This window comes from Carya illinoinensis, chromosome 15 (genome assembly GCF_018687715.1).
Source record: "Carya illinoinensis cultivar Pawnee chromosome 15, C.illinoinensisPawnee_v1, whole genome shotgun sequence".
In the NCBI taxonomy this organism is placed as follows: Eukaryota; Viridiplantae; Streptophyta; class Magnoliopsida; order Fagales; family Juglandaceae; genus Carya; species Carya illinoinensis.
The window spans coordinates 31,617,727-31,737,374 of NC_056766.1; the positions used below are offsets into that span (position 1 = coordinate 31,617,727).

General features: G+C 34.8%; 1 protein-coding gene and 3 long non-coding RNA genes across 28 annotated transcripts; 3 read left to right on the top strand and 1 right to left on the bottom strand.

Annotated features, from left to right (window-relative positions):
* The first annotated feature begins 4,456 nt into the window (after positions 1 to 4,456).
* LOC122296392 lies at positions 4,457 to 108,022 on the top strand. 4 transcript variants are annotated; one of them, XR_006238480.1, is made up of 5 exons: positions 4,457 to 4,992; positions 5,860 to 5,990; positions 6,149 to 8,690; positions 106,810 to 106,915; positions 107,891 to 108,022. It is a non-coding gene; the product is annotated as an uncharacterized LOC122296392 (long non-coding RNA). The 4 variants fall into 4 exon arrangements; XR_006238478.1 differs by lacking the exons at positions 106,810 to 106,915; positions 107,891 to 108,022 and adding exons at positions 8,805 to 8,910; positions 11,531 to 16,932 and having other exon boundaries at positions 4,458 to 4,992; XR_006238477.1 differs by lacking the exons at positions 106,810 to 106,915; positions 107,891 to 108,022 and adding an exon at positions 8,805 to 10,683 and having other exon boundaries at positions 4,458 to 4,992.
* On the top strand, positions 43,609 to 52,439 carry LOC122296391. Of its 2 annotated transcripts, XR_006238475.1 has the most exons (5): positions 43,609 to 43,769; positions 43,899 to 44,010; positions 50,253 to 50,395; positions 51,177 to 51,367; positions 52,156 to 52,439. It is a non-coding gene; the product is annotated as an uncharacterized LOC122296391 (long non-coding RNA). The 2 variants fall into 2 exon arrangements; XR_006238476.1 differs by lacking the exon at positions 50,253 to 50,395.
* LOC122296394 lies at positions 52,543 to 54,297 on the bottom strand. Its single transcript, XR_006238481.1, has 2 exons — positions 54,088 to 54,297; positions 52,543 to 52,811 (listed from the first exon to the last, which is right to left on the bottom strand). It is a non-coding gene; the product is annotated as an uncharacterized LOC122296394 (long non-coding RNA).
* Positions 65,474 to 83,811, top strand: LOC122296390 (glycine-rich RNA-binding protein RZ1C-like). Of its 21 annotated transcripts, XM_043106043.1 has the most exons (7): positions 65,474 to 65,835; positions 70,121 to 70,216; positions 72,650 to 72,718; positions 72,810 to 73,073; positions 73,453 to 73,564; positions 77,040 to 78,109; positions 83,601 to 83,811. In XM_043106043.1, the coding sequence occupies exons 6-7, from the start codon at positions 77,389 to 77,391 to the stop codon at positions 83,648 to 83,650; spliced, it is 771 nt and encodes a 256-aa protein (XP_042961977.1). In that variant the 5' UTR covers positions 65,474 to 65,835; positions 70,121 to 70,216; positions 72,650 to 72,718; positions 72,810 to 73,073; positions 73,453 to 73,564; positions 77,040 to 77,388; the 3' UTR covers positions 83,651 to 83,811. The 21 variants fall into 21 exon arrangements, 18 of the variants coding, with proteins under 18 accessions (XP_042961977.1, XP_042961970.1, XP_042961968.1 ...); XM_043106036.1 differs by lacking the exon at positions 72,810 to 73,073 and having other exon boundaries at positions 70,070 to 70,216; XM_043106034.1 differs by lacking the exon at positions 72,810 to 73,073.
* Positions 108,023 to 119,648: the final 11,626 nt, after the last annotated feature.

Consider the following 119,648-nt stretch of genomic DNA (forward strand, 5'->3'; position numbering starts at 1 on the left):
AATCCATTATGTATTACGAATTTTTATTGTAATAACCTTATTGTAATAACATAGCATACACGTGCACCTAGACGTGCATTGCCTAGTTGGGTTAAATAGGTTTTTTACAAAAATAATATGGTTTTTTTAAAAAAAAAAAAATCGATTAATGAATAATTTAATACATAGAAAAAAAAAAAAAGAAGAAGCAAACTTTAGCAAATATCTTTAGATAATGATAGGTCGGGAAGTATAATAAATACATATTTGAATATATTAGAAAACAAAAAAATTAATTTAGAATTAAAGTCAAGATACATTAAAATAATATAGATAAATAAAAATAGCATCATTGCCACCACAATAAATACTACCACCACACTCAAAGAACGTATAACCAAGATTTTAACATCCAAACATAAAGTAATTAAATAAATATACAAAGTAATTACAATCTATTCATAAAGCAACAGTATAAAATTAAAACAGACCATAAATTAATTCAAGTTTAGCAAATAAGCAACCATTAAAACAAGAGCTCTGCTTTGGCCACATAATTTGTATACCTACAGAATTATGAATTAATGAAGGACGATGCATGGATTGGCTAAAGAAAAAGAATATAGTAAATAAAAATTCAGCATTATTTTAATTTTTGAAAAGCGTTTCTTTTAAAGAGAATAATAAACCTAATAAAAAGTAAGTGAGGATAACAATAAACTTTAAGCATATTGTTTATCTAAAGGGAGCTACAATTCGTACAAACGTGAAGAGGCTGACTCGGATGATTTACATACAATTTTTCTAAACTTTTATATAAAACACACAAAAAAAAAAAAAATCTAATAAAAATCTTAATTCAAACCATTTCACTATTATTCAGAAACTATTTCACTATTAATACTATTTACAAATTTTTTATCTCTGCATCTCATTTGACTATTCAAACAAGGGTCTTATATTCAATTTCTTACCACGTGAACTTAGAAATCTTAACTTAAACTATTTCACTATTATTTACAAATTATATCATTACTATTCATAAATTTTTCATATCATTTCGTTTGAATGTCAAATGAAGCTTTCTTTTCAAACGATTTTCACTGCTATCCAAACGACACCTTATTTTTAATTTCCTGCAATAGTGTGAATTTAGCTCGAAGCAATCACTTTAATGAGGATAGAAATTCACAAAAGTTATAATCATTGGGAACAAAACAATTTTTTTTTTTTTTTTTTTTTTTATGGTAAACCCATCAGGTGTGATTTTGTATTAAAAACCTCCGTAAAGGGGAGGGGTCCCTCGTACAAAAAGACTAGCCAATTTACATGTCCTGCAAAGAGAAAAACCAAAAAAAAAAAAAAAAAAAAAAAACGAAGGGCGCTAGCTTCTCATTACTGGAAGGCCTGGGGCACGAATTGCACCCACTTTCTGGGGCACAAATCAGTCTGCAAACAAGCTAAGTGGGCAACACAACACATATTAAATGACATGTCTAGAATCATTTTCATTACGTGGATAAAAAGGTAAAATGACATGTTTTCATTTTATTTTGTGTACAGTCCGGGTAAAAGTAGTCTGTGTCAGTGGTTTATTTGTATTTATTTGTGTACTGTGTGTGTTTATTTGTGATTTTTAATTTTTGGGATTTTAGATTAGTAGTCTTGTAGAATATGTGACTGATTTGTTTTATTGTGATTGTTTTAGTCTTGTAGAATTACTATATAATCATGCTGTTTCCCGAGTAGTGAAAGGATTTTAGTTACTACCTGCTTTCACTTTCTGTGGCCACTTCAAGCTCCTATTATATTTAGTTCACTAAATTTGTCTGTGGCCACTTCAAGCTCCTTGTATGTAAACACTTGGACTCCTCTGAAACTTTCTCACACCAACCACCCCCCCCCCCCCCCCCCCCCCCCCCCCCCCAACACACACATTGAGATCTTGATCAAACAGAATCTATCTCCTGCTTTGTACTAAAATGCTAGAGAAGATGAGACCAAAGCAAGACTTGAAGGCACGTGGAAGTGTCTAGCGGAACTTGCTGCTAAAAAAGTAAGGAAGATGGACCCACCACGTCTCTCCACGCCTTCATTGGCTAAGAATTCTCATCTTTTATTGGGAAAAAAACAAAAAACAAAATTCAATAAGTCGTATTTTCCCCTAGGAGTCACTTCTGAGTTCTGTGTCCCTTTGTTTTCGTAGATGCTCGACTAACCGAGGGTCTTTCAAATTGATACAGAGACAAAAGAAGTCAATTCTGGTTTTATACTGACATGGGGCTCTTATTTTCTTCACCTTTTCATTTTCTTCCTTTTTCACTACCAATGCAGAGGTGACATGAAAGTTATCCACTTCCTGATTATCGAACTTTTTCAATAATGATTTAATTTCCAATCACTTCAATGCAAATGTTCATACTTCTTTGCACAGGACTTTAGTACCAGCTCAAGCTTGTGGTGAATGTATATTTACACGAGAGTTTCAGTTTAATTGATGCCATCCTGCTCAATTCAGCATGTATAAATCTGTGAAAGCATCTTATCATGAACTGCAGAGTAAAACCCAAATGTATTGAAAATTAGTGATGACTTGTGTTTTTTTTTTTTTTTTTTTTTTTTTTTTGTGAAAATGTAACAGACAGATGTGTTTTTTTCAATGGTGTTGTATTAAATATTTAGAATGTATTTGCTGCACTCCAGAAATATTGCTCTGCACTCCAGGTTAAGCTTCTAAAGCTTCTTGTAGCCTCTACCAAGAGTCTTTATAGATAAGGTTACTGTTATTTTTTTATTTTTTAAAAATATTAAAAAATAAACAAAAAATCATAAAATTATTAAAAAATATTTTCTTAATAATTAAGTAAAAAAGAAAAGAGAAAAAAAGCCAATACTTTTGTGTATGATAATATCATTTTCCTAATAGTTTTGATGTATGCCTACAACATAGGATCATCCTCTGTTTTAATAAGCACTCTGTGACTAAAAATTAATTCAATATAACTTACTAACTCCCAATTAATTCAATTATTGGACATTAAAAATAAAAAATTAAGCTGATTGGAGATTGAGAAATTGGAGATTGAGTATTCATCAGTCTAGAGCCCATAATTGAGTCATCAGTCAAAGTCTTCCCAACTTTATCATTTTTTCATGAAATAATTTAATATATATTTTCAGGATGCCCCTAAGTATATTACGTAGATCACCGAATTGCATCCACTTTCTGGGGCACGAACCAGTCTGCAAACGAGCTAAGTGGGCGACACAACACATTAAATGAAAAAAGAAAAATCTAGTTACAAGCATAATTGTGCACTAATATGTGTATTAATCTATTGTGATTGGTCAAAAAGTAGATTTTATTAAAAACAATACTAATTTAAATTTTAAGTATGAAGGAATCAGTATTAGTACGCAAATTAGTACGCGACTTTACTTGTATGTAGTAAAACTCAATGAAAAATAATACATCTTATTAAATGACTTTAAGAAGTTGCCAAGAAGTTTCATTCTATCTTTCCTTTTAACACATTTCATCCACTTACCTACAACAATCATATATAGATATCTATTGTATGCATTTAAGTATGAATTATTAAATAAAAAATAATACATCTTATTAAAACACTTTACAAAAGTTGTCAAGAAGTTTCATTCTATCTTTTCTTTTAATACGTTTAACAAGTATCTTATTAAATGACTTTACGGAAGTTGCAAAAAGTTTTATTCTGTCTTTCCTTTTAACATGTTTGACCCACTTGTCTACAACAATTATATATAGATATTGTGTGCATTGAAGTGTGGATTATTAAATGAAAAATAATATATCTTATTAAATGACTTTACAGAAGTTGCTAAGAAGTTACATTCTGTTTTTCCTTTTAACACGTTTGACCCACTTACCTACAGCAATTATGTATAGATGTTGTGTGCATTTAAGTGTGGATTATTAAATGAAAAATAATACATCTTTTAAATGACTTTACGGAAATTGTCAAGAAATTTCATTCTATCTTTTCTTTTAACACGTTTGACAAGCCTCTTATTAAATGACTTTATAGATGTTGCCAAGAAGTTTTATTATGTCTTTCCTATTAACACTTTTGACCCACTTGTCTACAACAATCATATATAGATATTGTATGCATTTAAGTGTGGATTCTTATATAAAAAAATAATACATCTTATTAAATTAGTGACTTTTATTTAAAACAAAAACTATTAGATGAAAAATAATATATTTAATTAAGTTACTAATTTTAAAAAAAATGAATTAACAATCTTTTAACTTTCAAAACAAATTCGAATTTCTCTTATGTAGACACTTGACTAACTTCTCTTACTTATCAATTTCTAGACTTTAGGTTCTTCTTTATTGATTTTCTTGAGTGGGAAACAACCTTTCTTTCTTTTTTGTTTTGTTTTTTTTTTTCCTTCTACTTTTTAGTGCTTTTAGACGCATGGCAAGTCACAAAAGTATATCATTGGGAGCACGTTTGAATGCATTCTTCTTTTGCGAAAAGTACTTTAAAATTCGACCTTTCGCTATTTAAATAGTAATCGCGCATACTCAGAGCATAACAACTTCGATTCTTCCATGGCCTTTCAATCAATTAGGAGCTTCTTGCTCTTCTTCATCATCATGTTCTTCCTTCTTTTTTGTTTTTCTTTTCATCCATCCAAGTTTTCAGCCCCATCCTTTGGACCAAATTTTGTCAGTATTTTTTATATCAGCAAAACAGGGCTTTCAGTTCGCTATAAACAGAATACAATGAATGAGAGGAAATACACTTTAATCTAATTGTAGCATTTGCCCGTATGTTATGCTATATTGGTCCGAGAAAGCAATGGAATCAGCTTGTCTGAGTATATATTGGATTCGAAATCAAGCCTTGCTGATGGCTCGATCTTCTGCAAGCTGGAAGACTCGGATGGAATACAAAGAATACTTTAGCACTTCAGAATTATGATTGGGATCCATGATATTAATGGTAGTTTGGGAACTGGGATGTATGTTTCTTGGCTTCATCTCATCTGATATTAGGGGTAACGCTGTATGTTCTCATGGATTAATGATATGCATAACGCATATTTCTTGTGATATCTCTCTATTTTGTACTGTTTTCTACATAAATTCAACATCCAACACCAGTCTCATATAGTAACCTTTTTGGATGTTACGTCTAGACTAATTGTAACCTTTGTAAGACTGCATATATAGTGTATAAGATACAAAGTCAGGACCAAGCCAGCTTCATATTTCTTTTTGAGAAAGCTCTTTTTCAATATCTAAACTTGTTTTTATCTTCTTCAAGCACAAACAAGCATTGCAATTAAGTATGTTTGATAAGTGAACTTGCACCCATTTATCCAGGCGGGATATCCACTAATTAATTCCCCAAATGACTTTTACAACTTTTGAGATTTCTTGACGTGGAAGGATTGTATTAGAGGTGTAGAATCGAGCCCCATTTTTTTTAGTCCAGTCTGAAACCTGAAATCTGGGTGCAATCTGGCAGTTATCTATCTGGATTACACCCGGGCGGGTGAGATAAACCCATATCCGGTTACCGATCCAGTTTTATGACGCGGTAATCCATAACTGGATCCTGTCGTTTTTTAAAAATAAAAAATAAAAAAAAATTCCAAAACGATTATCCAAAACGTCGTGACCGTTTTGTTTTGCTTATTACCCAACACCTATTCCATCTCTGACTCTCTCAAAATTTTGAAATTCACTGTGTTGAACTCAAAAGGACGCATCAGGACAATGGTAGCTAGCGAGTTAGTTTGCACAAATTCTCTGTTTCTCTGTTTTTGTTTTGTTTTCTCTAAAGTTGTTTCTAACTCGTACTCTTTATTTTCTCTCTTTTGCAGGCTATATTTTGGTTAGTAGTTAATGGCCCTTACAATTATGGGATCTACTAGTGGGCTCTTCTAGTCATTTCTAGCAATTCTGTGGCTGTTAAGATCCTTTATCCAATATTTTGGGGCTTGATGACCCTTAGGTAAATTTATGACAAATTCATCATTGTATTTTCTTCTCAAGAAGTGTTCTTAATTTATTTCATAACTTCAACTACTCTTCATGTCTTTTTGTTCTGAATCGATGTATTCTTAATGGCTCCACTTCTTTCAATTTTTCTAATGAAATGTTCTATTGTAGTTGCAGGAATTGGAAGCTTAGTGCATGCACATCAGTCATCAAGTTCATAAGGTTTTAGAGAATAAGCCCATGGTATTAACAAAGCTTTTGACCCAAAGCTAGTTCAGTATGTTATGTTAAAGCCCCATTGCCTGTCTAAGTGGTTTCTGAAGTACTCGGTAGGCATAGGTCTGGCTTTGGGAACCAAAAAAGGTAATGCGAGAATGACCTTGTTTTACGGCGTTGCTCCATCAGAGATACGACATCGAAAAGGGAGTTTTGGAGAAACATTTACTAAACTTGGATGTAAGATCAAGGATGATGTAAAGGTTACAGAGTGGAAGGCATCTTTACATAAAAGCAGCCAATTTTTTCGGATTCACGTAAGGAGACAGGTACTTTTAATGATCAGCTATGCTTTTATATTTGTTTACACGTGATGTTAAAGAGAAGTTTATGGGGAAAATTTAGACAAATCCAGGATCTAAGAGTTTGCAAATTGATAAAGACATGATGCCTTGCCAAACTATTTGATATTTATAAGTCTTTTCGGCATTGAGTTTTGAGCATACCATATTTAAATTAGAAATATTTTCTGATTGAGGGATTTAATATCGTACTGCCACATTCATTTCACGTGAAGTTTATAGAAGAAACAGAACAGAAGAACATGAAAATATACAAATCAAAATCTTCTCACTGTTTTTTTTATCTTTCATTCTTGGGTTCTATAAAGAATAAACAAAGGTTTTAAGCATCAATTTTTTTAGAGATATATAGACTGAAAAATACTCATAGTTATATGTTTCAGAATTAAGGGAGGGACAAATTCAGGAATGGAAAAAAAATAGTTAAAATGTTTAATGATTCATATAAAGAATGAAAAATGTAAGTATGAGAAGAGCATGAGGAAGAAGAAAGGCTACCTTTGACATGGTAATCTACTACTGTCATTTTGTAATGGATAAACAAAAAAACAAAAAAAAACAAAAAACGATATTTAACATGAAATCATCTTTATGTGTGTATTACAGTTAAAAGTCTTAACTATTTAAATTTCTCGTCTTTTATATTGATAGGAGTGAATCGGAGTTTATTCAGGACATCATTAAATAGGTGGACTCAATAATGGTGAATCGTACATTTCTTAATGTTGCAAAGTATCCAGTAGGAGTAGGGTCTCGTGTACGAGACAGTTATCAACATTTAAGTATGAGAAGGAACGATATTATATGCATGGTAGGGATATTTGGAACCGTTGGAATTGGCAAGACAACTGTTGCAAAAGAGATCTATAACAGGATTTCTTATCAATTTGAAGAAAGTTGTTTCTTGAAAAACAATATTAGAGAAACTTCAAAAGTAGGAGGTCTGATCCAGCTGCAAAAAACACTTCTTTATGAGTTTTGGGAATAAGTTTGGATTTTCATGATATTGACAGACGCATCAATGTGATTAGGCATAGACTTTGCTCTAAAAGGGTTCTCCTAATTCTTGATTATGTGGAGAATTGGTCGAACTAGAAACATTACCTGGAGCTCTTGATTGGTTTGGTTCAGGAACTAGAATCATCATAACAACAAGAGATCAACATTTATTAAATATCTTTAAAGTTGATTCAAAATACAAGTTGAAGATTTTGGCTAACAATGAAGCTCTTAAGCACTTTAGCTTGCATGCTTTTGAGAAAGATGAACCACTTGACGAATATCACGTGATTAGACATAGACTTAGCTCTAAAAGGGTTCTCCAAATTCTTGATGATGTTGATGAATTGGTCGAACTAGAAACATTACCTGGAGCTCTTGATTGGTTTGGTTCAGGAACTAGAATTATCATAACAACAAGAGATCAACATTTATTAAATATCTCTAAAGTTGATTCAAAATACAAGTTGAAGATTTTGGCTAACGATGAAGCTCTTAAGCACTTTAGCTTGCATGCTTTTGAGAAAGATGAACCACTTGACCAATATCTTGTTGAACTCTCTAAACAAGTAATGCAATATGCTCAAGGTCTTCCACTTGCTTTAACAGTGCTAGGTTCAACTCTAAAAGATCAAAGCATTCATCAATGGAAAAGTGTATTGAATAAATATAAACAAATACCCAACATAAATATTCAGAGTGTACTTTGAGCAAGTTATGATGGATTGGAAGATAATGAGAAGGACATGTTTCTTGATATTGCATGTTTCTTCAAATGAGAAACTTTGGATGATGACATTAAAATATTAGACAATTGTGGTTTCTCTCCTGATTATGGTATTCAAAGGCCTATAGACAAGTGTCTTATCCTTGCTGATGAGTGTAATAAATATTTTTGGATGCATGACTTGCTACAAAATATGAGTCGAGAAATTGCTACAATGTATTCTCTCCCGTACTAGGGTACCAACAAAATCTAAGGCATTATAGTAGAAATGCCCTTCATCCTTTTCCCAATGTTTGGGATCCTTTGCGGGTACCGTTTTATAGAAGTTGCGGAGCCAATGTTGTATACAAGCACTAAAGCAGAGAACATAAAAGAAGAAAAATGGATTGAATTATTTTGGGATTTTCAGGTGAGACTTCCCTTTCATTTTTGTTTGTTTTCTCTGCCTTTTAGACTTGATTTGGTATTTGCCACTAGAAATCAGAACCCAATTTATTAGCTCAATGATGTCACTATCTCACAGTACTCTTAGAATCCAATCCGTAGCCTTATACGAAAGGAAAGAGGGATTCTTAAACTTGGGGCATCAACTTCCAGATCTGGTGCAGAAGGACTATGATGATCCAAAGGTAAACTTGGAGTTAGAACTTTGACTTGGTATCAAGCATGAATTTCAAACATTAATTAGCTTGTAAGCTTTTTACTTTGTTCATTTACTGATAGCCATTAGTTTGTTTTCTTGGATGATGAATTCAAGTTATTTTTCTGCCCTGAAAGTTTTCTTCTATATCCTTATTACGGCAAGTTTATGCTAAAGACACTCAGCTGAAAAATCAGAAAACATCTCTTCTCATTCAATTAAAAAATTCCCATTAAGTTCGAGTGCAACATATTTGAGAATGTATAAGAAAACACCTCTAAACCAGGAAAATGTATAGATTCAATTAATATTTGAGAATGGCAATGTACCACAAACTCAGATGTACTGCAGAATGTTCAAGAAAAATAGAGGGGAGAGGGAAGATAAAGTATCCTTCACAAGTTTAACTCAAATCTGATATGACCAATATGAATTTATTGTCTACTTTGGATACAAAGTTACTCAGCTCAATTCCATCCTAGGGACTAGTAACATATTTAATTACAATCTTATATATATATATATATATATCTATTCATATATATTGATTGTACCATTTTTTGGGGGTTATGTGCTATTAATTTCAGCTAAGATAATTTGGGTTGCGGTAATAAATTTTGTAGTTTCACATGCAGTACACCTAATTTTTACATTTGCATCACATGTATAATTTTTTATTTATTTTATTTATTTTTTTTCTAAACAAAGATAACATTCATACTTGGCTAATCAATTGTCATTACAAGTGACCAAGCTAAAACCAGTTTACCAAATCCATAGTTTATTCCCTCTTATGCCAGCTCCCTCTTAAAATTTAAGTTGTTTCTTCTAACATTCTTTATCTCTGGTGCTACATAACTAGTCCCATAACTCTGTACCCATTTGCAACATTACCTTCCACTTCTGCAGCTTACTACTTGCAATTGCCCAAATATCATTTCCAGCTATACATGTCCATTGTACACGTATAACTGTTAACTTCTTCTCAACCAGAGATTGGACAGTACGGGTTTTTGTTGTTATTTCTCTTCAAATGTATACTTTAGTGTATAAGGAATCATTATTTTCCCTTGCAAGGAAATGTTTTATGACATTTGGAACATTTAAATTACATATCTTCCCCCACCTCTCTTCATTTTTTCCTATTTTAGAGAATTCCCCTCTTTGCTTCCTCTCCCTCTGTTTAGCCAAGTAATAAGCACTTCCAACAGATAAACACTTATTTAGGCTCAAAGGTCAGTACAAATTCATGAACCGTTCATTGAAAGGTTAATGAAAATGACAAATTCTTAGCCAGCCACTTCCTAGAGTTTAAGCAGATATTTGTGCATCTAATCAACAATATATTCCAAAACAAGCCTCAGCAAGGCTTGAATATTGAACATAACAGTTTTCTTACCCCATCGCCAATGGTGAAGCAACTAACAATTCTACATTTTCTCCTACTTGTTCTCACCAGAATGGCATGTATATCAACAATTGTTAGTGACAAGCTCCACAAACTTTGCAAGCTGATAGCAACAACAAGGTAGCTGATGGAGAAAACAAATTAAAAACTCATGTTATTCTAACTTATCTACTCTTCAAAGAGAGCTAAAAGAATGAAATATTTGTTCAAGGTATAAACTACGATGAATAACCAAACATGTAGCAAATTCATCTGGATTGCTTCATAATCTTAAGGAACAGCCTTTAAACTTGGAATATAAGTCTCCATTAGTCATCATCATGGACTCAGAAGAAAGTTTTAGCAGAAGTTTGTCTTAGGATTTTGCTATAATAGCAAATTGATAGGAACAAAGGTAATCTGTGTACTTGTGCCTGAAGTGGTTTCTAGGAAAGGAAAAGTTGCTATCTTGCCTTTTTTATTTTTCTTTTTTGTATTAGGGTTTGAAAAGCCCGAACTTTGGTGGTTGCAACATTCTGGTTGCTGGATTTCAAGTTACTTCAGAGGGAATAATTAGAAAACTATGCAACCTTTACTGTTTTGAACCAGGGATGAATAATTTCTGTTGAGGTGATCTTAGTTTAATTTGTGAATAGTAGTAAAAAAAAATGAATAGTAGTAAAAAAATAGTGAATCGTTTGTGAATAGTAGTGAGGTAGTTTGAGGTGTTCTAACCTGAGACACTAACCAAAAATAGGTGGATGTACTTCCTCTTAGGAATGATTTCATGCTTCAAAGTCTAGCTTATTAGAAATAGCCTCATTGTTCCTCGAAATATGGTATCTTTTTCATATGTAGCTCTCTAATTATTCAATTAATTATCTTAGCATAGCTTTGAAATCATGAAAATATGAAACAATTTCACGTTCATTGCTTTTGTTTGAACCTTGAAACCATTCCCACGGGAAACATTCTTGGTAGTATTTCCAAAAGTTAAAACTAAATAAAGTACTACTATTTTTATAACTTGGTGGATTATCCTTCGGTTAGGAGCATCTCTCAAAAATATAGATTTATATATTTATGATTAATGTTATATATAGGCTGGGCATAGGTGTTATAACCATTGCAGTACTATAATTTGGCATTTATTTTTTTTTTTCTGTGGTACATTCTGGTATTGAGTTTGAACTGAAAATTAGCATTATGCTGCTGACTGTAGGACAAACGTTGAGTGCATTTGATTGAAAGAGACTTGACCGAGCTCGACGGAATTGTTGGTGAGCTACTACAGCCAGGGGGCTATCTGAAACTGTTTGAGTTGCGTCTTGCTCTTGTCTTGCAATAACTCTTCGGTCTAATTGGTAACTAATTACATTTTCCAAATCACTTTATTCTTTTTTGTCTTTGCCTTTATTCCTCCCCCCCCCGGCCGCTTAAAAGCAGCTCTCTCCATTTTTAGACCTTAATTTGTTTTTTTCTGTGTTGTCTCTTTAGATCTAATTGGTCAACCTCACCTTATCATCATTCGGCTACCAACTCTTTAGATAATACCAAAATCAACTCATCCTCACCTTATTGTCATTCAACTACCAACTCTCCGACTCATGAGCCCGCTTCTTCAAATGTCCCTTCTCCTCATAATTTGGTCTCATCCTCAGGTTCAACTGCCTCCATCACTCCTCTATGTCACTCTCTAGAAAATTCAAAATTCAATTCACCTACATCTCATCCTATCTCTCCACGTATTGCTCCCACTTCAAGTACTCAATGCCCCTTATCATCTCCAGATCTCTCTATCTCTTCCTCATCCACTACCAAGTCCTCTACTCCTATTCGGTCACTACCCCCTCCTAGTCTTGACGTGGTGCTCTCACCCACTCCTCGAGCTCATCCAATGACCACACGCTCACAAGTTGGCACCGTTAAACTGAAACAATTTTTTGATGGGACTATCAAGTACCCTCTTCCTAAGGCCCTGTTTACGGAGAAATAGGAGGTTCCGAATAAACCTACATGCTATACTAAGGTTGTAAAATACAAAGAGTGGTGCCATGCCATGGATCAAGAGTTCTTAGCACTCATGAAAAATGGCACTTGTACTCTTACTCCTCGACGTCCAGGTATGAATGTTGTGGGAAACAAGTGGGTGTTCCAGTCCAAACTCAACTCCGATGGGAATCTCAATCAATGTAAAGCTTGTCTTGTTGTTAAGGGCTATAATCAACAACCAGGTATTGACTATGCTGATACCTTCAGTTATGTAGTCAAACCTGCCACCATTAGGGTAGTTCTCTCCCATGCTGTCTCTCATGGTTGGCCTCTTCGTCCATGGCCTCTTACTACATGGCCTCTTACTAATTGATGTGAACAATGCCTTCCTACATGGCCTCTTATTATTATTGAAGAGGTGATTTCATACAAACAAATGTCCCTTTAATTCTTCAGAAGGGGCCTTGTCTAGGGCAAGATTTAGCTAACTACAATTAACAGCTCTGAAACTTTGATTACTATAAGCTTTGTGACTGTGTCATGGGGTACCAAATGGATGAAGAACTATCAGAATTATGGAACAAGTTCTCTCTTACAAAGGAGGAAAGGTATGAGACAGTAATAAAAGGCCAGGACATAAAAGATACTATGGATAGAGGAAACTTTGTGTAGTGGGGAAGATTATTGCTGATAAAAAGATTAATAAAGATGCCTTTAAGAACACAATGCTCAAGGTGTGAAAATCCTGTGCTAGAACAAAAATAATTGAAGTGGGAGAGAATCTTTATGTATTTGAATTTCAATTTGAGGCAGACTTTGGTTGTTTGACATGGATCCGGTATGCCTAAAAACATTTGATGGTTTTACTCCACCAACTGAATTATCATTTACACATAACTTTGTGTGTTCAGTTGCACAATTTACCTCTAGGATGTATGAATAAAGAAGTTGGAACCAAAATTGGATCTACTATAGGTAAAGTTCTTGCGGTGGGGGTTGACTATAAGTTCTTATTGAGGTAGATTTGATGAAACCATTGGCAAGAGGGAAAGTCATGGATTTATTAGGCCATAGATGTTTTGTACATTTCAAGTATGAAAGACTTCCTAGATTTTGTTTTACATGTGCGGTCTTCAAGCATGGTGTGCAAGGATGTGCTGGAAAGACTAAGAAACAAGAAACAAGCAAAGAGTCTAGTATTCAATAGTATGGATCATGGCTGAGGATTGCGAGTTCAGCTACAAGTTCCAGTTATGGTAGCAATTCAGGTCAACTAATTGCAAGCCTACCTAAGGATGGAAAGTCTGAAAAGTAGAAAAAACTTTATAACAATCTCAATCAAATTGTCGACTAGTAAAAGGAAGGGAGCAGCTGATGCAAAATTTGACAAAAGAAGACACAAAGGAAAGCATTGTAAGAAATCTGGATATCAATGGCTTACCTATGCTTATTCTACAAGCAGATCCCAAGGAGAAGGTAATGGACAATTCAAAGGACTTATTGGTCAGGTCAGATATGCACTCTACTTCATCCATGGTGATTAAAAGTAAGATTGACAAGCCTGATATCATGCAGGATTAGAATAACAATTGTGCACAACAAGAAATTCCTGAGTCATGTGTCAATAAATGGAAGAGAAGGGAAAGGGGACAACATAGCAATGAACTGATGCAGCCTACACAGCAATGAATTGATGCAGCCTTCTCATTGTGCTACAAGGAAGAGGAAGCTAACTGAAGAAGATAACATTCTCTTTGCTTTGCAAAATAATCAACATGCTAGGGGCAAGAAATAGGTCATGAAATTTGAATTAGATATATTGGTGGAGGTTGTTAATCAACCTCACTGGGAGAAATGAGGCTTTTAAGCAAGAACTACCGAAGGCTTGGCAACCCTTGGACAGCTAGAGACCTTATTCTTCTGGTTAAGGTCCATAAGCCTAGCATTTTGTTTCTCCTGGAAACTAAAATGCATGAGAAGTAGTTAGAAGTTCTAAAACTAAGGTTGGATTTTAATAATTTATTTTCATTTGAAGGTGTTGGAAAAAGTGAAGGGATGGCTTTGTTATGGGTAGAGAATGTCCAGCTCATGTCCAGCACCTACTCACATAGACATATCAATACCTGGGTTGATTAAACCGATTCATTGTGGATGCTAACATACACTTTAGGCCTTTTCTCTCCTTTAGTTGCAGGTCACAAAGTGAGCAGGTGTATGAAACACGTCCTTAACAATTGGCAGGAGAATTGTGAGTTCACGAAGATCGATCCCTTACGAAGCAATTGGGTGAGAAGATTTTTGGGATGCCATAATGAGAGCAATGGACAGCGAGATGAAGGTAATAGGAGGTAGAGAATGCAACGAGAAAAAGGCAACCTAGAGAAGAAGAAAAATAATCAACAGAGTTAGAGTGGAAGGGAGCACTCATTAAAGAAGGACTATACAACATGATAGGGCACAACTCAAAGGGAGAAACGTGTTGAAAATGAAAAGGAGGGAGTTGAAGAGGTGTGAAAGTGGAACAACATCTTTGACACAAGGAATCTGAAGGGGCAAAAGCCCAAATCATGAAGCAGCACCGTAAGTACAAGTCCCATCACGCTACGTGTGATGAGACTTCACAAGATAACTGGAAGGCCTTAAATTTTCCTACCAAGCCCGATAGGCCTGTCAAGCAACCGAAATGCCAAGCCCAAACTACTGAGCATTGGACAAACTCCTTGTGAAGGTTACAAACCATGATAATAACCTCTGTCGTACATGGGACAAAGGACCCAACAAACTCTTAATGGCTAAGGGATCCGAACCACTTCTCAAAGATAAGATGAATTGCAGATGACGAGGGAAACTCAAATATTAAACCCCAACTTGATTTCAAAGGAAAGATCAGATGGTTATAAGATTCAAAAGGGGATCCTTCTATTTTATTAATATCCAACAATGGTCATTTCGAAAAACTTTGCTCCTCTATTCTATAAGAGATATCACCCAACTCGTCTTACTCATCAAAGGCATTTCTTTACACTCTAGGCCTTTTCTCTCAGTTGATTGCAGTTCATAGAGTGAGCAAGTGTGTGAAACATGCCCTTAACATTGGTCTTGTAGATGGTAACATAGTTCTTAACGTCCATAAAGACGAAGTGCATGCGGATTCATATAGACTTTGTTTACATATATGCCATGTGAGGTTGGGAGAAAATCAAGATTTACGCAGCTACATTAGCCCTTCAATTATGACAAACAGCCCAAGAAATTTTAATCCAGAGAAACTTTAGTGCGCTTACCTCGGTTGGGGTCCTATATTTGTACAAGAAGCTTAGGAAACCACGTCAGTCCTGTGGCCAAAGTGACTTTCTGGTAAGAAATTACAAAGTATTTGTTTTGATTCAAATATATCCACATCTTTCTCTATATCTTTCTCCAACTAATGCATTCGATATTTCAAACTATTTTCTCAAGAATTTGATGGATGCTCTGTACATAATTTATGCTGCCCTCCAAGAGTGATTGGGTTAGCCCATTACAATAATTGGGTGGGACTTAATGTTCTATGTGCTTGTTTTCTTGTGATTGAGCATTCGGCTATTATTGGTGACAATCTGGATTCCCAACTTCCGAACTACCACTAGAGGACCAATAGATCTCCATAAAGACTGGGCTTGGCCCACAATCATGAAGGTCCACCAACTGGAAGGCAGAGGCCCACGAAACAATAACTAAAGGCCAACATCCACTATTATTTTGTCATGGAGTAATACTATACACCACACTACTATTCCACTTTTATCCCACTATGTAAGATGTGACATATTTATCACCATTGATCATCCATTGGATGATTATCTAATGGTAATAAATGTGCACATCTTGTATATTGGGATGAAAGTGAGATGGCAGTACGGTGTATAGAATTTTCATTTCCCATGCCTTTACTTATATTCCGTGTGTTTATATTTTGATTGGTTGTTGTGGGATGAACTTGTGGATGTTCTAATATACCTTCTTCATGATTCCCCATGTTGGAAAATAATGTTGGAATTATAATTCATACTAATACCAATCAATCCAGAAAAAAGGCTTCGGATCAATAATACTCGTAACCTCTTAATTTTTTGAATACTTTTGTACAAGTATGTTTGTGGTTCAAATTTGTCCAGTATCAATGGGGATGCTTCATCTCTAAAGACTTTTAGTACGAATGAGTTCATCCCCAGGAAACTTACTTGTGGGGGTTGGGATATATGATTTGTGGAATAACCATATACCACCAATACCAATGGCAAAGATTTTGTTAAATCAATAAGGATGTCATGGAGGTAGTATTGGATTTCTTTTCTTGGGTTGCTCTTCCCATGAATTTTTCGGCCTCATACTTGGTGTTAATCCCGAAGGTGGAGGCACCTAAAAGTTATGATAAGTTTCGACCGATCAATCTGTGCTCTGTTTTCTATAAAGTTTGCTCTAAAATTCTGGTTAGTCACTTTTCTCCTCTTCTCCTAGGCATTATTTCCCCAGAACAATGTGATTTTATCCCAAGAAGAAGCATTTTTTATAATATCACTCTCACTCAAGAACTTGTGCCTATTCTTCACAAGTCGGTTCGGGGTGGGAATATAATTCTCAAGCTCGATATGGAGAAAGCCTATAATAGCGTGGATTGGAGCTTTTTGCTCCATGTTCTTGCCTCATTTGGGTTCTCTAAGCAATTTTGTGGTTTGATTAATATGTGTATTTCCCAACCTTTGTTTTCGGTTGTTATGAATGGAGTGCCTAAAGGTTTTTCTCAGGGTGGGTGGGTTGAGACAAGGGGATCCACTGTTGCCTTATCTTTTTATCATTATTGAAGAAGTTTTGTCTTGGTTTATCAAGTAGCAATTCTTGCGGAAAAAGATTGGTGCTTTTCCTCATCCTGAACAAGCCCCAGTGATTTCACACTTGCTCTATGCGGATGATATTGTAATCTTTGCAAATGGGAGTAAATCTTCAGTTCGGGCAATTTCTAAGACTAACAATTTATGAAAGGTGGTCTGGCCAAAAGGTTAGCTCTTCTAAATCCTCCATTACCTTTTTGAAGCACATTACTAATGCTAGATGCTGGAACCTATTGAGGAGCTTGGGTTTTGTGGAAGGAAATTTGCCTTTTAAGTACTTAGGTGTTCCCATTTTAGATGGTCGATTGAAAGAGGTACATCTTGAGGAAATTGTTGGAAAAATAAAGGCTAGGATGGAGGTTTGGAAAAATAAAATCTTGCAGAATGGAGCTTGGGTGTTGCTATTACAGCATGTCCTAATGAGTCTCCCTATTCATTTGGTCTCTACGGTTCATGCACCATTATCGGTATTGAAGAATATTACTAGAAGCTTGAGTAGTTTTTTCTAGGGTGTGAAAGATGGAAAACCAAAAAAACATTGGAAATCATGGGATAAATTGTGCCTTCCAACATCTAAAGGGGGTATGGGCTTCCGTAATTTGCAGGATGTTCAAAAGTCGCTTTTCATGAAATTTACGTGGAAAATTTTAACGAAGGATTCACTATAGTCTATGTTTTTCTGAGCTAAATATATTAAAGATAAACATATTTCTCTAATGCCTTTGGGAAAGGGATCTCAGTTCTAGAGGAAAGTGTATTTGTGCATTCTAGAGGTTCTAAACCGATCCAAGTGGAAAATTCACGATGGGAATGTTTCTTTTTGGTGGGATAAGTGGTTGGAGGAGGGGCCTATTGGTGCAATGCATGAAATCATGGACTATCCAAATTTGAAATTCAAAGACTGCAGGGTTGATAATGAGTGGGATATGGCCTTGATTACTCGGTTACTAGGTGAAGAGAAAGCGGCTGAGGTATTGGGAGTTAAGAAAGAGCAGGGGAAGGGAGGATGTGTTAGTTTGGACAAAAGACACGACTGAGAAATTTACTTCCAAGAGTGCATGGAATTGCCTTAGAATTCAGGCTCCTCTAGTTCGGTGGGCTACCTAGATGTGGCACCCTTGTCTGCCAAAGAATATGTCTATTATGATGTGGAAGGTACTGAATAATTCATTGAGTGTTGATGCGAAATTGAGGTCAATCAGGGACCCCATTGTGTCTAAATGTTTGTTTGTCGAGTGGGTATGAGGATCTGAACCATGTCCTTGCGACAGGGAGTTTTGCAAGAGAAGTGTGGCAAGCTAAGTGGGGCTGGGACGTGTAGCGACATCTACATGGGTGCAAATAATTAGCATGTGGTTCAAAAAGGCATCAAATAATTCATGGATGGGGCAAATTTTGGGAATATTACTGGCAGTAATCACTTGGCTTCTGTGGCTGAGTATATGCTGCGCTCGAGTTGAAGGGAAAGGTGATTCTGTAAATCAAGTTTGGATGCAGGTGAAGCATTGGATGGTACAGATTGGAGAAAAGTTAAAGAACTCTAAGTTGCAGTCGGTGTGGGATGTTGAAATTTTACAAGGACTTCAGATTCCTGTGAAGGGCCCAAAGCAGAGGTTCCCACAGCTGGTTCGTTGTTCTCGTCCATGTGCAGGTAGGATGAAGTTGAATGTTGATGGGGCGTCAAGAGGGAACCCGGTTCCTGTTGGTGCAGGAGGTGTTTTGCGTGACTCAAATGGAAACATTAGAGTGGCATTTTCTGTTGCTCTTGGAATTGGGACTAATAATTTTGTGGAATTGATGGGGGTTTTGAATGGTCTTCGGTTAGTTAAATAGTTGTCCATCATTGATACTAATGTGGAGCTGGACTCATTGCTAGTTGTTAAGTGGCTGATGGAAAAATTTTGTAAAACATGGTATCTTGAGGATTATTGGGAGGAGGTAATAGGGATTTTAGGCCTTAATGCTCACATCAATCATGTTTTTTGGGAGGAAAATAAATCTGCTGACTACCTTGCAAGGAGGGGAGCGGATGGGACCAATTGTGAGTGGAGATTAGCTCAAGAGCTACCTTCTCTTCTCAAAGGTATTTTACGGCTCGAAAAATTTGGGCTTCCAGATATTTGGCTGGTTTAGTATTTTTTTTGTTGTTGTTAGTGTAAGGTCGAATCCTTTGTTGTCGTTTATTTTGTTGGTTTGGCTTCTTGGAATGGTTTGAATCTCCTAGAGTTTTGGATGTAAACACGGTTTTCCTCGGCCATAAATGAGAGTTCTTAATAAAGTGGGAAGGAGTCACTCATGGACATATGACTTCATCTCTTAAAAAAAAAAAAAAAAAGTCAATAAAGAGTTTAATGATGGAGATTGTCATAAATATTTCCTCTTGATTATTATAATTACAATTGGGTAGGATCTTGCCTGGACCTAGTCATGAACAAATAAAAAATTGTTTGAGATGGAACTGAGTTTTTTCTCTTTATTATTTAACTTTTGCTAGGCAGAATTATGACACTGATCTCCAAATCTCTTGAGTCTTGGTCTTTTTAATTGGTTAATCTAAAGGTAGAAGGCCATCCACGATATCATAAAGAAATTTAGAGGATCTTAACGTTATATAAATGAGCTTTGAGACTTTCATGTGTATGGATAAGTTTAACAATAGATTAGTCTTAAATTGAGTCAAATAAGCAACTTATAAGAACCAATTCAAAACGTTGGTTAATGTTGAACAATTCTTTTTTTCATCATTTTGTTTTTCTTGAAACTAATATTGTTGTCATTTGATAGCACTCAATATTTCTTTTCCATTTAACATCGAGTTGTAAAATGGCAAACACAAAAATATCACCTTAATTGATATTAAACTATGTTTTTTAATTGTATCTAGTAGTATCTATAACTTAATTGATGATTATAAGGAAAAAAAAATGGCTTATTTCGGGGATTCGAAATGTGAGCTACTAGGCCGAGTGCAATAAAAAGAGATTTTCGAATTAGGGTCAAATGCATAATTTTAATACTTGTAGCTACAGTTTTGGCCAAAATAATAGTCTCAATTCGAAAAAATTTTATCGTTTCTTGTTATATTTGTACTAATCTATTGTCTTGAAATATATAGTCCAATACTATCAACATAAAAACATGTCTAATCAGCATCATCAAAGACCAAATTAAACAAATAGGATGTAAATTCAACGTACTAATTTGCGCGCCTAATATGTATCCAACATTGAGAGAGAGAGAGAGAGCTCCATTCACAATGGCTAAAAGTGTGTATCTATCAAAGAAACGTCACTGAGAATGTCTTCTTCCCGGGCAGCCAAGCTAAGGCAGTTAATAACAGTGAATTCTCCTCCACCTGAAGTCGACACTACAACTTGATTGGAATAATTTTGGAGTGAGGTACATTCTCAAGCCATTTCAAATTGTGTAGTTGAAGGAAGATTTGGCAATAACTGACGCCTGCTACAATTATCCAAATAAAGAAACTTAAGCTTTGGAAGTTGAGAAATGCTCTGTAGCAAGCATATGAAATTATTTGTGAGTGATTTTCCAATCATTACAATGGATAAATGCGCACTTTGTCTTTTGTACCAACATGATCAAGTACAATTCAAGCAAGAACTAAATCACTGCAATGATTTGTTTTTAAAGTATCGAGATCCCATTGATCCTTTTATGGCTGATCTAGAAGAAACAAATGAAACAACAGAACCTGTCCACTTTAATAAGGACCTCGAAATTGAAATATCAATAAGGGGCATTTAGGAGAAGACTAATAAAAATAGGAATGGAAGTAACCTTATGGTAAGAAATGTTTTTGAGTCTTTGTTTTGCTTCAATACCATACTTCAATTCTCCCTTTGCATATGCATGTAACATTAATTCTCTCCTTTTGAGTAAAGTTCACCATATTTTCAATCTTTTACGCAGGATTGTATATATGATAGGTGCTTTCCTCCAAGTAAGATTTTGGAGTGGTTCACCCATCGGTGTGACGACTCCCTCATGAATTTCCCTCTTACCTTCAAAGGATTGTACTTTTTGGATTGGACTTGCTTTTTGTGCTTCTCTTTCAATGCCAAAGCATTCGAGTAATGCTGCTGACAATTTGGGTTCTCAACTTCCTTCCGACCTCATTTTTCATCTCGACACTCCTATTGCCATTGTGGAACGTTTCCATACCTATTGCCTCAAGGAAGGTGGTTTCAAGTTGTTGTCAAAGCTAGGTGGATTCATCTAGTTGTCTTATATACTGAAATAACTTCAACCAAGAAGATAAAGATCGAAGAAGAGATGAAAATTACTTCTAAATTATTCAATGTGTACAGTACATCAAGTCACCTCCTATTTATACAAGATGCAGAAAACTAACTCTCAGTTAAAAGTCTAAAAACAAAGAGGTAAAGTAACTAAATGTCTATTTACAATAAATGACTGAAATGTAACTTTACAACTTAACAGTATTTACAATAGTCCCCCTCAAGATGAATGATATATATTTTGAACATTCATCTTGAACAACAAGGAATGAAAAACAGTGGAACCAAGGGGCTTAGTTAACAAATCTGCAACTTGATGAGAAGAGGAAACATGCAATGTCCTGAGTAAGCCAGCTTGTATTTTCTCTCTAATGAGGTGACAATCTAACTCAATATGTTTAGTTCTCTCATGAAAAATGGGGTTGGCTGCAATATGTAGGCCAGCTTGGTTGTCATAAAATAGCAAAGAGGGTTGAGAGTGAATTTGATGGAAATCCGTGAGTAAAGACTTTAACCATGTTAACTCACAAACTACAAAGGCCATAGACCTGTATTCAGCTTCTGTAGATGACCTTGAGATAGTGGTTTGTTTCTTTGATTTCCAAGAGATTAATGAATCACCAAGAAATACACAGTAGCTAGATATATATCTTTTTGTACCAGGGCAGCTTGCCCAATCCAAATCAGCAAAAGCCTTTAAATGAACTTGAGATAAAGCTAGAAGGAAAATACCTTGACCTGGTGCCATCTTTACATATCTGAGTATTCTGAGAGCAGCTTGCATATGAGGAACCCGAGGAGATTCCAAAAATTGACTCAAAAGGTGAACTGAGTAAGTGATGTCTGGCCTTGTGTGAGTAAAATATAATAACCTGCCTATAAGTCTTATGTAGGTAGTTGTGTCTTCAATCAACTCTCCATCAAATTTTGAAAGTTTATAATGGGAGTCCATAGGAAAGTTAACTGGCTTAGAAGCTAACAACCCAACATCAGAAATTAATTCTAGTGCATACTTCCTTTGGCAAATAGAAATTCCCTTTTTTGATATAGCAATTTCCATTCCTAGGAAATATTTGACAGGACCTAAATCCTTCAATTTGAAATATACACTCAAAGATTCTTTAATAGTCTGGACAACATAACTGTCACTACTGGCCAAGAGTATGTCATCTACATACACCAAAAGAGCCACAAAACATTCATTTGTATTTCTTGTGAATAATGAGGAATCTGATTTGAATTGTACAAATCCCAAATCAACCAAGGCTGCAGTGAACTTGGAGTTCCACTGCCTAGAAGTAGTTTTAACCCATATAAGGATTTCTGCAGCTTGCAAACTCGAGTGTCCCCCTTTCTAAGATACTCGGGTTGTGGTTTCATATAAACTGTTTCTTCCAAATCACCATATAGAAATGCATTATTCACATCCAAATGTACTAAATGCCAATTGTAAATTGTTGTTAAAGATAGTAAACATCTCACTGTCACCATTTTTGCAACTGGGAAAAAAGTTTCTAAGTAGTCAAGCCTTTCCCTTTGAGTATAACCTTTAGCAACTAATCTTGCCTTCTGCCTCTCAATTGAGTCATCAACATTAAACTTAGTCTTGTAAATCCACTTACAACCAACTAAATTTTTGTCTGGTGGAAGATCAATGAGGGTCTAGGTATTGTTTGATTCTAAGGCAACTAACTCAATGGACATAGCAATGATGAAGGCTTTATGAGAAGGAGACAAATGTTTATATGATAAAAATTCAGAAATGCTATATTTGTCACCTGAAGGTGTATCAATTGAGCCAAGAGATGATATGGTAGAAGTAGAAGCTGCTGGAGAGACTAGATTGCAATGATAATTTTGCAAATAAGCAGGATTTTTATGTTGTCTAGTGGACTTTCGAAGTGGAGGAAAGTGATTAATATCTTGCAAGGAAGGAATATTTGGAATCTAGTTTGAATTAGAATGAGAACTATTGGTAATATCTGGTATGGGATTGATAGATTCTGATATGGAATTAGAATCACTGAACAGAGAACTGTTTGATGGTTATGATATAACTGATATATCTGATATGGGATTAGGTAATACAAACTCAGATGGCAAAAAAGGCTGCTATGATGAAACTTTATTTTGAAAAGGAAATATATTCACATGAAATATAACATCTCGAGAGACAAAAAAATTATGAGAATCTAGATCATATAACTTGTATCCTTTTGTTTCAAAAAGATAACCAACAAATATACATTTTCTAGCTCTAGGTGAAATGATTATAAGAAGGAATGTCACCATAAAGAATCTATTGTGGTGATTGGTTGTTGAGAATATGAGATGGAATGTGATTAATGATGTGAGTTGCTGTCAAAACACATTCACCCAAAATATTTAATGGAACATTTGATTGGAATTTTAAAGCTCTTGCCACATTTAAAAGATGTTGATGCTTCCTCTCAACAATTGAATTTTGTTGAGGGGTTTCAACACAAGAGGTTTGATGGATAATTCCTTTTGAATGAAAAAATTCCCTCATTTGGAATTCTAAGCCATTATCTGTTCTTATACACTTTATTTTCTGTTGAAACTGTGTATGGACCAGATTGTAAAAGGCTATAAGAATATGTTTAACCTCATACTTGGATTTCATCAAGTATTCCCAAGTTGATCTAGAATGATCATCAACAATTGTTAAAAAATACTTGAAGCTATCATGAGTAGGTATTGAAAAAGGACCCCATATATCACAATGGATTAGATTGAAAGAAGAACTAGGTTTGTAAGAATGAATTGGAAATGATAAGCATTTCTGTTTTGCTAAAGGACACACACTATAATGGGGTTCATGTACAAACTTATTTGAAAGGAAATTTGGAACTGGCTTTGAAAGAGCTAACAATCTTGATGAGGATGGATGGCCTAATCTATTATGCCATAATTGGGAAGTAGAATCAGATATGGAATTTACAGAGGAAAGAACAGAATTTGCACTCGCTGAAGATTGTTGTAGGAAATATAGACTAGTCGCTTTTCTACCCTTCCCAATCATCTTCCATGGGGTAAGACCATGTATATAACAAATCTCAAGCAAGAAAATAAAGCAAAAATTCTGATCAAATGTAAGTTTAGTCACAAAAAGAAGATTATATGCGAAACTAGGTACACATAATACATCCTTCAAAACTAAGCCATCTAATAAATGGATAGTCCAAAGATGTGTTACTGTAACATTTTCTCCATTTGGTAGTTTAACAAATATATTAAGAACTTGTGTAATTGTGGTAAAAAAAATTATAGAATAAATGATATGGTCTGTAGCACTTGTATATATAATCCAAGTGCTAGAAACAAATTTTGAATTATCATTTTTCATAGAAGAAAAACTTGAATGGCAAACTGTTTTACCTGAAACAGGAGGCAAATTATTTGGCTTGGATATGACATTAGCTGCCTAATGGTTGATTTTTGGTGGTTCAGTTGACTCATGTGGTCGAATTAATGCAAGTAGTTTTTGATACTCTTCTTGAGAGAAAGACATACAATTCTGATCAAAGGGTATACTCGAGGGTTGAGCCATGACTTGGTTTGCTGATGAAAATTTTCCTCTTTGTTTGAAAAATGGAGGATATCCATGTAGCTTGTAGCATTTGTCTACTGTGTGATTGGTCATTCCACATTGAGTGCACAAAACCTTCTCTCTTCTGTACTGTTGTTTTCCAAGATTGATCTTTGAGCCTTCAATTATTTTATTCATGAATGCAACATTAGGTTCGAACCCTACTCTCCCCATGGAACCAACTTCTCTTTGTTTCTCTTCTTGAATGACTAAAGAGAAAACTTTGGTAATTGATGGTAAAGGTTCCAATAATAGAATCTGACCCCTAAAATGTGCAAATTCCTCATTGAATCCCATAAGAAACATGATTACATGTTGACGCTGTTGATATTCTAAAAACAGACATGCAGCATTACAGGTGCAAATTTTATATGCTCCACATGTATAATTAGACATCTGGCTATAGTTCATAAGCTCATCCCATAAACATTTGAACTTTCGATAATAAACACTCATCGAGGTCTGATCTTGAGATAAAGAAGAGAGTTCCTTTTGCAATTGGAAAATTCGTGGTCCATTGCTTTGAGAGAACTGATTCTTCAACTCATCCCACATTTCTTTAGTCGTTCTTGCATAGACAATGGTTTCACCAATATCTCTGGACACAGAGTTGAGAATCCATGACAACACCATGTTGTTACATCGATCCCAATTAGCATACGAGGAATCTGTTTCAACAAGCTGAGTAATTGCACCATTGACAAAACCTATTTTATTCTTGGCCTTCAATGCCATTATCATTGATCTATACCAGCTATTGTAGTTATCCCCTGTAAGAAGATTAGACACCAAAATCGAACTAGGCGAATCTCCATTTTGGAGATGATACGAACTTGAATCTTCTGTAGCTAATGAAACATAAGGTGTTTCCATTGTTGTAGTGGAAAGAGGAACCCTAAGGTTTCTTCTCTGATACCATGAAACAACTTCAACCAAGAAGATAAAGATCAAATAAGAGATAAAAATTACTTCTGAATTATTCAATGTGTACAGTACATCAAGTCACCTCCTATTTATACAAGATGCAGAAAACTAACTCTTAGTTAAAAGACTAAAAACAGAAAGGTAAAGTAACTAAATGTCTATTTATAGTAAATGACTGAAATGTAACTTTACAACTTAACAGTATTTACCATATATACCACACTGGTTTTTTCCATATTTTCTAGATGAATGCAGTTGGATGGACGCTTCTATCTCAAATGATTTCCCATGCTTGATGGTGCAGAAATGTGGATTCCGTCTTTTGTATGATGAAGACGAGCTAAATATCAATTTGAGGAAGCAACAAGCCATTTCTGTACTCCGTATGGTAACAGGAATATCTGGTGGAAATTATTTATTGACCATAGGACACATTGATCCCTTGAGTTGCAGCCTTAAAGACGGTTGTGGGAAATTAATTTGTAATTCCTTTATGGAAATTTTTAGATAAAAGAACTTCAATTATTCTAGAATAGGACATTTGATATTCTCAAGATTTGTTAAGAACTTGACAAATCGAAGATTAAAATCTAAACAACTAGAAAAACAAAGAGAAGAAAATGAAGACTATCGTATATTGCATTAAGACTATTGAATTGAATTATGTGATACAAGTGCTTTACATGTATTTATACAGATATGAGAAGAGAATAACAAAGATGACTATTAACAGAAATAACTGTCAATGTTCATTCTCTAATTTGCCCTTTTCATATTTAGCTTTTAATTCCATATATTTTATCTTTGATGCTATACTCCAACACCCCCCCTCAAGGTGAACATGAATATTAAGGATGTTCATCTTGCGGAGGGTATGGTGAAACGGTAAAGAACCAAGTGGTTTTGTAAAGATGTCTGCCAACTGTAGTCGAGATGGAATGTAGAATAACTTGATGAGGTTTTGTTGTAGTTTTTCACGAACTATATGACAGTCAATTTGGATGTGTTTGGTTCTTTCATGCTGAACTGGATTGGAGGCTATAGACATTGCAGACTTGCTATCAATATACATCAATGTTGGTTGAGAATGATGAATTTGTAAATCCTGCAGTGCATAATTCAACCATTGGACTTCGCATGTTGTGGCAGCAAGGGCTCGATATTTTGCTTCAGCAGATGATCGACTGATAGTTACTTGCTTTTTGGACTTCCATGAGATCAATGAGTTTCCCAAACAAACGCTGTGGCACTTCTCCTTGTATCAACGCACCCTGCCCAATCACTATCTGAGAATGCCTTGAGTTGCAATTCAGAGGATGCCGAGAAGAACAATCCCTGGCCTGGAGTGGCTTTCAAGTACCTTAACACTCTAACTGCTGCTTGATAATGACTCACAACAGGCTTAGCAAGGAATTGGCTTAGGACTTAGACTGAATATGCAAGGTCTGGTCTTGTAAGTGTTAAGTATAATAGTCTCCCAATGAGTCTTCTGTAGGCTGAAGGATCTTCATACAAATCAGAATCAGTGGCTGTCAACTTTAAGTTGGTCTCCATTGGAAAGGCAGCAGGCTTTGCACCAATTATTCCTGTGTCTTGAAGAATATCCAATGCATATTTCCTTTGGCATAGGGAAATACCTGCTTTGGATCTTGCTATTTCCAATCCAAGGAAATATTTTATGGACCCCAAATTTTTTATAGTACATTGATCATGCAAGTATTCTTTTAAGAGTTAAATTTCTTGTAAGCTATCACTGGCCAGCAACACATCATCAACATATACCAGCAATGCCATAAAGGATGTTGTGGATTTCTTTATAAAAAGAAAGCAATCGGAATTCCCTTGAGTAAAACCATAACTAATGAGGGCAGTAGACAATTTTTCAATCCATTTTCAAGATGCATGTTTGAGACCATAAAGGCCTTTTAAAAGTCTGCAAACCTTATTTTCTGCATTAGGCATTCCAGGGGGCAGCTCCATGTAAACTTCTTCTTGTAAATCACCATGCAAGAATGCATTGTTTACATCCAATTGATGAATATGTCAATTCTTAATTGCAGCCACAGCAAGTAATAGTCTAATAGAAGTCACTTTTGCCACAGGAGAAAAAGTGTCAAAGAAATCCAAACCCTCTTGTTGATTATAGCCCTTTGCCACTAATCTGGCATTGTGCCTCTCTATACTTCCATCAGCTTTATATTTGACTCTAAATACCTATTTACAACCAATAGTCTATTTATTTTTAGGCAGAGTAACAAGGTTCCAAGTTTTGTTTAACTTCAAAGCCTCAAGTTCATTTTTCTTAGCTTTTTGCCATTTAAGAAATTGTACAGCCTGTTTATAAGAAGAAGTGAGAGGGGTTGCATTTGAAGAAACATTGCTACAATAGTAGTCCTGCAAGAAACTAGGTTTCTGTCTAACTCGAGAGGATTTTCTTCTGTTTGGGCTATTATTGGATTGATCACGAATCATTGAGATATTTGGATCAATGTTTTGCATAGAGTCATTAATGGACAGATTTGATAATTCACTCTGGTTAGAATTAACAACTTGGATTTTAGAAGTATAATCTGCACTGTATAGATCCTCTGAGGCAGGAAACAAAAAAGAATGAGTATGAGAAGTTGTGGGGATAGCTTTGAATGGGAAAACATTTTCATGGAATATGACATTCCTTGAAATGAAAATTTTATTGCTATTGAGATCCATGACTTTGTAACCTTTGATATCAGATGGATATCCAAGGAAGACACATTTTGTAACTCTTGGATTGAATTTGTGTCTGTGATACTGCAATGTAGATGCAAAACAAAGGCAGCCAAAAACCTTTACATGAGAAAATTTTGTTATTTTGTTAAACATCATTTAATAAGGTGTTTTATTATTGAGAAGTGGGGTGGGAATTCTATTTATTATATGGGCAGCAACAACTAACACACAGTCAGTCCAAAAAGACAAAGGGATATTAGCTTGAAACATTAAAGCTCTAGCTGTGCTAATTAAGTGTTGATGTTTTCTTTCAACTACTTCATTTTGCTGTGGAGTTTCTACACAACTTCTTTGGTGTAAAATGCCATTTTCATGATAAAAATCATTAATGAGAAATTTTGGTCCATTATCAGACCTTACTGTTTTAACAGTTGTGTTAAACTGAGTTTTTATCATGTTTTAAAAATTCTTGAGTAGAAAAGAGACTTCAGACTTGGTTTTAAGCATATAAACCCAAGTACATCTTGTAAACTCATCAACAATTGTTAAAAAGTATTTATAACCTGAATAAGAAACTATTGCAAATGGACCCCATATGTCACAATGTATCAAATTAAAAATTTTATTAGAACTAGTTTCAGATACAGCAAATGGTAGCTTTCTTTGTTTTGCTAATGGACATACATCACAAACACTTTGACAATTGATAGAAATAAAGGGATCTAACTTTTTGAGAAGAAGCAATCTAGAATGGGATGCATGACCTAATCTGTAATGCCAGACATCTGGAGAATTTTGTGAGACAACTAAAGCAAAGGAGGCTGAATTAGACTTAGATGTGTTGCAAGAAGAAGCCTTAGAATCAGTTTGTTGTAAAATGTAGAGCCCTTGTTTCTCAAATGCAATCACAATCATCTTCTTCAGGGATTGGTCCTGTAAAAGACAGTGAGAATGAGAAAAGGATAAGCAAAGATTAGAATATTTAGTGAGCTTTGAAACAGATAAGAGATTAACAGAAAATGAAGGTACATATAGTACATTTGATAAGAAAATTTGATTGGAAAGGCAAATTGTGCCAATATGAGTGGCTGGAACTGTTTGGCCATTTGGTAGGTTTATTGAAGTATTAATATCTTTGGGAGGAAAGCAGTATAAAAGTGGTGAACATATCATATGATCTATTGCACCAGTGTCAAGAATCCAATGATGATTGGATTTTTGAGTGAATGAAGTAGGACATTTAGAGACATTACCAGAGAAATTTGAAGATGTAATAAGATTGCAAGTTGAAGGCTAAACAGTTGTGGAAGACTGAGAATTGTTGGCAAGAGATATGAGTTTATTGATTTCTTCAGCAGTTAAAGAAAACCTTGGTTCCTCATTGTTGGTTTGATTGCAGACTTTAGCTGAAATGGCATTATGAGCAAAGTAATTTTGTTTCCCTTTTGGTCCAGTCCACCCAGGCGGATAACCATGAAGTTGAAAACATTTTTCAATGGTATGACCATTGTATCCACAATGTGTGCAATGAAGTGAAGCTTTCTTGGATTTTTCTTTTGAGAATCAATATGAAGAAGTTGTTGGGTTCAACTGCTTTACCATCAGTGCATGAGTTTCACTAGAAACTGAATTGCTAAGCTGTCTTTGAGACTCTTCTTGAATCAATAGACAAAACACTTTGGCCATAGTTGGTAATGGGACAGCAAGAAGTAATTGGCTTCTAACAAAGGCATACGAATCATTCAATCCAACAAGAAACTTCAAAACATAGTCAGATTGTTGTCTTTGCAACAAGAAAGTAAAAAGATCACATGTACAAGATGCCATTTTTGCACATGTGCAAGTAGGAAATGAACGATAACTCGCATACTCATCCCAAAGTGTTTTGAAGGCACTAAAATATTCTATGATTGATGAAGAACCTTGATTAATGCAACTTAAAGATTTCTCAAGATGAAACACTCTCCGTCCATCACTTCTCAAATACCGAGTCTTCAATTCATTCCAAATATCCAAGGCTGAGGCAACATACAATAGACTATTTCTGATCTCCTTGGAGATAGAATTGATCAACCAAGAAAGCACTAAATTGTTTGCAGGCAACCAAGCTGTGTATGCAATGGTTTGAGTAGTGGAAGGTGGATTGACAAAACCATCAACAAATGCAACTTTATTCTTGACTGTCAATGCTATAACAATCGATCTACTCCAAGCAACATAATTGTCTCCATTGAAGATCTCTGAGACTAGAAGAATACCTAGATTATCACTGGGATGAATGTAGTAGGGACTGGAAGAGTCATATGACGGATTATTGTTCACAGAATTCGCAGAACTTTCAAAAGCCATTTCAAGAATGATAAAGAATACACAGATTTGCAAATCTTGAAAGAAAAATTGTAACTAATTGAGAGAAGTTGCAGATATTGTCAAGAATCACTACAAGATATTGAGAAAAGATATTGTAATGCAAAAAACAGAAAGATCAAGTTCTATTTTGCGGAATGTTTAATCTGATACCAACTAGACAAATAGAAGATTAAAATCTAAACAACTAGAAAAACAGAGAGAAGAAAATGAAGACTATCGTATATTGCATTAAGACTACTGAATTGAATTATGTGATACAAGCGCTTTACATGTATTTATACAGATATGAAAAGAGAATAACAGAGATGACTATTAACAGAAATAATTGTCAATGTTCATTCTCTAATTTGCCCTTTTCATATTTAGCTTTTAATTACATATCTTCTATCTTTGATACTATACTCCAACAAGATTGACTTGATGTATCTAAAATTCTCTTTCTCATAAATATATATAGCTATCAATTTATGTAACTATGTAAGCGTGATAAAGAAAGAAAAAGAAAACGTAAATGGTGTATAAGATAGTCAGTTTGTGATACCGATAAGGATAAGGGTAAATTGTGTATAAGATCTCATATTATTTGAGAAGAAATTTTCTTTCTTTATACGATTTCAATGAGGTTCCAATTCTATCATTGACTAGTCTTTTTAGAATATAGATCATATAATTTGGATTTTCCATTAGGACGTTACACAGTTAGTGTAGTACTCCATTGTTTTCTCATCAATAGAAGCTACTTTTTTTTTTTTCAAGTCATGCTATTTGAATGTTTTTACACTTAAAATTTAAATTTTAAAATGTATCTTCTAATTAAATTATGGTATGTTGATAGTATATATGGAGTAAAGATTTTCTATATATGGAGTAAAGATTTTCAAATAAAAACATTCATATTTTCTCACCTTGCTTCTTGAATCTGCCAACAAAGACAAGGGTACGTACACGTAGGAGTTAAAGGTGAATTCATATATAGATCCAAGAGTTCTTCCAGTTTCCATAATTACAATTGACAGCATTGTCAACAAATTTCTAAGAAGTATATATGGTCTTGCCATAATTCCCGAAACAGAGTTAGAAACCATAATTCACAACTACCATAATGAACCAAGATCTGGGTCACTTGTTCCGAAATGGCGTTTACTTATAATCAAATAGTTTATTTCCAGTGATCCAAAAGTTCTTCTTTTTATTCCATTATTTAGCCCTTTCAAAGGCAATATAGATAGTAGGATAAAACATTAAAAATATTTTAAGCTAATTAAGACTACTTTGAGGATGATATGTATCATTACTCTTTCGATCATGATTTCTGATGGAGGATGATACTTATAATAAAATTATGGTAAACAATTACTGTCCTGCCTGTAATTTCTTGTAGTTAACAGCATTTCCATGGCTAGCTTGATGCATTAACAACAGGTGCTTCTGGCTACATCAATATGCATTTGAGGTCTAAAGGTCTTAGTTAATCAAAATGCTATTATCAGATCAATTCTATAAGGTTGGCTATGGTGTTTATGATCCCTTTAATTCTACAAGTACGGTCTACTTTTATTGGATTGCATGTTTGCTTTAACGTCTTCATTTGCAGTACTATATTTTTCCTTATTGATCATGTCCTGCTACCATACAATTGAACCAACTAATTTAATTGGATAATTAGATAGAATCTCTATTTTATTAGAAACGATGACACAAAACACACAAAGTAATTATTAAAACATGTAAAATTCTCTTTAAAAAACCTTTAGATTCTATGTCTCAAAATAAGACACCCTGTTTTATCAATCACCAAAATCCCTTTTAGGACCTTCAAGATAAATTAATGTCTTCTCAAAATAAAAATAAATAAATAAAAAATACCCTCTGGCGTCCACTTGATCCTTATCATTTATACTAAAAATAATTCTTAAATCTCAACCATTATTTTTTCTATGAGTAATGCTACATACTGTCGTAGAGTGTGCAAGCGCCACGTCGTTTTAAAAAAGAATGAGGTTCATTATTAAAATAAATAAATTATGTGAATCCTGTATTTACTCATTTTTTTAAAGGGATTGTACAACTCTCGTATATTTTACGATTGCAAATATCATTTTCAAACTCCTTTTTGTAATCTCGATAAACATTTGTCATTGTCCTTTATTGATACAAAAGAAACATTATATAGATGAGAATGAATCACAATGTAAATGAAGCCCATTTAATAGAATTATAAAAAATGTCCAAGTGGTACAAATCTAGGGTTTTTTTATGAGTAGTGCTACACTCACAAATGGATTCCACCAATGGGTACTACCGACAAGGCCAAATGATATTTTTCTTTCTTTTTGTTTTATACCCTTCAACATTTAAGAAACTATCACAATATCATTAAAAAAAATATTTTCTTAATTATTAAATAAAAATAATAATAAAAAATCCTTCCACCGATGGACTAAGAATTATTGTTTTATCAGTCGAAGTATCAAATAAAGGGGTTTTGGATGACCAAGAATATTAATGTTGAGTACAGGAAGTATGCATGTTGATGTAGAGATTAGGGATCACGTGCGTTTATTTTTTTGTTTTTTTGAAATAACATATCACATTACATTTATTAAAGAAGACATACAACTTTGATTTAACAACAAGCCAATTACAAACGTTAATAACTTCTCAACACATTACTGTGATTGATATAGTCTAGTCAGACGGCTAATCTCTAAAAACCTAAATCTAAGAGATAGCACAACTCTATCCATGATAGAGTTATCAAATCCTCATACTCGACTAAGCGGGATATGGAACACCAACCCCATCATAAGCACTGTCAAGCGGAGGGGGGGACTACTCCATTTAGACAAAAAGTCCGAATGTACTATTTTTTAGATTTTTATTTTTTGAAAAGTAAAGACAATACACTAAAAAAAACTCTAATGGAAACACTATACATAGAAAATCAGTGCAACCAGTAAGTACTGTAATGCGTGCAAAATACGCGCTATACTGGGAGGGAACCGACGGCCGATCTTGAAAGTCCCTAACACACAGGCTCTAAAAATGCCGCTCGGATCACGTGCATTTATAAGCGATACCAAACAAACCAATTTAATTGAGTATTTCAAAAAAGGAAACATTAGTTATAGATAATTTCTACCAAAATTGTTTATAGAAACTGTTTTTTATTTTTTATTTTTACTTATCGATTAAGTAAGTATTTTTAAATGAATATGTGATTTTTTTTAATTTTTAAAAAATATCTAAATAGTTTAAAAAATGGTAAAAGAAAAAGTAAAAAAAAGAAAAAAATTAACTCATCGGTAGAAAATATTGGTGGATATCTTCCGTAGCAACGTCCTTTCAAAAATAGTTACTGTTTACGGACATTAAAAGAGGGAAACAGAATGAGGAGACGTTGGTTGGATGGCGTCCCGTTGAAATCGCCACAATTGGTTCTGAACAAATATACAAGAATTAATGGAAGAGTGGGCGTGAGAACAGGACCTTTAAGAAACAAAGAGGAAAAGCCCGGTTCCCATGTCTTGGAGTAAGCCGTATAGAACATTCAAGATTAAGTTGGGCCCATTTCCTCTAGTTGGGCTAGTTACATAGACAGTTGTTGTGATTGGAATAATTGATTTAATGAAAATTATTTTTAAAACAGTAATTAAATAAAATAATTTAAATATAATAATTAAATAAAATAAAATAATAAAATCTAAATACACATTAATTTTAAAGTTTAAAAATAATTAATTTAAATTAAAAAATAATTTAAATACAAAATAATAATAAATAGTAAGAAAATATGTTAAAATAATTTCACAATTCAAAAAGTATAAAATAATACGATAAAAATGAACTTTTATTTGAAATAAAAAAAATTATTAATTTAAATAATTTAAATAAAATCACTCACGGACTATCACAACGGACGTACACCTTATCATGAAAGCAAGGAGAATAATTGCACATGCGTACACGGTGTAATTTCTCCTCAATGGATAACGTCTCAAAAGGAGTGGCTTATTACCTTTTTGTTCAATTTCTGTTCTGTGATCTGCAATTTCTGCTGAATTAAGCCTCTAATTTTTGTTCAATTTCGTCCGCCAAGGAATGTGCCAGTCACTGTCATGATAACCTTAACTTCAAGATGGAGATGGAGATCTTGCAAGATTGTCACCAAGATTTCCTCTCTCTCTGTCTCTCTCTCTCTTTTTAATAAAAACCAAGAATTTTGTTATCTTTACTATTTAACTTTTGCTGGACAAAGAAACGGCATCGTCCCCATTTTATTAAGCCAAAATGGCACTAGCCTAACCGGATGTGCATAGACTTACACTTGTTAATAAGCCAAAACATGAGTATAAAATAAATAAAATTATTATATTAAGTAAAAATATGTAATCAAAGTAAATTAATCTAAGCCTCGGAATTTTTGCACGGAAAGGAAACATAGGCAACACTAGTGCCTGCATGTACTCACATTAGCATTTGTCGTTGAAGACCGACAAATCAAGGCCTACTTTTTTTTACCTTTAGCTTTTGCAGGGTGGTGGGATGTGAAATAATGGTCAACAGGATCAAGGATAGCAAAAGGATCAACTCCTAAATAAACTGAAGAAGCCATGGCAGGCTCAAGCTGGGAAGCAAATAGATCAATCTTAGTCTGCACAAATCATACAATTAACAGTTAGTTCAGAAGAATAGGATCTTTGCACCAAAGGAGAAATAATACAACTATTATCCTACTTAAAGATAATTAGTGCTTATGTATTTGTAAATAACACTTAACATAGTTTTTCTGCAAGCAGCCAACCAAACCCAGGTAAGGTTAGATTAGGCTTGAGAGTTTACTAAGTCAACTTAAAATAAAAACTTATTTATATTTACAACTAGTAGTAAATAAATCGGTATTTCAATAACTTAAAACATAAAAACTACACAATTATGTTGGCAAGATGCCACCAGATGATACTGTTGTCTGACACAACTTATTGCTCCTAGAGACTAATTAACAAGGTAATCCTACTTACCTAAAAGCTTGTTGAAACAGAAGGTTTGAATAAGATATGCCTGTGTGACCCTCTGTTTCCATGCCATTCATTCACTAGGCATCATATCATGTAAATCACAGATGAGATAACATCGATTTATGTATGAGTTTGTTTATTTTGAACATATGTTGTACAAGGCCTTGGGTTTAGGCATTCATCAAGAATAGATACGTGGAAATCGAGGCATTGTGATGATGACAACATGAGTCATGTATCCCATTGTCAAGTGCTAAGTGTTTGAATATACAACACGTATATAATAAAAAATGCAGCGGAATAATTAAAGTCGGTCAACTAAGTACTAAAATTTTTTTAAATACAAGTTCGCTTAAAAATAAGCGTACCAAAAATATTACAATTAACCAGTATAAATATAATATAAATAAAAAATAATAAACAAAAGCAAGAAATAAATCACAATCCACGAGTGATCCTCGATCACTCCTCCGAAGAAGCAGTCTCTTCGGGCTCAGCCTCCTCATCCTCTGCATCAAAATCTACGGTACCAAAGACGGTACTGCATGTAAGTATTAATCCAAACAACTCACAAGATAAAAATATATTAAAACTTCAACAATATGCATGAACAAGATGTCATATGCACGAGATCCAAAAATAAAATTTTCTAAAAAATAATTCACTTTCTAACTTACACCAAAAATCACATTTGGCCTAAAATATTTCCTTTAAAACCTTTTCCTCACCATTTTTCTAGAAAATGGCCTAAAATCCAAGTCTCAACTCAATATCCCTTTTCATTAACCGTAGGCACCATGACCTCCCCTAAGGGTCATCCGCATACCCTGACTCCCTTCGTCACACTATAGGTAACGACCATGCATGTGACTTCGTAACGAGATATGCCCAGTTCCATACCCAATGCGTACGTAGTCAAGCATCCTGTAGCCCCCACCAGCAGAGGGGCCACGGAGTCTGCACGAGAGCATTACTATCTCATCCGATCCCGTTGTCTCCCAGCGACAACCCAAGAGACGTCACCACTTTTGAGTTACCAGATGAGCTATACCTATAATGCCACATCCCGGCTTGGGGTCGTGATACACACGCACCCAAAAATCCATCAACACTTGAAAATCTAATTTTCAATTTTCAACACATATACATGCATGCACCATGCAATGCAAATGACAAAACACAAATATCAAACATCATCTAAACATAAAATAACTTCATCCTCAAATCCATCAGAGCCCCAACTCCTCGGACTGAATCCGGCGCAACTAACCAATTACAAATTATTATTAAAGCAAAAATATATTTAAATCTTAAAGGAAGTTTGGAAAATACTTACAGTGCTATAAAATATTTTTTGACAGATCACGGAGGTGCAAAAAGCGACAGCAAAGCAACGTAATAGTGCAAAAAGTATTGTGGCCGTGGGTCACAAAATACCCATTTTTGAATGGGGACAAACTAAAACTTGAGATTGATAGGAAATAACTTAGAGGTGTTGGTGAAACTAATAGAAGTGGGGGTTGGCCGTGGGTGGTGGCGAAAGTGGCGATGGAAGTAAAAAATGGCCAAAACGGAGTTTAGTTCATGGTGGTTGCTCCGATAACGAATCGGAACTGGAAATGGGTGGGTCAGGTCAGTAAGAAGCCGGTGATGATATAGTAAAGAAATTGTGGTCGGAGGTGGTGCAACGGCAGCACTAGAGCAAATAGGCTCTACTTCTTGGAGGGGCTCGTGGAGGTTAACGGCGGCGCGGGAGGGGTGAAAATTGGTGAGTAGGTGCGCTGACTGGTGGGGGATCAAACAGTGGGAGTGGTGTGGTACACGGCAGCGCAGGCAATAGTGCTGGGTGAGGGGAAGCAAACGAACGAAGGGAGAGAAGGAAATGGGTCGCACGCGGGGAGAGAAAAGCAGGGGAAGAAAGAAGAAAAAAAGAAAGAAAAAAAAAAAGAAGAAAAAGTGAAAAAGGAAAAGAGGAGAAAAAGAAAAAGGAAGTAAAAGAAATGAAGTCGAACCCTCACAACTTTGGTCATTAAATTGATCCAACGAAAATTATTTTTAAAACAGTCAATTAAATGAAATAATTTAAATATGGTGATTAAATAAAATAAAATAATAAAATCTAAAAACACAATAATTTTAAAACCCACAAATAACTAATTTAAATACAAAATAATAATAAATAGCAAGAAAACATATTAAAATAATTTTACAATTTAAAAATTATAAATAATATTATAAAAATTACCTTTAATTTAAAATAAAAAAATTATTAATTATAATAATTTAAATAAAACCAATCAATAAAAATATACGAAAAATAGGAATATTGGACGTACACCTTATCATGAAAGCAAGAAGAATAATTGCACATGCATACACAGTGTACCCTCACCCTCACGCTTAGAACTCTAGGACCGCGGGTATCTCTTTCTCACTTCGTCAATATCTTTTAATTTCTGGTGCTTTTGCATGTCGCACTGTGTTCCTTTTCAATATATCTTTGACCAAGTGTCGATCACTTTTATCTCTTTATATGTAGAACTGTTAATTCGGATTCCAATTCAGAAATTTGAGTATACTTAGACCATAATTCAGATTTTAAATTTGGGCCGGAATCCAAACCGGTTTAATTTGAATCATACTTGGGCCAAAAACTGAATAAATCCGGATTCCGAGTTTCGGGTTTGAACCCTCTTTTTTTTTTTAAATGAATCTGTATGTTATTATTTATTTTTCAAGAAAATATGTTTATAAAAAATCCTATATTTTATTACAACTTTTTCAAGAAATAATGTTGAAAAGCCAAAAAAATTTATTATATAAAACTCTATATATATATATCACTGTCCAAAATGATAAAATATCCAAATGTAAAACTAGATTTATGTTAAGAATAGCTAAGGCTATAAACAACTACTGAACTTTATAACTAAATGCATGTAAAAAAAAAAAAAAAAAAAATCCACTACATATTATATTGTCTGAACTAATTTGCTTAGAACAATACAAAATACATGCATTGTTTTAATTAAACACCAATACACAACAACAAACATGAACTAATTTACTACATCATCACGAAAGGACTTCAATTTTCTATCATCGTGAAAATAGTCCCATTTTATTGCTATCCACCTGCAGTTCATCAAAAGAAAAACAAAAACAAACCACCACTTTTGATATGATTAGTAGAAAGGTTTAAAAAGTTATAACCATATAATGTAAAAATGCAAAGAGAGATCATTTACTAATACAGAATGTAAGAATTTAATGATGTAATCTTTTTCTACTTAAAGATGATATCAATAATAATAATCCATGTAATTGTTTTATTGTGTGCAGGTTCGTGATGTTACAGATCTAGCTGTGAAAACTTAGGAGTTGATGCACTTGTTGCTATAGTTGGTTGGCTATCAAATGGGGAGAAGCATATTTAGAAAACAGGGATTTTTGTGAAAGATTTGCAATCTGCAGTTCATGATTTTAATAATTTACTTGATAGTTTTGAGAAAAAGAACAAGACAGGAGCCAAGAAAGCACAAACTGCTACAGTGGAGAAACATATACCTCTGCTTATAGACTTTTAAAATAGAATACAGTGGAGAAGCATCTAAAAAGTTTGGTCCAAAACCCAACCCAATAAAAAAGAGTTATAATTTGACATATATTTTCTCTGGTATACATAACTACTTCTACTTCTTAATCAAGCATGCATCTTATATATATTCTAAGTGCCTTATACGTCAGTCCCTTGATCATATATCTGTCTACTGGAATTTATAATAATGAAAGCAATATATAATAAAGTACCTCTTTCAGTAGAAAATTCTCAAATTCATCTGATTTTATATACACTATAATATCAGTTTTATCCTTCAACTCCTTGCAGAAAGAATGAAAGAGAGATAGAGAGAGAGATTTCCACAGGACAAAGAAAATAAAAAACAAACCTAATACTATAACGGGCAAAAGGAGGTGAATGCATGCATGCAGAAGGAAATTTGGAAATACTGTAACTGCCAAAAATTACAATCACAATATTTATTCAATCGAGTTAATAACATGCATGACAAAAAGAAAAAATAGAAAACAAAATCCAAAAAAAAAAATTATGTGATAGGACTGTCAGCTTCTATATATATAGCATATAATAATATATATATATATATATATATATATAAAATGGAAATCACTAGCAAAATGCAAGGATTATAAGTACAAACAATGAGCTGATAAAATTATAACTCTCAAGTGTCTCAAAAATCACTATCAAGCCAGCAAATTTTTAGCCTTTGGCTCGAGGGATTCCATATCCTACATCCTCTTAGATGCCACAAAGCAGGCAGCATTCCTAAATGCATTTGACTAAGGAAGATTTAAATCATATACAAAAACACAAAATTCAGCCCCTCTATTACAAAATCATCACAGATCTCTAAAGATGATAAACATTATACCCATGTTTAACAAAAAACAAAAAAAATCCATATCAATCAAAATAACAGCACATACTTTTTTTTTTTGGTTCAAAGTGTTTGATTCTTACCTTTTTCTTATCGTAATAAAATAGACCCAAATCTAAAATATACCCAAATCAAAGATAACAAACCTTGAGGTCGAGGATGACAACAAGTCGGCGACGACGATGATGGGTCACAGGATGACGGGGCTTCTTCGATCGGCACTGAGGGAGGGAGGCTAGGGTTTCTTCAATTGGCACTGAGGGAGGAAAGGGGGGCTATCTTTTCTTCGATCGGCTGATGGTAGTGAGGGAGGGAGGCTAGGGTTTCTTCGGATTTTGAGAGAGAGAGAGAGAGAGAGGGGGGGGTACACGGAATGGGCTAGAGGGATGGGAGACTGGCGATAGATGGGTAGGGTTTCATTTTTCATTTTATACAAACCCGGTACCTGGTGTTTTAAAATGAAACCCGCTTTTCATATTGGATCCGGGCCACATATATCCGGTTTTCAAGATATGGGTTTCAGTCCGGATTTATTCCGGGCCGAAACCCGTAACTGAAAATCCGGTTATTCGAATTTCGGACTGACCCGGCCCATATGAACACCCCTATTTATATGTGCTGCTTTTTCTTCTTTGTATATACGTGGAAAATTCCTAGACAACCTCACCTCGTTTCCCACTTTCTTTGATGATCACTTTTAAATGATCACAATGCAACATGCATGATCAATTACATCACGGTGTAATTTCTCCTCAATGGATAACGTCTCAAAAAGAGTGGCTTATTACCTTTTTGTTCAATTTCTGATCTGTGATCTGCAATTTCTGCTGAATTTTGTTATCTTTACCATTTAACTTTTGCTGGACAAAGAAACGGCATCGTCCCCATTTTGCCACGTGGGATGCAGTGCCCCTGCATTTCCTGACCGGATGTGCATAGACTTACACTTGTTATTATGGTGAAGTCAGATTAATTTGTAATAGTATTAGCATTAATTAAATTCTTAGATAAAGTTTGGCTGGTATGTCATTTGTTGGCTTTTATTAGAGTGTTATAAATGATATTAGAGCGTATTCTAACTAGAAATTTGAGACTTTATGCCACTTACAAAGAACTGGACTCCATATTGAGTGATAATATATCGAGAGATAATTCCTCAATTTGCAATGAGGGGAATGCTTTTGAGTGAACGTCACTGAAAAAAAAAATAAGAATGGCTAGATGTGAAAAATTAAAAATGTTTATTTCAATTAGTATAAAAACACCACAGAGTCTGAAACTTTTCAACTAATGATAGAAGAAGATCACCTCAATATCACCATACAACACATTATCAAAGGAAATGCACGTTAAATTTTGTAACTTGTCTTTGGTCAATAGGTAATTAAACGTGAGTATATATAGAATTGTTTTAGTTTTTATTTTTAAATCGAAGGCAAATTTATAGGTAGAGCTCTAGTCTCCGTAGCAGGTTAATTAATTCTTCAATTGGACCAATTTCCTCGTATTCATCATGATTTCTGTTTATTTATTTATTATGCATTTCAAAGTTTTCTCTAATCAATTACCAGTTGGAGAATTTATTATCAATTTGCACTGAGAAATTGTGCTGCAGGTTTGGAGTTTTTGGAGCTTCACACTGCAGAATTAATGGCACCTCTAAGTTTCGTTAATATCAATAAATCGATTCGCAGATGCAAAATCGTCGTCTCTCATGGTTGGAAGGAACAAGAGGAGATGCATTTACACAATCGATTCCCAGAGCACTTCAATGGGCATTTCCAATAATTTTCCCTATAGTTCAATCTCAATTGAAAAAAATCTAATTGTAAGTCTCTTTATTAATTGGAAATCCTTTTGTCAATACCTCACTTGTTTTTATAGAAAGTATTAGCTAGCTAGGCACATGGATGCAACAGTTCTGTCCTCGTCTAAAATCAACTTGAAGCATGTTTATCTAAAGGAAAATACTTTAGTTATAAAAGAATTATATAAAAGTAAACTCATAAATTAATGTGATTTAATGTGATAAATTAGATTATAAAATTATTTTTATTATAAAATAGATTTAACAAATTGTATATTTACTTTATAAAGAGAGCTACAGTACATAAAAACGTGATCAGGCTGACTCAGATGATCGACATACATGGTAATTGAACCGAATAAATTACTTGTGCGTAAAACACACGGCCACAAAAAACTATTAGGTTTCATATCAATTTCCAGTTGTGTGAACTTTAGATCGAAGCAACCAATTACTTGCAGCCATTTACACACTTTTGAACTAAAGTCATTCCGCGTAAAACAAATGCCTGTATTAATTAGATACCCACTAATTAATTCTCTGCATGAATCTTAGACTTTGTAATTTTTCGACTGAAGACTTATCACGTCCCGATTCAACATGTTTTCATCTCTTCACACTAATAATATCATTTTTCAATTTCTCTTTTGTACTTTTTCAATTTAATAATTACTAATCATTATAATTTTTTTAAATTTTTATATAAAATATAAAAAATAATTTCAAATCTTAAAAAAAAAATAATATTATTTCACTCTTACGAATATTTGCAAATGGCAAGTGCATACAAAAGTACTGTTTATGTAAAAGAGGGATAGGCCAGGAGATCATGTGAGGACTCGTATCCGGACATACGCAGTTTCTAAACAATCATTTCTTTCTTTCTTTCTTTCTTTTTTTACCAAATTTTGATACACTCTCATTAATCTCTCTGCTTTCAGACCGAATTAATCACATCAAAGCGTACGGAAAGTCACAAAAGTATATCAATGGAGAACACATTTTCCATATTTTATACTATCAAATTGATGAAGCAATATTTATATTGCATTTATATATGTGATGCGCACATACATACATTATGTGTTGTACCTCTGGCCTGTTTAAAATTACATAAGATAATATTTAAATTGTTCGGCAAATTGCCTACATCCATTGGAGCCTATTTTATTGAATTTGTACGAGATTACAACACTCAGCAAATTCTCTCTCACGTCTACTTTTTCTCTCTGTTTTTCCCCACACTCTTCTACACAACTGAACTATCCTTTTAATCTCCTCGACCACTTTAATGGAATTTCAGTACATATATACACCAGGAATATTGATACAGATTCAAGGCCCCCAAGACTATGTTTTTAGACCAAGACCAGATTTGTAAAGGGAGATATAAGTGCCATGAAAACTATGTTTTACAAGCCTAATGACCATAAGAAGGGTAAGTTGAATAAGGTTAGAATTGTACAGCATAACATAAAAGAAATTATAATTTTCTTGGATTCTTTTCGGGTTAACCAAATAGGATATGTATTGGAGCTAATTTCTTATCCCTTTTTTGCCTTTTCAGCTTTCTATGAGACTATGATGACCTCTTCCCATATTGGAAAGGATTCTGGATGAATTGGTCACCATTAAAAGGCTGAAATTAATGACCAAATTTATGTGTGGGGGGAAGAAAGGTAATGTGCGTGGAGTTGGTTTTCTTAACAGTTCTTGTGGCAAACACATGCATTGAGATGAAATTAATTAATTTCTATGTAAGTTAAGCGAATCTAAACTGTTGTTGATTTTCTTTTTCATTATACTGTAATTGTTGACCTTGGGCTGCATTTGTCAAAATAAAGGGTAATTGTTGAAAGTTCTTGGTTTGGGAAATGACACAAATCATAGGGTCTAAAGCTCAAGATGGGATTATTATCATACTTTTATACCCATTTCAACACTAGAATGAACACTTGAGGAAATAATAATCCCTACTAATCAGGTCATGTACTAATGCATAATGAAAAATCACTTGTATATTAGTATCACCAATATTGGCCTGCCATGTTGTTGTTATCTTCCTGGAGCTCTTGGATTCTATTGTATCTAATCGCGCCTGACTTGATGGCTAACCATACGTGGCAAAGGCAATGGTGGAGCTATGATTTTATTTGCAAAACTTCTACATACAGTCGTAGCATATAGGCGCTGCGGAGTTGCCACGTCTTCAGTTGATTAAAAAAAAAACAAAAATGAAGCCAAAAACTGCCCAGGGCTAATTCCCACTTCTTGCTCCTCTGTTCTGCAACCTCATGTTCTTGCTCACAGAAGGTTCATGGCTTCGTGGTGCTCTGGCGGTGGTCTTAGATCTCATAGAAATTTTGTGGTGCTCTGGTCTGAAGCTTGCAGTTGTCTTCAATCTCTCAGAAGCTTAGGACGTGGCGTCGTGGTGGTCTGGTCTGAAGCTTGGGTCTTGGTGCTCACAGAAGCTTCGTTGCGTTGTCTTCTTTTCGAGGTTGTGTTCGGCTTCGTGGTGTTGTCTTCTACTCAAGCTTGTCCGCTACACCGAGATCTTCAAGTCTTGAAGTGGATCTCTACGGGTATTTTTCTAGGTCTCTAGGATCTTCGTGTGGCTCTTCAAGAGGCCGTAAAATATTCGTCAAGGTAATCTTCTTGGTGGATCTCAATGTTATTACGAACTGTTTGAAAAGACACCATCAGATTTGGTAAAAGTAGGTAGGACCGGTACATTCTAACTTATGCTTGCAAATGTTTAGATCAGATTATTGTATTTCATTACATTTCAGTAGCGAATGATTTGGTTGTATTCTTCCCGAGGCAGTGCAAGCCTTCTCGTATTTATCTCTAGGAAGTAATGATTGCTCTGTTGAGTACTGTGGAATCTGGTTCACACCGCTCGAGTGGAGGCATTGGCCACTCGAGCGAAGTCAGATAGATTCGAACACTCGATGTTAGCTCGACAGTGAGCTCGAACGGATGCGGAAGGAAGTTTCGCTCGAGCGGAAGCATTGGCCACTCGAGTGAAGTCAGACAGAGTTGAATGCTCGATGTCAGCTCGATAGTAAGCTCGAGCGGATGCTGGAAGGAAGTTCGCTCGACGCGCGCTCAACGTGCCGCTCGAGCAAACTTGCATTTTAGGGTTTTTTCCGCCATTTGACTATATATATGATTATTATATCATATGACTGTACTGTAGAAACACAGTGGACGTACAGTGATTGATCCATCATTGTAGTGTGATATTCTTCAATAATAAAATCCTATGCAGCTCCCGTGGACGTAGGCAATTTGCCGAACCACGTAAATCTTGTGTCGTGTGTGATTGTTTTCTCGTTCCATATTATTTTTCAATTTATTGTCATCGTTTTTCACAACAATTGGTATCAAGAGCCAATATTCGAGTTTGAGAAAAAACGATGGCTGGAGATGAATTGAAGGCATCGGGGATCGAGAATTTTGATGGCACGGATTTTGGATAATGGAGGATGCAAATAGAGGACTACCTCTATGGAAAGAAACTTCATCTACCACTATTGGGAAAGCAACCGGAAAAGATGGATGATGCTAATTGGAACCTGTTGGATCGATAGGTTCTGGGGGTTATTCGATTAACCCTATCGAGATCCGTTGCACACAACGTCATCAAGGAGAAGATGACTGTGGATCTCATGGCAGCTTTGTCAGGTATGTATGAAAAGCCGTTAGCAAATAACAAGGTACATTTGATGAAAAAGTTATTCAATTTGAAGATGGCAGATGGTACGTCTGTTGCACAACATCTGAATGATTTTAATACTATCACAAATCAATTATCGTCTGTTGAAATTGAATTTGATGATAAGATACGTGCACTAATACTATTGACTTCACTGCCAAATAGTTGGGAAGCCATGAGAATGGCTATCAGTAATTCTGCTGGTAAATCTAAATTGAAATATGATGATATTCGTGATTTGATTTTGGCTGAGGAGGTGCACAGGAAAGATTTAGGCGAGACATCGGGTTTGAGTTCAGCTCTAAATATTGATTCTCGAGAGAGATTACAAGACAGAAACTCAAACAGAGGAAGATCAAAATCAAATTCCGGGGCAAGAGCAAGTCTAGGCCTAGTCAATAGGCAACTTGTTGGAATTGTGGCAAAGCTGGCCACAAAAAAAGAACTGCAAAAATCCTAAGAAGACCAAGAATGATAGTGCTAATGTGGTAACTGAAGAAGTACATGATGCACTATTGCTTGCAGTTCATAGTCCAGTTGATGACTGGATACTGGATTTAGTGGCTTCCTTCCATACATCTTCCCATCGGGAGCTGATGCGGAACTATGTTGCAGGTGATTTTGGAAAGGTGTATTTGGCCGATGGAGAGGCTTTAAATGTAGTGGGGATGGGAGACATTGATATTGCACTCCCTGGCAAGAACAAATGGACCTTGCAAAAGGCCAGGCACATTCCTGAGTTGAAGAAAAACCTCATTTCTGTTGGGCAGCTCGATGAGTGTGGTCATTCAGTGGTGTTCTCAGATAGCACCTGGAAGGTCACAAAAGGGGCATTGGTACTGGCTCAGGGTAAGAAAACTGGTACACTATATATGACTACTGGTTTGATTGACACTATTGCTACTACCGTTGCAGAGAGCACAACAGATTTGTGGCATTGCAGGCTTGGCCATATGAGTCAGAAGGGTATGAAAGAACTTCTGTCTAGAGGCAAGCTACCAGAACTGAAGTCAGTTGATCTCAGTATGTGTGAGAGTTGTGTTATGGGGAAACAAAAGAATGTCAGCTTCTTGAAAAGTGGCAGGACGCCTAAGACAGGAAGAATGGATCTTGTGCACATAGATGTGTGTGCTCATTCCCCAGTGGCATCTCTTGGAGGTTCTCACTACTATCTCACATTCATTGATGACCATAGTAGGAAGGTATGAGTTTATTTTTTGAAGCATAAATCTGATGTATTTAATGTATTCAAAATTTGGAAATCCATGGTTGAGACAGAGACAGGCTTGAAACTGAAATGTTTGAGGTCTGACAATGGTGGTGAGTATGTCGATGGTGGGTTCAAGGAGTATTGTGTAGCTTTGGGTATCAGAATGGAGAAGACCATTCCTGGGACACCATAGCAAAATGGAGTTGCTGAGCGTATGAACAGAACCATTAATGAGCATGCTAGAAGCATGAGGTTGCACGCTGGACTACCACCCACTTTCTGGGCAGATGCAGTCAGCACTGCCGTTTGTTTGATAAACAGAGGGCCATCAGTTCCACTGGATTGTGGATTGCCTGAGGAGATTTGGAGCGGGAAAGAGGTCAAATTTTCTCACCTTAAAACTTTTGGTTGTCTTTCTTATGTGCTTATTGATTATGATGCTCGTAGTAAACTTGAGGCTAAGTCAAAGAAATATTATTTCATTGGCTATAGAGACGAGGCATTTGGCTATCGTTTCTGGGATGATCAGGGTCGGAAGATCATAAGAAGCATAAATGTGATTTTCAATAAGAAAATTATGTACAAGAATAAGTCTAATACAGCTTCTGTAGTAGCTCCTCAAGAGTCCGAGTTTGTAAGATTGGATGACTTACCAGAGGTCACAGTGCAGTGTAGAGATGTGAGTGACGGGAAGAGTGGGTCTAGTGCACCCATTCCTATTATTCCGCAGGTAGTTTCAGAACCGTCCACTCCTACAGTTGCAGTTCGTAGGTCAGTTAGGACTATACGTCCTCCACAATGTTTCTCACCTACTTTGAATTACATTCTGTTGATAGATGGTGGAGAACTGCAGAGTTACGAAGAAACCTTGCAAGATGAAAATTCTAGCAAGTGGGAGCTGGCCATGAAAGATGAGATGGATTCCCTGTTAGGGAATCAGACATGGGAGTTGACAGAACTTCCATCAGGGAAGAAGGCATTACACAACAAGTAGGTATACCGGGTGAAAGCTTAGCATGATGGCAGTAAGAGGTACAAGGCCAGACTTGTTGTAAAAGGCTTTCAGCAGAAGCAGGGTATTGATTACTCTGAAATCTTTTCTCCTGTGGTGAAGATCATAACCATCAGGATGGTACTGGCTATGGTTGCTACTGAAGATTTATTTCTTGAGCAGTTAGATGTGAAGACAGCTTTTCTTTATGGAGACCTTGAATAAGACATCTACATGCACCAGCCTGAGGATTTGTAGTACAGGGAAAGGAAGATTCAGTTTGCAAATTGAGGAAGAGCTTGTATGGCCTGAAGCAAGCTCCTAGACAGTGGTACAAGAAATTTGATAACTTCATGCACAGTGCAGGGTACATTAGATGTCAGGCAGATCACTGTTGCTATGTCAGGCACTTTGTCAATTCTTATATTATTCTGTTGTTGTATATGGATGACATGCTTATTGCAGGGGCTAGTATTGATGAGATCAATAATTTGAACAAGCAGATGTCAGAGCACTTTGCAATGAAGGATTTGGGAGCTGCAAAGCAAATCCTTGGCATGAGAATTGTTAGAGATAGAGTCAGAGGTGCGTTGAGACTCTCACAGGCTGAGTATGTGAAAAAGGTACTCAATAGGTTCAATATGGACAAGGCCAAACCAGTTGACACACCCTTGGGCAGTCACTTCAGACTCAACAAGAATCAGTCACCTGAGTCAGAGGAGGAACAAGATTACATGAGTAAGGTTCCTTATGCCTCAGCTATTGGTTCACTTATGTATGCTATGGTTTGCACAAGATCGGATATTGCCCATGCAGTGGGAGTTGTAAGTAGATACATGAGTAACCCAGGAAAGCAACATTGGGAAGCAGTGAGATGGATTTTGAGGTACCTAAAGGGCTCCTCAGAAACCTGTTTGTGTTTCTCTGGAGAGAGCTTGGAGGTGCAGGGCTATGCTGATGCTGATCTAGTTGGAGATATTGATAGCAGAAAGAGTACCACGGGCTTTGTTTATACACTTGGTGGTACTGCAGTGTCATGGGGTTCTAATCTACAGAAAAAAGTTTCTTTGTCTTATACAGAAGCTGAGTATATTGCAGTTTCAAAGGCTGCAAAGGAGATGATATGGCTACAAGGCTTCTTGGAGGAATTGGGTAAAAAGAATCAGAAAGACACTCTCTACGGTGATAGTCAAAGTGCCATATTCCTTGCCAAGAATCCAGCATTTCATTCCAGGACCAAGCATATTCAAAACAGGTATCACTTCATACGATCATTGTTAGATGACGGACAGTTGTTACTTGAAAAGATTTGTGGAAGCAAGAACCCTACTGATATGTTGACAAAGGGTGTTACACTTGAGAAACTGAAGTTGTGCGCAACTTCAGTTGGTCTTCTAGCATGAAGACAGGGGCAATGAGTTGCAGAGGTGGAGGATATCATGTTTGAGGAAGATGGCGATACAGCGAGTGTACCAGTCTCCAAGTGGGAGAATTGTTGAGTACTGTGGAGTCTGGTCCACACCGCTCAAGCGGAGGCATTGGCCGCCTGAGCGAAGTCAGATAGATTCAAACGCTCGATGTTAGCTCGACAGTGAGCTCGAGCGGAAGTGGAAGGAAGTTTCGCTTGAGCGGAGGCATTGGCCGCTCAAGTGAAGTCAGGCAGAGTTGAACGCTCGATGTCAGCTCGACAGTGAGCTCGAGCGGATGCAGGAAGGAAGTTCGCTCGACAAGTTGCTCGTTAGGGTTTTTTCTGCCGTTTGACTATATATATGATTATTATATCATATGACCGTACTGTAGAAACACTGTGGACATACAGTGATTGATCCATCATTGTAGTGTGATATTCCTCAATAATAAAATCCTCTGCAACTCCCGTGGACGTAGGCAATTTGCCGAACCATGTAAATCTTGTGTCGTGTGTGATTGTTTTCTCGTTCCATATTCTTTTTCAATTTATTGTCATCGTTTTTCACAACATCCTCTTCTCTTCCAAATGCAGTACTGATTGCTCATGATAGAAAGGCTCCTACTCTTTTGCTTCAGAGGCTGCTCTTCTACTTCCCTCCAAGTTTAGCTACGGATTTGAACGAGTAATATGTTCTAATGCTATGGCTACGATATAGCATTATATTTTACAGATTGGTAAGATATCAATGAAATGTCTGAGTGCACATTTTACAGATTTTCATTTTTGTATGGCAACCCCAAGGGCAAGTATTCTGATGGTATTTTATTTTTCTCTCCTTGATTCTTTTGTTTATCTTTCAGTTATGTTCTTGGTGATAAGTCAATTCTAAAACAAAACGGGTTACCTAAGTAAATTTGGAGTGGTTTTTATTCAGATGCTTAATTAATCTCTTCTGCTTTTCAATGTGCTGGAGCACCTTGAATCAGACATCTTAGAGTGTGCCTGTGGTCACTGTAAAATGTCTATCCAAGATGTTCTTTGTTTGCCATATTTCATGTAATTTTAATTGTTTCTCCATCTCTGGGAAATTTACTCGGGTTTATGTGCTCTTAGTCCTTTTGACATGGTTACAAATAAGTCGTTTATTGCGTTGTAAGTATTTCAGCTCTAACTTGGAAAGCTTTTGTATCATCAAAAGGAGCAAAGAGAGAAATAATAATTCTGTGGCATCTCTTTTTAGTGCAACTTGAGTGGTCTGCTGTTCGGGATGCCTTCTTGGATCATGTTCTGATGTAGACATGCAACATAGCTCATGCCATGTTTTTTGAACTCAATGCATTTGCATGAAATATATGGAATTATAGGGGAAAACCAGCTAATCTCCTTCTATATAGGCCTGAAACATTTTGTGGTTACAGAAGAGATTGGGTTGACTGTTATTGTTTTTTGTTGTGTTTATGTCCAAGACATATTCTTGTGTTTAATCTTCTTTGTTTATCTTTACTTTATGTTTAGTTGGATGAGCGAACATGGAATCAATGGGCATACAATTTTGTCGTTACTGTAGCTTGGCACTCTTGGAGGTGTTTTGGTTTTAGCCTGTTGTTGGTAGTTTCTAAATAACAAGATGATGAGTTGGAGCAGGGTCCTTTGGTAGGGTTTATCATCGGTTGTATGTTTCCAATCACCACGCTGTTTAACTGAAGGTGAATATTATAATTTTGTTTTCAAATTGCCTGTTTTTAATAAGATGTACAATCTTTACAATTGGGGTTATAATTAGTGTACATTCTGTTTCTTATTTTACAATTGGGTTGTAGTGTTCATATAAACTTGTCTGTCCACATAAATAAGTGCTTCCCCTGTCCATATGTTTACTCCTAGTAGTAGGCCTTCCCCTGTTTTTGTACTCTTTTTGTTTATCCCAATTAATTTATCGATTTCATAAATTGAGCCACTTGGGCACAATATTGTCTAACCTGCCATGTGCTATAGTTCTCGTCCGAAAGAAGAACAATGAACATCCTGGGTTGTGCCCAATACTTTCAGTGCATTGTGTCATATGCTTTGTCTGCGACAATAAGTCCATTGCCACTAGTGTGCTGTAGCTGCGAGAGCGCTGCACCAATTTTGCAACAAGACTGGAAATGAGTACTCAATGCATTTTATTCTTCGTAGTTTATTTGCCAGGTGTTTGTAGCCATGGTTGCCATGTTTATTTTGGTACGACATGGTTGTTCTAGTGCCATGTTTTGGTTATAAAAAAATTTTGAGAATTTTTTCAAATACGTTGGGGATTAGGAAAATTAAATGTAGAGTTGAACAGATCTGTTTGAATATGGAAGTCAAGACAGTGTACTCATATTAATAGAAATCAAAGAAGAAAAGCATTACATTAGTAGTCTATGGAAATGAAGACTGTAATATTTCAGTTTATTAAATATTTACTAGTAATATTTACATTACATTAATATTTGCAAGTTAATCCTTACAGATGCAATTTAGATTGGATGGATCACAGCTAGTGCAGGATGGGTTGGATGGAACACAATTGGTGCAATGAGAACCAACACAATTGATGAGACTATCATTGTTTGTTTTAGACATTTTTTTTTGGAGAATTGAATGCTGGAAACTTAAATTGGAGATTTCTGGAGAGTTGATTTATTTATTTTAGAGAAAATTATAAAGCACTTGACGTGCAAGTTTATGTGTGTTTTCTGGAGACTTGATGAACTTGTTTTAGTGAAGATCTCTGGATACTTGATTTTTGGAAAAGCACTATTACAGGTGATGCATATTATTTGTTTTAGTGTAGATTTCTAGACAATTTAATATTAATGCAAACAAATAAATAAATAAATTGGACAAGCACTATTACAGACCAACGAAGTGCTAATATAATTGCATTCTACAAAGCTTAACAAACATCAAATCCAATATTTACATTGTATTTACATTACATTCTAAATAAACTTCTAACACATACACCAACTACACTACTACGAAGTCACTAAATAAAAAAACACACCAATTACAAAAGTCCAATCCATATTCTCGATATCGCCGGGTCTCTTCTTGACCTCTTTCTCCTTCCTTCCACTTCATTTTTTCTTGCTTGTAGATCCAACTCTATGCATTGATTACTACCTGACCACTTGAAATACTTGCAGTAAGATAATCTCTGATTATTTTATACATAGACTAAAGAATGTTGGATTTATGTCATATTATCAATTTATTAAATATGCTACATTACAAGTCATGTAGTAGAAATACCAAGCAAAGAATTGCTATTACCCTGACAATATTGCCTAACAAGTACCATCTATATATATATATATATATATAGATTAATTAATATGCTTGAACCTATATTAATATTAAATACATGGTATGGACCGACCTCCTCTTTCTTTTAATTAATTCCTAATGCATGCAAGCACATGCATTACACTCCATTTAATTAAGAAATCATACCCAAATTAAGAAAGAACTAAATACCTCATGATAATATATTGTTTTGTAATCGTGATTAGGGATAATCAGCTAATTCTTTGGTAGTGTTATACGATGGGGATGTTTCTAGAGACTTAAGGGCTAGTCTTGGCTTAATTAACATAGATGATATAGTAATCATATTAATAGAAATCAAAGAAGAAAAGCATTGACATCTTGTAAACACTAACAAATTATTTGAGACAGATGAATTTAGGGTAAACTTTGCTCTCTAGCAGTAAAATGAAGAACTTTGATCTTAAATATGGGCATCGATCTCACTTACATTGAAGAGCTTAACCGTGAAACAAGAGCAAATTAAATATGGCTATGTAATTAAGCAAGTAGGGTAAAGATAATAATATGAACATATAATATCTCTCTTCCTACTCCCTCTTTCTTTTTCTTTTTTTTTTCTTTATATATATATATATATATATATATATATAAAAAGAAAAAAAACAGCTGGCTGCACGATTTATATACAAGCCAATTACTCCAATATTGCTAAATTAAGTGTGGAGCATATTCGCTGCTGGTGATATATTTTTATTGTTGCGTTTCTTTAAGTTGTTTATATTTGCTGCTGGTAACTAATAAAGCACATGTTGTGATTTTTTTAAGTTGTTCTGCGTCAGGGGAGGGCTGAGAGACAACCGAGAGAGGGATATTTTTTGTAAATAAAAGTATCTACTAGAGAAACCAGAACTCATGCCTATTTTGGATATACTGATTTCACAATTTCACAAGCTCAAATATGAGATTACAGATTTCAAAAACCTAAATCTTGGATACCAGATTTCAAACTAATATCTATGAAATCAACTAAGTGTAATGAAACAAGATAACATAGAAAAAATAGAATATTAGAAACGGTGTAAAATCCCTAAAAATAAAAAGATTAAGCCTTAAAAATATTATTACATACCGTCGAAATGGGAGAGACAGCTGCGTCAAAGGAGGGCTGAGAGACAATCGAGAGAGGGCTTCCGGTGCCACTACGTGGGAGAGGGTTGTGGCAACTAAGGGAATGGTTGATAGGGGCTTCAGCTGCTGAGGAGAAATATGAATCCGATGGAGATCAACGAAGCCATGAGAGGAGAAACATCACGAAGGGATAGGGGGGAGGCGATTGGGCTGCAACCTAAGGATGTAAATCAAATGGTGTCGTTTCTCCAATCACAAAAACGACACCATTTCATTAAAGGAACCTGCCACCTCAACAGCTCTCTGAGCCGATTGTGTGCCATTTGTTAATACCGACTGTATTCAACGTTTTTCTTTTATTTGAGTAGGTGCAAAATCTAAATAAAATAAAAGAGTATGAGCTATTTTTCCTTGTTAGAACATTTTTTCAATTATAATGAAAATAAGTTCTTTACACTTGTTCAGATAAGGATGCATTGCTACATGTAATGGATGCCAATTGCAGACATGCCATTGTTCCCTCAGCACCCCCTCCATGATGGCCTATGTCTTGTTGATGTAGGATGTGCAAAATTTGTGTCACAATATTGTTTAATTCCGAAAAGATTGAATTTCTTATCGTTTACCACACAAATGATCTAGACTTAGTCAATACCATAAACACAGACATGTAAGAGCCTAGATGGTTAAATGGATTTTGCCTTTGAAGATCTGTCAGATAGGATTTAAATGCAGCCGGCACTACAAGAAAAATAACCTTTTGCGACCAATTTATAGCAACGAAAAGACTATTAGCAACCAATGCCCTTTTTCTTGTAGTGCTGTGGAGTTTTATTTATCACTTTTCCTCTAGAAAATCCTACATATTTATTATTTTTTTATAAAATTATTTATCTTATTCTTGTTTTGTTAGAAAATGTGTACAATGGATTAATCGGTAGTTATTAATGCTTGCTAAATACGTTATAATTATAACAAGATATGAGTAATTAGTAAGTAATTGGCGATTTGTATTTAAGCTTTCTAATATAGTAATCTGTTCTTGCCTGATTGACAAAAAAAATAAAATAATAAAGAGTCCAATTTTTTAATTCCTTACGAGTAATCGGTTACTAATTGGTGATTTGTACAAACAAGTGCATTCTAATGTCAAGTTTGTAAATACTCCACAATTAAAGGGTCTTGCACAAAGTTAACATGAATTAATGTTCTTTTAAAAAAATATGATCCTGAATTAATCTTTAGAAAAATGCTTTAACTACAAAGTAATTCCATAAAAGTAAAATCGTAAATTAATGTGATTTGATATGGTAAGTTATAAATATTTTTATTATAAAGTAGATCTAACGTATCGTATAAAGTCATATCAATTTGTATATTTATTTTTTCATGATATTTACAATTTCATCTAGCATTGGGAGAGACCTAACATTTAAGTGTTTAAATAAACAAGAATTCCAACTTACTTTTCCCTTCTATTTTTTTTCCCCTTCTATTTCAAAAAATAAATTCATGATGAGTTGCCTAGAAGGCCTTCCAAATTAGTGAATAAATTTTATGTATGAAGTCCAATATTTTCCAAGAAAAGAAATAGAAAATTTAATCAAGACCTATATTTGAGTGCTGTAAAAGTTGATGGCCATGGTTATTCATCTTGCTCTTGCTAGCTACAGCTTATCTGTTTGCAACAAAAGCTCTTGCATACTTTCTGTACCATAACTGGGATCGCTTCTCTCTTAGCAGGAAAGCAAAAATTCAATTGATTCTCAAGGCCGGATTTCTTTCCAACTTGAAGGTCAGCCAGATATATAGTTCACATCCAATACATACATGTACATCTCATGCAAATAAAGACTTTGTCAACCTCTAAACCCATTTCCTCTGTCGCCTAACAGCCCAATCTCCTATTCCTAGCACCCCCATTTGTTTCTCTCTTTCTTCCTCTCTCTATCTCTCTCTGTCTCTCTATCATTTATATCAAGAGCGAGAGAACGAGTCTGTAGGAATTCCCACCAAATCCTTTCGGTAGGAACCATTGGGTGGATTTTTCCCAAAGGCACGATCCTAGCCCAATGGATAGTGATACCCTATCCGGAACTAGGCTGAAACCCACTTGACCTCTTGATGGCCCACCCAAGAAGCAGTCGGGCCCACCCAAGAATGGGCATGGGTGTCAGGTTGAGCTAGCCTCAACCTGGAAAGCATAGGACCTTCTCCCCCCTTCTTTTCAGATAGAGAAGAGAGAGCATGCTATCTCAATGGGACTTTACACTTTGGCTTTGTCTGGCCACGCTGCATTAATTGTCCACACCAGAAAGTCACATCGCATTAAATGAGTTATGCTAAGGGGCGTCCCCTTGCTCAGCGCAGGGTATAGGTCACTGACCTCGGACACAGTTATAAAGGCAGCCCTCTAGACGCCAATGAAGGGGGGGGTCTTGAACTCTAAGATAACTCCATCTTCTCGTTAACTCTTAGCTAACTTGAGTATCAAAGGCTCCATTCGGCAACCCCCATAGTTGCTGGACCCGTGAGTTGTTTCGTGTGTGCAGGAATAGGTTGAAAACCATAATCGCCAACGATCCGGTCCAAAGACGCATGAAACACGTCGTTAACACCAATAATCTTTCTAATTATAAGCCAGTTTGGAGGAAAACTGTCATTCTTCAATTTACTGTTTATAATTATAAAGCAATATTCAATCTGGTTGAACAAAGTCTGCAATTTCTTCTTTCTTGTTCTTCCTTTAAGGTAGTAGCATTTAATTAGTTGTCGTCACCCAACTACTATATACATATATATATAATTTGACACACATATTCACTTACTTCCTACCAATTTAGTTTTATTTATTTAAAATATCATTTCATCTCAACATCTAAATACTATTAAAAAATAAACACTTTTTAATTTCAAATTTTTAAATTTTTAATTTTCATCTAATCATTATAACTTCACCAAACTTCCAAATGAAATACAAAAAATAATTCATTGTTTTCAAATCCCAAAACAAAAGTAACATTAAAAAATTATATTCTAACAATATTTTAACTTTATAATATTTTTATTCAACTTTTTCTCTTATTTAAATTTTTCTCTTTGATTTCTCAAAACCTTATAAAATATCTTAACTCAAACTATTTTATTACTATTTACAAACTATCTCAATACTATTTATATATTTTTTATCTCATTTCATTTATCTATTTAACCAAACGAGACTTTAGTCAAAGTTGGTAGGTGGTTTAAGACATCTTTTTACAACTTTTGAATAAAGTAATCTAATTTAGAACATCATTTCTTAACTATCAAATACCTTAATCAATTTTATGCGCAAGTTGCAAAAGCTCTCTGATCATAAAACTTCTGTTCATATTAGTTATTATTTTCCTAATTGCACTTTTCACATTCAAACTATATATCATGACCCTTTTTGAAGTTTCAAATATAAATTACGAAAAACTGAATTTGTACCCAAAGAAATAGCATATATTTCCAATTGGTCAAGTGGCACATTCTTGACAATAATTTTAAATAGAAGCTACAAAGTAAAACGTATGTGTACTTTATTTTCCTGTGTTTACTAAAATCTTTCATTAGGAAAATTAAGATCTCCTACAATTTTTTTATACAAACACTTTTTACCATTCAAAAAGCGATAGACATGATATCACGTGGACTCTACTTCTAAATGTTGGGGTTCAAGTACTATTTAATATATATATATATATATAACAAGATTAAAGAAACCATCGAATTAAGAATGACGAATACATGATTAAACTTGCCCCATATCCTACCAAGATGTCATTTTTTACATGATAATAAAATTGTGCCCAGAACATTTTTGTATATATGTCTTTTAAAGTAAGCAAGTCAAACTCATTTAATGTTTTCTTTTTAATCTTTTTCATCGATAGAGATGAATGTAGCTAACTTCATCAAAAAGATAGTTAAGAGGTTTCAAGGATAGTAAATACACAGTAAGGACAAGAGCTTCTTATGTATTTCCCAGAATGTTCTTTGACAATACCTAAACTTGTTTGATCTTCTTCTAGCACAAACATGCATTGCAAGTATGCCGGTCAGCCAACGTGCAACCATTTACATGGTTATAAACTAAAGTCATTCTGCATAAAACAAAGGTCAGAACCTGATACCCACTAATTAATTGTCCGTATGAACTTTAGACTTAAATTGGAAGTTTTCAACGTAGGAGGATTGAAGATTTATCACGCCGAGTACCTACTAATTCAACACGTTTCGATCTCTCCACACTAATAAAGTCATTTGAAGATATGATCCAGCGATTTTTAATTTGGAGTTTTTGCCAATTACAAACATGGTGGTAAGACCTATCATAATTACCAATATTGGAGAACATCTGGGAAGATTTGAGTATGAATTTTGTATTGAGTCCCAGATGTACTCCAAGCGATGTGGATTCTGTCTTCGTGGTCGTTGATTCATTTTTTAAGATGGTACATTTATGCCTTGTCGGAAGATATCATATGCTTCAAACATAACCCATCTCTTCTTCAAGGAAGTCATCCGTCTCCATGGAATTCCTAACATGATCACCTCTGATTTTTGGATCACTCTTATGGAAAATGTTCGACACATCCCTCAAATACAGTAGCACTTGCGCCCCCCAAATAGATGGTCCAATAGAAGTGACCAACCACATATTAGGCAACATGATTTGGTGCATCTCAGATCTCAGGGGACGAACCAACATAGTGGGACTTTAACCTCCCAAATGTAGAGTTTGCCTTCGACAACATGCACAATTAATCAATTGAGAAAATTCCATTTGAAACTGTTTATACTCGGCCGCGAAACATACCTTAGACCTCCTGGTCCCGCTTCCCAAGCTCTTTGGTTTGAGTATGGCAACAGAAATCATGGTTAACAAATCAAGCAACTTCATTCTGGGCTTTGTCACAATTCAGGGATAGCTAACCATGACAATTGTTTCCTTAATATTTGAAGTGGTGGAAGATCCAGCACGACGCTAGCAAGACATCCTTCATCATTACTATTTCCTTTTTTATTTATCTATATTCCATAAGAAGAAAGCTTTCCTTATTAAGGTCAATAGTTTCCAATGTTATATATTGACCTCCGCTATTGTTATGAATGGGGCATTGATATATTGAAATAAAGAAAGAGATGGTGTTGTTTTAGAACAAGTTTCATTCAGTTGGAAGGCATAGTTATTCCGCTGCACTTCTTACCTTCCACAATAAAGGATTTTGCACTTTATCATTCCATATATTCACATGCATTTTGTCACAATCGGACAATTCAATACTTTGTAACAATCTGATGTGGCTTTCATTCAATTGCAGTATTTTTTATATTTCTGCAAATCTTTATAATGAATTGCATTCTTGAACATTTACGTAGCTCTGGTCTTTCTACAAGTTTCTGACAACCGCGCACCACAAGTCTAGTTAGTCCAATGAATCCTTTGATGCTTATGGGAAGGCTAATTATTTCATTTCTCGATAGATCCAATGCTTAGTGGACACGTAAGTAAAGATGGTAAAGAAACTTGATACTGGAAAAAAAATCTGATTCTGATTGGGAACAACTAATTTGAAGATTCAACACCTGAAATGCCAGGTGCTCCCTATTGCTTGAATTCATTGGAGGCTCCAGTTCATGGAGTTGTTCTTCACTTGATGCCATCTTTTCTTCCATTGTTGTAGACTCAATAAGCAGAAGGGATTGTCCATCATCCCTCATCTTCTGTGTAATATTTGTACAACCACCAATACAAAACTCAAATAAATGTTGCTACTGAATGCAAGCAATTGGGAGAAGCATAATGCTTTTGTAGTCATATAGATTTAAAAACTCAAGTCGAACGAGGTTTGTTATGGACCTGGTTGGGAAATTGTTGTAATGTGAAAAATGCAATGAATGAATGCTGTGTTTAATGAATGAATGGAATGGATCTTCTTTTGTTTCTGTTGTGATGTTGAATGGAGTTGCAGCCTTGTAATAAGGAAACCAGAGAAATGTAAGGAAATGCTTCAGAAATGGAATAAAATCACGTAGGGAAGGTGTTTGATCGAAGTTGCCATAGACTCATACTCATACGTATGTGATAAGGGAAACCTTCGAGGGCATCCAACCTCCATACATCAGACCAAGCTTTTACAGAATACCTTTCCACTTCCTGCTCCCTCTCTCATAGTCTCCCCTGGAATAACAACCCACCCACTCACAAAATAACACGTAAAGATGGAAATAACTAACTATTGACAGTAAGAAAAATGCCAGACTACAAGCAAATAACGTAAACTTCTTTAAACAAAACAGTATGCTCCATGTGGACTAAATGGTGCGTTGAGTCCCATTATTTCTTCAAGTTCAAATGGTGCATATCGAGTTCCCTTCACTTTACAACCTCTTCCATCAGTTCATAGAACCTCCTCCTTCGAACATATCTTCTTCCTCACGATAGCAAGTCTCCATCTCTTACCTGGCCTCCATTCTTCATCTTCGTAAGGGTCATAACAAGGTTCTTGATGGATAAAGATAGTTCTTCTATTGCAGAGCCACCTAGATCCAATCTACTAAAAGATTCCATTTTACACTCAATTTTAGGAAAATTACGAAAGCTTGAGCAATTGTGAAGTCTAAGTTGAAGTAAAGATCTCAACTTGAGACTTTTTAGAAGAATTTGGAGTTTGGAGCATCTCTCAAAACTCAAATCAGAAATATTTTCCAGGGATCCAATGGAATCATGGACCTCAACTAGTCTTCTACAATATTCGACAATCAAATCCTTCAAATTTGAGGTGCTTGAAAGATTCTAAATTTTTTTTACGAATTTACAATCATGGAAAGTCATAGTCGTTAAATTCTGTAAAAGAACAAAAGAAAAAAGAAAAAAACTTGAATGGAGTTTACTACATAATTTAAAGAAAGTCGTTGATAAATTATAATTGTACGTACCCTTGAATCTATGCCCTAACTCCTTGACGAAGCTATGATGCATTCTAAACACAATGAGTTTTTTCCCTTGGAAATTACATGACAAAATCTGATCAATCAAATACTCTTAACTTGTCGAAAAGATAATTTTTTTGAAAGTAGATCATTGAATTCATTCAATAAACCGAAGTTACAAGTGTGACTTATCAATACAGGATTAACCAGACTATAAGCCAACCTACGCATCTGCTCTGAAGCATCCCCGCATACATAGTAGCAGACATTGTCTTAACTTCTGAACCTCTCCTAATCGAGATAAGATAGCGCTCTGTATTAACAGAGAGGAAAGACCCCCTCCATCCTCCCAGGGAGATGGAGTACAGCACGCTGACACCATGGACCCCAAGTCCAATAGCCCAATTCCACAATATTAAACTAAATATCAAACTACAATGCAAAACAAACCATAAAAAAAACAAAACCCCAAGCACCGGCCTGAACCCCGACAGCACACCTACCGCAGGCATCAGCTGCACGAGCCCAGAACGGCACGAGCACCCAGCTCACGCATGGACAAACAGCCTCTGCTATAGAGACCGATTATACGATCACCAGCCATAACATCGCCCGTCACTCTCGATCAACTCTTACCCTGGATTGTGTCCGATCAAGCAGCTCATTACCTCACTCGGGTAAAAACACTAATGGCCCCCACAACGTTGGCTTTTCATCCACTACACTGTACGTACCCCTACGCCACTACAGCACATGACACCCTTATGCCCCAACAGCGCATCTGCCCATTCTCTGAGCAAAAACACGTTTCGCCCCACTGTCAACCGTTTTGCACAGCAACGTACAGCAGCTTCGTACACCAATCCTCTGGGCAACTACTTACAGGCTACATACAGCAAGCTTGAGCAGCTCCGTATGTACGAGCTTGAGCAGCTCATTAGCAAGCTGAAAACGCTACGGCAGCAAGTTTAGCCACCCTGGACGCCGCGGTGGATGGAACTTCTCCCCTCTACCCACTGTCGTCGAGGACCTTATTTCCAGAACTATGAAATAAAAGCTAAACAGTACTAGCAAAACCAAATCTAAACGACAGAAAAAAGCCTAGAAAAGAACACAGAATAGAAAACAGAAAAACTAAACAAATAAACACTGAAAAGCATCAAACGAAAACCAATTGCGCCACCCCCATTCCGACCACCTTCCACGAGGATCTCCACCATGAGTATCGCATGGCTTCACCCCAGAAAGCTCCATGAAACTCCCATGTAATCCAGCGTGCCTCCCGAAAAAACACCTCTGTTTTCCATGGATAAAACAGAGCCACTTGAACCCCGCGGTAACACCCTTAAACAACATGCATACCGTAGCTGCTGAGCACATAAAACCATGGCTCTACTCACACTGAGACCCTCCCCTTTGCCACCACGCTCAGCTACGTGGTTATCCATGATGGTTCCTCTTTGAATCGAAAACGCATTCACAGCCAAGCACCGACTCCGAGCCCTCCACAACCTCGTGTAAAGACGTCTTCATCACGTCCGAATGAAGTAAAAATAGTAGACAGCTCCAACGACGTAAAAACTGGTAGAAGATTCCATCTGTATCCCAACGACGTCAAAGCCTTCCACCTCCATCGTATAATAAGCCTTCATCACGTCCGAATGAGAGAAAAAATTAGACGGCTCCGATGTCCTTGACTGAGGACTTTCAGGCCACCATGATCACCGCTAATCGACGCTTATTGATGAAACTGAAAACTAACAGAAGACAAACAAAGAGATTTGGAGGGAGGAGGAGCTACGGCTCCCCCCCCGGAACGGTTTTCTCCTTTTTTCTTTTAGAGAGAAGGAGGAGCTTCTCTCACTAGCTGGAGGTCCCATGTCGAAAAGATAATTGAGTCTAAGAAAATTGTGCATTATGATTTATATACACTCTTAAGTCTTTTCATATGTGCAAATGCTTTTGGATGCAAGCTTATTTTGTTTGGCCTTGATATAAGAGAATGAATAAGACTTTCAGCAAAATTAGTAAATAAAGTTGTTCACAAATCACAACTTGCTAAAGTTAATAATTTTATAGTTGACGGTATATTATTTCAAGAAAAAAACCTCCATCCTTATCTTTACATGCTATTTTTATTTTTGATATTTTAAAAATAACTAGTATTTATCGATTACTAAAATTTGCAACACTAAATATTCAAACGTAAAAACTATCTTTTCTTTCCCAACTTATGTACACTCTTTTAATTTTCATTAAACAAACGCTAGGTTATACAGGAGACAATAGACACTAGATTTCACTTTTAGGAAACAAAATAAATGTAGAACCAAAGATTTTTTTTACTCTTACTATACTTTCTTCTAACACTTCACGGATATCCTCACGAAACTATAGTCTGCCAAGTTTGCTAGGTTTTTTGGGTGATTCTAGTTGAACAATTTCTCTACTCATATCTTGTAGCAAGTCATGCATCTAAACATATTCATTAAGGCCTTCAATAGTAATAAGACACTTGTCTATAAGCCTCTTGATACTATGAACAGGACAAAAACCACAATTATAAAATATTTTCTTGACATTAGGCAAATGATCTCCTTAAAAAGGAAAATGTAATATCAAGGAACATTTCCTTCTAAGTATGATCCAATCCTTCATATATAACTTACTAGGAGTATTTTTTGAATATTTTCATTGGGAAAGCTTTTATACTTATCCAATGCACTTCTCTATTAATGTATATTTTGACATTTCAGATAAGAACCTAGCACTGTTAAAGCTAGTGGAAGAAATTAAGCATATTTTATTATTTGTTTAGAGAGTTCCACATAAACTCAAGTGGTTTATGCTTCTTGAAAGTATGCACGCTAAACAGCTGAAGAGCTTCATGATTATCATCCAAAATCTTCAACTTGTATTCCGAATCAACTTTAAACATTTTGAATAAATGTTGATCTCTTGTTGTTTTGATAATTCTACTTTTTAAACAAAATCAAGCACGATCTCTAACTAATTTTTCTAAGTGGCCCAAGTCATCTATATCATCAAGAACTAGTAGAACCCTTTTAGAGCAAAGTGCATGCTTAATCACATTGATTCCTTTGTCAGTATAATGAACATCCAAACTTGTTCCTAAGATCTCATAAAGAAGTATATTTTGAAGTTGAATCAGACTTTTTGCTTGTTTTGAAGTTTCTCTAATATTTCTCAAGAAATAATTTCTTTCAAATTGAGAAGAAATACTATTATAAATATCATTTGAAATAATTGTCCTAACAGTTCCATCGGTTCCATATATCCCTACCACGCGTATAATATCATTCATTCCGACACTTAAATGCTTATAAATATATCTTATGTAAGATCTATCCAAATTAGATACTTGGCAATACTTAAAGGTGTTTGGTTACTATTAATTGTTGAGTCCATCAACGGAATGATTTTTTGGATAAATTGTGCCTCATCCCTATCAATAAAAAAAAGAGAAGAAAATTTTAAAAAGAGTTAAAGACATTTCACAGATAAATGACATATAAATATGATTGAGTTAAAATATATTATTTTTCTATTTATTTCTCCATATACGACAAATAAGTAACAATAGTACATAATTTTTTTTCCCTTTTTAATTTTCTCCATAGATTGTGCATTTGTCGTGCCCTTGTGCCATTGTCAAACTTACATTTTCTTATATTTTCATTCTTTTGTATGCATTAACAAACTTTTTTATGACGATTTTCTTTCTAGTCTCTTGAATTTGTCCCTTCGGAGGGCTATCCCAGCTTATAAACTGAGATTTTTAATTTGTTTTCAAATATAAGATGAGACGAGATAAGATGAGATGAGATAAGTTGAGATAAGTTAAATAAAATATTATTAAAATATATCATTTTTGTATTAGAATTTAAAAAAATTATATTGAGATTTGAAAAAGTTGTATTGAAATTTTATTTTATATAGAGATTTAAAAAAATTATAATAATTAAGATAAGATGAGATAAAAATTTTGTAAAAACAAACTAGGCGTCAGCAAACAGTCCTCTTTTGAGTCGATTTCCAAATTTTTGCAGGGTTTAAAATCGAATATAACTAATCGTACGTTGGGGTCGATTCGTCAGATTTATTGCGACGATCAAAATTGTTGGAAAAAAATTTTCTTGCGACGCTGTAATTTCTGTCGCTATACATTGTGTGGGGGCACCAAATATTGTTTGTCGAAGAGTACTTTGTTGCCCCCAAAACACATTTTTTTGCACTATAAAAAAAAAGGAATTTATTAGAGAACAGCCGTTATTCATGTTGGATACCACGTATTTATAAATTTTTATAAAATGTAGGTGTACAGTGAAAAATAATAATTGTTTTTAATATTTAAAAAAAATTTTTTAAATTAATTTATTATAATAAAAGAATGTTCACAAAAATCAAAAATCCCTTTTTCAACACCCAGCTTCTGCAATTCGACGGATCCCACACTCGATTACAGAGCGCCTGCAATTCGCCCCTTCCCAGTGTTTGCGCACGGCATCACCTCCGTTGTCTTCAGCTCTTGGCCCATTCTCACTGTCCCATTTTCCCACACCCTTCTCCCTTCCGTTGTCGGTTCTCCATTTTCGGCTTCCTGCAAAATAGAAAAATCGAGTTCCCTTCGTTTTAGAGTTGTCATGACCCTACGTTTCCTTCCCTTACAACTGCGTTTCTGTGCCTACATTTCGTTTCGGAGTTGAACTTTTGCCCCAGTCCAGTATAATCGTCGTCTGCTCCAAGGAATATCACCACCGTACAGGTATATCTTGTTGTCAATTTATTTGTTTTCCCCCCTTCATGCGTAGGTTGCATTCCAAAAGTTGTGTTTTTCGTTTGTCAATAATTTTTTGGGCCTGTGAAACTTATGTGCATGTTCCTCTGTTTGCTTCAAAATGTTGTGTATCTGCCTTTTGCAGTTTAAGTACTGATTTTGTCCTAATACCTGGTTTTCTTTGTGTAATAGTGCTGTGTTTAGTGTTTATTCATAGATCTAGATCATGAGTAAGTTTAAGATCGAACTGTTTTTTGAACTGTTGCAGGGCAATACCGACAAAATTTGTCTAGATTCGAGTTCAAAGTTAAAATCCTATTGGAAAATGTACCAAATTTGGAAAAAAAAAATATTAATTTGGTAAAGGGGAAAAAACGAACTCAAGTATATTATGCCTCATGAATTTCGTATATTAAACCCCTAAAAGAAAAAGAGGCCAACTTCAGGTAGGGCTAGCTCATATAAGTTATAGATTTGATGTTTTAAAAAACTATTTCAGATTTATTACACTACTAACTTATTCATATTAACTATTTCAGATTTATTAGACTACTAACTTATTCATATTTTTCTAATTCTATAAGATCATAAAAGTTAATTTCTAGTTATTTTAACATGAAGCAATATTAAATATATTATAAATATATTAATAGAGTGTATAAGTCTTGCATGGTCTCATTGAAAAAATAAGATTATTAAAAAATAAATTCTTCTTATAAGTTATAGATTTGACTTTTTATAAAAAATATATATATATATATATATATATATATATATACACGAAACTTAGGTAGAAATTTCGCATATATATATATATACACGAAACTTAGGTAGAAATTTCGCAATGGAATACTTTTAGGCTGGTTAGCAAAACAAGATGTTCATACGAAGATGTATATGTAATTAGTGGGATGATGTCACGTAGCACTTAGAAGGGAATTAATCAAAGAGAAATCAAAGTGATACAAAAGAGTTGTGATTAAAATACACAATGAAGGTATGGTGGAAATACCAGGCCATTGACAGGTAATATAATAGCAGTTCCATGGAGGAGAATAGGAATGGAAATCTCGGGTATGAAAAACAACCAATTTAGTGATCCTAATCAATCAACTTTATATATAGTCGATCAATGCCTTTTTCAAGCATCTTTAGTACTTTTGGGGACACATTTTCAGGAACTCATTTAGAAGTGTTTGCTCTTTCTCTCTATTCACGCATATCAACCTTATTTAAAATTTTGAATCTAATTGATAATTGGGAAAAGAAAAAAAAGAAAAAGAAAAACCAAGTTGGAGTTATATATAATTAATGTAGGGCTTACCTTGATAGGATTTGGACCACTTGGTGAACTTTAGTGTTTCGAACATTGCTACAAAAAGCAACATTTATTTAAAACAAAAATCGACTTGTGCTTGTGGCTTTCAAGTTGAATTAATGAAACATAATGCATTTCTAGTTTCCATGAAACTTTTTGCCCAAACAGGTGCAATGTAAGTGTACACACAATGCATCTTTGGATGGTAAGAAATGCAAAACTACAACCTGTACTGTCAATAAAGTGTTTCCAGCAGTTTACATGAAGAAATTCCCACAAGCAAGAGTCCAAATTTTGACTCTTCTATTTATAGTAGGTGTCTAAGGAAGATTATGGTGATCATGTAGATAAAATATAAATATGGGTTCTTCTAAGGAAGAGTAGTAGTTTTGCCATGATTTAAACACGTGATGAAAATTTATGAGCATTATTTGCCCTCGCGAGGAAATGTTCCTTTACTTTTATCTGCTTTCTAAATTAGTTTCCTTGTTCATCTTTTACAATGAATTTTTTTCTCCCTTCTAAGCATCTTTTGCAGTGATTTTGACTAGTTATTAATTCCCTATGCATGTGTTTGTGTATGTATAATGTAACTTTGGCCATATAATGTAAATTAAAAGACATATCTTCTCACTTTATTTCCTCCATTGCTTTCCTAGATCTTCTTTTGTTTTGCTTAGAGAACTGCTAGCAGGGAAAGAACAGAACATGTACTAGGATCTTTCAATCTGTTATACACATTCCAAGTGCGTGCACTCGACCTAGCTAGTTAAACGTATAGGGTAAGAAGTTTGGAGAATTGAATTGATGAGGAAATTTTAATTTTTCACTTTTGTAAAAAACTTTGAATGGTAGAATTTTTTACTTTAAATTATAAATCATAGGCCTTAAAACTTTAAAGTTACAGTTTTCACCGGAATACCAAACAAACACCAAATTTTGCCATTTGTTGCTGTTTCTGGACAATCCTGAAGATGAATTCATTAAAAGGAGTTCCTAGATTAGGAAAAAAAATCTAACAGTGTTGATACTATAGAAACAACTTATTTGTTTATTCCTTTATAAGTTGAAATTGGAACATTAGTCAAAGGGCATCTAAGAGTTTCTAGTTTTCGATAACCAGGTGAGCTTCTCGGAAGAGGTAAGCTGATTGAATGCCATATATTACTTATTATTTCAAGCACTGCCCCATAAGAGATTTGAAAATCATTAAAAAAAAAAAAGGGATATGACCTTCTATTCAAATTATTATGTTTTTTTTTTTTTAAAGGAAATCAAACATTATTAAAAAACTTACTTTTTGGAGGTGGACTACATGAGAATTAAGCTGCAAGTATTCAATTTATCTTTCCCTCAAAGTTCCTCTGATCTGCTGGGATTGCAGTTTGAGTGACATGCTCTTAAGTCTTAGTTCACTTATCTATATTAAGTGAAATACTCTCTGGTTCTCTGTGCACTTGACTCTTTAAGCTCTCTGCAGTAGCTATTTGTTATTTCTTTAAATGGGCCTTCATGGTGGATGAAACCTTCTTGCCCTGCTCAATCAATCCTCCATCACCTTAGCACGTTTAGCAGCCATTCCATTACCTTCCTTCATATGACCTTCCCCATTTGAAATTCTTAAGGTTGTCCTACCTTGCATCCTTTCTTGACCATGAGCTTAACCAGTAAAGCTAATACATTGAAGCAGAAACTAAGCGACCTTACTTTTAATTTTTTTTTTTTTTTAGTTAAAAGTAAACTTTATTAATAGAAACAAATTACACCAGTAGTATACAAGAATGGTACTTAACCCCGACCTTACTTTTAAATTTTCTGTGCCACCTTATTATTATATTTATTTTTAAACATAAAATAAGGTCCCAACTATTTGCTGTGTTTTGGCTGTGTGCCTTGTGTGAATTCTCAATGCTCAACAATGAATCAAGCCTTGACATTGCCTCTATCCTGACAAATTGCATAAGAACCCAGTATAAGGGCTATGCTCATTTCAACTCTGTTGGTAACTGCTGTGGCCTGATTGTTTTAGTAAGTAATTAGCAATTTTATTGATAAAAACAAAATACATTAGAAATCTGTTGCCTGATGTTAACTCGGAATTATGCATTTTTGGAATTAACGCTAGATTGAGCCTATCCATTAACTTTAGAGGGGAATCTTTGTGCATTCATAATAATTGTATTGCAATCCCAAAAGTAGAATAGAGGCATTTTTTTATAAGTAAGAAATCTTTATTGATAAGTGCAAAGTTGAATGTTAAGAGGAGTTGGTTCAAGAATGCTCTTAATCCATTCAGCAATGAGAGTGACAGTGAGAGGATGGGATATTGAGTGGCAGTTTAGAGTCCTTCCAAAGGAATCTCATGAAATGGATATTGGTGAATAGGTGCTCATGAGTCACCTTTTCTAGTTACTAGGTTTCTGATTACTCATAAGTCACATTCTAGTTAACTTGGTTTGTGGTGATGATATCCTCTTACTGCAACCAAGTTATTTCTTGAATGCCTAGAAAATAGAGAGATGCTATGTGAGACAGAATGCATTCTTTTGATTTTCTTTGGTATTTCGTTTTGTTCTTGTTTACTACATAAAAGAACTCAGCCATAAGCACAAACTTTTTATTTGTTGGAATTTTACTTCAACTCATCCATGTCCTAGGGATTGATTCTAAGACTCTGCATGAGGTAAATGCTACTTGGCCATGTGAACTAAAAAGCCTCAATTAAATTTGTGTATGCATAGCTTCATAATCTAGCTTTTGATGCTGCCAGATGTGTGCCTTCTGAAATATCTATGCCATATTGTTTGTTTGTTCGAAGTTTAATTTGACCCATCAGAGCACAGTCTAGTGGTCAAATCGAGGGTAGGCTTGGGATGATTTGTAAACATGGTTTTGGTGCACTAGGAGTTATCTTGGATACCTAATACATGGTTTTGGTGCTACGGCTACCTGCAGCCCCCCTGAGGAGGTCATAGATCTACTCAGATAAATTGTGGTCCTCAATATGGCTCGAAGACTTGACGCTAAAGCTCTGTTTTGGAAGTTTATTTAGTAAGATTCCTCCTAGTCTCAATTGTTTTTTCAGAAAAATAAATTTATATCAAAAAAGAAGGCACTTTTTTTTTTTTTTGATAGGTAAAAGAAATTTTATTGATCCACGTAAAAAGCCAAAGTCCAAGTATACAGGGAGTATACAAGAAAAAGCCTAATTACAAACTACGTGCTATGTATAGTAGCATAAAAGTCATTAAAACTCATTCCATTCAATACAATAGAGGAGGCCCACAATAACAACGTATGAAAGAAAAAGTCCCTAAAACCAGCCGGGGAGCGTTCCTTATCCTCAAAACAGCGGCCGTTTCTTTCGTTCCAAGTGCACCACATTAGACATAATGGTACCATTTTCCAAACAGCGGCGATCTGTCGGTTGCCTCCAATCCTTTGCCAGCAGCACAATAAATCTATTACCCTCTTTGGCATAACCCATGCGATACCAAGTCTTGAGAGGATTTCATCCCATAGGGCTTTGACTACTTCACAGTGAAGGAGAGAAGGTGATCCGCTGATTCGCTGTCATGTTTACACAAGAAACACCAGTCCATTATGATTAGACCGCGCTTTCTTAGCTTGTCTATAGTCAGGATTTTGCCATGAGAAGCCAACCAACCAAAAAAAGCAACCTTTAGAGGGGCATTACTCCTCCAGATGCTCTTCCAAGGAAAGGTATTAGGGGAGTGGGTTGTCAAGGCCTTGTAGTATGAGCGAACTGAGAATTTCTTGTTCCCGGTGCGTGTCCATACTAATCTGTCCTCCCTTCCTACCCTGTGTTTCAGAGCATATAGTACGCTGTAGAAATCAGTGATGTCTCCCACCTCCCAATCCTGAGCAGCACGAGTAAATCTCACGGACCAATGAATAGACTCAGCAGTATTACTCATGTTCTCAGCCACTGAGGAGTCCTGATCAAACGCAATCCTATAGAGAATCCACTTAATTAAGGCTGCTGCAATTGATTCATTATAGTTGATCTACATTGACAGCAAAATCAACATATTAATCTAAAAGTAGCTAAACCAGGAAAATGTATAGATTCAATTAATATTTGAGAATGGTAATGCACCACAAACTCAGATGTACTGCAGAATGTTCAAGAAAAATAGAGCGGAGAGGGAAGATAAAGTATCCTTCACAAGTTTAACACAAATCTGATATGCCCAATATGAATTTATTGTCTACTTTGGATACAGAATTACTCAGCTCAATTCCATCCTAGGGACTAGTACCATATTTAATTACAATCTTATAAATATATATATATCTATTCATATATATCGATTGTACCATTTTTTGGGGGTTATGTGCTAGTAATTTTCAGCTAAGATAATTTGGGTTGCGGTAATAAATTTTGCAGTTTCACATGCGGTACACCTGATTTTTACATGTGCATCACATGTATAATTTTTTTTTTTCCTGAACAAAGATAACATCCATTCATAAATTATTTTTGAAACAAAGATAACATTCATATTTGGCTAATCAATGGTCATTACAAGTGACCAAGCTAAAACCAGTTTACCAAATTCACAGTTTATTCCCTCTTATGCCAGCTCCCTCTTAAAATTGAAGCTGTTTCTTCTAACATTCTTTATCTCTGGTGCTACATAACTGGTCCCATAACTCTACCCATTTGCAACATAACTTCCACTTCTGCAGCTTACTACTTGCAATTGCCCAAATATCATTTGCAGTTTTACACGTCCATAGTACATGTATAACTGTTAACTTCTTCTGAACCAGAGATTGGACAGTATGGGTTTTTGTTATTATTTCTCTTCAAATGTATACTTTAGTGTTTAAGGAATCATTATTTTCCCTTGCGAGGAAATGTTTTATGACATTTGCAACATTTAAAACACTTTTTTTTTTTTAAAGAAAAGTTAGGGCCCCCTGTCCACGAGAGGCCCCTACCCCGATTTTATTAGAAAAGCCCTCACGTATGGCGGAGGAACACCGTGGTTACAAAAAATCCCTCAAAAACAAACTCATTTCTCTCTAATAAAAGTCATCCCCAACCGATCCATACGAATCAATCCTCTCAATCATGTATGCTCAAAATCCAAGCCAACAAAATCTATGTTAACACCATGTGTCCCTTCCTTTGCCAGAAAATCCGCTACCATATTTGCTTCCCGAAAAATGTGTCTAAAACGTGCATTGATCTCAATGGACCAACAGGGAAACACTTATTTAGGCTCAAAGGTCAGTACAAATTCATGAACCGTTCATTGAAAGGTTAATGAAAAGGAACAAATTCTTAGCCAGCCACTTCCTAGAGTTTAAGCAGATATTTGTGCATCTAATCAGCAATATATTCCAAAACATGCCTCAGCAAGGCTTGAATGTTGAACATAAGAGTTTTCTTACCCAATCGCCAATGGTGAAGCAACTAACAATTCTACATTTCCTCCTACTTTGTTTCACCAGAATGGCATGTATATCAACAATTGCTAGTGACAAGCTCCACAAACTTTGCAAGCTGACAGCAACAACAAGGTAGCTGATGCAGAAAACAAATGAAAAACTCATGTTATTCTAACTTATCTACTCTTCAAAGAGAGCTAAAAGAATGAAATATTTGTTCAAGGTATAAACTACGATGAATAACCCAACATGTAGCAAAGTCATCTGGATCGCTTCATAATCTTGAGGAACAGCCTTTAAACGTGGAATATAAGTCTGCATTAGTCATCATCATGGACTCAGAAGAAAGTTTCAGCAGAAGTTTGTCTTAGGGTTTGAAAAGCCCGAACTTTGGTGGTTGCTGGATTTTAAGTTACTTCAGAGGGAATAATTAGAAAAATATGCAGCCTTTACTGTTTTGAACCAGGGATGAATAATTTCTGTTGAGGTGATCTTTAGATTAATTTGTGAATAGAAGTAAAAAAATAATGAGTAGTAGTAAAAAAATAGTGAATAGTTTGTAAATAGTAGTGAAACCCTTCCCACTGGAAACATTCTTGGTAGTATTTCCAAAAGTTAAAACTATTGGGTAAATAAAGTACTACTTTTTTTTATAACTTGGTGGATTATCCTTTGGTTCGGAGCATCTCTCAAAAAAAAAATATATATATATATTTATATATTTATGATTAATGTTATATATAGGCTTGGCATAGGTGTTATAACCATTGCAGTACTGTAATTTGGCATTTATTTTTTGATTTTTTATGTGGTATATTCTGGTATTGAGTTTGAATTGAAAATTAGTATTCTGCTGCTGACTGTAGGACAGACGTTGAGTGCATTTGATTGAAAGAGACTTGAACGAGCTCGACAGAATTGTTGGTGAGCTGCTACAGCCAGGTGGCTATCTGAAACTGTTTGAGTTGGGTCTTAAAGGTAACGAGAGCATCTGTTGCTGAAAATTTGTTTTTCAGCTCAATAATTTTCTAAACAGAGATGGATGTGTTTATCTCTTTGTTCAATTAAAGGAACCCTGCGTCTTGCTCCTGTCTTGCAATAACTCTTCGATCTAATTGGTAACTAATCACATGCAATTATGGTTGAAAAAAAGAATTAGTCCCCTTTATTACATTTTCCAAATCACTTTATTCTTTTTTGTCTTTGCCTTTATTCCTCCCCCCACACTTAAAAGCAGCTCTCTCCATTTTTAGACCTTAATCTGTTTTTATCTATGTTCTCTCTTCCTCGAGTAATTCTCTACAAAGTCTCTACTTTTCGCTTTAATTGTTGCTTTTCTTTCACTTTGTCAGTTTAACATGACTATTAATGCCTGAGATCTATGTTATATGAAAGTTTCAAGGTATGATTGCTTGAAAAAACAGTAACAACTGGCTTGAAATGCATTTTAGGTTTTATAATTATGATAATGAATTCTAAGGCCCTTGCTTAGATATGTGCTTGAACTCTTGATTATTCTTTTATTCTGTATGCATTGAGAGTAATTGATTTTGATAGTTCCATTGATTTCTGCTCTCATAGTTTCTCTTTTAATATCTGTTTCTTGGCTCTAGTTGATGAATATTTATTCCGTCAACTGATCTTTTATCTTACCGCTGGAACATAACGTGTGCACCCTGCAATAGTCCACAAGTCATAAACAGTTAGTATATAACGTGTCCTGGAACCATACATTACCCAGTACCAGCTAGATACTTAGTTAGGAAAAGGAACATAAATGCTCTGCAATACAAACATTTCCTCGGTCTCAACTAACATTGTGTGAGGAATTTACGTTCCCAATTGATCATGATTCATTTAATCACTCAATCAAGTGATTACCATTGGATAAGAGGTACTTCGTAGTCTATGTCTACCCTACAACAATACAAAATCACTCATTCCACTAACTCAGTGTGGAATGAGTGAACCACTTGTAACATACCCACCAACGGTGTTTGACCTATGGTTCTCAGATGTACTTGCTAGTATATCTATAAATATGCCATATGTAATTTATAGTAACATTCATTTAATCACATTTCCAAAATATATTCAACCTTCATTTTGCTCCACCATTCAATTAATTAGACCATATATGCTTATTCCTTTCACCGAGTTTACTTTTCAAATGTGACTTGATCAATGTTCTGAAAACTGACTGTCTCTGGTTATCTAATAAGTTCTCCCATCAAATATACAACCAACTGACTGCACATCAACAGGGGTAGAGTAATTGTGGGATCCAAGCAATATTTCTGGAGCTCTGTGGACTGTACCAGAGAGTTACCACCTAAAAAGAGCCACCAAAAATCATCAACCAGGTACAGAAATAATTGACTGTTTGAAAACTTCATACCAGAACGTATGATATACTACCATATTCCCAGAACTTAATTTAGAACCATTTTGACTCTCAATTAATAAAATCCAACAACAAATTAAATTTAAGATCGTTTCTGCACCATATATTTTCTAAAGATTCTACCGTCCATCAAGGGACTCACTGCTGACCATTGGAAGAATCAAGAATAATTACTCATAAAGAAAAAGACATATTATGAATAAAATATTTTTATTGATTAGTTTCAACAGATGCCTCAGATAGTTTTCAAACAGTCCATTCATTTCCAAGCCCATTTGAAAATTGAAGCCTGATATGGTGGTTGATTTGCTACAATATATGCAATAAATTGGTCCTGTCTTATACTTATAACAGTACTTTCCAATCTTTTTCCGTTTTATTTAATTTATTTTTCGTGATTACATATGCTGGTCAAACACATTCTCCACCTTTTGATTTTAATCCATTTTCTCCCTTTCGATATTTACTACTTATTGGCTGTTGATAAGCATTAGCTTTTGTTGGTTAGACAAATGCGAGTTTGACAGTCTGGTGAGTAAATTATACTCTATGACCATAATATAATTTGTCTTTTTTGGTAGAATTGGTGTGGACTTATATTTAACATCATTTATCATTTGTTGAACAGTAGACTGTTATATTGTACTTTACTATAAATATAATGAATAAAATGTTTCATATATAGACATTTATTAACGATATTAACTTTATTTGAGGAAACTATTCTAGACATCGATCTCGACATCAACTCAAACTCAAATTGTGATATCCCGTTTTCACGTGTATTTTCACTGAATGAGTATTTTAATTTAATTAAAATATTAGTTTTATTTTAATTTATTGTATTTTAATTGGATTTATTTAGTTGTAATATTTGTTTTGTGGAGTTTTCTTAATATTAATTATCGTTTTGAATTTAAATTGCTGTGTAATTTATTTTAGTTTGTGTTTGGATTTAAAATTATGTTGTTAGTTTTACTAGCTATTTATTATATTTTAGCTTGATGTGGTGTTTAAATTATTTTAATCGTTTTATAGCTTTTAAAATTGTTTTCGTCGGATCAGTTTCTGGACTCCAGAGGTGAGGATTGGACTTCATTTTTTTCCCCATCTTTTCTTTTTTTCGTTTTCTTTTCTTTTTCTTTTCTTTTTCTTTCTCTTTTTTTCCTTTTCTTTTTCTTTCTTTTTCTTCTTCTCTTCCGTTCTCCTTCCGCTCGACATACGCTCTCTCTCTCCTCACTATCGCCGTTTCGCCCAGCACCGCCGCTTGCCGGCGACGTGGTCAACATCAACCATCCAGAAATCTTCCCCTCCGGCCGGCGCACTTCCCTACAAAATTTCACCCTCATCCGAGCCATCATTAGCCGCCACGAGCTCCTCCAAGCAGCACGGTTTTTGTGCTTTTCCGCCGCCGTCGTTCTACCTCCGGCCACCATCTCTTTACCACTTCATCATCTACTTCTTGTCGTCCTAAACCACTCATTTCTAGCTCCGATCCGTTGTCGGAGCAGCTCTCACGAGCTCATCTTTGTTTTGACGTGGGTTGTAAAATACCCACTTTTGAACGGGGATAAACTAAGACTTGGGATTGATAGGAAATAGCCTAGAGGTGTTTAAGAAGCTAATGAAAGTGAGAGTTGGCCGTGGATGGTGACCCGTGTTGCATTTACACATACTTGGTACTTGGCGATAGGATGGTGACCTGTGTTGTTATCATCCCGATGCTTCAATTTCATGTGTCCATACGTTGGAATTAGGGGCGTCACAGGTGGTATCAGAGCGGTTTGACTTTGAGTAAAACCACATATCCCGTAGGGGTAGTACCAAAAAGTTTTTAAAGTTGTGATTTGAAATCTATTTGATTTAAAGTTTGCTATTTGATATGTTTTATTTGATTTGAATTTATTTGAGTTAGCTTGTTTGTATTTATTTATTTAGTTATGTTATTGTATGCTAGTATATTTTATTTTCTTGTTATTTGGTTTTGGTTTTGGTTTTATATTTATTTTATTCGATATTTAAATGAAGTCAAAGGTTGTGTTGTGGCAGGAAGATGGTAAGATCAAGAAAGTCTACTCAAGAGCCTCGAGATGATTTGCCGAGAGACGATGCCATAGCTCAAGCGTTAAGGCAAATGACGGAATTTCTACAGCAAAATTTTAGGCCACAACAAGGAGAGCCTAGTAGAGCGGTGCAAACTGGATGTACCTATGAGCGCTTTTTAGTGTATAGAACCCCATCTTTCACGGGCGAAGAGGATTCACTTCGGGCTGGAAAGTGGATTAGAGATATAGAAAAGACATTTGAAATATGTGGTTGCACTGAGGCGCAACAAGTACTTTATGCCAGTTATTTGTTACAAGGCACTGCTTCTGAATGGTAGGAGATAAAAAGAGTAATGTTAGAGTCAGAATTGGGGTCCTTTGCTGCTGTGTCATGGCAGCGCTTCAAGAAAGAATTTAATGATCGTTTTTTTCCGGCTTTTGTGAGAAGACAAAAAGAAAGGGAATTTACAAGCTTGGTCCAAGGAAGTATGACCGTAGAACAGTATGCCCGAAGATTTATAGAGCTTGGGCGATTTGCTACCCATCTCATCGCCATGGAGGAGATGCAGGCCGAGTATTTTCAGGATGGTTTACGACCTGATATACGTAGAATGGTAGTCTGCCACCGGATTACCACTTTTCACGATTTAGTTGACTTGGCCACTCTTGCAGAGCGAGAGATTAATTTGAGTATGAGTTCCCCTCTAGGACAAAAGAAACGGAGTTTTACTGACAAAGGAAGTAGTTCTGGTTCGCCTCAGAAGTTTGTTCAGCGGACCGGGACTCGACCACAAGCAGCCTCAGGTGTACGTATAGGAGGACGGGTGCCAGTTTACGGAAGTTGTAATAGAGCCCATATTGGTGAGTGCCATTCGGGTGGGGCTCGATGCTATAATTGTGGTCAGCAGGGACACTTTGCTCGTGAGTGTCCTAGGCCAATTCAAGGAAGCCGTGGAGGTCGACGTGGTGGAAGATCTAATCAGAGGCAAACAATGCAAGCTCGGGTATATGCTGTTACACCCGGAGATGCTCACGATGAGGTACCAGCGACCCATGATGCTGGAGTGATTACAGGTATGGATCTAATTTAATTTTGGATTTGATTTTTGGTGTTATTTGATTTCTTCTTTGTATTTGGATTTCATTAATTAATGTGATTGGTTCAGGAAGAGTCTGTTTATATGAATTTTATGTTTACACTTTGTTTAAGTCGGGTGCATCTTAGTCGTTTGTATCTTTCACTTTTGTTCGGATATGTAATCTGGTTACGAGACCCTTACCGAAATCATTAGTAATGACTCTACCAAATGGTGAAGTGGTGTGGTGTTCTAAAGTTGCATTGGGTTGTCCTCTGAATTTTGGTGGAAGGTTTTTGGATGTAGATTTGGTTGTATTTAAACTGCTGGGATTTGATATTATCCTTGGGGTGGATTGACTATATCGATATTCTGCAAGTATTAATTGTAAAAGTCGAGTAATTAGCTTTCAGCTCCCAGTTGGTGATTATTTAGAATTTGCGGGAAGTAAACTAAAAGAAAAGCCGGTAGTTATATCGGCAATTCAAGCGATAAGAGAGATTGCTTGTGGAGCGGATGCCTTCTTAGTCCAAATGGTGTCTACGCTGTCTGAGAAGAAGTTTTTAGTAGGTATCCCAGTTGTAGAAGAATTTTCTGATGTGTTTGTGGATGATTTGCCTGAATTATCCCCTGTTCGTGAGTTGGAGTTTGTTATTGACTTGGAACCTGGAGCAGCTTCTGTACATAAAGCTCCTTACCGTATGGCACCAGCTGAATTAAAAGAGCTGAAGGTTCAGTTGCAAGAATTGGTAGATAAGGGGTTTATTCAACCAAGTACTTCGCCATGGGGTGCACCAGTGCTGTTTGTTAAAAATAAAGATGGTACTCTTAGAATGTGCATTGATTATCGATAACTAAATAAGGTGACCATCAAGAATAAGTATCCTCTTCCACGGATCGACGATTTGTTTGATCAGCTTCAAGGAATAGCTGTGTTCTCGAAAATTGATTTGAGATCAGGATACTACCAGTTGCGGATAAGAGATAAGGATATACCCAAAACTGTTTTTAGATCGAGATATGGGTATTATGAATTTAAGGTGATGCCTTTTGGGTTAGCCAATGCCCATGCAGCTTTTATGGATTTAATGAATCGGGTATTTAGACCTTATTTAGATTCCTTTGTGGTAGTTTTTATTGATGATATTTTAATTTATTCCCGAGATTTTGAACAGCATGTTTATCATTTTCGTCTAGTACTTGAGAAATTAAGAGAACACTAGTTGTATGCAAAACTTTGCAAATGTGAATTTTGGTTGGAGGAAGTCAAATTTCTTGGGTATGATTTCCTGAGACGGGGTGGCCGTTGATCCTAACAAGGTGGAAGTTATTTTGTCATGACAACGTCCAACGACCGTGCGTGAGATTCGGAGTTTCTTGGGACTTGTCGGATATTATCGAAAATTTGTAGAGGGATTTTCTCGCTTATTTGGACCTCTTACTGCTTTGACTAGAAAGAATGTAGAATTTATTTGGTTAGACAGTGTGAGAGAAGTTTTCAAAAATTGAAGAAGAGATTGACAACTGCACCAGTATTGGCACTTCCAGAACCACACAAGTCATTTGTAGTTTTCAGCGATGCGTCTAAATTTGGATGGAGATGTGTTCTTATGTAGGAGGAACGGGTTGTTGCTTATGCATCTCGTCAGCTGAAAGATCATGAGAAGAATTATCTGAAGCATGATTTAGAGTTGGCTGTAATTGTATTTGCTCTTAAGATGTGGCGGCACTATTTGTATGGAGAAGTTTGCGAAGTATATACCGATCATAAGAGTTTGAAGCACTTGTTTTCTCAGAAGAATCTGAACATGAGGTAGAGGTGATGGTTAGAGTTAATCAGTGATTACCAGTGCGAGATCAAGTATCATCCAGGGAAGGCAAATATAGTTGCTGATACTTTGAGTTGAAAGTCGCACTTGGAAGATGAAGCTGAATCGTTAGGATTGGATTCTTTACTTTGCGGGATGAGAAGACTTATTATTGAAAGTTCACAATAAGAGGAAGTGTTATCTTTAATTCTTGATATTTGAATAGTTGATTTTGAGGAATTGAAAACTCTTCAAATGAAGGATCCGAAGCTGTTAGATATTAGAAAAAGAGTCAGAAAATCTAGAGGACTATTGCATTATAGTCTGGATAAGGATGAAATTCTTTGGTTCCGAGATCATAGAGAAATCCTTAAAGATTCGGATTTCAAGGAGCAAATTATGGCAGAAGCTCATGCCAGTTCATCCTGGCAGTACGAAGATGTATCGAGATTTGAAAAAAAATTATTGGTGGGAAGGAATGAAGAAGGATATTGTCTTGTATATTGAGAGATGTCACACATGCCGTCAAGTCAAGGTCGAACATCAAAGACCCGCTGGTATGCTCCAACCCTTTCCTATTCCTGAGTGGAAGTGTGACGACATTATGATGTATTTTGTAGTAGGCTTACCGAGGACTCCTAGTGAAAAGAACTCGGTTTGGGTGATTGTTGACCGGTTAACTAAGAGTGCTCATTTCTTGCCTGTTAATAACACTGATTCTTTAGGAAAGTTGACTCGTTTGTACGTAAAAGAGATAGTGCGGTTGCACGGCATATCGAAGAGTATTGTATCGGAGGATTGGGACCCAAGGTTTACATCTCAATTTTAGAAAAGTTTGTAGGCAGCATTGGGTACTAAGTTGAAGTTTAGTACTGCATATCACCCTCAGATGGACGGCCAATCAGAGCGCACTATTCAGATCCTTGAAGATATGTTGCGAGCATGTGTTATAGAATTTCAATGAAGTTGGAAAAATCACTTGCCGCTCATAGAATTTGCTTATAATAATAGTTTCTATGCGTCCATTCAGATGGTTCCTTATGAAGCTCTTTATGGGAGGAAGTGTAGATCGTCATTGTGTTAGGATGAAGTCGGAGAGAATAAAATAATTGGGCTCGAATTAATTCAAGAAGTGCAAAGTCAAGTTCGGATTATAAGGAATAAAAAGGCGACAGCTCAGAGTCGTCAGAAAAGTTACGCAGATATAAGGAGAAGAGAGTTATCTTTTGAGGAAGGTGATTGGATTTATCTCAAAGTCTCTCCCATGAAAGGAGTTAAGCGTTTTGGTAAAAGGAGGAAATTGGATCCGAGATATATTGGGCCTTTTCAGATTTTGGAGAAGGTAGGGTCCGTTGCTTATAGAATTGCATTGCCAGAATATTTTTGGGAAATTCATGATATTTTCATGTATCGTCCTTGAAGAAGAGTTTTGGAGAACAAGAGCTGCGCTTTGTCAACCCAGAGCGTATTCAGCTGCAACCGGATCTTACTTATGAGGTTGTTCCTTCGCAAATTATGGATTGGAAAGAACAACAGTTGAGATTCAAGACAATACATCTGGTAAAGGTGGCATGGGAAGATCCGTTAGTTGAAGATTTCTCTTGGAAGAGAGAAGTAGACATGGGAGAGCAGTATCCCTATTTGTTTGAGTAAATGACGGTACCTTTCTTAAACTTGATCTCAGTGGAATCATGTGGCTTGCTTCAAGTTAGTGTTTGATCTTGTAAATTTCGAGGACGAAATTTATTTAAGGGGGGAGGATGTGATACTCCGTTTTTACATGTATTTTCACTGAAGGAGTATTTTAATTTAATTAAAATATTATTTCTTTTATTTTAATTTATTGTATTTTAATTGGATTTATTTAGTTGTAATATTTGTTTTGTGGAGCTTTCTTAATATTAATTATCGTTTTGAATTTAAATTGTGTAATTTATTTTAGTTTGTGTTTAGATTTAAAATTATGTTGTTAGTTTTACTAGCTAGTTATTATATTTTAGGTTGACATGGTGCTTAAATTATTTTAATCGTTTTATAGCTTTTAAAATTATTTTGGTCGGATCAGTTTTTGGACTCCAGAGGTGAGGATTGGACCTCTTTTTTTTCCTATCTTTTCTTGTTCTCTTTTTCTTTTTTCTCTTTTCTTTTTCTTTTTCTTTTCCTCCTTTTCTTTTTCTTTCTTTTTCTTCTTCTCGTTCTCCTTCCACTCGACGTACGCTCTCTCTCTCTCTCTCTCTCTCTCTCTCTCTCTCTCTCTCCTCACTATCGCCGTTTGCCTTCTGCCGCCCAGCACAGCCGCTTGCCGGCGACGTGGTCAACACCACCCATCCAGAAATTTTCCCATCCAGCCGGTGCACTTTCCTACCAAATTTCACCTCAATCCGAGCCACCGTTAGCCATCATGAGCCCTTCAAACCTCACGGTTTTTGTGTTTTTCCGCAGCCATCATTCCACTTCTGGCCACCATCTCTTCACCACTTCATCACCTATCTCTTGCCGTCCTAAACCACCTATTTCCAGTTCCGATCCGTTGTCAGAGCAGCTCCCATGAGCTCATCTTTGTTTTGCCCTTTTTTTGCTTCCACCGCCACCCACGGCTAACTCTCACTTTCATTAGTTTCATAAACACCTCTAGGTCATTTCCTATCAATCCCAAGTCTTGGTTTGTCCCCGTTCAAAAGTAGGTATTTTACAACCCATGGCCAGAGTGTATTTTACACTGTTACGTTACTTTTTCTTCGCTGTTTGCAGCTCCTTGATCCTTAAAAAATTATCATATAGCGCTGTAAGTATTTTCAAACTCTATTTTAGATTTAAATATATTATTGCTTTTACAATAAATTCATTGACTGGTTGGTTATTCCGGACTAAGTCCGAGGAGTCGGGGGTCGGATGGATTGATGACGGAGTTGTTTGGTTATTGTTGATATTGTGATTTGTTGGATTGTATCTTGAGGTGTGCATTGCATGGTGTATTCATGTGCATGTATTAAACTGAGAAAAATTAGTTTTATCAGTGTAAATGGATTTTTGGGTGCGTGTGTATCACGACTTCAAGCCGGGATGGGGTATTATCTTGGTGGAGCTCCTCTTGTCACTCGAAAGTAGATAATACTGAGTGAGATCTCCTGGGTTGTCGCTAGACGACAATCAGATTACATGATACAGTAACGCTGTCGTGTCGACTCTGTGGTTCCTAAGCTAGCGGGGACTAGAGGATGGCCTGGTCCAGGTACGCACTGGGCGCGAAACTGGGCATCGCTCATTTAGGTGTCACATACGTAATTGTTACCTGCGGTGTGGCACAGGAGCCAGAGTGCGGATGATCCCTAAGGGAGATTATGGTGCACGCAATAAATTGGAACGGGTTTTGGATATTGGATATAGGTCATTTTATGAGAAAATGGCGAGATTTGATTTGAGGTTATTGTGATCCATTTTCTGGAAAAATGGTAGTTTTCTTGATTTGGGCCATTATCTGAGATAATGGTAAGGATTTGATTAAAGGATATGTTTTGGGCCAAAAAGAGGATTTTTTTTTTTTTGCGTGCGTGGAAAAATGTGGATTTTTGGGATATGTGCATTTGGCATCATTTCATGCATATTGTTGAGTTTAATATATTTTTTTATTTTGTGGCGTTTGGAATATTACTTACCTGCGGCACCATTTTGGTACCGTAGATTTTGATGCAGATGTGGAGGAAGAGAAGGAGGTTGAGCCCGAGTTTTGACTTGAAGTCTTTCATGTTTAAAAGTTATCTCTATTAGTTTTTATGGCTTGTAATTTAGTTTGAAACAATATTTGAGACTTGTAATATTTTATTATGTGTGGTTTAAACGGGTTTGTATTAAACAAAAAATTCTGGTACTTAGTTATAAAACTTTTATTATCCGCTGCGTGTTTTTATTATACACTTGTTGCATATAAACACACTTGGCACTTGGTGATAGGATGGTGACCCGTGTTGTCATTATCCCAACGCTTCAATTTCCACGTGTCCGTATGTGAGAATTGGGGGCTTCACACAAATACAAAGGAAAAGGATCATAAATCTCAGGCTACATCATCCAATAGGAGAAAAATTCAAAAAAAATATTAATTGAACAATTGTGTTTCATATTAATTGTATCTATTTTACTTTGTTTTAAATTGAACAATGTAAAACAATATATATTACATTTTTAATATTATAAATTGACCATAAAATATTTATTGGTAAAGTGAACTTTTTTATATATATATATGTTTCATTTTACATATTGATATTCATTTTTCAATATTCATTTTATTAGTAGTTGTTGAACTATATAATTATAAAATTTAACATAAATAACGATTCGACGCATTATATGCGGATTATAGGCTCGTTTTAATACAATGAAGGATAAGGCGAGAAATGCGGAGAGAGTTGGCAGAGTTGGTGAAAGTTTGTGGCCTGCTGTGGGGAGAGAATAGAGGAGACCAAAGAAGAGAATAAACAAGTGGGTCACGGGTGCTACATGTGGGGCAACAGTCTTACTATCAATATCTAGACTTTGGGTTCTATTCTTTATTGATTTTCTTGATTGGGAAAGAGCCTTTTTTTTTGTTTTTTTAACCAAATTTTAGCGGTTTTAGAATGGATACACATGACTTATTATTCTCGGCTTTCGCGTCAAAGCGCATGGAAAGTACTTACAAAAGTATATCACTTGGGAACACATTTTTCATATTTTACCTTATCGAATTGATCAAGTTAAGAACACATTTTTCCTTATAAATTTGAAGACAATTACAAACTCAAATGAACATCTCCAGTACTCTCCTTTCTTTCACCCACATCTCTATAACTGCACCTCTCTTGTGAAACATTTATCACACATATAGAGAAGATGACCGCATTTTATTAAATGATTTTACAGAAATTATCAAAAAGTTTCATTCCGTCTTTCTTTTTAACTCGTTTGACTAATTTGTCTATAACAATCATATTTAGATATAGTTATGTATATTTAAGTATGGATTATTAAATGAAAAATAATTCATCTTATTAAATGACTTTATGAAAATTGTCAAGAAATTTTATTGTCTTTCCTTTTAACAAGTTTGATTTACTTGTCTACAACAATAGTATATAAATATTAAGTGTATTTAAGTGTGAATTATTAAATGAAAAATAATATATTTTATTAGATTATTATTATTTATAATTTATTTTATTACAATTAAATAATTTTCTCATCTTGTCGAGGCTTTATTTTCGAAAGAAATCTCATTTTCACTACTATCCAAACGACGCATTAATTTCAATTTCCTGCAGTAATGTGAACTTAGACCGAAGCAATCACTTTAAAGAGCATAAAAAGTCAAAAAAGGTATAATCATTGGGCAACGTAGAGCACATATTCCATGTTTTCAGGCTTTCAGCTCCATCTTTAGACCAAATTGATGATCAACCGCCTGGCCTACTTGATCAGGATTAACATTCCCAGCACCCAACAGGGTTTCGATCGAACAAAAACACAAAGTCCATATATATATATATATATATATCATATTTAGGTTTACTGATAATTAATTCCAGTATGAACTTAATGTAGACCTTTGATTCTTCTTAATTTATTGATTTCTTCAAGTACGTACTGTCCTGGGATCATATAAATATTTTAGACATCCAAAGCTTCAATACACGGTTTTTAACTGTTTCTACATCAAACCTATTACATTTATTAATTTATTGATTTTCAAATAATGAACTTTAAGGTCTAGTTTGATTACATAAAACCAAACTATCTCATCTCATTTCATCTTATATAATTATTATAACTTTTTCAAATTCTCGTACAATATAATAAACAATTTAATGTTTTCAAATCTCAAAACAAAACTAATAGTAAAAGAGTAATGTTACTCATCTTTCCAATTATCATCTTCTACTCATCATCCCATAATATGTTATTAGATGATTGAAAACTATTTATTATATTTTATTTGTGAACCTATCATCTAATACCACATCATAGGATAATTAGAGAATGATGAGAAAATAGATGATGAATAGATATATTCCTACAATTAAAATATCTAATTTCATATGAGCTGTGTAACCAAACTAGCCTTAAACTTATTTGTTGACCCTTATATGTACTTTGGTACTGCTATTTCATAAATTAATCGTTCAACATCAACCCCTAATTATTAGATGACACTTTACAGAAGTTGCCAATAAGTTTCATTCTGGCTTTTCTTTTAACACGTTTGACTCGCTTGTCTACAAAAATCATATATAGATATAATTATGTATATTTAAGTGTGGATTATTAAATGAAAAATAATACATCTTATTAAATGACTTTACGGAAGTTGCCAAAAAGTTTCATTATGTCTTTCCTTTTAAAATGTTTGACCCGGCCACTTGTCTACAATAGTCATGTATAGATATTATCATATGCATTTAAGTGTGGATTATTAAATAAAAAATAATACATATTATTAAATTAATAACTTTTATTTAAAACTAAAACTATTAGATGAAAAATAATTATTTAATCAAGTTACTAATTTTTTTTTAAAAAAAATTAACATTCTTTTAATTTTCAAAATGAATTTCTCTTATGTAGACACTTGACTAACTTCGTTATCTGATTATATTGCATAAAAAATGGATTTCTTGCTTTGTTTCTTTATTTTTTGTTGTATATGGTATTAAATGAATCCAAAAGATTTTATAAATCTAATTATTAAATCATTAATTTGAATTTAAAAATAAATTATTAAATTGGAAACAATATATTTAACGTGTTTCATTCTTTAAAAAAAAAACCTAAAAAAATATATATAAATATATATATATATATATATATATATATATAAAGCTATGAATAATTTCATTAATTAATAGATGATATTACAAATTAAGAGCATTTCCATTGGCTTTCCTATAATTTTTCCTAAATTTTAGGTAAAAAGCACACTTCATAAAATTTTCTCCTAAATTTTACTCATATTTAAAAAAATCTCCTACATCTCATTCCCTATCATTTCTCTATTTTATTAAAATAATCTTTTTCTATTATTTCTTTATTATTATTATTTCTGCATTTTTAATTACTCCCTATAAAATATATAGATAAAATGATTTATGTAATGAATAATAGTTCTCCAAATATAAGGAGCTACTATTTACATCCTAAACATATTGCTTAAAATAGGGAACTGGATAGAGTATACATTTAGGAAAAACTCTAAATGTAAATCTTAAAATTTAGGGAAAAGCAACATTTAGAGCAGTACCGGATGAGAATGCTTTAAGATGCATGCATGGTTCCTTGATTTCTGGCAGTATATAATACAAAATAAATCGAAAATACTTTATGCATCTTTAAATCATTTAAAAAATATATTTATAATATTTAAAAATAATGAATATTATAAATCCGAGATCAAATTAAAGATTCCAAATATTTGCAAGCTGACTGGTGCTGCAAGAGTACTGTTTATGTAAAGAAGGGACAGGCCGAGAGCTCATGTGGGGACTCTTACCCCGACATGATACGCAGTTTTTGAACAACCCTTGACTTTGGGTTCTTCTCTATTGATTTTCTTGAGTGGGAAACGGCCTTTCTTTCTTTTTCTTTTTTTATTTCAAATTTTTAGTGCTTTTATACCGAATTTATCACGTCAAAGCGCATGGAAAGTCATAAAAGGAACATCCCCCACTACAACAAATATGGCTTTTAGTGACAGATTATAAATAGTGACGGTTTCCAAACTGTGACTAAAACGTATTTACTGTGACGGTTTGTGAGAACTGTCACTAAATGTTGGGCAAGAATTTCAAAACGTTCGGACGTTTCCCATAATACGTTTGAACGTCACAGTAACGTTCGAATGTTATGTATATTTACGTGCGAACGTAAAAAAATTAGCGCGAACGTTCGAACGTTTTAACTATTTACGTGCGAACGTGAATATATTAGCGCAAATGTTCGAACGTTAATGTGATAAAGTTCGAACGTTATATGTAAAATTACATAAATTAACCATAATATATATTTTTTTTAATAGTAAGGTTGAGTAACGTTATATTAAAAAAAATTAAGAGTAGAAATTAAGCTACACAATACATACATTAAATATTTGTGTCCATTACATATGTTGAAAATAAAAAACGTTCGAATGATAAATTTTTACAAATCACTTTCAGAACTGCTGGTTTACAAAAGATCGAAACTCCTCAGTCAATGTCTCAACCTTATTGTTTAGCACATCTACATGATGTGCAAGATGTGCGACAGCCTGATCTATATGTGCAATCTGTCTATCGATCTGTCGGTCTATATGCGCCTTCATATCTGTCATCATTGTATCAACCCAAGCAGGTCGCACATCCCCAGCAGATGTAACTCCCGGCTGCTAACTAGTACTCGCCGACGGGCGAGCAACATCGGCCCCAGACTCAGTCGGGGGAACAAGATCTGGCGTAGGACCAGACTGACGCCGAGCTGAGCCTCTCCCCTGTCCAATGCTCCGGCGGTGTGTGGTTATGTCGATAGGGCTCATCTGGTTTATCACCATCTCCTCCGCCTGGAGTGGCACTCCCCGGGCTAGTAATAAGCGGCTGATGATGACTCCGTATGGGAGATTATCCGTGGTAACGATGCTGGCCTCGTAACGGATCCGCTCAAATATAACAAGGGGCAAGTCAATGGACTCACCACGTGCCAAGCCAATCAGGAACTGTGCACGAGCCCGACTGAATGTGCTCTTATGTGCCACCGGGTCTACATTTGTTGCAACAAAAATGTGCAACATGCGAAAGAAAGGCAGCAGCTGATTCTGGCTGAAGGAGTTCGGCCTATCGAGCTTTGTGCGGTCCGTGCCAGTGAGGATGTAGAAATCCTGGTCCCGCTCATCGTCACCAACCTCAGCAGCAATAGGATCGCCCTCGGGTCGATCTTCTTCATGACTGGGCATAAACTCAATAGGGCCCGAAGATGAAGCAGAAGCAGCTGGATCTGCCTCGAATATGCCCGGGGAAAATGCAGCTGCTATGTCATCAGCCTGAGCAGCTGTCGACTCAGGTAGCATACGCGGAATCTGGAGCAAGTCGGTGAGAACATCCGCCGAGAACTGAAACTGTACACCGCGTACACTGAGAGTATGGGATGATGCATCGTTAGGCATGGTGGCCATCCCAATGTAAAACTCTCGAACCATTGTGGGGTAAATCTTTCCCCTCAATGTGCATATGGGGCCCCAGCCTCTGGTGACGAAGACGTCTCTCAGCGTCTTTTGCTCCCAGCTGAGCTCATCAAACTCATTAATGAGGATTTCTCGTTCCCCCATAACAGTTCGTGCCCCCAGTAGAGCGATGTCCGGATTGCCTCCATCCCTCCCTCGCTTCCTTGTCGTCATATACTGAGCCATATCCTGAAAATAAAAAAAAATATATAAGTTATAACATTTTAAAAAAATGATTATAATCACAGATACATACGTATTATGACATATATGGATTATACTAAAAATTAAAATATCATCCTTATAAATTTACATAATTTTGCGAGTAAAACTTTTAAAGAAACTCACTTTTTCAATATATAAAATAATAATACCTAAAAGAAACAATATAAAAAAATTTTATATTGTAAACGTTCGAACGTTAATACAATGTACGTTCGCACGTTAAAATACGTCCGAATATACAAAGATGAAACGTTCGGACGTTTTTATCGAACGTTTCATTCAAACGTTCGATAAAAACATGCGAATAAGTTCATTACGTCCGAACGTATTACCTAAACGTTCGGACGTAATGAATTTGAATCGTCATACGTTAGGACGTTCTTACTAGCCGAAGAAGACCAACGGATTACGTTCGAACGTTTTATCCAACGTTACGTTAAAGTGTTGGATAAAAACGTTCGCACGTAAAACTAATACGTTCGCACGTAACAATATAACGTGCGAACGTATTGAATACAAAAGGTCACACGTTCGGACGTTGTGTCGTGACGTCCGAACGTTACGACACGGAATCGCTGAGTCGACTCAGCCATTACCGAAAGCTTCGAAACGCATGTTTCGAAGCCACAAACAACCAAAATATGAATTTCAAAAGATGGGAAATGTTTCTACGGTCCTATTCTATCATTTTACTGCGAATGGTGGCTGGAAATGCAAGTTTTATAACCGGGCTACGGTGGGTTTCGAATTTTTGAAACCCACCAATTAAAAGCAAGGAAATAGAAGAGGGAAAGGGCACATTACCTTTTAGTGACGGTTGCGGTGGCGGATGGCGACGGTTGCGGCGGCGTGCGTGGCGGAGAGGATGAGAGAGTTTGAGTTTCCGGACCGGTTTCGTACAAGTTATGGCCTGGAAACCGTCGTGCCTGGCCTTATATACAGTTAACGTCCGAACGTTAATTAATTAACGTTCGAACGTTAACTCCACATGCGAACGTTATGTATATCACGTTCGGACTTAAAAGCATACGTGCGAACGTATAACTTTTACGTTCGGACGTTGTGTTAACATGCGAACGTGCGTCTATTATGTTCGGACGTCAATCAAAACGTCCGAACGTTTTGGTTATAACATTCGAACGTTGTTACACTATATATTATATTATATATATTATATAATATATATAATGTAATATATATTATATTACCTATATATTACTATATAATATGATATATAATATATAATATTATATATTATTTAATGTATAATATTATATATTATATAATGTATAATATTATATACGTATAATATACGTATATTATATACTATATAGTGTTATACTATATAGTATATAGTATATTACACTTATGTTCTATATAGTGTATACTATATAGTGTTATAGTGTATGTAGTTTTAATACGTATATAGTGTTATATACGTATTATTGAAACCGTTATTATATAGTATATATTATATAGTAGTATTATATAGTTATTTATATATCCAATACTATAGTGTATATACTATAGTATCTATATAATAACTATAGTATATTATATAGTAATTATATAGTCTATAATATATATATAGTATATACATATAAAGTATATGTATAGTATACTAAGTATTACACTATATTTGTAGTATATATACTATATTATATACAAGTAGTATATATAACATAGTACTAGTACTATATTATATCTATAATATATTTACTATATAATATATTATACGATATTATATAGTTATTATATATAGATAACATACTATATAATACTTATACTATATTATAGACTATAATATAGATAATATAGTATATAATACTTATACTATATTATAGACTATAATATAGATAATATATTATATAATATTTATACTACATTAGTATATAACTATATTACTTTAATATAGTTATTAGATATACTATATTAAAGTATACTATACTAGGATAATATACAATTTTTCCAATATAATATATTATAATATACTTGTTATAACTATAATATATAATAAGTATATTATATATTATAGTTATAATATAATATATATTTTATATATATTATATTTATATAAAGTTATAATATATATATATATAGTACATTCTTATATAATATTTATGTTATATATTATATAATTGGTACAAATTATATATTAATTAATATTGTATAATTTATAATTTAATATATAAGTATATTATGAGGAATATACTAAATATATAATATGTAAATAATAATATTAGCGTTCGAACTTAAATTCGGACGTTCGGACGTTATAATAAATTCGGAGGGAAATTTCCCGCTTAAACCAAATTTGCATAGTACGTTCTAATGTACTATATTAACGTTCGAACGTTACTGACGAATACGTTGGATGGACGTACATACGTGCGAACGTACTGTATAATTATAGGGCGGGATAATTTTACGTTCGAACGTTAATGCTTAAACGTTCGGACGTAAAATCAAACGTCCGAATGTTCATTAATGAACGTCCGAACGTTAATTGCATAACAAGCAGAAAATAAAACTTTCACGCACGGGAAAGCAGATTCATTTCTGCTTTCCTCCGTGCGTGTTAGAGTGAGAGACAGAGAGAGTTTTAGAGAGACGGAGTACTAAAGGAAGTGGAAAGCAGTGGGGAGAGAGAGAGTTTTAGAGAGAGGAAGAGAAGAAGTGGAGGGTTATAGTGAGTATATGTTTGCAAAGGTATTTTTTTAAGCATTAAGGTAAATGGTTTTTCTCATTTTTTATTTGTAATATACATGATAATTATCAATGTTTTATTTCATATATATTTAACTAACTAGTATTGTGTATTTTTTGAAGGATCATTTGTTGTGAATTGTTGAGAAGTTGTGATTTTTGAAGAAGAATTTATTTAAAGCACAAGGTATATATACTAAACTCTATTGTTATATTTTATTGTGGATATAATTTGTGATTAAGTTTGTGTTGTTTGGATGAATTAAAAAGAAAAATTATTGTTATTGAATATGTTTATTCTTAATGTGATAATGTTTTAGTATAGTGTATGTTTTTGAATAATAATTATTTGTTAGTTTATGTGTCTATTTTAGTAATTTGTTGTTATAAAAGAATATATATAACAATTTATTTAATAAATAAATTGTTATATTATTTGTGTAAGAATAACAATTTTGGTATATAATTTATTGGATGATCATAATTATAAATTATAATATTACAATTATAACTATTATATATATAATTAGTTAAATAACTAATATAATAAATTATCACATGACCCTAAGTGTCAATTATAAGGCATAACTATTTAGTATATATAAAAAATCGTATTACTAAAATTATAATATAAATAAGTATTATAAAATAATAATACTTATTTATCTAATAGCTCAATAATCCTAAATATTTTATCTAATAATATATAGTATAGAGTATATTAGTATTAATCCATAATAATAATTATCATGTAATGTATAGTATAAAAAAATGATTAATAAGAAATAGATAAGTAATTATAATAATAGTTACTTATTTAATAACTATATTTTATTATAATAATTATAATAATTTTGGCAATAATAGTAATAATTATATAATAACTGATATTGTTTAAGTGTTATCAATAATAATTTTGGCAATAATAGTAATAATTATATAATAAGTGTTATTTGTAACTTATATTTGTAATTATAAGATATTTTATAGTAGTGTTATATATTATATAGCTGATAAATGACATATAATATAATAAATAAGGAATTATATAAGTCTACAAATAATTTCTAATTGTTATCAATCATTAATAATATAAATATTATTAGTACATCGGTATAATTCAAACAATGTGCGCTAATTTATTTGTAGACTTTTTTGTTAGATATTGTATAACATTGCATAAATAACCTTAGACCCGTTTGGGAATTAGTGTACATTTAGGTGTACATTAATTCCTGAATTGTCCAGTGTGGACAGTTTGAGATTATATTATCTGTATTGCACATAAACGTTATTCATACTTTGAACGTTTAGTATGAAATTTCGGTGTCTTCCTCATTTGTTCTTTGGGTATACTGTTCTTAGGGTCATAATCCCTATATGTGAACATGTATACTTGGAGAACTATGGGGAAGTGCTGCCGAAATTTTTACTAACGTTCAAAGTAGTAGAGTGACGGGAATTGTGCAATATGGAGAATATAATCTCGAATGGGATAGGACCAACTACCTTGAGAAAGAGTACTTTGAACATGATGTATCATGACATGCATGTGTATTTAACTTTACCTTAATTACTAAAAAATTAGATGTTTTTAGAAATGGATAAAAGTTGGATGCGTCTACGCGATAGACTTGGAAAAGATTACATACCCTATGCGCGTGGAGTAAGGGCTTTCATTGATTTTGCAAAGGCGTCTGCTGATAGTCGTGGTTACATTAAGTGTCCATGTCGAGGTTGTAAAAATTTGTGTGCGATCTGATTGGATGAAGCTGAAAGTCATATATTTGTGAATGGTATGGATTTGGGCTATACTCGATGGGTACTGCATGGTGAGCCGTATGCTGAATCAGCGGATGACTTATTCAGTCAGCGGGAAAATTTGCACAATGTGGATGATGATTATGAGCGAGATGAGATGGAGGAGATGTTGAGTGACATTGGAGCTGGGATGTTTATGGATGAGGTTGACGACAATGGCTCAAGTGGGCGACGGAATGATTCAGATAATTTTCCAGAAATGTGGGAAGATGCAAAGCATGAGCTTTATCCAGGTTGTACAAAACATTCTAAAATGTCGTTTATTGTGCGGTTGCTTCACATAAAATCATTGTGTGGAATGTCAACCAAAGCAATTAACATGGTATTAGACTTATTTAACGAAGTGCTTCCCGAAGGATCTGCATTGCCGAAGAACTTTTATGAAGCGAAACAGTTGAGAAAGGGATTAGGATTTGAGTATAAGTCCATACATGCGTGCAAGAATGATTGTGTTTTATTTTGGAATGAGAACGAGGAGAAACAAGCATGTCCTGTATGCGGAGAGTCGAGGTGGAAGGATAAGAAAAACGTTCCAGTTAAAGTATTGCGATATTTCCCATTGAAACCCCGGTTGCAAAGATTATACATGTGTAAGAAAATAGCTCACGATATGAAGTGGCACAAAGAGAAAAGAGTTCAAAATGATGGATTTATGAGGCACCCTGCTGACTCACTTGCGTGGCAATCTTTCGATAATCAGTATCCAGAGTTTGGGATAGAAGCAAGGAACGTGCGTCTCGGACTCACAACTGATGGATTCAACCCTTTTGGAAATATGAGTACAAGTTATAGCACTTGGCCTGTAGTGTTGATTCCGTACAATCTTCCACCATGGAGGTGCATGAAGGCGCCCAACTTTTTGTTAACTTTGCTTATCCCCGGCCCGAGATCACCTGGGAATGACATTGACGTATATTTGCAGCCGTTGATTGAAGAGTTGAAAGAGTTATGGGAAGCAGGCGTCAGAACTTATGATGCATCCACATCAACAACTTTTCAGATGCATGCTGCGGTAATGTGGACGATAAATGACTTTCCGGCATATGGGAATCTTTCTGGCTGGAGTACTAAAGGAAAGTTAGCGTGTCCGACGTGTAATAAAGAAACTACTAGTGAGTGGTTAAAATATTCTCAAAAGTTGTGTTTCAGGGGTCATCGACGTTATCTACCAACTAATCATGCATGGAGAACAGAATCCGCTAAGTTTGATGGACGCGTAGAAGATAGAATTGCGCCAAATGAGTTGTCTGGGGAAGAGATCCTGGACCAATTGGTACATGTGGCAGCGAACAATTTTGGCAAAGGTCGGGGAAAGAACAAGAGAAAACGAGGCGTAGCAGAATTGAATTGGACAAAGCGTAGTATTTTTTTTTGAGTTGCCGTATTGGTCGTCCTGCATGTTGCGACATAGTTTGGATGTAATGCATATTGAGAAGAATATTTGTGATAATATACTGGGTACATTGATGAGCATCAATAAAAAGACGAAAGATGCGATTAAGACAAGGAAAGATCTTGAGAGAATGGGAATTAAACATAATTTGCATTTATGAGTGGATGGTGATAGGGTGGTCATGCCGCATGCATGTTTTACAATGACAAGGGAGGAGAGGATGGACTTCTGCAAATGGTTGCAAGGTGTGAAGTTGCCAGATGGTTATGCTTCAAATATCAGTAGATGCGTAAGTCATGATGACTGGAAAATTGGTGGATTGAAAAGTCATGACTGTCACATATTTTTACAGAAGTTATTACCGGTGGGAATTCGTGGGAAGCTAACATCTCCTGTACGTGTTGCCATAACTGAACTGTGTATGTTTTTTAAGGATTTGTGTGCTCGGGTAGTGAAGCGAGATATGCTGCAGAAACTGGAAGAAGACATTGCTACTATACTATGTAAATTTGAGCAAATCTTTCCACCGTCATTTTTTGATGTCATGGTCCATTTAGCAATACATTTACCTCGGGAGATCATGTTGGGTGGACCAGTACAGTTCCGTTGGATGTATCCAGTTGAAAGATATTTAGGTCGACTGAAGCGCACTGTTGGGAATAAAGCCAGAGCTGAGGGTTCAATAGCAGAGGCCTATATACACGATGAATGGTTAACATTTTGCTCTTTATATCTTCGTGGTGTTGAGACACGATTTATTCGTCAAGAACGAAATGCTGATCTTGCTGCTCCGCCTTCTCGTGAGCTATCAGTGTTTTCTCAGAATGTATGACCTTTGGGTGCACAAACGGGTTACGATTTACTTGATACAGAGTTGGGTAAAGTTCGGTGGTACGTACTAAATAATTGTCAGGAGATTGATCACTATCTCAGGTATGTCGTTGTACAAGGTTTAAATAATTCTAAAGATTATATACAACTTTAACTATTGTTATGTAAAATAATATGATAATATATACTATACAGTGAGCACATGGACAAACTTAAGATGGAAGGCGTCGAGGATATAGTGGCAAGACACGAGTCAGAATTTTCTGGATGGTTTGAACAACGTGTATGAACTAAACTCTATACTATATGCTACATTATGAAAGTTTTAACTCTAGCTAATATTTAATAAATGACATTATTTAAATTGTTAGATATTGGAACAACGTGCTCGTGATCCCGAATCAGTCTCTTTTGAATTGTATGCATTGGCCCGTGGTCCATCAAACAGAGCACTTCAATACACTGCATGCACAGTTCGAGGTTATAGATTCCATACTCTGGACCGTGAACGTAATAGAAAACTCAAAACTGTGGTGTCTTGGTCGAGGGGAGTCATGGAACAGATGATATTGATTATTATGGTGTCATTCGTGATATTATCGGATTGAAATATCTGGGTGGGTCTATAACATATGTCTTCAAATGTGATTGGTGGGATCTAGGCGGTGGTCGGGATTCGATATATAGGGATAATCATTTTACGAGTGTCAATACTGCATCTAAATGGTACGAAGATGATCCATTCGTACTGGCTTGTCAAGCTACTCAAATCTATTACTTGATTGATCCAATGAAAAGTGCTGATGAAGATAGTGGAGAGATAACTTGGCGAGTTGTACAAAAATTTGTCCCTCGAAATATATATGAAGTAGGAACGAGTGCAGATTACGATAATAGTGGAGATGAAGATGACACTCTAAATGTAGAGGCCTACCAGGAAGATGGAGGAGGGGGTATTAACTTATTTGTTGACCTCGGTGCACTCGAGTTGCTCCCCTTATGTAGAGATGACGTCCCACTCATCCATCTCGACCCGTCTTCATTAAATTATCACTCAATTGAAGAAAGTGAGAAAAGTACAGAAGAAGAGTCAGAAGAAGAAGACGAACAAGAATCCAGAGGGGAAGTGGATAAGGATGACGAACAAGAGCTTGATGATGATGACGAAGATGTTATACAGAGACATTCTGAAACAAACATGGAAAATACATCCGAAGATGAAGACTAAAAGTACTAAAAAGTTTATTCATATACAGCCATTATAGAATTTTATAATAAATATAAATTTATTCTAATAATATTTTTTTGTTATATATAATCATTTCCAAGTATGCCGCCAAAAAGACAAAGGAGAAATGTGCCTCCTCCACCGAGTCCAAGTCCTGAACCCATTGAGGACTCCCCACCTGAGGAGTCTGTTCCCGAAGATGAAGTTAACATTACAGAGAACGATGCACAGTCGACACCTACCGGTAAGGAATGTTTACGTTAATACTATATATACTTGAAGATGTTTGTTTCAATAAATAATATATATAACCTTCAAAATTATACTATCATCTATTAGTTGATGAACAATTGGCTCGTCGCGGTCATGGCTATACACACGGCATCTCACTTGAGAAAAATCGAAGGCATGGTAAATTGAAAATCACAATTCCTGATAATTCCACTGGAGGAGTGAATGATAGTGCAGCAGCGCTTTCCTCCTATATTGGCACAGTAATTCGAGCTTACGCTCCATTTTATGTGCGCTCCTGGAGAGATGTGCCGAATGAGATTAAGGAACACATTCGGAGTCGTGTGCTGGTGAGTTTACTTATTATATCATTTTTTTCACCTACATTAGTTTATTATATTTTTAACGTTCCTAATTTATAATTAGGATGAATTTGACCTCGACTTTGGTCGTAGCGAGGATTTGAGAACTGTGAATGAGTTAATGGCTACACTATTCCGACGTCACAAGGGACGATGTCACGACCATTTCAAGAAATTTGAGACGTTTGAAGAGGCTGCACAGTCCCCTTTCCAGCAGATGAAATTAGACGACTGGATAAAGTGTTGTGATCTTTTTGCCTCTCCAGAATATCAGGTATTCTAGAATTATTTTCTATAATTATTTACATTTATATTTGTTGTTTATATTATATGTATGTACATATATTACAATTAACGGTGAGAATTATTTTTGTAGCACTTAAGTTCTACAAATGCAAATAATAGATCTGCTCTGACTATTCACCATCGTGCTGGTTCAAGATCATTCCATCGTCTTGCTGAAAAAATGGTAATTAATAAACGTAATAATTCATATTTTTTCTTATTATTCTTTTATATAAGTACTAATATTGTCTTTTTCAAATTGCTAATGTCATTTTCTTAGAAACGTGATGATCCTGAAAACTTTTCCCTCATTCATGTCTATGCTGCTGCTCACACTAATGAGCATAGTGAGTGGATGGATCCTGCAGCTGCAATTAATTATGTAAGCGGTGTTCCTTTTGTTGAATAAATTATGTAACATGTGATTAAATTATTTTTTATTTGTATTTCTTTTAATATGTTACTTATTGTGTGTTTTGATCTTTCAAACTGCAGGGAAAAATGATGGAGATGCAGTCAGCTTCTGGGGATTCCTCTCCTAGTGACTTGGACATTTTTTCACAGGTGCTTGGGCCCAACTCTAGTATGGCAAGAGGTTTGGGACGATCTTTCAAGCATTCCGGTTCATCTTCCTCAACCTCATCGACATCACAAATTAATAATCTTACCAAAGATTTAGAAGCTGCACGACGCGAGAATGAGTATATGAGGTCTAGACAGCAAGAGTTGGAGTCCCTCTTAGAGCGACAGTCTCATTTAGAGACGCGTTTGCAGGACCAACAAAGAGAACATGAGGAAAGAATCCGTAGTGAGGTCCAAGAGCAAGTGCAGCGGGAGATGATGCTGCAAATGGAGCGTGTTATGTCATTGCAACAGAATCGTGCTGGGCGAGGAAAGAAAAAGAAATGAATCTTATTTCTGTATTACGTTTTTTACATCTAATTTGAAAACAGTTTCAAACAATATTGGTTGTGAAATATGTACTGTAATGTGAAACAATTGGTTTGTTTATTAAGTGGATGAGTTTAGCATTTCTGATATGTACGTTCGAATGTAAAAAAAATACGTTTCAACAGTATTAAACGTTCGAAAATACGTTCGAACGTAACCTTACAAAATAGTAACAAAACGTTCGAACGTTTAACCCAATTTAAAAAAGCGTTCGAATGTCAAAAAAGTTTAACGTTACAAACATCCGAACGTACACTTTACGTTCGAACTCTACTCACTTAACATTCGAATTAACGTCCGAACGTCATGATACAAACGTTCGGACATTATTTCATTTTCGTTGGATTCGAGATTCGAACGTAACGTTCGCACGTATAAACGTTCGAACGTTTACATTATACGTCCGAACTATAATCAACTAACGTTAGCTTTTCTCGTTCGGATGTCAGCTCCTGCTTTTTACGTTCGAACGTATAATTTTAAGTTCGAACGTTATATTCTGTGACGGATTCTAACCGTCACAGAAAATCATACGTTCGAACGTTATTTCAAACGGCACATCTCCAACCGTCACTAAAAATATTTTTAGTGACGCTTGTACAGTAAACTGTCACCAAATGTAATCCGTGACGCACATTACGTGACAGTTGTTGTGACGGTTAGAAACCGTCACCAAATATATTTCGTGACATTTTTTGCATTTCTTGTGACAGTTTCATCTGTCACTAAAACCTATTTTTGTTGTAGTGCCCAGATCTATAATTGGATTTTCTACCCACTTCTCTATAATTATTTATTTGAGATGTGTATTGGTCTATAATTGGACCTTCTTCCTCTTCTTCATCATCATCTCCTTCCATGACCTTTCAATTAGGAGCTTCTTCATCTTCTTCATCATCATCTCCTTCCATCCATCCACGGAATCATGATGTATTTTTGAGCTTTAGAGGTAAAGAAGTTCGCCACAAGTTTATTTCTCATCTAAACAGTGCTTTGCGCCAAAGTGGAATCAAGACTTTCATGGATGGCGTTGACCTTGAAAGAGGAGAGCAAATTTCATTTGAACTTTTCAAAGCCATTGAAGAGTCAAGGATTTCGATCATTGTACTTTCTGAAAATTATGCAGAATCCAGATAGTGTTTAGACGAGCTATTGAAGATTCTTGAGTGCAAGAAAATAATGAAACAAATTATTCTACCAATATTCTACGAGGTGAAACCATCGGAAGTACGAGATCATGAAAAAGGATGTTTTGGAGAAGTATTCACTAGACTTGGAAAGAAAATCAAGCTGGATGACATGAAGTTCTTGGAGTACTGGAAGGAAGCTTTAGAAGAAGTAGCCAAATTATCCGGATTGGAATATATAGCATTCGGGTAAGCTTTGCCTATATGTTCTTCGTGCATGTGTGTGTGTGAGCATAAATAAATAAATAAATATATATATATATATATATATATATTTATATATATTTATATATGATGCTATTGAGATATTAGGGGATTTAATATATATTACCACTACGACGTTAGTTTCACATATAGTTTATTGGAGAAATAGAAGAACATGAGATAAATTAAAATACATATATTTTCTTTCTTTTCGCCTTTTGGGTGTTTTGGCCGTGAATTGCAAGCAAAAATAAAGGAATAGAGGAATATATATGGAATTTTGTCCATCAAATAACTTATCAACGATCAATAGTTAGAAAAAGATAATTAAGAAAAAGGGTAGGAATTGTTTATTATTTGTGTTATAGCTATAGAAAGAATAAGATTTGGAAAACTGATGACTAGAAAAAACAGCTTTAAATTATAAGTAGTACGAGTTTTTAGTTTCATTTTGTTTCTATATAAAGATTTACAAATACTCTTAAATTAATATAAGCCTGATCTAAGGGAGGAAAAGTCGATTCAAGAATGAAACAAAAAAGAAAAAAAAATTAAAAATTTATTAATACATACAAAAGAATGAAAAAGTAAGTCTACCCTTTGATGAATGCACAATCTAATATTGAAAGACTCAGATTAAGTACAGAGAAAGGCCACCCTTTGATATAGTAATCTAATGCTGTCACTTTGTCATGGAGAAAAAAAAAAAAATACAGAAACAAGATATAATTTCACACAAATCATATTGATATATGTCATTTACCTGTGAAAAAGTCTGACTCTTAAAAATTTTCTTCTCTTTTTTATTGATAGGGATGATGAGTCAAAATTTATCCAAAACATCATTGGGTGGGTCAACTCAAGAATACTTAAGCAAACATCTCTACACGTTGCCACATATCCAATTGTAATAGAGTCTCGTATACGAGACATTTATCAGCATTTAAGTCTTGAAAGGAATGATATTATACGCATGGTAGGGATTTTCGGAGTCGGTGGAATTGGTAAGACAACTTTTTCAAAAGATATTTATAACAAGATATCTTCTCAATTTGAAGGAAGTTGTTTCTTGAGTAATATTAGAGAAAAGTCAAAAAGAGGAGGTATGATTAAGTTGCAAAAAAGACTTCTTTTCGAGATCTTAGGGGAAAAATTGGATATTTATGATGCTGATAGAGGAGTCAATGTGATTCGGGATAGACTTCACTTTCAAAGGGTTTTGCTAATTCTTGATGATGTGGATGAGTTAGGCCAACTAAGAAAATTAGCCGGAGATCGCGCTTGGTTAGGTTTAGGAAGTAGAATCATTGTAACAACAAGAGATAAACAATTATTAAAAATCTTTGGAGTTGATTCAAGATATGAGTTGATGCTCTTGGATGACAATGAAGCTCTTCGGCTCTTTAGTTTGCATGCTTTCAAGAAAGACGAACCACTTTATAAGTATGTGGAACTCTCTAAACAAGTTATAAAATATGCTCAAGGTCTTCCACTAGCTTTAACAGTGCTAGGATCAGATCTAAAAAACCAAAGCATACATCAATGGAAAAGTGCACTGGATAAGTATAAAAGCATTCCCCACAAAAATATTCATAGTGTACTTCGAATAAGTTATGATGGTTTGGAAGATAATGAGAAGGAAATGTTCCTTGATATTGCCTTTTTCTTTAACGGAGAACCTATGGCTAATGTCAGGAAAATATTTGACATTTGTAATTTTTTTTCTGGATGATGGTATCAACAAGCTTATAGACAAGTGTCTTATTACTATTGAAGATGAATGCGTTTGGATGCATGACTTGCTAAAAGATATGGGCCAAGAAATTGTTCGACTAGAATCACCCCTTGAACCTGGTGAACGTAGTAGACTTTGGTTTCACGAGGATATCCGTGGAATGTTGGAAGAAAGCACAGTAAGAGTAAAAAAAAAAAAAAAACTCTTGAGTTTTACATTTATTTCAATTTTTGAAAATGAAATCTAGAGGAAACTTTTGGCCTTATGAATTAATATATAAATGAAATATGTAAACATATATATATATATATTGTAAATTAAAATGAATTTGTAGTTGTATATAATAGATCATTTTGTTTAATTAAGATTAATCAAAGTCTCATATCTAAATGTCCTTTTTCATTTCCATTATCCTAACATTTCAGTAGTGAGAAAATACTAGTTATTTTTAGAAAGTTGATGCTTAACTTTATGCAGTAATTTTGGTAACACTTTTGTGTATTCTCCTGCGTAGCAGGGCACAAACAATGTTGCAGGCATGATAATAGAAATGCCTGAAGGCGAGGATGCGATAAGCTTGGATCCTGAAGCATTTGTACAGATGAAAAGAATTAGAGTACTTATCAATCGTAATGCAAGGTTTTCAAGTGGACCTGATTATCTCTCCAACGAGTTAAGAGTACTTGATTGGTTTGAATATCCACTACAATCTTTGCCACCCAATTTCCATGGAAAAAAAACTCATTATCTTTCAAATGCATAGTAGCTTCATTGGGGAGCTAAGCTTCATCAAGTCTTTCATCAAGTTTAAGGTATTTACAATTTTCACATAAATAAATTCATTATCTTTAAAATGCATGGTAGCTTAGTCAAGGAGTTAAGCTTTATCAAGCCTAAGGTACCTGCAATTATCATCTTCAATAACTTTGTTTCTCTAATCTATGTGCTAAACTCCTTTCCATTCGTTTTTTTTCCTTTTATAACAGGATATGACAATTATGAGTTTCTATGATTGTAATTTCTTAAAAAAAATTCCAGATCTTTCAAGCATCCCAAATTTAGGGATTTATATGTTGAAAGGTGTACAAGTTTAGTTGAGGTGCATGATTCCATCGGATCCCTGGAGAATCTTTTTCATTTGTGTTTTATCAGATGCTCTAACCTTCGAATTTTTCCAACAAGCCTCAAGTTGAGAACTTTACACGAACTTAATCTTAGTGGTTGCTTAAGCCTCCATAGCTTTCCTGAAATTCAGTGTGAAATGAAATAATTATGTACATTAAATCTTGGTAGCACAGGAGTGGAAGAACTACCTTTGTCCATTGAAAACCTCACTGGACTTCATGTTTTATTTCTAAATGACTGCAAAAACCTTATGCGTCTCCCAATTAACATCATTATTCTGTTGCAACATTTAAGAGAGCTTAATATTGGTGGTTGTACAAATCTGCTGAAGAAGATGGGGGATGATCGTCGGAATTCTTTCCAATCAGAATCAAGTTTCTTTCCAATATCAAGTTTTTTTACCATGTTTAATTTCTCGGCCACTTTGGCTTCTTTAGATTTGTCGGAAAGTGAAATTGTTAGCCTTCCCACCAGCATCAAAGGATTTGTTGCACTTATTGAGCTCTACTTGAGAGATCGCAAGAAACTTGAAGAAATCTTAGAACTTCCACCAAATATAGCAAATGTATTTGTTGATGGATGCCAGTCGTTAGAGAGATTTCCAGAAGTATCAAGAATATTAGAATTCAATGGAAGTCACAACAGATCGTTAAGTTGTATTGGCTTGCATGGCTGTGACAAAATGGATGAGAAGATTTGGAATTATAAAGTGCCAAATCCATTATTGTGGAAGGTATGTATCTGTCTTATCCTCTCTCTGAATTCTATATAAGATGCATGACTTTAAAATAAATGATGATGATGATATTGTTTTAACAGGGACATTATAATGCCACTGTGCTACTAGAAAATGAGATTTCAGAGTGGTTATGGTATCAGAAAAAATTTTTAGAAAATGAAATTGCTAAGAGAGGAGATGATGATGTCCACTTGAAAGGAAATGAAGAATGGGTAATAAATATTGAGGGGCCACACTATTTGGAGGATATAAGCGGAATTGTAATATATGCCGTTACATTTTTTAATGAAGATCTTAGGGATGAGAATTTTTTATTGGATGCTGACGTAACCATTAACAGCTCAAATTGTATATGCCGTATCGATACAAAAGAAAGTCTATGTTTGTCTCATCATAATGTAAAGAATAATATCGCAGCCATAGACCAACATGAAGTATGGATGTGGTACTCTGATTTAGAATCATTTAAGGTAAAGGTTTTGGACAATTTGAGGGTTCAACTTTGTATTGCCAATCCCTCTTTGGGCACGTCTTTGGTCACGGTATTATTATATAAGTTGGGGAGCCAATGTTGTATACAGGCATGAAAGCAGAGCACGTTAAAGAAGAAAAATGGATTGAATTAAATGATAGCCCAAGTGGAATTTCAGGTGAGATTTTTGTTTGCACTTATTTCTTTTCTAAAATGATCATTTTCAAAAATGTTCAACCTTTCGATTCACATGTATTAGGGAGTTTGTGTCAGCCCAGATTGGTGTGTTATACTGAGGCTCGGGAAGGTACAAATTGATCACTTGTTCTTCATTTCTTGACAACAAATGTAACTTCGCAAATCGATTTCTCCTGAATAATTTTTCTCCATTAAGATTGATGATGATTGATTAGCAAAAGCTAAGAAGTATTTTTGTTTGGTTTGAGTCAGACAGCACATGAATGCTATTCTTTTCTTGAAAAGAAGTGGCTGCTAATTTTCCTCTGGGGACAGCTTAATTGTCATTTGTAGGCCCAAGAGAACCAGATATGCTATATTGTGTTAACATTTTATCTTCTTTTTTAGATCGCTCTTTGTTTCACAATGTAGCTCCATCGGAGGTATGACATCAAAAAGGAAGTTTTGGAGAAGCATTTATTAAACTTGGATGTAAGATCAAGGATGAAGTAAAGGTTACAAAGTGGAAGGCAACTTTACATAAAGTAGCCAATTTTTTCAGATTCACGTTAGGGGACAGTTACTTTTATATTTGTTTACACATGATGTTAAAGAGAAGTTAATGGGAGAATCTTAGAGTTCGTAAATTGATCATTATGATATGATGCCTTGCCAAATATTTGATATTTATCAATCTTTTCGGCATTGAATTTTGTGCATACCATACTTAAATTAGAAATCTTTTCTTATTGAGGGATTTAATATCGTACTACCACATTCATTTCATATGAAGTTTATAGGACAAATAGAATAGAAGAACATGAAAATATACAAATAGAAATCTTCTCTCTCTCTCATTTTTTTTTCCTTTATTTTTGGGCTCTATAAAGAATAAACAAAAGTTCTAAGCTTCGAATATTTCCAAGAAGACTCAAGTTGAGATCTTTACTCTACCTTAATCTTGGTGATTGCTCAAACCTTCGTGAATTTCCTGAAATTGGGCGTGAAATGAAATATTTAAGTTCATTAAATCTACTTCGCACCGCAGTGGAAGAACTACCTATATTTATTAGGAACCTCATTGGACTTGATGTTTTAATTATAAATGGCTGCAAAAACCTTGTGCTTCTCCAAATTAACAGCATTTTTCTGCTGCAAAATTTATGCAAGCTTGGAATTGGTGGTCCAAAAGTGGAAGATGAGATTTTATTGAGTGAAGAAAGACTCCTTGAATTGCCGCATCCAACGAATTCAAGCACTGCATTACAAGTGTTGAATCTTCCAAATTGTCCCCAAATAGAATCAAGTTTCTTTTCAAAATCAAGTTTCTTTGCCATGTTTAATTCCTCGGCCACTTTGAGAAAGTTAATTCTATTGGAAAGTGAGATGGTTAGCCTTCCCACGAGCATCAAAAGATTTGTTACACTCAATGAACTCTACTTGCGGGATTGCTAAAAACTTGAAGAAATCTTAGAACTTCCACCAAATATAAAAAGTGTAGATGCTACGGGATGCATATCGTTACAAAGATTTTCCAAAGTATCAAGAATATTGAAATTCGATGGAAGCCTTATCAGATCACTACGGATGATTCAATTGGGTGGCTGCGAAAAAATGAATGAGAAGATTTGGAATTATAAAGTGCCAAATCCTTTACTGTGGAAGGTATGTATATATGTTTCTCATTCTCTCTCTGAATTCTTTGTAAGATGCATGACTCTTAAGCTGATGATGATGATATTGGTTTAGCAGAGACATTATAACACCACTGCGTTATAGAAGTTGTGGAAGTTGCGGAGCCAATGTTGTATACAAACACCAAAGCAGAGCACATAAAAGAAGAAAATTGGATTGAATTGTTTTGGGATTTTTAGGTGAGACTTCCCTTTCATTTTTATTTGTTTTCTATTTTCTCTACCTTTTAGACTTGATTTGGTATTTGCCACTGGAAATAAGAACCCAATTTATTAGCTCAATGATGTCACTATCTGACAGTACTCTTGGAATCCAATCCGTAGCCATATACAGAAGGAAAGAGGGATTCTTAAACTTGGGTTATCAACTTCCAAATTTGGTGCAGAAGGACTATGATGATCCAAAGGTAAACTTGGAGTTAGAGCTTCGACTTGGTATCAAGCATGAAATTCAAACATTAATTAGCTTGTAAGCTTTTTACTTTGTTCATTTACTGATTGCCATCAGTTTGTTTTCTTGGATGATGAATTCAAGTGATTTGCCGCCCCTGAAAGTTTTCTTCTATATCCTTATTACAGCAAGTATATGCTAAAAACATTCAGCTGAAAATTCAGAAAACACCTATTCTCATTCCATAAAAAGATTTCCATTAAGTTGGAGTGCAACATATACTACAAAACAAATAAGTATTCATCAATATGCATGCATAATACATATTTGTCGTAATGTCGCTGTATTTTGTGTTGTTTTCTAAATTCATATTCCAACACCAGCCTCATATTGTACTAATCCTCTGTATTTTGTGTTTATATCAATTTTGTATACCCCTTGGGCACTGGGTGCAAAATTTACCATAAAAGTGCGCCTAGACTTGTAGCCTTTGTAAATTAGGCTTAGTTGTGATGCGACTATGTTTTGGAAAATTGGATTCCATTGTTAAGAGTCCTTGATGATCAGTTTTAGAAACTGATGATGATCTACATATGCCAACAATCTTTATGATTTATTAGAAATTGAAATTGTTAAGAGTTCAGTTAATACCCAACTGATGGGAAGAGAAGCATGGGTAATAGATGTTGAAGGACCACACTATTTTGAGGAGAAAAGTGGAATTGTATTGTATCCGGTTTTGTTATTTAAGAACATGGTATGTCTAGGTGTTTTATTTATGGTTTCCCAATGATAATCCAGGGAGGGGTATCGTTTTAAGCCAATGTGGTATACAAGCATGAAAGGAGACGAAATAAAAAACAGAAAAATGGATGAAACCGATCTTCCTTGAGGTCCTCAACAAATGAATTAATCATAGCCCAAGTCACCCCTCTGTTGCTACTATTTCTTTTGGTTGGAATCTAATCCTTAGCCTTAATCATGAAAAAAGGTGTTCTTCAACCTGGGGCACCAAACTTCCAGATCAGATGGAGAAGGACCAAGCGACAGCAAAGGAAGAGAAAAGGGGATGGGCGAACGGAGGTGAAGCGGCTTACCTTCCTTTCATTCCAATATCTCCCGCGACTTCCTCACTCCTCAGCACTTGGGAGTATGTCACCTGGTTTGGCCTGGCTGATGAAAGATATTTTTATTATGATGATTGAAAGGTAGATTAGGAGTCAGAGCTTTGACTTGGAATCAAACACAATCCATTGTTTGAGATGGATGTATGACTAGTACATTTAAAAGAGCTTAATCTTAAGAACACTCACCTATTGCCACTATCAACCATCTCTCTCTCTTTCTGTCTCTCTCTGTGGTTATATTCGCTCAAAAAGAGAATATAGTAATTCAAAATATGCATTGTTTTAATTTTCAAAACATGTTTTTTTTTACGAGAAAAATAAAACTAATAAAAAGTATAAAGTATAATTAACTTAACGACCCAATGATAGGGTAGAAAAAATTAATTAAAATATTATATATATTATTGTTAAATATCATAATTAAGGAAATGATCATAGCATAATAATTAGTATTAAATTTTGTGGGACAAATTAATGCCGTAATTTTCTTTCTAAATATTACTTAAATTAAAAAATTATTTCAAAATTTCAACTTTTTATCTAATCATTAATTTGAATTCAAACCTAAATTATTAAACTGGTAATAATATATTTAACATGTTTTGTTCTTGAAAAGAATAAAACTAACCTTTGCTTAAAGAAATATTGACTTGTATCTGAGATATATTGTTGCACCATGTTGATACCAATTTATATTGTGGTATGGTGACTTTATTATAGAACTACACTCTTCATACTTCAATAAAATATGATATTCAAGACTTAAATTTTATCTGTGCCACTAAAATTAAGGTTGTCATTTGGGATTTGATGTTAAAACTCCCTTAATCTACACAGGTTCATGTGTATTTGCAACCTTCAGTTGTAACACTCCACTTAAAAACACCTTAGGCCTTGACCCTAGTAGCCATGACCCAATCTAGGTAGAAGTTGAGATACTTGAGTAAAAGGAAATCTTTGGGACTCGATTGGTTTAATAGTATTATTTTAGAGAATTTTTAGTACTTTATTAGTTTTGATGAAACGTGCCATGAGGTCAATGAAAGAATAACACATGGCAAATTAGAGGTTTGCCACCTTAAAGATGAGATGGATTAAGGATAGTTAGAAAGACTTTAGCCCCAACTTGATGGACACAAGACATTAGGCTCAACTTAGAAGATATAAGAGTATTGGGCCCAACTTAGTAAGATCTAAGGCTATTAGCCCAATTTTTAAAAGATCCAAAAGTTAGGACCCAACTTAATGAACTATTGAGGTCAAGGAAAGAACCAATACGTATGGAGATGAGGCCCATGGATAAGTCTAGTATATATTTATTGTTCCTTTCCAATTTAATCTCCTAAATAATTTTCAGGAACTATACTTGCTGGAAATATTTTTGAAATAATTATATATTATATATGTGTTATAGTAATATAAGTGGTAGTTTAGGAACTGGGACGTATGTTTCTCGGCTTCATCTCATCTGAAACATATGTAATATCTCTTATTTTCTGCTGTTTTCTACGTAAATTCAACATCGAACACCAGTCTACCTCATATATCACTTTTTATTCTATCTATTGGACGCTGGGCTCAAATCATAGCATAAATGTGCACCTAGGCTTGTAAACTTTGTAGGACTCTGCATGTATAGTATATATGCAGATTCACAGTCAGGACCAGGCCCGCTTCTAATTTCTTTTTGAGAAAGGTCTTTTTCAATATCTAAGCTTGTTTTTATCTTCTTCAAGCACAAACAAGTATGTTTGATAAGCGAACCTCCACCCATTTACGCATGGTTTTGAACCAAAGTCCTTTCGCATAAAAGAAGCATCCAGGCCGGATATTCAATTAGTTCTCCCGTATGAACTTTAAGGCTACATTTGGTTATTGAGATGAGTTTAGTTGAGTTGTAAATTATAGTATTTTGTGAGTCTCATTGAAATGAGTTTTACTTTTTTAGATTGAAATGTGTTTAACTTTTTATAAATGATTGTTGTCTATCATTTATAGATATTATGCACATTTAAGTGTGGATTATTAAAGTAAAAATAATACATCTGATTAAATGACTTTACGGAAGCTGCCAAGAAGTTTCATTCTGTCTTTCCTTTTAACACGTTTGACCCATTTGTCTACAATAATCATATATAGATATTATATGCATTTAAGTGTAGATTATTAAATGAAAAATAATACGTCTTATTAAATCACTTTATTGAAGAGCTTTGAAAAAAAATGACTTTACTTAAGTTGCCAAGAATTAAGTTTCATTTTGTCTTAATTCCTTTTAACACATTTGACACACTTGTCGACAACAATCATATCTAGATAAAATTATGTATATTTAAGTGTGTATTATTAAATGAAAAACAATATATTTTACTAAATATCTTTACTAAAGTTGTCAAGAAATTTCATTCTATCTTTCTTTTTAACACGTTTGTCCCCCCTGTCTACAACAATCATATATAGATATTATGTATATTTTTATTAAATAACTTTACGGAAGTTGCCAAGAAATTTCATATAAATTAGACATCCAAAGCTTAAAATATAGAAAATTTCTATAGGGAGCAAAATTGATCAACCAGCATCAACCCCTAATTATTAGACGACACTTTAGGAAAGTTGTCATTAAGTTCCATTTAGTCTTTCATTTTAATACGTTTGACCCATGTATCTACAACAATCATATATAGATATAATTATGTGCATTTAAATGACTTTATGAAAGTTGCCAAGAAGTTTCGTTCTATCTTTCCTTTCAACAAGTTCGATCCACTTATCTACAATAATCATTTATAGATACTGTGTGCATTTAAGTGTCGATTATTAAATGAAAAAAAATACATCTTATTAAATTAATAAGTTTTATTTAAAACTAAAACTATTATATGAAAAATATTATATTCGATCAAGTTACGGATTTTTATTTTTTTAAAATAACATTTAATTTTTAAAACGAATTGCATAAAAAATGATTTCTTGCTTTGTTTCTTTATTTTTCGCTGTAAATGGTATTATATGAATCCGAAAGATTTTATAAATCTAATTACTAAATCATTAATTTGAATTCAAAACTAAATTATTAAACTGGAAATAATATATTTAACGTGTTTTTTCTTGACAAAAATAAACCTGAAAAAGAATGTATATTGACTGAGGGTCTTCAAATTGATACAGAGATAAAAGAAGTCAATTCTGGTCTTATACTGACAATACCTAAACTTATTTTATCTTCTTCAAGCACAAACATGCCTTTCAAATATATGCTGGGTAAGCCAACTTGCAGCCATTTACACGGTTTTGAAATAAAGTCATTCTACGTAAAACAAATTTTCATACTAGATACTCACTAATTAATTCTCCGCATGAACTTTAGATTTTGGAATGGTTTGACGTAGGAGGATTGAAGATTTATCACGTCCTAATTCAACACGTTTCGATCTCTCCACACCAGTAACATTGTTTGAAGATATGATTTAGCGATTTTTAATTCGAAGTTTTTGCCAATTTGCAAACATAAAATATTTAAATTACCAATTAATACTCTTTTATTACCCAACTTGAAGAAAAATAACTATATTTTAATTTTACATTGATTTTAAGTGGAGAAATTTTTTATAAACATATCATTGTATTATAAATAATAAAAGTAACTCACTTTAAAGAGCAAGATTGCAAACAGGTTTACGTAAAAAGAATCCCCCGGGAAGAGAGAGAAGGGAGTTTTTTTTTTGGTGGGGGGGGGGGGGGGACTGTTCAGTATGTACAACTGAGGGGACTTATTTTCAATTTCTTGCAGTTTCAACTTTAGACCCAATTACTGTTATTTTTTTAAAATATTAAAAAAAATAAAATATTATTTTCATAGAAACTGAAATTGATCGTCCAACATCTATCCCTAATTATTAAATGACACTTTACGAAAATTACTAAGAAGTTTCGGTATTTTCTTTTAACACGTTTAACACCCTTGTTTACAACAATCTTACAATTTACGTTTGACCCACGTTTGACCCAAATATTTGCAGGCTGGCAGGTGCATGCAAGAGTAGTGTTTATGTAAAAGAAATATAAAGGAGGGACAGGGGAGCTCACGTGGGGATATACATTACCCATTATTCTCTGGAAAGTACTCACAAAAGTATATCACTAGGGCCGGAACACATTTTCCATATTTTCCCTTACAAATTTACCGGCAGTTAAAAACTCCAAGGAACATTCCCAATTCTCTCCTTTCTTTGACCCACATTTGAGATATTTATACTTTTATATATATATATATATATATTTTGAGATAGCCCATGCCCCAAATCAAGTGTCGTTTTACAGCGAAACAAACGAAATCTTTTACGTCGAAAACATGAATGCATTCTTCTTAGAGCACTCTCGTTGAAATATTTAAATGTAAAACTGTTAATACTTTTTAACTATTAATAAAATAAAATTGCCCACATTGGATTAGGTAAAAAGTAGCTACAGTAATTATAAAACTAAAAGCAAATTTGATAGTTACTGTACACACATCAAATATTTATTTTTTTATTTTTTTATAACACTCTCTCTTCTCTCTATCTACATATACAACTTTAAATTAAATAGTAAAACATGATAAATAAAATAAATTAATAATTAAAATATGATAAAATAAAATAAATTAAAATTAAAATTAAAAAATTAAATATTTTTTAAATTATTAATTATCTATTACTATATAATAAATAAATAGATAATTCAATATAGAGATGCAATGTGAATAGTCAAGTTAAATTCATCTTATATTATTTTATTATTATGTAATAAAAAAAATTACTATTTAAGTATAGAGACTTGTGTAAATGAAATAATCAAAATTTAAATTTATCTTATATTCATCAAAATTATCTTTTACATACGTATAATCTAATAACAATGTTCTTATAGCTCTATTTTCTTATGTTTATTTAGGGCTGGGCAACCAGGCTGGATTTTTTTCCGGCCCGGTCCGGAACCCGGATAACTAGGTTCCGGTTACGGGCACCGGCCCGGAAAACACCCGGGCCGATACCCGGTTTCTAAAACCCGGGTGAACCCGGGCTGGGTATCGAATTTAAAATCCGGTACCCGAGTTTTTAAAAAACCCAAACCCAGTGCCAAAACGACGCCGTTTTGGCACTGGGTTATATGCCCTCAGCATCCTGAGTCCCCCCCCCCCCCACCCCCAATCTGACTCTCTCTCTCTCTCTCAACGAATTTTCCCGAAACCCTAGCCTCATCCCGTTGTCGCCGTCGTCCCGTCGTCCTGTCGTCGGTTTCATCTGGTCATCCTCAGAAACACTACAAATCAGGTTAGTTTTTGATAAACTCTTCTTCCATTTCAGTTCTTTAGTTTAATGGTGTGATTTGTTTAGTAGTTGTGATTTGTTTGGTGTGGTTTCTGATTTTGGGTGTGATTTGTTTTGGGTTTCTGATTTGGGTGTGATTTGTTCTTTCATAGTCGATTTATCTATTTTGGGTGTGATTTATCTATTTTCTGATTTTGCTTTCCTTATCTTCCCTTATTTGTATATATTTTGTGGGCATGTATATTTTATAGTCCTAGCCGAGGGGGATTGAAGTTTGAACAGAAAAAGAATGAAACAGAACATATGGGTTTGGATTTTGCTTTCCTCAAACTGAGCCCTGTAATGCCAAATCAGTTTGATTTGGACTGGTTGGTTATGACACCCCTACCAAATCATGCACCTCCCAAACTGGTTGGCATGTAATATTATTTACAAAAAAAATCCTCCCAAACAAGCAGAGCTACCCTTTTATTATGGCACACTTGAAAACGATTTCCAACATAATTCTGTATTGGACCATTCTGTTCGATGAAGCTGGAGATGATTTGTAACATTGTTTTTCTTGTCACTTGTGAACCTGAACCATGTGGTTTTTGCCTTTCCACATGCAGATTTTTGAAAAATATGGGTATTTCTTTTAATCTTAATGAAAACATGATGTTCATATAACGAAATCTCAAATATATAATCTTAATGAAGATGTGCAAGCTCTTGTAAATTTCTAGTTTATATTATTTAAAGACTTCAAAAATATGGGTATTTCTTTTAAAACCATGCTTGTATCTCAAGGGAGAGAGAGCCCACATGAAAGGTCTATTATTTTCCATAATGAGCATTTATATTATGGACACTTGGGAAGATGACACGTCAAGCAATGGTAAATATATATATATATATATATATAATGTGTGTTTGAAGCAATCGATAGGAAGTATAGGGAAGACCTTAATTAAAAGCCAAGCTACAAGTAAAAGGTGTCTTAGGTAATTATATAATTTCGATAAGAAAAAGGATGCTTACAAAACTATCGCAATGGTACTGTTCAAAGGTGTTAGCCATTTTTTGTTGTTGTTGTTGTTGTTTTTTTTTTTTTTTTTGTGAAGACATTCCCTCACAAAGTTCATGGGTAGTTAAAGCCCTTTTCCCCCCTTTTATGGGTAGTTAAAATCCTCAAAGTTCATTCCCTTCTTTTTTTTTTTTAACTTGTATTCCTGCCAACCTTCATCTCTGCTCAAATGATCAGCTTCCTATATTGTAACTGTCTCAACTCAGATTGAGGTAATAAGGCAAATGAGGAAGTGCTGAGTAATTTAGTGGTTGGAAAGAGGGTACAAGTTTCTAAGACAAAATTGTGCAGCAAGATGAAAGCAAGGGACTATTTAAGGAAGGGGTAGAATAGAGGCTTTGTCAAAAGGGCATTGTATTCTGGTCTACAGGAGTCAATTTCATTCATTCTGGTCACGCTGCTTTTTGGCTTCCACTTTAGAATAGAGGTTTTGTCTATACATAATGTTGTTGATTCTTCATACATACACATATGCGTATACAAACATAATTTACATAGAATATTACACAAGGCATATGAACGTGCATCCTTTTCACTATTGCTAAAGTATAAAAACCGTGGGTATCTATATAAGGGTATCCATTATTGAACAGGAGGCTTTTTACATCTGCAAGTGTTTATTATTATTATTATTTTCTTTTTCTTTTTCTTCTCCCCATATACTGTTGATTATAGGGTTTCAAGAGTTTCTTTGTCATACTTGTGTTTTAATTTCCTATTTTTTTTTTTTTGTTGTAACTTTAACAGATGGAAGAAGATTCTGTGAGCTGTAATGTCGGTATAACCCAAGGGGTTGGCGACTCCTCTTCTATTCCATTGGATGTAGAGGAGCTCGTGACTCTTCCAACCCCTTCTTCATCCACACATACACAAGAACCTACCCGTTTCATCCCACCTTTACCCAAGAAATCCAAAAAAAAACCTAGCAACCAATCTGTGGTATGGGAACACTATACTAGAGTGCAACCTATTGACCACGATAACCCAAAAGTTCAGTGTAATTATTGCGCTAAGCTATACAGTTGCCACTACAAAAATGGCACTTCATCTATGTTACACCACCTCCAGAATGCATGTGAAACTTCCCCTCTTAGAGTTAAAGGAGTTGGAAGAAGTCAATCATCTAGTGTTAAGAGGGATGCGGAGGGAAGAGTGTGTAGTCCACAAGTCCTAGTAAAGTACAATGCAGAAAAGCTTAGGGTGTCAACCGCTAAGTATTTTATTAGATGCGAATTGCCTTTTAGGCTTGTGGAGCATGAAGGTTTTATTGAATATGTAACGGATTTAGAGCCTCGATTTACTTTGCCATCCCGAGGCACTTTAAAAAGGGATTGTATTAAACTGTATAAAGAAGAGAAGATACAGTTAAAAAAATTGTGGGATGGTCAAAGAATTTGTCTTACCACCGATACTTGGACGTCGGTGCAAAATCTGAACTACATGTGCATTACCGCACATTTTATTGATTGCAATTGGAGATTGCACAAAAAAAGACTTAAGTTTTGCCAAATTCCTGACCATAGGGGCGAAACCATTGGGAGAGTGTTAAACTCGGGATTGCATGAATGGGGTATTGATAAAATTTTAACCATCACAGTTGATAATGCATCCTCAAATGATGTTGCTGTTGATTATATGAGGAGGAGAATAAAAGATCATGATCGTACTATACTGGGTGGTGAATTTCTTCACATGCGATGTGCTGCCCATATATTGAATCTGATTGTTATGGACGGCTTGAAGGATGTAATTGATTTTGTGTCAAAGATTAGGGATGCTGTCCGGTATGTGAAATCCTCACCTTCAAGATTTGCCAAGTTCAAGGCTTGTGCGGTAAAGGAAAAAATTAGTGGGAGGATGATTTGCTTGGATGTTCCTACTAGATGGAACTCTACATATTTGATGTTGAGTACCACTGAAAAACACAAATAAGCCTTGGAACAATATGCGTTTGTGGATGACCAATTCTTGAACCCCACTAGCAATGATTGGAAAAATGCACAGATTTTTGTGGAGTTGCTGAAAGTTTTTTATGATGTTACATTGAACATTTCTGGTTCTTTGTATGTGACAGCTAATGTTTATTTTGAGCAACTTTGCACAATTGAGGATACATTAAATGATATGTGCTTGAGTGATGATATTATCACTAGTACTATGGGCATAAATATGAGAAACAAGTATGAGAAGTATTGGGGTAGCACAAATAGGTTCAACTTGATGATATATGTTGCTTTTGTGCTTGATCCACGATATAAAATGATGGCAATGAATTTCTGGTTGCAAAAATGCAGAGGGTGTGAATTGGCGAATAAGATAGAGGACAGGGTTAAACTCCTTTTAGGCCGCTTGATTGAGCAATATAACACATTTTGTGTGGCTAGTGGGAGGAGTTCTAATGTGGCTCAAGGAAGGCCAAGCAGCACTAATATAAATATTGGTAATGAGCCAGCACCTACTAAATTTAAGATCATGTTTACCAACTTTCTTAAGGAACGGGTTGTTACGGAGTTTAGATCGGAGCTAGATAGATACTTTTCTGAGACATGTATAGACGACTCACTCGGTTTTGATATCTTAGATTGGTGGAGAATTAATGCCGTTAACTATCCTGTCCTTGCTGAGGTAGCACGTGATGTGTTAGCCACACTCATTTCCACTGTTGCCTCGGAGTCCGCATTTAGTACTGGAGGACGCATATTGGATCCTTTTAGAAGTTCCTTGTCTCTAGAAACTGTTGAAGCTCTCATTTGCACCCAAAATTGGTTAAGGACCAAACCAATTAACATTCGGGATTTGGAAGAATATATACAGTCGATGGACCTTGAAGGTAAGTTTGAAACGTGAAATATTTTTTTTAATATCTATCTAATTCAGTTTATTATTTGTCTAACTCAATTTTTAATTTTTTTTAGATGATCATCTAGCTTCATCTTCAATCGAGGTTGATATGAGTCTCCATTCCCATTCATGCTGAAAAATTTATCCTTGGTTAATCTTTAATGGAGGTAAGAGATTTTGTACAAATTTTGCTCCTATTTTATTCATGTCTAGTGTCTACGTATTGGTTAGATGCTCCAGTATAATTTATTTTAACTGCATTTACAAACAACCAGCTAGTAGCTACTTATAAAAACACCTAAATTTCTTAAAGCCTCTGAGGTGAAAAAGGATTTAGAGGAAAAAAAACTCAACTTTATTGACTCCAAAGATGACTTACAGTGACAATTAAAAATGCTTATTATCAAATAAGCCAATAGAAATTGAAATACTGAAGTTGATCCACATGCTGAAGTTCTAAACTATGTACATCGAATCAGCCATTTCTTCTTTCTATGGTTTCATGTATTTGATATTTGCCTCTACTCAGCAAGTTCCTGTGCATCCAAGAACTTTAAACCACATGACAATATAATTATGTGCAATATAATTGTGCATTAACAGTCTTGTTTGTTTTTTGCATGCACAGAATATAATTATGTGCTGTTGTTTATATATTTAACCATGTATTTGCAGGTTTTTTGCTTTTGCAAATGCTGTTGCATGTGCCTTCTCTGTGCTGCCCTTGCTGTCCTTGCATCTACTACTTGTTCTTACATGATTTGGTATGGTTGTGTCTACGGATCAAGATCTGGAAGTGGGGTTTGCATTGCTCTTTATATTTCTTTTTTAATTTTTTTTCCTTTTTTTTAATGGGGTTTTTGAGAAGTTTCAAAGATGAAGATTGGGCTGAGAATTTGAGGTTGATAGAAGATTATAAAAGGGATTAAGATTAGAGTTCTTTTAGTAAAGTTTTCATTTTTAATTTTTTGGAAGTTTGATGCTGTCATTTTGATTTATCTGTAATTTTGGAAGTTTAATTTTTTGGAAGTTTGATGCTGTCATTTTGATTTATCTGTAATTTTGGAAGTTTAATTTTTTGGAAGTTTGATGCTGTCATTTTGGAAGTTTGATTTATCTGTAATGAGGAATGAATGTTGATCCGACAGGGCTTATTAAGAAATTTTTTTGGAATGCTGTCATTTTGGAAGTTTGATTTATCTGTAATGAGGAATGAATGTTGATCATTTTGGAAGTTTGATTTATCTGTAATGAGGAATGAATGTTGATCATTTTTGAAGTTTGATTTATCTATAATGAGGAATGAATGTTGATCCGACAGGGCTTATTAAGAAATTTTTTTGGAATGCTGTCACAATGTTTTTTTGCTGAAAAAAATTTAAGAATCAGGCTTTGTTAAAAAAAAAAACCCGAGTCTAGGCCGGAACCCGGATTTCCGGGTTGTAAAAACCCGGATCAATCTGGGTTCCAGCCCGGGTCCTAACCCGGCCCGCCCGGATTTGGAATCCGGGTTCCGGGCCGGGTATTACTGAAAAAGTAAAAGCGAATAAAACAAATGAAGAGTATTGGTGGCTGCTTTTTTGATTGACAGGACCATTCACCAGCTAGCGCATTTGAAAAGTAGCAGTGGGAAGAACCAAGAAGTCTTTTAATTAATCATTCCCCATTATCCCTTTGAATGGATGGTTGTTGCCAAGACGTTTCTAAAATTATTGGGTTAATTACACTTTATCTCTTCTAACTATCACTCAATTTATAATGTATTTTCAAAATTATTGATTACATCAAAATGGACTCCCTTACTTTCAAAACATACCAATCCTCCCTTCCGTCTACACTAAGCATTAAATCGAACGAAAATTTCATACATGTGCTTCTCACACGCATTTCCTTCAATGCAAAGACAAAACTAACAGTCTAACCCTCACTTCATCGACTTTCAAACAAGAAAAGAAAAGAAAAGACATGTGGTAGCTTACAGAGAGGAAGAAAGAAAAGACATGCGGCAAATGCTAGTGCGAGGAAGTGGCTAAATGCGGCAGCACCTATTGACGAAAGTGTTGGGAATAATTTGGACCTTCCAAATTCACCCCTCTAGGATCTACCCTTTGCAGGCATAACAAGAAAAATAAAGAAATAATAACAATACAAGATTTTACGTGGAAACTCCTAAACAGGAGAAAACCACTAGACTCAGAGAAGAAAATCTACTATGTGAATAATTGTTACAATCACACAATTTCTCTTCTCACCCCAAACACACCCACAAAGCTTTCTCCACTAGTAAAACTTTAACTCACACCTCTTTCCATTTTACAAAAATGGACAACAGAGGAATTTAACTAGAGTCAAAAGTTACTAGCTAAGCATTTGACTGGTGCACTTAAACTAAGAGGCTGA

Coding starts and splice junctions, on each gene's coding strand:
- LOC122296390 (XM_043106036.1), top strand. CDS start 77,389: ATGTTAGAGTCAGAATTGGGGTCCTTTGCTGCTGTGTCATGGCAGCGC. Junction 78,110..83,600: donor TGATGCTGGAGTGATTACAG/GTATGGATCTAA, acceptor TTGGTACCGTAG/ATTTTGATGCAGATGTGGAG.